The 141,876-nt window shown below is 52.2% G+C and overlaps 1 protein-coding gene across 1 annotated transcript; it reads left to right on the top strand.

The window, feature by feature from the left end:
- The first annotated feature begins 36,795 nt into the window (after positions 1 to 36,795).
- On the top strand, positions 36,796 to 100,440 carry LOC140116828 (cystatin-B-like). Its single transcript, XM_072133264.1, has 3 exons — positions 36,796 to 36,986; positions 42,969 to 43,070; positions 99,869 to 100,440. The coding sequence occupies exons 1-3, from the start codon at positions 36,840 to 36,842 to the stop codon at positions 99,998 to 100,000; spliced, it is 381 nt and encodes a 126-aa protein (XP_071989365.1). The 5' UTR covers positions 36,796 to 36,839; the 3' UTR covers positions 100,001 to 100,440.
- Positions 100,441 to 141,876: the final 41,436 nt, after the last annotated feature.

The raw sequence follows: 141,876 nt of genomic DNA, 5'->3' as shown, positions 1-141,876 counted from the left end.
CCCTGCTCCACGTCAGGCCCCGAAAACCCAACCAGTGAACACTCACCTGATCAGGATTCAAGCCCAATGACCTACCGCAAAGCCGAAGCCTAACCCTTCTCTCTGCCCAGTACACGAAAGAATGGCCAAAAACCCACACAACACATTTTCCTGCCCCTGAGAAATATAAACAGAATTACAACAGTAACTTAACACCCAACAACCGCCCCCTATTACTGCACTTCCCATCCTGCTACTCCAACAGCCCTGGCCTGACATAAGATTTGAACCTCTGCGACTCCCATCTGCCAATCCTCATGATCTCTTCCTCCCTCATGCCCCATCTCGCAGCCTCTGTGGCCGCCCCGATTCTAAAGGAATGCGAGCTATACTCCTCTGGGCACAAACCAATTCTCGCCAAACAACCTCTAAAAACTGCCACAAACTGAAATTTCGACAGGGTCGAACCATCCTCATGCACCAGTAGAGATCTACACTCCTGACCCCTAACTCCCAAAAATGCCTCATATACCCCAACCGGGCAAAAATCACAATCCGCCAATCTATGAAGTTTTATCAAGAACCCCTTCCCATTCTTATCAGTCTTTGACCCAAACAACCAAATATGTATCGCCTCACCCTCCTTCTTGACATGCCTGAACTGCACACCTCCTTCACTCTTCCTATTACCGCTAACCAACTCCCCAATCCGGAAAGCTCCAAAAAATGCCCACGAAAAGGCTAACCTGAACAGCAATGTTTCATATCCTGATTTGCAAACAGCCCCCAACTCACGCATTATCTTCCCCAACAAATCAAAAGACACCGGCCTTCTGCCATCTTGCCTGACCCCTTGTTTTACAAACCCCTTAGTCGCCTGTCGTATCAAAAAGGCTTGCGTCGAGTCTTCTCCTCCAATCAATTTAAACAAAAAGGACAGTGCTGCCAGATTTTTGCGTATAACTGACCCCGACACCCCTCTGTCAAACAGCAACGCCATAAAGCAAAACAACTGATCAAACCGCGTCCCTTGCTCCCCCATAACTACCCATCCATCAGTAAAGATAAACCAGCTCTTCCAAACCTTTCTGTACGCCTCCCAGGTGGTCGGGGACAACGACCGCCGAATCCAATGCAGCAACCTTACCAAACTAAATCCCACAGGCGCTCTGGACACTGCAATGGTTTTTTCGCTGCCTCTGGCGCCAGGCTCCGAAATCTGTCTAACTGTAGGTGAGACAATGCATCAGCAATGTTATTGTCTATGCCTGGGACATGCACAGCCCTAAACATTATGTTCCATTTTAAGCATAACAATACCAAATGCTGTAGCAGCTTTATCACCGGGGACGATGAAGCTGACTGTTTGTTAATCACGTCTACTACTGCCATATTGTCGCAATGGAATACTACACACCTGTTACCCAGCCGTGCCCCCCACAATTCAACTGACACTATGATAGGGAACAGCTCCAGCAGGCATAGGTTCTTTGTGAATCCTGCCTCTACCCATCTCCCTGGCCAACCGCCCACGCTCCATTCCCCTTGAAAAAATGCCCCGAACCCCACTGAACCCGCAGCATCAGTGAACAAGTCTAGGGCTACACTAGACACCTGCTCCTCCATCCACAACGTCTTGCCATTGTAACATGCAAGAAATTCATCCCACACACGCAGATCGTTCCTCTGCTCTTGTTTCAATCTAATTAAGAATTCTGGGCGTCTGACCCCTGCCGTTGCCTGCGCTAATCTCCTACAAAAAACCCTCCCCATTGGCATGATCCAACATGCGAAGTTCAATTTCCCCAACAAGGACTGTAACTGTTTCTCTTTAAATATTTTTTATTGAGTCAAAATTGCATAGTTACATACATTTAACATTTCCATAATAGACTCGATTTCAAATATATTATCCTTATAACAGTTGTTTCCATGTAAGGCATTTGGAATGTTTACAGTAGAGTAAATAACGAGATATTCTTATCAAGATTTTATAACATCAACATAATAACATAGTAACATAACTTTCAGAGAGATTTTTGGCGGTCTGTATTCTTTATGTACCATTTCTATCCTTAAGTACGGGCTGGTTTTAGTAAAGAGAAGCTAAAATTAATGTTTTATTGGGTTATCTCCAGTTATATATCGGTGATTTTGTACCAAGGGTCCCACATTATGTAATGTGATTTAATTGTTCTATTTCTAAGAGCCAGGGTTCTTTCTAGATGGCAATGTTGGGTGAGCATTTCCTGTAGTTCTGAAATGGATGGAGATTGGTTTTTTTTCCAAGCTCTAGCTAGAAGCAATTTGGCAGCTTGTAAGATATGTCCTACAAGTTTCCTATGTTTTGTAGGGATTTTTCCAATTCCGAGTCCCAGGAGAGCTAATGCTTTATCTGGGAGAATATTTGTTTCTGTTAATATGGACATAGTATTGAAAGTTTCGCTCCAGAATCGTTTGATGATTGGGCATGACCAGAATATGTGTGTTAAAGATCCTTTATGTCCGCATTGTCTCCAACAGGTATCCGGTGTACCTGGGAATATTCTGGCTAAATGAGTTGGAGTGTAATACCATCTAGAAAGAATTTTCAGGTGAACTTCCCGTAGGTTTGCACATTTGGAGGCCTTTGAAGCCCACATAAAAGCTTCATTCCATTCATTCCACGGGAAGTGCATCCCTAATTCCTGTTCCCATTTTAATAGATGTGAACCTTTAATGGGTTCAGCTGTATAGTCTTCTGATAAAGTTGCGTATAAGAATTTTGTAGAGTTATGTATGCCTTGGGTTTGTTTATAGATGAGGTTGTATATGCAATCTGGGATTTGTGGGTTTTGTAAGGAGGAGTTAATGGTTGTTCTTCTGATTTGGGCGATAAGGCCCATTAACTCTTCAGGGATGTGGAACTTGATCATTATGGGGCAAATTTACTTACCCGGCCCATTCGCGATCCAGCGGCGCGTTCTCTGCTCTGGATTCGGGTCCGGCCGGGATTCATGAAGGCAGTTCCTCCGCCGTCCACCAGGTGGCGCTGCTGCGCTGAAAATCATCTCCACGCGCCGGAATGCACCACCTCGGACCAGGTGAAGGTAAGCGGCCTAAAAGCGACACTTTTTCGGTTTTTAAATGCGGCGGTTTTTCCGAATCCGTCGGGTTTTCGTTCGGCCACGCCCCCCGATTTCCGTCGCGCGCATGCCGGCGCCGATGCGCCACAATCCGATCGCGTGCGACACAATCCCGGGGCAATTCAGGTACAATCGGCGCAAATCGGAAATATTCGGGTAACACGTCGGGAAAACGCGATTCGGGCCCTTAGTAAATGACCCCCTATATCTTTTACTGACATAGTATTTCCATCTGGAGATATTTGGTTGACAAATTTTAATTCTCTTTCCATGAGAGGTCTAGTGTGTAAGGTTTTGATTAAGTATTCCAGAACCTGGATAGGAATTTGAATGTTGTGTTTAGTAGATTTATGTTGATTTAATTCTAATAATGTCCTCCAGGCCTGGATAGATGCTGCTAGACTTGGAGGTTTTGGTGTAGGGATTTTTGGAAATAATGTATGGGCTAGTAGTAGATGAATTAAAGGACGATTTTTGTTTAAAGTTTCCTCTATGCACGGCCAGCTGTATGCTGGGGTATGGATACACCAAGATTTTATTTGTTGTAACAGGAATACTGTTCTGTATCTATGTAGGTTTGGCACTCCTAGTCCTCCTTTAAGTTTATTGGAGTATAGGATATTGGCTGCTACTCTTGGTTTTTTGTTTCCCCATATAAATGATATCATTTGTTTTTGAAGTTTGGTTATATATATTTTAGGGATAGGGGTTGATATAGTTCTAAAATGATATAGTATTTTTGGTAGAATCAACATTTTATATATTAATATTCGTCCCATCCATGATAGTGTAGTAGTCTTTAGGGCTTCTAGGTCTTTTTGTAGGGAGGGAATAAGATGTAACATATTAATTTTTGCTAGATGTTTAAGTGGGTTTGAAAGTTTAATTCCTAGGTATGGAACTGCTTCTTTTTCCCAACGAAAAGGGAATTCTTGGGTGATTTGTGCTTTTAATGTGTGTGAGATGTTAAATCCTAGCAATAGGGATTTACTGGCATTAACTCTGTAATGTGATATAGCGCCAAATGTGTTAATTATATTCATTACTTCTCTGAGTGAGGTTAGTGGGTTATTGAGAGTTAATATTGTGTCATCAGCAAATAATCCTATTTTATGTTGTCTTGCGCCTGCTGAGATACCTTTTATATTAGGATGGGTTCTTATAAGCTCTGCAAATGGTTCTATGCTTAAAATAAATATAAGTGGGGAAAGGGGGCATCCCTGACGGGTTCCATTGGTGATAGAAAATGAATTGGACGGCGAGCCATTTATTAATATTTTAGCTGATGGGGAGCCATATAAAGCTTTGATAGCAGTTAGTATTTTTCCTGTGAAACCAAATTTTTCTAAAGTGGAGAATGCAAAAGCCCAATTGATCCTATCGAATGCCTTCTCTGCATCCAGGGTGAGGAGCAGAGAAGGCATTCGAGACGATTCCATAATTGTTATTAGATCTATCATTCGCCTTGTTCCGTCTGGCGCCTGTCTACCTTTGGTGAATCCGACCTGATCGTTATGGATAAGTTTAGGTAGGATTTCTAAAAGTCTTTGGGCTATTAGTTTGGCATACAATTTGATGTCGCAATTTAAAAGGGATATAGGGCGGAAGTTAGCTGGTGTATTAGGTTCTTTGTTAGGTTTAGGAATGGCTACTACTGTGGCTTGTAGCATTTCCGTAGGGAGAAATCCTTCTATCATAGCCTGATTGAAGGTTTTCGTCATATGGGGAAGGATTTGGTCCCTGCAATATTGATAATATTCACTAGGGAGTCCGTCAGGGCCTGGGGCTTTTTGTTTTTTTGTAAGTAGTATGATGTTGTTTAATTCTGTTTCTGTGATGGGAGAGTTTAAGGAAGTGAGTTGGGAGTCTGTCAGTTTTGGGAGGTGAACTTTTTGTAGGAATTCGTTGATCTGTGTGGGTTCTGGTGTGTTTATGTTGGGGTCTTCTTTAAGATTATACAGTTTCTCGTAGTATTCTTTAAAGGCGTTGGAGATGTCTTTGGGGTGGGATAGCCGAGTCTTTGAGTCCTTAGGCGAGATTAGGTAAGGAATTCTTGTTTTTGGGATTGTTTTTTTAACTTTTTTTGCCATTAGTTTACTTGGCTTATTGTAGGATATATAGTGTGTTAATTTCCAGGACAATAGTTGTTTGTCATAATTTTCCATTAGTAAAGTATGGAGTTTGTGTCTATAGGAAAATAGTTGTTTGTGAAGCAGAGGTGTGGGTGAAGTTTGTAGTAAATTTTCGGTGACTTGTATGCATGAGAGGGTATTATTTATTTGTAAGTTTTTTTGTTTGTAGTATTTGGATGTTAGCCCTTTCATAATGCCTCTGATATACATTTTATGGCTGGTCCAAAGTGCTAGGGGATTGATATTTTCTACGTTATTTATATTGAAAAATTCCTTGATGTTTTCTTGACTGCCTCTTGATATGAGGGTAAACCTAATAGAAATGTGTTACATCTCCATTGTTTTTGGTTTTCTACATTGGGGAATAGATTAATCTCCATAAAAATTGGGGAATGGTCTGACCAGGAAGCTGTTTGAATGTTTGAGGATTTGATCAGTGTTAGTGAATTTCTTTCTACCAGGAACAGGTCAATTCTCGAAAATGTTCTGTGTCTGGGTGAGTAGTATGTATATTCTCTAGAGGTAACATTTAGACATCTGAAGGTGTCATATAGTCCCTGTTTTTGTAGCCAAATATTAAGGGTCGGAGAGTTTCTAGTTCTTTGGGCGGTAGTGTCTAGAGATGCGTCTGGAATAAGATTAAAGTCTCCGCACATAATTAAGCATCCTTTTTGAATTTTTTGAATTTTGCGATGAAGTTTATTTAGAAAGTGTATTTGAGATTTATTTGGGGCATAAAGGTTCACCAGTGTGATTGTATATGAATTTATTTCACATACTAGAATGATGAATCTTCCTCTACTGTCCAAATGTACTTCTAATTCCTTGAATGATAGTGTATCTTTTAAGGCTATGCACACTCCTGCGTGTTTTTTTGCTGCATTTGCATTGTATATATAAGGGTATTTTTTATGTATGAAAGTTGGTGCTTTATCCTTTGCAAAGTGCGTCTCTTGAAGACATAGAATCTCAGATTGCGAGGACAAAGCATCTTTCCATATTGATGACCTCTTATAAGGGGAATTGAGCCCTCTTGTATTTAAAGATAAAATTTTAAGTGACATGGTGACATAATAAGCCGAATATCTTTGTCATCTCTCTGTGTAACATAAATCTTAACTGAAACGAACAAAATTTAACATATATGTTAACTACTATCATAATACAATAGTTATAATTATACTTATTTCAGATGCAGGATGAGCAAACTGGCAGGCAGGTTGGTAAGGTGCCTGTTTCTTGGGGAAGAAAAGTTCTCCTGGAGTTTTCTCCTCTTGTTTCTCCAGAGTTCTTTGTTATACTTTCAGCGCTGAGTACTCCACTCTTTCTCCACTTGTTTTTTATTCTTCTGTTTCATTGATGATAGGTCCGGAGGTATTTCAATGCCAAAAGAACGAAGCATAGGGATCCCATCTTCAGGTTTTCTGAGTGCATGGGTAATTCCGTCTTTGTGAATTAGGAGCTTAGTGGGGAAACCCCATTTGTAAGAGATGCCGGAATTGCGTAAGATATTGGTTATTGGATTGAAAAGTTTTCTTGTCTGTAGCGTTGCTTGAGATAGATCTGCATACAGGTTGATCTTTTCATATGGTGATGGTAAGGATTTCATCCTTCTTGTTGTATTCATCAGTGATTCTTTTATGTGGTAGAAATGAATGCGTGCTATGGTGTCCCTTGGTAATTCTTCAGGTAACCCTTTAGGTCTTGGGAGACGATGTGCCCTGTCTATTATTAATTCTTGTACAGAGCTATTTGGTAGCACAGATTTCATTAGTTCTACTAGATAATTGTTAAGTTCTGTTTGGGCTATTGACTCAGGAATGCCTCTGAATTTAATATTATTCCTTCTGCTTCTATCTTCTATGTCTGCTATTTTGTCTTTTATAGCAGATACTTCATCTTCAAGCATGTAATGAGCATCAATAAGCTCGTTATGAGAATCTGTTATTTCTCCCATTTTAGATTCTAGTTTATCCACTCTTCCTCCTATTTCATCCATGTTTTGGCTGAATCTTTGGGCTAACAGAGCAATGTCTGATTGTAATGAGCCTCTGAAGGCTAATAGCATTTCTTTGATAAAGTCCTCAGATGCAGCTTGTTTAGTTGTGTTTATGGAGGATAAAGGGTCTTGCTCTTCTGTCATTGAGGAGTGTGGAGTAAAGGATAGATTTACCTCTGAAGATGAGAGTCTAGGTCTCTGTTTCTCCGGGCTGGATGATGGTGTGCTGGGTTGGCTCAGCGTCTGCCTCGTGTTCGGCGCCATCTTGGATCCTAGTCCCGTTGCGGCTGGTGTGCTTGGGGTGATGTTGGACAGTTGTCCCAAGACCACTTCTGAGAAGGAGCGATTTCTTTGGTTTGGGGATAGAAGAGTACCTGGATGGTTATTTGTCTCCGTTCTCGGTGAGTCGCTGCTTTTGGCGCCCGAAGGTGAGGAACTGCCGGAGCACGTGGCTGTAGGGCCATCACAGGTATTTCTTCTCGGTTTGAATTCCGAGAGCTTTTTGGGTCCCGTTCGGCCGGTTTTCCTCTTTGTGACCATCTCCGCTGAGGTTTGGTGGTTCGGAGGGTCACTTCAGCGCTGGTAGCCAGTTTGAAAGTCGCTTGCTGGAGATTTAGCAGACGGAGCTCAGGCTTGTGCGTCCGTCCTGGAGCTCTCTCAGGCCACGCCCCCCGACTGTAACTGTTTCAAAGACACCTTTGTCTTCACCATCGCTTCCTGCACTCTCATTCGCAAATCCTCCAATTTGGCCTCCGGCAAGCGGCATTCCATCTTAATGGAATCTATTTCAATCCCCAAGAAACACAAGCAAGTCACCGGGCCCTCCGTTTTGTCCCTTGCTAGAGGAACCCCAAACTTGCTAAACACATCTTCTAAAGTCTGCAACAACACCCGGCACCCCCATCCTGTACTTGGACCCACACACAGGAAATCGTCTAGATAGTGAATTACCCTTCGCGACCCAGACTCCTGCCTGATGACCCATTCCAGAAAAGTGCTAAAAGCCTCGAAGTAAGCGCATGAAATGGAACAGCCCATAGGCAAGCATCCATCTACATAGTATCCGCCCTCGAAATAGCAACCCAGCAGATGCATGGATTCGGGATGCACTGGCAGAAGCCGGAAGGCTGACTCAATGTCAGCCTTAGCCATCAGTGCCCCATGTCCGACATCCCGAACCAATGCCACCGCTGCGTCGAACGAAGTATAGGACACCGCCGTCAGCGAGCCGTCAATGTCATCATTGACAGACGCCCCTGACGGGTATGACAGGTGATGAATCAGTCTATACTTTCCTGTCTCTTTCTTTGGGACAACCCCCAGTGGGGAAATTCTCAAATTCCCCACCGGAGGGCTGTCGAATGGACCCAACATCCTGCCCAAGCTCACCTCCTTCTGCAGCTTCTCCCTCACCACCTCTGGATGATCTTTAACTGACCTTAAGTTCTTAACAAAACCAACCCCACCCCCTTCTTTAAACGGGATCTTAAAACCAAACTGAAAACCATCCAACAATAACTCAGCTTTATCCCTATTTGGATACCTCTCTAGCCACCGCATCATTTCTCCTACCTTCACCGGAGTCACCCCCTTTGTGAGCCCCATCCCCAGCACGCTGCTGGCCTGGCTTTGCCCTCTTGAAGCACTTAGTAAGCGGATGGTTGGCTCCCCCACATCCTGAACACTCATGTCTATAGGAGCAAGACGCTCCCCAGGAGCATGCCCCCTCATTGTATTTCCAGCACACTCCCTTCTTGAATCCGCCCGACGAGTTTCCACTCTTACCCCCGTCGGGCCCCCCTTGAAACGACCCTGAACCCGCATTAGCAAATGGGTTCCTCGGCGCCGTCTTAGGGGCCGTCATAATCCTCATCCACAGTGCAATGTCCCTGTGATCCCATTGAAGGGTCGGCTGTACTGCCATTCTCTGCCTGAACTGTTCGTCGTACTTGAGCCACGCAATGCCCCCATACGTCTTATAGGCTTCCCAGATCGTGTCCAAGTACCCGAACAGCCCAGAGCAGCACTCCGGATGTTTCTCCCCAATAACACTACCCAAAATGGCAAAGGCATGAAGCCAATTCCCAAAATTCCTCGGAATTAACCTATATCGTCTTCTTTCCTCATCCTCCTCCTTCCTGTGTTCCTTCCCTTTCTCCCATTTCTCCATACTAAAGCGCTCTAAAGGTAACAAAGTAAATATGTCTATGTTCTCCCTCCTCCAAATTTTCTCCTTCACTTCCTGTTTTAAATGACCCCCCAATGGCCCATCAAAACAAATGTATAGACTGCTCTTGGCCGCATCTGAGACTTGCAGCCCCTTGGAACCCTCCTTCTCAGTCTGAACCCCCGTTTCCGTAGACCCGCTAGGCCCTTCACTAACCGGGGTGGCCCCCCCAACCACCTGAGGTCCCCCACTACCTTGCCCAGACGGCCTGTCCTGTTCGCCCCTCCAGGCCCCTACCGGGCCCCCCAACTGTGACCCCAAAGATGATTCAACTGACACCAGTAACTGACGAAACCCATTAAACAACTGTCCTACCGCTCCCAGGTATAGATTGCCCCCTAGGGGCAGCCCCGACTGACCTGCCCCACCTGTAGTACTTGCCCCTTGACCCAATGGTGTGGTGATGTCTGGAGTGTGTGTAGCTGAAGACCCACCTGGTAGATGCAAGCCACCGCTAAGCGGCGCCGGCGCAGATCCCGCTTCCAATGCCGATGTCCTCTGTCCAGCGGAACCGTCCAGTCCTGGCAGCACACCTGGCGCACCACCGCTTCCTGGCGGAGCCACTCCACTGGCCCGCCGCATCATATCCAGAATGGCTCCGTCCGAACCACCCCTCTCCTGCAGAAAAAGGACAGACGAAACACCCTGGAAGTATTCAGTCTCCCCACCCAAACCCCTGCTGTACAGTTCCCCTGGGCCACGAGCGGCCCCCAGCGCAGCCCTATGTCTGCCCTCCACTACCCCCCCAGCTAACTGCCCACTCCTGGAGGGGAGCCCTGTGGCACGCTCCACCCCCGCAGGCGCTTCCAGCCCCGAGTCCGTGGCCATAGACCCGGGCCTGCCCCCTCTCAACTCCTCCAGCCGCTGGTCCTGCACCTCTGGCGGTGCGCCAAACATCTCCTCTCTCTCCCTTTCCAATTCTTGTAGCTCCCAGGGGGTGGCCGCCTCTCCTGGCCTACCCCCCCTAACCGCCTGCTCCCATGTTGCGGCCCTGGGAGGACGGGGGCTTCCCCCCCGCATCCCCCGCTCCTCGGAAGGCAGCCGCTCCCTGCTCCCTGGCTGCCCCCCTGTCACTCACCGCGATCCTGGTGGTGAACGATGTCTGCCTCAGCTCCCCCGGCTCCGGACTGCGCTGCCGTCCCTGACTTCCGGTCTCCTCCGCTAGGCCACACCTCCTCTTCCGGCCGCCTTCCCGCCGCGGATTCTTCCCTCCGGCCGCCATATTTTCTGCTCCGCGTGCCATCACCGCCCTGGAACCAGCTCCCGCTCCACTTCTGCCTTCACGGCGCCCGGATGGCGCCGACTTCGCCCGCGCCCTCTTTGCAGGTGGGTCCGCTCCTCTGTCGTCGCCGCCTCTGCCCTCCGGTACTGCCCGGTCTGCTCCTCGCTGCGGTGAGGTGGAGGGGCTCAACCTCACCGGCGGCCTCCTGGCCCGCGCTGGCCTCTCCGCTCCCCCTTCGATGGATCCTCCAGGGCCCCACACCGCCATCTGCTCCGCCATCCAGCCGGGCCCCCGCGTGGCCGCTTCCTCCCTCATCCTCGCCAGGAACTCCTCCAGGTCAGCCATCCCTACCTTGCCCTAACACCCTAGTCCCCTACCTAACTCAGGCCCAACCTACAGAACACCTTCAGATGACTGCTACAATTTGCCTAACCCACCAAACACCCTCAGCTACTTGCTACAATTTTTTCTGGCCAGAATGAGGCCAACTCTTCCTGCCACTGCCTAAATAACCTCTAACTCCACCCCCCATTTTAAATTCCCCCTATCCCTAACACTGTTATTCTCCTCCCCCAATAGAATTCCACCCATGTATTATATGTCCCTCCCTGCCAAGCCTGTCATGCCCGCTCTACGCCCAGCTGCGCAGGCTCCGCTCTCCCATCCTTGGTGGCCTCCTGGTTCTCCTGGTCCTGGCACTGTTGGCACAGTCTGCTCTCCTTGGGCACATACGTCTGTCTGTGCCGCCCGGACTCCATGGCAGGTTGTGGGTGCTCAGTCTGTAGCGGCTCAGGATCTGACGGTCTCTGGGGTCCGGTAGTTCCTCCAGGTCCTGGAGTTACTGATATTTTTACTTTGCTCAGCTGTGGTTGGTCCATATTTGTGTCTGGCTGGGTTTGGATTCCCAGGTTGCCAGGGACCCCCTGCTGCCAGGATTTATAGTGGAAGGAATCGGACTGATGTTCTGTAGGTGGCAGTAATAATAGCGCCCTCTTCTGGACTGTAATATGTAAAGGGAATCTTCTCTAGAGCCGCTGTTTGAGGTGCTCTAATGGACTTGGAGAAGGTATGTGCAGAACTTCAGGTGAAATATTTCGGTTGGACTAGAGTCCCACCCTGACCGGTCTGGGTATGTGTGTGGGCCTCAGACCACACTGCCATAGAAAACGATAGGGGATATGATGCTGTCAAAAATGTTTTGAGGTTTGGGTCTGTACAACGATCTCCTTATTACATGGTAGGGACAGCACACCTTGTCTCTGAGCATCTCCATGGCTTGCTTGAAGATTTCCAATTGGTTGATTTCTAAGCCCAGGTAATTTCTCCTCTGGAACACCATGATCCTGGTTTTCTTTAGGTTGATGGGTAGTGCCCAGGTGGTGCTAAATTTCTCCAGGTTGTCCTTAGTAGGTGACAATATTAGCAGATCATCTGCATATAGTAGAAATTTCACCTCTCTAATAATAAAGCCCCAGGCATAGACGGAATCCCAGTGGAAATTTTTAAAACTTTCAAAGACATCCTTCTTCCTCGCCTACTCATTTTATACAATGAGGCTTTAGATCTGGGTCAATTGTCGCCATCAATGCGAGAGGCGGTTATAGTAATTCTCTTGAAACCAGGGAAAGATCCGCTGGAAATGGACTCCTATCGTCCTATATCACTCCTTACAGTCGACATTAAACTGATGGCCAAAATGCTAGCAACTAGAATGTCCAACGTTATTACTTCAGTTATACATACTGACCAAGCAGGATTTATGCCAAACATGTCCACAGCAGTCAACCTACGCCGGCTATATCTTAACATTCAAGCCTCCCGTAGCCGATTACCGGATGCGGCGGTCGTATCTTTTGATGCGGCCAAAGCATTTGATAGTGTGGAATGGCCATACCTATTTGCAGTACTCCGAAAACTTGGCTTCGGACCAAAATTTTTAGCATGGGTGCGCTTGTTATACTCTTCCCCAATGGCTAGACTACAGATAAACTCACTACTTTCCTCCCCATTTCCATTGCATAGAGGAACCCGTCAGGGGTGTCCATTGTCGCCGCTGCTATTTGCGGTTGCAGTGGAACCTCTGGCGGCCGCCCTACGATCCGCAGTAATCATAAAGGGTTTCCAATATGGAGGACACCAAGAGAAGGTTGCATTATACGCTGATGATTTGTTGCTCTTTCTAGATGACTGGACCTCTTCTTTACATGCGGCAATAGATATAATAACAGCTTTTGGGTCCCTATCCGGTTTTACTATTAACTGGACGAAGTCAGTAGTAATGCCCCTATCCCCACAGGTGTGTCCTAGGCTACTGGCAGAACATGGCCTCTCAATGGTGTCAGTGTTTAAATATCTGGGAGTCCAAATATCGGCAAACCCCACTGAATTTATTGAGCTTAATGTTATACCTCTGATCTGTAGGTTCCAAACGAAAGTACAGGACTGGTGTAAGTTGCCCCTTACTGTGATTGGCCGTGCCAACCTTATTAAGATGGTTATGATGCCGCAACTATTATATTTCCTTCACAATTCCCCCATTTGGATCCCAGTGAAATTATTCCATAAGGTTAATAGTATCTTTCGGGATCTGCTCTGGAAAAAAGGCATCCCGAGAATAAAGATGGTCACTTTGCAGAGATCCAAGGAAGATGGCGGCCTATCACTGCCAAATCCATGGTTGTATTTTATGGCAGCCCAGTTGCAGCATCTCCGTGGATGGGGTGACACAGCTGCGGATTCGTCCTCCCAAAAAATGCTTCGCCATATCTTAAGTAAGGATAATTTATTGGAGGCATTGGAAGGTGGGTTATTCCAAAATGCAGATAGGGAATTTGTGACACTAAAGTGCATAAATAAGCTGTGGTGGAAGATGCGTAGTCTGCTAGGGATGGAGGGATATATCCAACATACTCCCATATGGCCGAATGTCCAATACCCTGAACTAGGTAAGCTTACTCCATTTCCTCAATGGATAAATAAGGGAATCATGACTATTGCCCAACTGTATGAGGATAATACTATGAAGTCCTTCGAACAGTTACGTTCTGAGTTTAACCTTCCACACTCATGTTTCTATCAGTTCCTCCAAGTGAGACATGCAATCACTCAGCAAGAACGCTCTAAACCAGTAAAGAAATCAGCCCATAATATAGTAGTGGATATGATAAATAAAGCAGGAGATACAAGGGGTATAATTTCTGTTAATTACTCATATCTGAGGGATGCACATATTAAAAAAAACCCTACTGATCTAAAAGCTAAATGGGAGAAGGATGTGGGAGCCATTACTGAGGAACAGTGGCAGGAGATCCTAGAGTCTGCACCCAAAGCGTCAGTTAGTGAGGCGCAGAGATTATCTAACCTGTATCTGCTACATAGAGTCTACTTTACTCCCGTTAGGTTGTTTAAAATGGGATATAGAAGTGATGATAGTTGTCCAAGATGTAACAGATCCGATGCTGACCTTATTCACTTGATGTGGAATTGCCCCAGGTTACGTCGCTATTGGCAAGATGTTCTTGACTTGATTGATCGGACGTATTCTGCTACCATTGCACGTGATCCTCTTACATGTATCTTGGGTTATGTGGCTGAGGTGCAGTTGTCTGAGAGTCATAGGCTGGCAGTGCTACGACTACTTTACACGGCCAAGAAACTTATTGCTTTCCACTGGAAAGATATTGAGCCACCACAAATGTCTGAATTTATTTCCAGGGTTAATCTTTTGCTACGGCTAGATAAATTTGTTTATCAAAAACGAAATGCACTGAAAAAATTTGACAACATGTGGGGTCCGTGGCTTGATACTTCAGGATTAGCCCCTCTAACTCTTATTAGAGATAGAATACTTAGAGGCACCGTGGGGTAGTGGTTATCACTATCATGTTAAAGGATAATGTGATGGATAATTATGCGAAAGTTTATGACTCACAGATTGCTAGCAACTAGTCTTTTACCAACAATGTTCGATTTATGTCAATATATATTATCATATGCTTTGGGACGCATGGAGTGAACTACGGGACTAACCGGAACCAGGGACATCTTGGAAGGACTCTCCCTCGAAATCTATACTCCTAAACGGGATAAAACAATTTTAAGTCATGGACTCTGTGGATAAATGTATTTTCTGGACATTTTGCTCACCAAGCGGGGTAAGGGTGGGGGGAGGGGGAGGTTGGGGGTTTTATGTTTTATGATTTAAGGTTTATGCTGTTTTTGTTTTGTTTTTTTTTAAAAAGAAAAATGGAAAACTATGTTGTTGGTTTTTCAATAAAAATTTATTTGATCAAAAAAAAGAAATTTCACCTCTGTGTCATGTAGGGTGGGTCTGGGTGTAAATGAGGCCTCCAGGGATGCAGCCAGCTCATTCATGTAGATCAGTGATGGCTAACCTATGGCACTGGTGCCAGAGGTGGCACTCAGAGCCCTTTCTGTGGGCACTCAGGCCATCACCAGAGATGACTCCAGGTATCTTCCTACAGTCCCAGACAGCCCAGGACTTGCTGTGCACAGATCTATTTTAAAGTGACAGTGCTACCTGGGACTATTTTCTGCTATATTGGTGCCTCAGAGTGCTGGTATCAATGAAAACTGTGACAGAGAAGGGAGTATAAATCACAAATTACATTTCTGTGCTGGCACTTTGCGATAAATAAGCGGGTCTTTGTTGTAGTTTGGGAACTCGGCCTCTAAAAGGTTCGCCATCACTGATGTAGATGTTGAAGAGTGTTGGGCTTCAGCCATGTTTTAGCCCCACGTCTCTCCTGGAAATAGGTCTTCTACTTCCATTTACCTTCACGCTGCCATTGTCCTCGGTGTAGGAGCTCTTGATGACATCATATATTTTCCCACCTATTCTACTCTCTGTGTTTCAGGAAAGACCTGGGTGCCACAATGGGGCAGATTTACTTACCCTTTCCATTCGCAATCAAGCGGCATCCTCTACACCTAGAGGAGAGGAGGTTCTACCATCACCATATACAGGGACATCCTCTACACCTAGAGGAGAGGAGGTTCTACCATCACCATAGACAGGGGGCATCCTCTACACCTAGAGGAGAGAAGGCTCTACCATCACCATAGACAGGGGACATCCTCTATTCCTAGAGGAGAGGAGGTTCTACCATCACCATAGACAGGGGGCATCCTCTACACCTAGAGGAGAGGAGGTTCTACCATCACCATAGACATGGGACATCCTCTACACCTACAGTAGAGGATGTTCTTCCATCACCATAGACAGGGGGCATCCTCTACACCTAGAGGAGAGGAGGTTCTACCATCACCATAGACAGGGGGCATCCTCTATACCTAGAGGAGAGGAGGTTCTACCATCTCCATAGACAGGGGGCATCATATACACCTAGATGAGAGGAGATTCTACCATCACCATAGACAGGGGCATCCTCTACACCAAGAGGAGAGGAGGTTCTACCATCACCATAGACAGGGGGCATCCTCTACACCTAGAGGAGAGGAGGTTCTACCATCACCATAGACAGGGGCATCCTCTACACCTAGAGGAGAGGAGATTCTACCATCACCATAGACAGGGGCATTCTCTACACCTAGAGGAGAGGAGGTTCTACCATCACCATAGACAGGGGGCATCACTACACCTAGAGGAGAGGAGGTTCTACCATCACCATAGACAGGGGACATCCTCTACACCTAGAGGAGAGGAGGTTCTACTATCAACATAGACAGGAGGCATCCCCTCCACCTAGAGAAGAGGAGGTTCTACCATCACCATAGACAGGGGCATCCACTACCCCTAGAGAAGAGGAGGTTCTACCATCACCATAGACAGGGGCATCCTCTACACCTAGAGGAGAGGAGGTTCTACCATCACCATAGACAGGGGGCATCTTCTACACCTAGAGGAGATGAGGTTCTATCATTACCATAGACAGGGGGCATCCTCTACACCTAAAGGAGAAGAGGTTCTACCATCACCATGAACAGGGGCATCCTCTACACCTAGAGGAGAGGAGGTTCTACCATCACCATGGACAGGGGCATCCTCTACACCTAGAGGAGATGAGGTTCTACCATCACCATGGACAGGGGGCATCCTCTACACCTAGAGGAGAGGAGGTTCTACCATCACCATGGACAGGGGCATCCTCTACACCTAGAGGAGAGGAGGTTCTACCATCACCATAGACAGGGGACATCCTCTAAACCTAGAGGAGAGGAGGTTCTACTATCACCATAGGCAGGGGGCATCCTCTACACCTAGAGGAGAGGAGGTTCTACCATCACCATATACAGGGGGCATCCTCTACACCTAGAGGAGAGGAGGTTCTACCATCACCATAGACAGGGGGCATCCTCTACACCTATAGAAGAGGAGGTTCTACCTTCACCATAGACAGGGGACATCCTCTACACCTAGAGGAGAGGAGGTTCTACTATCACCATAGGCAGGGGGCATCCTCTACACCTAGAGGAGAGGAGGTTCTACTATCACCATAGACAGGGGGCATCCTCTACACCTACAGTAGAGGATGTTCTACCATCACCATAGACAGGGGGCATCCTCTACACCTAGAGGAGAGGAGGTTCTACCATCACCATAGACAGGGGGCATCCTCTACACCTAGAAGAGAGGAGGTTCTACTATCACCATAGGCAGGGGGCATCCTCTACACCTAGAGGAGAGGAGGTTCTACTATCACCATAGACAGGGGGCATCCTCTACACCTACAGTAGAGGATGTTCTACCATCACCATAGACAGGGGGCATCCTCTACACCTAGAGGAGAGGAGGTTCTACCATCACCATAGGCATGGGGCATCCTCTACACCTAGAGGAGAGGAGGTTCTACTATCACCATAGACAGGGGGCATCCTCTACACCAAGAGGAGAGGAGGTTCTACCATCACCATAGACAGGGGACATCCTCTACACCTAGAGGAGAGGAGGTTCTACCATCAACATAGACAGGGGCATCCTCTACACCTAGAGGAGAGGAGATTCTACCATCACCATAGACAGGGGGCATCCTCTACACCTAGAGGAGACGAGGTTCTACCATCACCACAGACAGGGGCATCCTCTACACCTAGAGGAGAGGAGGCTCTACCATCACCATAGACAGGAGGCATCCCCTCCACCTAGAGGAGACAAGGTTCTACCATCACCATAGACAGGGGACATCCTCTACACCTAGAGGAGAGGAGGTTCTACTACCACCATAGACAGGAGGCATCCTCTACACCTAGAGGAGAGGAGGTTCTACTATCACCATAGACAGGGGGCATCCTCTACACCTACAGTAGAGGATGTTCTACCATCACCATAGACAGGGGGCATCCTCTACACCTAGAGGAGAGGAGGTTCTACCATCACCATAGACAGGAAGCATCCTCTACACCTAGAAGAGAGGAGGTTCTACCATCACCATAGGCATGGGGCATCCTCTACACCTAGAGGAGAGGAGGTTCTACTATCACCATAGACAGGGGGCATCCTCTACACCAAGAGGAGAGGAGGTTCTACCATCACCATAGACAGGGGACATCCTCTACACCTAGAGGAGAGGAGGTTCTACCATCAACATAGACAGGGGCATCCTCTACACCTAGAGGAGAGGAGATTCTACCATCACCATAGACAGGGGCATTCTCTACACCTAGAGGAGAGGAGGTTCTACCATCACCATAGACAGGGGGCATCACTACACCTAGAGGAGAGGAGGTTCTACCATCACCATAGACAGGGGACATCCTCTACACCTAGAGGAGAGGAGGTTCTACTATCAACATAGACAGGAGGCATCCCCTCCACCTAGAGAAGAGGAGGTTCTACCATCACCATAGACAGGGGCATCCACTACCCCTAGAGAAGAGGAGGTTCTACCATCACCATAGACAGGGGCATCCTCTACACCTAGAGGAGAGGAGATTCTACCATCACCATAGACAGGGGGCATCCTCTACACCTAGAGGAGACGAGGTTCTACCATCACCACAGACAGGGGCATCCTCTACACCTAGAGGAGAGGAGGCTCTACCATCACCATAGACAGGAGGCATCCCCTCCACCTAGAGGAGACAAGGTTCTACCATCACCATAGACAGGGGACATCCTCTACACCTAGAGGAGAGGAGGTTCTACCATCAACATAGACAGGGGCATCCTCTACACCTAGAGGAGAGGAGATTCTACCATCACCATAGACAGGGGGCATCCTCTACACCTAGAGGAGACGAGGTTCTACCATCACCACAGACAGGGGCATCCTCTACACCTAGAGGAGAGGAGGCTCTACCATCACCATAGACAGGAGGCATCCCCTCCACCTAGAGGAGACAAGGTTCTACCATCACCATAGACAGGGGACATCCTCTACACCTAGAGGAGAGGAGGTTCTACTATCACCATAGACAGGAGGCATCCTCTACACCTAGAGGAGAGGAGGTTCTACTATCACCATAGACAGGGGGCATCCTCTACACCTACAGTAGAGGATGTTCTACCATCACCATAGACAGGGGGCATCCTCTACACCTAGAGGAGAGGAGGTTCTACCATCACCATAGACAGGGGGCATCCTCTACACCTAGAAGAGAGGAGGTTCTACCATCACCATAGGCATGGGGCATCCTCTACACCTAGAGGAGAGGAGGTTCTACTATCACCATAGACAGGGGGCATCCTCTACACCAAGAGGAGAGGAGGTTCTACCATCACCATAGACAGGGGACATCCTCTACACCTAGAGGAGAGGAGGTTCTACCATCAACATAGACAGGGGCATCCTCTACACCTAGAGGAGAGGAGATTCTACCATCACCATAGACAGGGGGCATCCTCTACACCTAGAGGAGACGAGGTTCTACCATCACCACAGACAGGGGCATCCTCTACACCTAGAGGAGAGGAGGCTCTACCATCACCATAGACAGGGGGCATCCCCTCCACCTAGAGGAGACAAGGTTCTACCATCACCATAGACAGGGGACATCCTCTACACCTAGAGGAGAGGAGGTTCTACTATCACCATAGACAGGAGGCATCCCCTCCACCTAGAGAAGAGGAGGCTCTACCATCACCATAGACAGGGGCATTAACAACATCTAGAGGAGAGGAGGTTCTACCATCACCATAGACAGGGGGCATCCTCTACACCTAGAGGAGAGGAGGTTCTACCATCACCATAGAGAGGGGTCATCCTCTACACCTAGAGGAGAGGAGGTTCTATTATCACCATTGAAAGGGGCATCCTCTACACCTAGAGGAGAGGAGATTCTTCCATCACCATAGATAGGGGCATCCTCTACACCTAGAGGAGAGGAGGTTCTACCATCACTATAGACAGGGGCATCCTCTACACCTAGAGGAGAGGAGATTCTACCATCACCATAGACAGGGGCATCCTCTACACCTAGAGGAGAGGAGGCTCTACCATCACCATAGACAGGAGGCATCCTCTACACCTAGAGGAGACGAGGTTCTACCATCACCATAGACAGGGGACTTCCTTTACACCTAGAGAAGACGAGGTTTTACCATCACCATAGACAGGGGGATCCACTACCCCTAGAGGAGAGAAGAATCTACCATCACCATAGACAGGGGGCATCCTCTACACCTAGAGGAGAGGAGGTTCTACCATCACCATAGACAGGGGGCTTCCCCTCCACCTAGAGAAGACGAGGTTCTACCATCACCATAGACAGGGGGATCCACTACCCCTAGAGGAGAGAAGAATCTACCATCACCATAGACAGGGGGCATCCTCTACACCTAGAGAAGAGGAGGTTCTACCATCACCATAGACCGGGGGCATCCTCTACACCTAGAGGAGAGGAGGTTCTACCATCACCATAGACAGGGGGCATCCTCTACACCTAGAGGAGAGGAGGTTCTACCATCACCATAGACAGGGGGCATCCTCTACACTTAGAGGAGAGGTGGTTCTACCTTCACCATAGAAAGGGGACATCCTCTACACCTAGAGGAGAGGAGGTTCTACTATCACCATAGGCAGGGGGCATCCTCTACACCTAGAGGAGAGGAGGTTCTACTATCACCATAGACAGGGGGCATCCTCTACTCCTACAGTAGAGGATGTTCTACCATCACCATAGACAGGAGCATCCTCTACACCTAGAGGAGAGGAGGTTCTACCATCACCATAGACAGGGGCATCCTCTACACCTAGAGGAGAGGAGGCTCTACCATCACCATAGACAGGGGGCATCCTCTACACCTAGAGGAGAGGAGGTTCCACCTTCACCAAAAACAGCGGGCATCCTTTACACCTAGAGGAGAGGAGGTTCTACCATCACCATAGACAGGGGGCATCTTTTACACCTAGAGGAGAGGAAGTTCTACAATCACCATAGACAGCAGGCATCCTTTACACCTAGAGGAGAGGAAGTTCTACAATCACCATAGACAGCAGGCATCCTCTACACCTAGAGGAGAGGAGGTTCTACCATCACCATAGACAGGGGCATCTTTTACACCTAGAGGTGAGGAAGTTCTACCATCACCATAGACTGGGGCATCCTCTACACCTAGAGGAGAGGAGGTTCCACCATCACCATAGACAGGGGGCATCCTCTACACCTAGAGGAGAGGAGGTTCCACCATCACCATAGACAGGGGCATCCTCTACACCAAGAGGAGAGGAGGTTCCACCATCACCATAGACAGGGGATATCTTCTACACCTAGAGGAGAGGAGGTTTAACCATCACCATAGACAGGGGGCATCCTCTACACCTAGAGGAGAGGAGGTTCCACCATCACCATAGACAGGGGCATCCTCTACACCTAGAGCAGAGGAGGTTCCACCATCACCATAGACAGGGGGCATCCTCTACACCAAGAGGAGAGGAGGTTCTACCATCATCATAGACAAGAGCATCCTCTACACCTAGAGGAGCGGAGGTTCCACCATCACCATAGACAGGAGACATCCTCTACACCTAGAGGAGCAGAGGTTCCACCATCACCATAGACAGGGAGCATCCTCTACACCTAGAGGAGCGGAGGTTCCACCATCACCATAGACAGGAGACATCCTCTTCACCTAGAGGAGAGGAAGTTCTACCATCACCATAGACTGGGGCATCCTCTACACCTAGAGGAGAGGAGGTTCCACCATCACAATAGACAGGGGGCATCTTCTACACCTAGAGGAGGTTCCACCATCACCATAGACAGGGGCATCCTCTACACCTAGAGGAGAGGAGGTTCCACCATCACCATAGACAGAAGGCATCCTCTACACCTAGAGGAGAGGAGGTTCCACCATCACCATAGAAAGGGGCATCCTCTGCACCAAGAGGAGAGGAGGTTCAACCATCACCATAGACAGGGGAAATCCTCTACACCTAGAGGAGAGGAGGTTTCACCATCACCATAGACAGGGGGCATCCTCTACACCTAGAGGAGAGGAGGTTCCACCATCACCATAGACAGGGGCATCCTCTACACCTAGAGGAGAGGAGGTTCCACCATCACCATAGACAGGGGCATCCTCTACACCTAGAGGAGAGGAGGTTCCACCATCACCATAGACAGGGGGCATCCTCTACACCTAGAGGAAAGGAGGTTCTACCATCACCATGGACAGGGGCATCCTCTACACCTAGAGGAGAGGAGGTTCTACCATCACCATAGACATGGGACATCCTCTACACCTACAGTAGAGGATGTTCTTCCATCACCATAGACAGGGGGCATCCTCTACACCTAGAGGAGAGGAGGTTCTACCATCACCATAGACAGGGGGCATCCTCTATACCTAGAGGAGAGGAGGTTCTACCATCTCCATAGACAGGGGGCATCATATACACCTAGAGGAGAGGAGATTCTACCATCTACATAGACAGGGACATCCTCTACACCAAGAGGAGAGGAGGTTCTACCATCACCATAGACAGGGGGCATCCTCTACACCTAGAGGAGACGAGGTTCTACCATCACCACAGACAGGGACATCCTCTACACCTAGAGGAGAGGAGGCTCTACCATCACCATAGACAGGGGGCATCCCCTCCACCTAGAGGAGACAAGGTTCTACCATCACCATAGACAGGGGACATCCCCTCCACCTAGAGAAGAGGAGGCTCTACCATCACCATAGACAGGGGCATTCACAACATCTAGAGGAGAGGAGGTTCTACCATCACCATAGACAGGGGGCATCCTCTACACCTAGAGGAGAGGAGGTTCTACCATCACCATAGAGAGGGGTCATCCTCTACACCTAGAGGAGAGGAGGTTCTATTATCACCATTGAAAGGGGCATCCTCTACACCTAGAGGAGAGGAGATTCTACCATCACCATAGATAGGGGCATCCTCTACACCTAGAGGAGAGGAGGTTCTACCATCACTATAGACAGGGGCATCCTCTACACCTAGAGGAGAGGAGATTCTACCATCACCATAGACAGGGGCATCCTCTACACCTAGAGGAGAGGAGGCTCTACCATCACCATAGACAGGAGGCATCCTCTACACCTAGAGGAGACGAGGTTCTACCATCACCATAGACAGGGGACTTCCTTTACACCTAGAGAAGACGAGGTTTTACCATCACCATAGACAGGGGGATCCACTACCCCTAGAGGAGAGAAGAATCTACCATCACCATAGACAGGGGGCATCCTCTACACCTAGAGAAGAGGAGGTTCTACCATCACCATAGACAGGGGGATCCACTACCCCTAGAGGAGAGAAGAATCTACCATCACCATAGACAGGGGGCATCCTCTACACCTAGAGAAGAGGAGGTTCTACCATCACCATAGACCGGGGGCATCCTCTACACCTAGAGGAGAGGAGGTTCTACCATCACCATAGACAGGGGGCATCCTCTACACCTAGAGGAGAGGAGGTTCTACCATCACCATAGACAGGGGGCATCCTCTACACTTAGAGGAGAGGTGGTTCTACCTTCACCATAGAAAGGGGACATCCTCTACACCTAGAGGAGAGGAGGTTCTACTATCACCATAGGCAGGGGGCATCCTCTACACCTAGAGGAGAGGAGGTTCTACTATCACCATAGACAGGAGGCATCCTCTACTCCTACAGTAGAGGATGTTCTACCATCACCATAGACAGGAGCATCCTCTACACCTAGAGGAGAGGAGGTTCTACCATCACCATAGACAGGGGCATCCTCTACACCTAGAGGAGAGGAGGCTCTACCATCACCATAGACAGGGGGCATCCTCTACACCTAGAGGAGAGGAGGTTCCACCTTCACCAAAAACAGCGGGCATCCTTTACACCTAGAGGAGAGGAGGTTCTACCATCACCATAGACAGGGGGCATCTTTTACACCTAGAGGAGAGGAAGTTCTACAATCACCATAGACAGCAGGCATCCTTTACACCTAGAGGAGAGGAAGTTCTACAATCACCATAGACAGCAGGCATCCTCTACACCTAGAGGAGAGGAGGTTCTACCATCACCATAGACAGGGGCATCTTTTACACCTAGAGGTGAGGAAGTTCTACCATCACCATAGACTGGGGCATCCTCTACACCTAGAGGAGAGGAGGTTCCACCATCACCATAGACAGGGGGCATCCTCTACACCTAGAGGAGAGGAGGTTCCACCATCACCATAGACAGGGGCATCCTCTACACCAAGAGGAGAGGAGGTTCCACCATCACCATAGACAGGGGATATCTTCTACACCTAGAGGAGAGGAGGTTTAACCATCACCATAGACAGGGGGCATCCTCTACACCTAGAGGAGAGGAGGTTCCACCATCACCATAGACAGGGGCATCCTCTACACCTAGAGCAGAGGAGGTTCCACCATCACCATAGACAGGGGGCATCCTCTACACCAAGAGGAGAGGAGGTTCTACCATCATCATAGACAAGAGCATCCTCTACACCTAGAGGAGCGGAGGTTCCACCATCACCATAGACAGGAGACATCCTCTACACCTAGAGGAGCAGAGGTTCCACCATCACCATAGACAGGGAGCATCCTCTACACCTAGAGGAGCGGAGGTTCCACCATCACCATAGACAGGAGACATCCTCTTCACCTAGAGGAGAGGAAGTTCTACCATCACCATAGACTGGGGCATCCTCTACACCTAGAGGAGAGGAGGTTCCACCATCACAATAGACAGGGGGCATCTTCTACACCTAGAGGAGGTTCCACCATCACCATAGACAGGGGCATCCTCTACACCTAGAGGAGAGGAGGTTCCACCATCACCATAGACAGAAGGCATCCTCTACACCTAGAGGAGAGGAGGTTCCACCATCACCATAGACAGGGGCATCCTCTGCACCAAGAGGAGAGGAGGTTCCACCATCACCATAGACAGGGGAAATCCTCTACACCTAGAGGAGAGGAGGTTTCACCATCACCATAGACAGGGGGCATCCTCTACACCTAGAGGAGAGGAGGTTCCACCATCACCATAGACAGGGGCATCCTCTACACCTAGAGGAGAGGAGGTTCCACCATCACCATAGACAGGGGCATCCTCTACACCTAGAGGAGAGGAGGTTCCACCATCACCATAGACAGGGGGCATCCTCTACACCTAGAGGAAAGGAGGTTCTACCATCACCATGGACAGGGGCATCCTCTACACCTAGAGGAGAGGAGGTTCTACCATCACCATAGACATGGGACATCCTCTACACCTACAGTAGAGGATGTTCTTCCATCACCATAGACAGGGGGCATCCTCTACACCTAGAGGAGAGGAGGTTCTACCATCACCATAGACAGGGGGCATCCTCTATACCTAGAGGAGAGGAGGTTCTACCATCTCCATAGACAGGGGGCATCATATACACCTAGAGGAGAGGAGATTCTACCATCTACATAGACAGGGACATCCTCTACACCAAGAGGAGAGGAGGTTCTACCATCACCATAGACAGGGGCATCCTCTACACCTAGATGAGAGGAGATTCTACCATCACCATAGACAGGGGCATCCTCTACACCAAGAGGAGAGGAGGTTCTACCATCACCATAGACAGGGGGCATCCTCTACACCTAGAGGAGAGGAGGTTCTACCATCACCATAGACAGGGGCATCCTCTACACCTAGAGGAGAGGAGGTTCTACCATCACCATAGACAGGGGCATCCTCTACACCTAGATGAGAGGAGATTCTACCATCACCATAGACAGGGGCATCCTCTACACCAAGAGGAGAGGAGGTTCTACCATCACCATAGACAGGGGGCATCCTCTACACCTAGAGGAGAGGAGGTTCTACCATCACCATAGACAGGGGCATCCTCTACACCTAGAGGAGAGGAGATTCTACCCTCACCATAGACAGGGGCATCCTCTACACCTAGAGGAGAGGAGGTTCTACCATCACCATAGACAGGGGGCATCACTACACCTAGAGGAGAGGAGGTTCTACCATCACCATAGACAGGGGGCATCCTCTACACCTAGAGGAGATGAGGTTCTATCATTACCATAGACAGGGGGCATCCTCTACACCTAAAGGAGAAGAGGTTCTACCATCACCATGAACAGGGCATCCTCTACACCTAGAGGAGAGGAGGTTCTACCATCACCATGGACAGGGGCATCCTCTGCACCTAGAGGAGATGAGGTTATACCATCACCATGGACAGGGGGCATCCTCTACACCTAGAGGAGAGGAGGTTCTACGATCACCATGGACAGGGGCATCCTCTACACCTAGAGGAGAGGAGGTTCTACCATCACCATATACAGGGGGCATCCTCTACACCTAGAGGAGAGGAGGTTCTACCATCACCATAGACAGGGGGCATCCTCTACACCTATAGAAGAGGAGGTTCTACCTTCACCATAGACAGGGGACATCCTCTACAATTAGAGGAGAGGAGGTTCTACTATCACCATAGGCAGGGGGCATCCTCTACACCAAGAGGAGAACAGGTTCTACCATCACCATAGACAGGGGACATCCTCTACACCTAGAGGAGAGGAGGTTCTACCATCACCATAGACAGGGGCATCCTCTACACCTAGAGGAGAGGAGATTCTACCATCACCATAGACAGGGGACATCCTCTACACCTAGAGGAGAGGAGGTTCTACTATCACCATAGACAGGAGGCATCCCCTCCACCTAGAGAAGAGGAGGCTCTACCATCACCATAGACAGGGGCATTCACAACATCTAGAGGAGAGGAGGTTCTACCATCACCATAGACAGGGGGCATCCTCTACACCTAGAGGAGAGGAGGTTCTACCATCACCATAGAGAGGGTCATCCTCTACACCTAGAGGAGAGGAGGTTCTATTATCACCATTGAAAGGGGGCATCCTCTACACCTAGAGGAGAGGAGATTCTACCATCACCATAGACAGGGGACATCCTCTACACCAAGAGGAGAGGAGGTTCTACCATCACCATAGACAGGGGCATCCTCTACACCTAGAGGAGAGGAGGTTCTACCATCACCATAGACAGGGGCATCCTCTACACCTAGAGGAGAGGAGATTCTACCATCACCATAGACAGGGGCATCCTCTACACCTAGAGGAGAGGAGGCTCTACCATCACCATAGACAGGAGGCATCCTCTACACCTAGAGGAGACGAGGTTCTACCATCACCATAGACAGGGGACTTCCTTTACACCTAGAGAAGACGAGGTTCTACCATCACCATAGAAAGGGGGATCCACTACCCCTAGAGGAGAGAAGAATCTACCATCACCATAGACAGGGGGCATCCTCTACACCTAGAGGAGAGGAGGTTCTACCATCACCATAGACAGGGGGCATCCCCTCCACCTAGAGAAGACGAGGTTCTACCATCACCATAGACAGGGGGATCCACTACCCCTAGAGGAGAGAAGAATCTACCATCACCATAGACAGGGGGCATCCTCTACACCTAGAGGAGAGGAGGTTCTACCATCACCATAGACAGGGGGCATCCTCTACACCTAGAGGAGAGGAGGTTCTACCATCACCATAGACAGGGGGCATCCTCTACACCTAGAGGAGAGGAGGTTCTACCATCACCATAGACAGGGGGCATCCTGTACACCTAGAGGAGAGGAGGTTCTACCATCACCTTGGACAGGGGGCATCCTCTACACCTAGAGGAGAGGAGGTTCTACCATCACCATGGACAGGGGCATCCTCTACACCTAGAGGAGAGGAGGTTCTACCATCACCATAGACAGGGGACATCCTCTACACCTAGAGGAGAGGAGGTTCTACCATCACCATGGACAGGGGGCATCCTCTACACCTAGAGGAGAGGAGGTTCTACCATCACCATAGACAGCGGGCATCCTCTACACCTAGAGGAGAGGAGGTTCTACCATCACCATAGACAGAGGGCATCCTCTACACCTAGAGGAGAGGAGAGTCTACCATCACCATATACAGGGGGCATCCTCTACACCTAGAGGAAAGGAGGTTCTACCATCACCATGGACAGGCGGCATCCTCTACACCTAGAGGAGAGGAGGTTCTACCATCACCATAGACAGGGGGCATCCTCTACACCTAGAGGAGAGGAGGTTCTACTATCACCATAGGCAGGGGGCATCCTCTACACCTAGAGGAGAGGAGGTTCTACCATCACCATATACAGGGGGCATCCTCTACACCTAGAGGAGAGGAGGTTCTACCATCACCATAGACAGGGGGCATCCTCTACACCTAGAGGAGAGGTGGTTCTACCATCACCATAGAAAGGGGACATCCTCTACACCTAGAGGAGAGGAGGTTCTACTATCACCATAGGCAGGGGGCATCCTCTACACCTAGAGGAGAGGAGGTTCTTCTATCACCATAGACAGGGGGCATCCTCTACATCTACAGTAGAGGATGTTCTACCATCACCATAGACAGGGGGCATCCTCTACACCTAGAGGAGAGGAGGTTCTACTATCACCATTGACAGGGGGCATCATCTACACCTAGAGGAGAGGTGGTTCTACCATCACCATAGAAAGGGGACATCCTCTACACCTAGAGGAGAGGAGGTTCTACTATCACCATAGACAGGGGGCATCCTCTACACCTAGAGGAGAGGTGGTTCTACCATCACCATAGAAAGGGGACATCCTCTACACCTAGAGGAGAGGAGGTTCTACTATCACCATAGGCAGGGGGCATCCTCTACACCTAGAGGAGAGGAGGTTCTTCTATCACCATAGACAGGGGGCATCCTCTACATCTACAGTAGAGGATGTTCTACCATCACCATAGACAGGGGGCATCCTCTACACCTAGAGGAGAGGAGGTTCTACTATCACCATTGACAGGGGGCATCATCTACACCAAGAGGAGAGGAGGTTCTACCATCACCATAGACAGGAGCATCCTCTACACCTAGAGGAGAGGAGGTTCTACAATCACCATAGACAGGGGGCATCCTCTACACCTAGAGGAGAGGAGGTTCTACCATCACCATAGACAGGGGCATTCTCTACACCTAGAGGAGATTCTACCATCACCATAGACAGGGGCATCCTCTACACCTAGAGGAGAGGAGGCTCTGCCATCACCATAGACAGGGGGCATCCTCTACACCTAGAGGAGAGGAGGTTCCACCTTCACCATAGACAGCGGGCATCCTTTACACCTAGAGGAGAGGAGGTTCTACCATCACCATAGACAGGGGGCATCTTTTACACCTAGAGGAGAGGAAGTTCTACAATCACCATAGACAGCAGGCATCCTTTACACCTAGAGGAGAGGAAGTTCTACAATCACCATAGACAGCAGGCATCTTCTACACCTAGAGGAGAGGAGGTTCTACCATCACCATAGACAGGGGCATCTTTTACACCTAGAGGTGAGGAAGTTCTACCATCACCATAGACTGGGGCATCCTCTACACCTATAGGAGAGGAGGTTCCACCATCACCATAGACAGGGGGCATCCTCTACACCTAGAGGAGAGGAGGTTCCACCATCACCATAGACAGGGGCATCCTCTACACCAAGAGGAGAGGAGGTTCCACCATCACCATAGACAGGGGATATCCTCTACACCTAGAGGAGAGGAGGTTTCACCATCACCATAGACAGGGGGCATCCTCTACACCTAGAGGAGAGGAGGTTCCACCATCACCATAGACAGGGGCATCCTCTACACCTAGAGGAGAGGAGGTTCCACCATCACCATAGACAGGGGGCATCCTCTACTCCTAGAGGAGAGGAGGTTCCACCATCACCATAGACAGGGGCATCCTCTACACCTAGAGCAGAGGAGGTTCCACCATCACCATAGACAGGGGGCAACCTCTACACCAAGAGGAGAGGAGGTTCTACCATCATCATAGACAGGAGCATCCTCTACACCTAGAGGAGCGGAGATTCCACCATCACCATAGACAGGAGACATCCTCTACACCTAGAGGAGCAGAGGTTCCACCATCACCATAGACAGGGAGCATCCTCTACACCTAGAGGAGCGGAGTTTTCACCATCACCATAGACAGGGGACATCCTCTACACCTAAAGGAGAGGAGGTTCCACCATCACCATAGACAGGGGGCATCCTCTACACCTAGAGGAGAGGAGGTTCCACCATCACCATAGACAGGGGCATCCTCTACACCTAGAGGAGAGGAGGTTCCACCATCACCATAGACAGGGGGCATCCTCTACACCTAGAGGAGAGGAAGTTCTACCATCACCATAGACTGGGGCATCCTCTACACCTAGAGGAGAGGAGGTTCCACCATCACCATAGACAGGGGGCATCCTCTACACCTAGAGGAGAGGAGGTTCCACCATCACCATAGACAGGGGCATCCTCTACACCTAGAGGAGAGGAGGTTCCACCATCACCATAGACAGGGGGCATCCTCTACACCTAGAGGAGAGGAGGTTCTACCATCACCATAGACAGAAGGCATCCTCTACACCTAGAGGAGAGGAGGTTCTACCATCACCATGGACAGGGGCATCCTCTACACCTAGAGGAGAGGAGGTTCTACCATCACCATAGACAGGGGACATCCTCTACACCTAGAGGAGAGGAGGTTCTACCATCACCATGGACAGGGGGCATCCTCTACACCTAGAGGAAAGGAGGTTCTACCATCACCATGGACAGGGGGCAACCTCTACACCTAGAGGAGAGGAGGTTCTACCATCACCATAGACAGGGGGCATCCTCTACACCTAGAGGAGAGGTGGTTCTACCATCACCATAGAAAGGGGACATCCTCTACACCTAGAGGAGAGGAGGTTCTACTATCACCATAGGCAGGGGGCATCCTCTACACCTAGAGGAGAGGAGGTTCTTCTATCACCATAGACAGGGGGCATCCTCTACATCTACAGTAGAGGATGTTCTACCATCACCATAGACAGGGGGCATCCTCTACACCTAGAGGAGAGGAGGTTCTACTATCACCATTGACAGGGGGCATCATCTACACCAAGAGGAGAGGAGGTTCTACCATCACCATAGACAGGAGCATCCTCTACACCTAGAGGAGAGGAGGTTCTACAATCACCATAGACAGGGGGCATCCTCTACACCTAGAAGAGAGGAGGTTCTACCATCACCATAGACAGGGGCATTCTCTACACCTAGTGGAGATTCTACCATCACCATAGACAGGGGCATCCTCTACACCTAGAGGAGAGGAGGCTCTGCCATCACCATAGACAGGGGGCATCCTCTACACCTAGAGGAGAGGAGGTTCCACCTTCACCATAGACAGCGGGCATCCTTTACACCTAGTGGAGAGGAGGTTCTACCATCACCATAGACAGGGGGCATCTTTTACACCTAGAGGAGAGGAAGTTCTACAATCACCATAGACAGCAGGCATCCTTTACACCTAGAGGAGAGGAAGTTCTACAATCACCATAGACAGCAGGCATCCTCTACACCTAGAGGAGAGGAGGTTCTACCATCACCATAGACAGGGGCATCTTTTACACCTAGAGGTGAGGAAGTTCTACCATCACCATAGACTGGGGCATCCTCTACACCTATAGGAGAGGAGGTTCCACCATCACCATAGACAGGAGACATCCTCTACACCTAGAGGAGCAGAGGTTCCACCATCACCATAGACAGGGAGCATCCTCTACACCTAGAGGAGCTGAGGTTTCACCATCACCATAGACAGGAGACATCCTCTTCACCTAGAGGAGAGGAAGTTCTACCATCACCATAGACTGGGGCATCCTCTACACCTAGAGGAGAGGAGGTTCCACCATCACCATAGACAGGGGGCATCCTCTACACCTAGAGGAGAGGAGGTTCCACCATCACCATAGAAAGGGGCATCCTCTACACCTAGAGTAGAGGAGGTTCCACCATCACCATAGACAGGGGGCATCCTCTACACCTAGAGGAGAGGAGGTTCTACCATCACCATAGACAGGGGGCATCCTCTACACCTAGAGGAGAGGAGGTTCTACCATTACCATGGACAGGGGCATCCTCTACACCTAGAGGAGAGGAGGTTCTACCATCACCATAGACAGGGGACATCCTCTACACCTAGAGGAGAGGAGGTTCTACCATCACCATGGACAGGGGGCATCCTCTACACCTAGAGGAAAGGAGGTTCTACCATCACAATGAACAGGGGGCATCCTCTACACCTAGAGGAGAGGAGGTTCTACCATCACCATAGACAGGGGACATCCTCTACACCTAGAGGAGAGGAGGTTCTACTATCACCATAGGCAGGGGGCTTCCTCTACACCTAGAGGAGAGGAGGTTCTACCATCACCATATACAGGGGGCATCCTCTACACCTAGAGGAGAGGAGGTTCTACCATCACCATAGACAGGGGGCATCCTCTACACCTAGAGGAGAGGTGGTTCTACCATCACAATAGAAAGGGGACATCTTCTACACCTAGAGGAGAGGAGGTTCTACTATCACCATAGGCAGGGGGCATCCTCTACACCTAGAGGAGAGGAGGTTCTTCTATCACCATAGACAGGGGGCATCCTCTACATCTACCGTAGAGGATGTTCTACCATCACCATAGACAGGGGGCATCCTCTACACCTAGAGGAGAGGAGGTTCTACTATCACCATTGACAGGGGGCATCATCTACACCAAGAGGAGAGGAGGTTCTACCATCACCATAGACAGGAGCATCCTCTACACCTAGAGGAGAGGAGGTTCTACAATCACCATAGACAGGGGGCATCCTCTACACCTAGAAGAGAGGAGGTTCTACAATCACCATAGACAGGGGCATTCTCTACACCTAGAGGAGATTCTACCATCACCATAGACAGGGGCATCCTCTACACCTAGAGGAGAGGAGGCTCTGCCATCACCATAGACAGGGGGCATCCTCTACACCTAGAGGAGAGGAGGTTCCACCTTCACCATAGACAGCGGGCATCCTTTACACCTAGAGGAGAGGAGGTTCTACCATCACCATAGACAGGGGGCATCTTTTACACCTAGAGGAGAGGAAGTTCTACAATCACCATAGACAGCAGGCATCCTTTACACCTAGAGGAGAGGAAGTTCTACAATCACCATAGACAGCAGGCATCCTCTACACCTAGAGGAGAGGAGGTTCTACCATCACCATAGACAGAGGCATCTTTTACACCTAGAGGTGAGGAAGTTCTACCATCACCATAGACTGGGGCATCCTCTACACCTAGAGGAGAGGAGGTTCTACGATCACTATAGACAGGGGGCATCCTCTACACCTAGAGGAGAGGAGGTTCCACCATCACCATAGACAGGGGCATCCTCTACACCAAGAGGAGAGGAGGGTCCACCATCACCATAGACAGGGGATATCCTCTACACCTAGAGGAGAGGAGGTTTCACCATCACCATAGACAGGGGGCATCCTCTACACCTAGAGGATAGGAGGTTCCACGATCACCATAGACAGGAGGCATCCTCTACACCTAGAGGAGAGGAGGTTCCACCATCACCATAGACAGCGGCATCCTCTACACCTAGAGCAGAGGAGGTTCCACCATCACCATAGACAGGGGGCATCCTCTACACCAAGAGGAGAGGAGGTTCTACCATCATCATAGACAGGAGCATCCTCTACACCTAGAGGAGCGGAGATTCCACCATCACCATAGACAGGAGACATCCTCTACACCTAGAGGAGCAGAGGTTCCACCATCACCATAGACAGGGAGCATCCTCTACACCTAGAGGAGCGGAGGTTTCACCATCACCATAGACAGGGGGCATCCTCTACACCTAGAGGAGAGGAGGTTCTACCATCACCATAGACAGGGGGCATCCTCTACACCTAGAGGAGAGGAGGTTCCACCATCACCATAGACAGGGGCATCCTCTACACCTAGAGGAGAGGAGGTTCCACCATCACCATAGACAGGGGGCATCCTCTACACCTAGAGGAGAGGAGGTTCTACCATCACCATAGACAGAAGGCATCCTCTACACCTAGAGGAGTGGAGGTTCCACCATCACCATAGACAGGGGCATCCTCTGCACCAAGAGGAGAGGAGGTTCCACCATCACCATAGACAGGGGACATCCTCTACACCTAGAGGAGAGGAGGTTTCACCATCACCATAGACAGGGGGCATCCTCTACACCTAGAGGAGAGGAGGTTCCACCATCACCATAGACAGGGGCATCCTCTACACCTAGAGAAGAGGAGGTTCCACCATCACCATAGACAGGGGCATCCTCTACACCTACAGGAGAGGAGGTTCCACCATCACCATAGACAGGGGGCATCCTCTACACCTAGAGGAGAGGAGGTTCTACCATCACCATAGACAGAAGGCATCCTCTACACCTTGAGGAGAGGAGGTTCCACCATCACCATAGACAGGGGCATCCTCTGCACCAAGAGGAGAGGAGGTTCCACCATCACCATAGACAGGGGACATCCTCTACACCTAGAGGAGAGGAGGTTTCACCATCACCATAGACAGGGGGCATCCTCTACACCTAGAGGAGAGGAGGTTCCACCATCACCATAGACAGGGGCATCCTCTACACCTAGAGGAGAGGAGGTTCCACCATCACCATAGACAGGGGGCATCCTCTACACCTAGAGGAGAGGAGGTTCCACCATCACCATAGACAGCGGCATCCTCTACACCTAGAGGAGAGGAGGTTCCACCATCACCATAGACAGGGGGCATCCTCTACACCTAGAGGAGAGGAGGTTCTACCATCATCATAGACAGGAGGATCCTCTACACCTAGAGGAGCAGTGGTTCCACCATCACCATAGACAGGAGACATCCTCTACACCTAGAGGAGCAGAGGTTCCACCATCACCATAGACAGGGAGCATCCTCTACACCTAGAGGAGACGAGGTTCTACCATCACCATAGACAGGGGGCATCCTCTACACCTAGAGGAGCGGAGGTTCCACCATCACCATAGACAGGAGACATCCTCTTCACCTAGAGGAGAGGAAGTTCTACCATCACCATAGACAGGGGGCATCCTTTACACCTAGAGGAAAGGAGGGTTTACCATCACCATAGACAGGGGGCATCCTCTACACCTAGAGGAGAGGAGGTTCTACCATCACCATAGACATGGGGCATCTTTTACACCTAGTGGAGAGGAGGTTCTACCATCACCATAGACAGGGAGCATACTCTACACCTAGAGGAGAGGTGGTTCTACCATCACCATAGACATGGGGCATCCTCTACACCTAGAGGAGAGGAGGTTCCACCATCACCATAGACAGGAGGAATCCTCTACACCTAGAGGAGGGGAGGATCTACTATCACCATAGACAGGGGGCAGCCTCTACAACTAAAGGAGAGGAGATATTATTATTATTATTACCATTACCATAGACAGGGGCATCCTCTACACCTAGAGGAGAGGAGGCTCTACCATCACCATAGACAGGGGACATCCTCTACACCTAGATGAGAGGAGGTTCTACCATCACCATAGACAAGGGGCTTCCTCTACACCTAGAGGAGAGGAGGTTATACCATCATCATAGACAGGGGCATCCTCTCCACCTAGAGGAGAGGAGGTTCTACCATCACCATAGACAGGGGGCATCCTCTACACCTAGAGGAGAGGAGGTTCTACCATCACCATAGACAGGGGACATCCTCTACACCTAGAGGAGAGGAGGCTCTACCTTCACCATAGACAGGGGACATCCTCTACACCTAGAGGAGAGGAGGTTCTACCATCACCATAGACAAGGGGCATCCTCTACACCTAGAGGAGAGGAGGTTCTACCATCACCATAGACAGGGGGCATCCTCTACACCTAGAGGAGAGGAGGTTCTACCATCATCATAGACAGGGGCATCCTCTACACCTAGAGGAGAGGAGGTTCTACCATCACCATAGACAGGGGGCATCCTCTACACCTAGAGGGGAGGAGGTGCTACCATCACCATAGACAGGGGGCATCCTCTACACCTATAGGAGAGGAGGTTCTACCATCACCATAGACAGGGGGCATCCTCTACACCTAGAGGAGAGGAGGTTCTACCATCACCATAGACAGGGGGCATCCTCGACACCTAGAGGAGAGGAGGTCCTACCATCACCATAGACAGGGGGCATCCTCTACACCTAGAGGAGAAGAGGTTCTTCCATCACCATAGACAGGGGACATCCTCTACACCTAGAGGAGAGGAGGTGCTACCACCACCATAGACAGGGGGCATCCTCTACACCTACAGAAGAGGAGGTTCTACCATCACCATAGACAGGGGGCATCCTCTACACCTAGAGGAGAGGAGGTTCTACCATCACCATAGACAGGAGGCATCCTCTACACCTAGAGGACAGGAAGTTGAACCATCACAATAGCATATATAGTGACGCTTTTTTATAGAAAAAGTGATGGTACAGAATTCTTTAGCGGACACATACGCACATAAACACACATACATATATTTATACATACATACATACATACATAAATGCATACACATGTACTCACACTGATATACACACATACATACACTTATATACATACACTTATATACATATACTCATATATCTAAATCATTACAAATTTAATCATTTATATAAATAAACAATGTGATATCACTTCTCAACTGGATTTATCCTTTTCTTGGCAGCAAAGATCATGTCCTGATTTCTGTGTGTGTGTCGAGAGATCAGATCCCCCTGTCACTCAGCAGTGGTACAGTCCAGGGATATATAAGCAGGTGGATACAGCCCTGTGTATAGGCTGCAGAGCTAGCACTCACTATGGCCGCCTCTCACATTGCTCTATTATTCCTTGTGTCTATTATTGCAGAGCATCGCACCTATGGAAATGTGGAGAAAAGAAATGTTAACGGAGAACTGAGTCCAGTCCAGACGGCAGATCAGCACGTACAAGATCTCTGTGACCAGGTAAGTGACATTCTAGATAACATTGTGTAACCGATCCTGGCTCCACACATTTGTCCTCATACTCTCCACTGTATATTATTGTAGATAAGATGGAAAATGTTAATGTACAATTGTACTCCTCTGTCTCCAATCTGATGCTAAAAATTAAATAACCCCCCCCAGCACCCTTCACCCTACATCCCGACCCCCTGCTATATTTTGTCCACCTAATTTACAGACAAAAAAGCATCTGGCAACAGATTGGGACATGCTGACAATATCCCCACTCAGCGCCTGTAGCTCACTGACACCGTGTGACTGTTACACTGCACAGGCGGACGCTGCCTCAGACATCAGTGACATCTAGTACCTTACAGGTGACAATCTGCTGCTCCATCAGGAACAGGTTCTCATCGTTACTTCTCCTCACTTATCGCTGTTGTATTCACCACCAGATTTCTTCATATCTGTGCAGCACATTTCCCACACTGCGCCCATAAAAATAACACAGTCACTTATATTATAATGTCACCTGGACAACAATGTCCCACACTGAGCTCCTAAATAATATATTCTCCTCACAACAGAACTGACCACTTTGTGCTCCATGTATATAACATCTTTTGAACAATTTATAGTACATAGAGCCCCCTCCCCCCAGTTTTTTACATATATTGGACTTCCCTTAACAGATTACATGCAGCACCCCCTAATTAATTATTAGGTCCCCTATGGTTGGGGTCACATAATGCTTTTATATTTTGTTTTAAAAATAGTGCAAAATACATCAGTAATTGCATATTTATCATTATAGATTTCAAAATGTGTTTTGGCCTTCAACCTTAGTAATAATATATAAATATAATATATACAAATACATATTCATAGTAATAAATAGTAATATACAGTAATGTATAGTTATATATACTCAAGTATAAGCTGAGATTTTCAGCAGTTTGTGTGCTGACAAAGCCCCCCTCGTCTTACTCTGGTGTATATATATAAAAAAAATGTAGCACGTCCGATGCACGGCCAGAAGAGCTGCTCTGGGGAGAAGAGGACCCCAGGGGTCTGCATCGGAGGGTGGGCACTAACTTGTAATAAAAAGAAAGATACGGCACTCAGCAGCATCATCGTGACATGTACAGGGGGGAGGGTGCACACCGCGCTTGGATTGTCTGTTGACCACTGCAGTTTGTGTGGTTTGTGACTTTGTTCCCACTGAATGTGCCTCCACCCATAATTGCCCTGAAGGATATTGCCAGTTGTGGACTGCGCCGACTTTATTCTTATATTTCTTTTTGGACTCAACCTGGGTACTAACTGAAGGGAGCTCTCTACTGGACACTCTATTAATGGGAGCACTCTGCTGGACATTGTATTACTGGGGGCACTCTGCTGGACATTATACTAATGGGGGCACTCTGCTAGACATGATATTACTGGGGGCACTCTGCTGGACATTATATTACTGGGGGCAATCTGCTGGACATTATATTACTGCGGGCACTCTGCTGGACGTGATTTTACTGGGGGCACTCTGCTGGACATTATGTTACTGGGGGCACTCTGATGGACATTATATTACAGGGGCACTCTGCTGGACATGATATTACTGGGGGCACTCAGCTGGACATTATATTACTGGGGGCAATCCGCTGGACATTATATTACTGGGGGCACTCTGCTGGACATTATATTAATGGGGGAACTCTGCTGGACATGATATTACTGGGGGCACTGTGCTGGACATTATATTACTGGGGGCAATTCGCTGGACATTATATTACTGGGGGCACTCTGCTGGACATTATAATAATGGGGGAACTGTGCTGGACATGATATTACTGGGGGCACTGTGCTGGACATTATATTACTGGGGGCACTCTGCTGGACATTATATTAATGGGGGAACTGTGCTGGACATGATATTACTGGGGTCACTCTGCTGGGCACTCTATTAATGGGGGCCCTCTGCTGGATGCACTATTAATGGGGGCACTCTGCTGGACAGCCTATTAATGGGGGCACTCTGCTGGACACTCTATTAATGGTGGCACTATGCTGTACATTATATTAATGGGGTACTCTGATGGACATGTTATTAATAGGTCACCATGCTTGAACATTGCTCTGCTGGACATTATATTTATAGGGGCACTCTGCTGGACATTATACTAATCGGGGCAATCTGCTGAGCATTATATTTATTAATTGGGGCACTCTGCTGAGCATTATATTTATTAATTGGGGCACTCTGCTGAGCATTATATTTATTAATTGGGGCACTCTGCTGAACATTACATTAATGGGGGCACGTTGCTGACCATTATATTAATGGGGACACTCTGCTGGACATTATATCTATGGGGGCACTCTGCTGGACATTATATCTATGGGGGCACTCTGCTGGACATTATATCTATGGGGGCACTCTGCTGGACATTATACTAATGGGGGCACTCTGCTGGACATTATGCTAATGGAGGCACTCTGATGAACGTTACATTAATGGGGGCACTCTGCTGAGTATTATATCAATGGGGACACTCTACTGGACAATTTATCGATGAGGGGAGACTACTGGTCATTGTATTAGAGAGCAGTGGCTTTATTTCCCCGTTAGGCTTATACACGAGTCAATATGTTTTCCCAATGTTTTGTGGTGTAATTAGGCACCTCGGCTTATGCTAGGGTACATAGGGTAATTAGTAACAATGCGAAACATGTTATTTCTTACAGAACTCATCTGCTGAGATTTCTTTCTGATGCAATTGCAATGTCTTTCAGAACACGTGAAGTGTGCCGCCTCATTAACATATTGTGTTCTCTAATTATTTTACACCCCCCTCATTAATATGGTTGCTATTATGCTATTCTCCCATATAACATTATACTTTCCTCGTCTGTAATATTATACTATTCTCCCATATAACATTATACTATCCTCCTCTGTAATATCTTACTATTCTCCCATATAACATTATACTATCCTCCTCTGTAATATCTTACTATTCTCCCATATAACATTATACTATCCTCCTCTGTAATATCATACTATTCTCCCATATAACATTATACTATCCTCCTCTGTAATATCTTACTATTCTCCCATATAACATTATACTATCCTCCTCTGTAATATCTTACTATTCTTCCATATAACATTATACTATCCTCCTCTGTAATATTATACTATTCTCCCATATAACATTATACTATCCTCCTCTGTAATATCATACTATTCTCCCATATAACATTATACTATCCTCCTCTGTAATATCATACTATTCTCCTGTATAATATTATACTATCCTCCTCTGTAATATCTTACTATTCTCCCATATAACATTATACTATCCTCCTCTGTGATATCTTACTATTCTCCCATATAACATTATACTATCCTTCTCTGTAATATCCTTCTATTCTTCCATATAACATATTTACTATCATCCTCTGTAATATTATACTATTCTCCTATATAACATTATACTATCCTCCTCTGTAATATCATACTATTCTCCCATATAATATAATATAATACTATCCTAATCTGTAATATCTTACTATTCTCCCATATAACATTATACTATCCTCCTCTGTAATATCTTACTATTCTCCCATATAACATTATACTATCCTTCTCTGTAATATCATACTATTCTCCTATATAACATTATACTATCCTCCTCTGTAATATCTTACTATTCTCCCATATAACATTATACGATCCTCCTCTGTAATATCATACTATTCTCCCATATAACATTATACTATCCTCCTCTGTAATATCTTACTATTCTCCCATATAACATTATACTATCCTCCTCTGTAATATCATACCATTCTCCCATATAACATTATACTATCCTCCTCTGTAAAATTATACTATTCTCCCATATAACATTATACTATCCTCCTCTGTAATATCTTACTATTCTCCCATATAACATTATACTATCCTCCTCTGTAAAATTATACTATTCTCCCATATAACATTATACTATCCTCCTCTGTAATATCTTACTATTCTCCCATATAACATTATACTATCCTCCTCTGTAATATCTTACTATTCTTCCATATAACATTATTCTATCCTCCTCTGTAAAATTATACTATTCTCCCATATAACATTATACTATCCTCCTCTGTAATATCATACTATTCTCCCATATAACATTATACTATCCTCCTCTGTAATATCTTACTATTCTCCCATATAACATTATACTATCCTCCTCTGTAATATCTTACTATTCTTCCATATAACATTATACTATCCTCCTCTGTAAAATTATACTATTCTCCCATATAACATTATACTATCCTCCTCTGTAATATCATACTATTCTCCCATATAACATTATACTATCCTCCTCTGTAATATCTTACTATTCTCCCATATAACATTATACTATCCTCCTCTGTAAAATTATACTATTCTCCCATATAACATTATACTATCCTCCTCTGTAATATCTTACTATTCTCCCATATAACATTATACTATCCTCCTCTGTAATATCATACTATTCTCCCATATAACATTATACTATCCTCCTCTGTAATATCTTACTATTCTTCCATATAACATTATACTATCCTCCTCTGTAATATCATACTATTCTCCTATATAACATTAGACTATCCTCCTCTGTAAAATTATACTATTCTCTCATATAACATTATACTATCCTCCTCTGTAATATCTTACTATTCTTCCATATAACATTATACTATCCTCCTCTGTAATATCTTACTATTCTCCCATATAACATTATACTATCCTCCTCTGTAATATCTTACTATTCTCCCATATAACATTATACTATCCTCCTCTGTAATATCTTACTATTCTCCCATATAACATTATACTATCCTCCTCTGTAATATCATACTATTCTCCTATATAACATTATACTATCCTCCTCTGTAAAATTATACTATTCTTCCATATAACATTATACTATCCTCCTCTGTAAAATTATACTATTCTCCCATATAACATTATACTATCCTCCTCTGTAATATCATACTATTCTCCCATATAACATTATACTATCCTCCTCTGTAAAATTATACTATTCTCCCATATAACATTATACTATCCTCCTCTGTAATATCTTACTATTCTCCCATATAACATTATACTATCCTCCTCTGTAATATCATACTATTCTCCCATATAACATTATACTATCCTCCTCTGTAATATTATACTATTCTCCTATATAACATTATACTATCCTCCTCTGTAATATTATACTATTCTCCTATATAACATTATACTATCCTCCTCTGTAATATTATACTATTCTCCTATATAACATTATACTATCCTCCTCTGTAATATCTTACTATTCTCCTATATAACATTATACTATCCTCCTCTGTAATATTTTACTATTCTCCTATATAACATTATACTATCCTCCTCTGTAATATCATACTATTCTCTCATATAACATTATACTATCCTCCTCTGTAATATCTTACTATTCTCCTATATAACATTATACTATCCTCCTCTGTAATATCATACTATTCTCCTATATAACATTATACTATCCTCCTCTGTAATATCTTACTATTCTCCCATATAACATTATAATATCTTATTCTATAATATGTTACTATCTTCCTCTGTAATGCTATCCCATCCTCCATTGTAACATTATACATTCCATTCTGTAATCTGTCACTATCTTCCCCCGTTTTATTATACTATGCTCCTCTGTAATATGGGGCCCCACACCTGCATACTAGCTATAGTATGGAAAGTTTGCCGCCTTTTACCACAGTGTATCCATTAGGAGGCTGAATCCTCATGAAGTATCTGCCATGGTGGGCGGGGCCTTTGTCATACACCGTGTGGGTGGGGCACCGACTATGATGAATGACCCCCTATTTATAGTAATATTGAATAATATAATTTCAAAACCGACAAAAAGAAGTTATTTCAACTAAACCTGATCTTTTTATCCTTTGTTTTCTAAGGTAAAACATCTGTTTGTGGAGAAATCGAAACTAAATCCCACGATGTTCAAGGCCATCAGCTTTAGAGAACAAATTGCTGATGGCGCTTACCATTTTGTGAAGGTAAGTGACCTCCAGTGCTGGACTGTGGGTCTATGTACTTGTACAACTTCCTCTCCGATAAACATCTCTTCTGTATTTCTGGACACAAGTCCAACATCCCCCAATATGACCGATAGGGGGGTCCCCTCCGTCGACTCCATGTGCTGAGTCCTGTCCCTCTGTCGACTCCATGTGCTGAGTCCTGTCCCTCTGTCGACTCCATGTGCTGAGTCCTGTCCCTCTGTCTCCCCTCCATGTGCTGTGTCCTGTCCCTCTGTCTCCCCTCCATGTGCTGTGTCCTGTCCCTCTGTCTCCCCTCCATGTGCTGTGTCCTGTCCCTCTGTCTCCCCCTCCATGTGCTGAGTCCCGTCCCTCTGTCTCCCCTCCATGTGCTGAGTCCAGTCCCTCTGTCTCTACTCCATGTGCTGATTCCTGTCCCTCTGTCTCCCCTCCATGTGCTGAGTCCTGTCCCTCTGTCTCCTCTCCATGTGCTGAGTCCTTTCCCTCTGTCTCCCCTCCATGTGCTGAGTCCTGTCACTCTGTCTCCTCTCCATGTGCTGAGTCCTGTCCCTCTGTCTCCTCTCCATGTGCTGAGTCCTGTCCCTCTGTCTCATCTCCATGTGCTGAGTCCTGTCCCTCTGTCTCCCCTCCATGTGCTGAGTCCTGTCCCTCTGTCTCCCCCTCCATGTGCTGAGTCCTGTCCCTCTGTCTCCCCCTCCATGTGCTGAGTCCTGTCCCTCTGTCTCCCCCTCCATGTGCTGAGTCCTGTCCCTCTGTCTCCCCTCCATGCGCTCAGTCCTGTCCCTCTGTGTCCTCTCCATGCACTGAGTCCTGTCCCTCTGTCTCCTCTCCATGTGCTGAGTCCAGTCCCTCTGTCTCCCCCTCCATGTGCTGTGTCCTGTCCCTCTGTCTCCCCTCCATGTGCTGAGTCCTGTCCCTCTGTCTCCCCCTCCATGTGCTGAGTCCTGTCCCTCTGTCTCCCCTCCATGTGCTGAGTCCTGTCTCTCTGTGACCTCTCCATGTGCTGAGTCCTGTCCCTCTGTATCCCCTCCATGTGCTGAGTCCTGTCCCTCTGTCTCCTCTCCATGTGCTGAGTCCTGTCCCTCTGTCTCCTCTCCATGTGCTGAGTCCTGTCCCTCTGTCTCCCCTCCATGTGCTGAGTCCTGTCCCTCTGTCTCCTCTCCATGTGCTGTGTCCTGTCCCTCTGTCTCCCCTCCATGTGCTGTGTCCTGTCCCTCTGTCTCCCCTCCATGTGCTGTGCCCTGTCCCTCTGTCTCCCCTCCATGTGCTGAGTCCTGTCACTCTGTCTCCTCTCCATGTGCTGAGTCCTGTCCCTCTGTCTCCTCTCCATGTGCTGAGTCCTGTCCCTCTGTCTCCTCTCCATGTGCTGAGTCCTGTCCCTCTGTCTCATCTCCATGTGCTGAGTCCTGTCCCTCTGTCTCCCCTCCATGTGCTGAGTCCTGTCCCTCTGTCTCCCCCTCCATGTGCTGAGTCCTGTCCCTCTGTCTCCCCCTCCATGTGCTGAGTCCTGTCCCTCTGTCTCCCCCTCCATGTGCTGAGTCCTGTCCCTCTGTCTCCCCTCCATGCGCTCAGTCCTGTCCCTCTGTGTCCTCTCCATGCGCTGAGTCCTGTCCCTCTGTCTCCCCTCCATGTGCTGAGTCCTGTCCCTCTGTCTCCTCTCCATGTGCTGTGTCCTGTCCCTCTGTCTCCCCTCCATGTGCTGTGTCCTGTCCCTCTGTCTCCCCTCCATGTGCTGTGCCCTGTCCCTCTGTCTCCCCTCCATGTGCTGAGTCCTGTCACTCTGTCTCCTCTCCATGTGCTGAGTCCTGTCCCTCTGTCTCCTCTCCATGTGCTGAGTCCTGTCCCTCTGTCTCCTCTCCATGTGCTGAGTCCTGTCCCTCTGTCTCATCTCCATGTGCTGAGTCCTGTCCCTCTGTCTCCCCTCCATGTGCTGAGTCCTGTCCCTCTGTCTCCCCCTCCATGTGCTGAGTCCTGTCCCTCTGTCTCCCCCTCCATGTGCTGAGTCCTGTCCCTCTGTCTCCCCCTCCATGTGCTGAGTCCTGTCCCTCTGTCTCCCCTCCATGCGCTCAGTCCTGTCCCTCTGTGTCCTCTCCATGCGCTGAGTCCTGTCCCTCTGTCTCCTCTCCATGTGCTGAGTCCAGTCCCTCTGTCTCCCCCTCCATGTGCTGTGTCCTGTCCCTCTGTCTCCCCTCCATGTGCTGAGTCCTGTCCCTCTGTCTCCCCCTCCATGTGCTGAGTCCTGTCCCTCTGTCTCCTCTCCATGTGCTGAGTCCTGTCCCTCTGTCTCCTCTCCATGTGCTGAGTCCTGTCCCTCTGTCTCCTCTCCATGTGCTGAGTCCTGTTCCTCTGTCTCCTCCATGTGCTGTGTCCTGTCCCTTTGTCTCCCCTTCATGTGCTGTGTCCTGTCCCTCTGTCTCCCCCTCCATGTGCTGAGTCCCGTCCCTCTGTCTCCCCTCCATGTGCTGAGTCCAGTCCCTCTGTCTCTACTCCATGTGCTGATTCCTGTCCCTCTGTCTCCCCTCCATGTGCTGAGTCCTGTCCCTCTGTCTCCTCTCCATGTGCTGAGTCCTGTCCCTCTGTCTCCTCTCCATGTGCTGAGTCCTTTCCCTCTGTCTCCCCTCCATGTGCTGAGTCCTGTCACTCTGTCTCCTCTCCATGTGCTGAGTCCTGTCCCTCTGTCTCCTCTCCATGTGCTGAGTCCTGTCCCTCTGTCTCATCTCCATGTGCTGAGTCCTGTCCCTCTGTCTCCCCTCCATGTGCTGAGTCCTGTCCCTCTGTCTCCCCCTCCATGTGCTGAGTCCTGTCCCTCTGTCTCCCCCTCCATGTGCTGAGTCCTGTCCCTCTGTCTCCCCCTCCATGTGCTGAGTCCTGTCCCTCTGTCTCCCCTCCATGCGCTCAGTCCTGTCCCTCTGTGTCCTCTCCATGCGCTGAGTCCTGTCCCTCTGTCTCCTCTCCATGTGCTGAGTCCAGTCCCTCTGTCTCCCCCTCCATGTGCTGTGTCCTGTCCCTCTGTCTCCCCTCCATGTGCTGAGTCCTGTCCCTCTGTCTCCCCCTCCATGTGCTGAGTCCTGTCCCTCTGTCTCCCCTCCATGTGCTGAGTCCTGTCTCTCTGTGACCTCTCCATGTGCTGAGTCCTGTCCCTCTGTATCCCCTCCATGTGCTGAGTCCTGTCCCTCTGTCTCCTCTCCATGTGCTGTGTCCTGTCCCTCTGTCGACTCCATGTGCTGTGTCCTGTCCCTCTGTCTCCCCTCCATGTGCTGTGTCCTGTCCCTCTGTCTCCCCTCCATGTGCTGTGCCCTGTCCCTCTGTCTCCCCTCCATGTGCTGAGTCCTGTCCCTCTGTCTCCCCTCCATGTGCTGAGTCCTGTCACTCTGTCTCCTCTCCATGTGCTGAGTCCTGTCCCTCTGTCTCCTCTCCATGTGCTGAGTCCTGTCCCTCTGTCTCCTCTCCATGTGCTGAGTCCTGTCCCTCTGTCTCATCTCCATGTGCTGAGTCCTGTCCCTCTGTCTCCCCTCCATGTGCTGAGTCCTGTCCCTCTGTCTCCCCTTCCATGTGCTGAGTCCTGTCCCTCTGTCTCCCCCTCCATGTGCTGAGTCCTGTCCCTCTGTCTCCCCCTCCATGTGCTGAGTCCTGTCCCTCTGTCTCCCCTCCATGCGCTCAGTCCTGTCCCTCTGTGTCCTCTCCATGCGCTGAGTCCTGTCCCTCTGTCTCCTCTCCATGTGCTGAGTCCAGTCCCTCTGTCTCCCCCTCCATGTGCTGTGTCCTGTCCCTCTGTCTCCCCTCCATGTGCTGAGTCCTGTCCCTCTGTCTCCCCCTCCATGTGCTGAGTCCTGTCCCTCTGTCTCCTCTCCATGTGCTGAGTCCTGTCCCTCTGTCTCCTCTCCATGTGCTGAGTCCTGTCCCTCTGTCTCCTCTCCATGTGCTGAGTCCTGTCCCTCTGTCTCCCCTCCATGTGCTGAGTCCTGTCCCTCTGTCTCCCCTCCATGTGCTGAGTCCTGTCCCTCTGTCTCCTCTCCATGTGCTGAGTCCTGTCCCTCTGTCTCCCCCTCCATGTGCTGAGTCCTGTCCCTCTGTCTCCCCTCCATGCGCTGCGTCCTGTCCCTCTATGTCCTCTCCATGCGCTGCGTCCTGTCCCTCTGTCTCCTCTCCATGTGCTGAGTCCTGTCCCTCTGTCTCCTCTCCATGTGCTGAGTCCTGTCCCTCTGTCTCCTCTCCATGTGCTGAGTCCTGTCCCTGTGTCTCCTCTCCATGTGCTGAGTCCTGTTCCTCTGTCTCCTCTCCATGTGCTGAGTCCTGTTCCTCTGTCTCCTCCATGTGCTGAGTCCTGTTCCTCTGTCTCCTCCATGTGCTGAGTCCTGTCCCTCTGTCTCTCCTCAATGTGCTAAGTCCTGTCCCTCTGTCTCTCCTCAATGTGCTGAGTCCTGTCCCTCTGTCTCTACTCAATGCGCTGAGTCCTGTCCCTCTGTCTCCTCTCCATGCGCTGAGTCCTGTCCCTCTGTCTCCTCTCCATGCGCTGAGTCCTGTCCCTCTGTCTCTCCTCCATGCGCTGAGTCCTGTCCCTCTGTCTCCCTCTCCATGCGCTGAGTCCTGTCCCTCTGTCTCCTCTCCATGCGCTGAGTCCTGTCCCTCTGTCTCCTCTCCATGCGCTGAGTCCTGTCCCTCTGTCTCCTCTCCATGCGCTGAGTCCTGTCCCTCTGTCTCTCCTCCATGCGCTGAGTCCTGTCCCTCTGTCTCCCTCTCCATGTGCTGAGTCCTGTCCCTCTGTCTCCTCTCCATGTGCTAAGTACTGTCCCTCTGTCTCCTCTCCATGTGCTGAGTTCTGTTCCTCTGTCTCCTCCATGTGCTGAGTCCTGTTCCTCTGTCTCCTCCATGTGCTGAGTCCTGTTCCTCTGTCTCCTCCATGTGCTGAGTCCTGTCCCTCTGTCTGTCATCCATGTGCTGAGTCCTGTCCCTCTGTCTCTTCTCCATGTGCTGAGTCCTGTCCCTCTGTCTCCTCTCCATGTGCTGAGTCCTGTCCCTCTGTCTCCTCTCCGTGTGCTGAGTCCTGTCCCTCTGTCTCCTCTCCATGTGCTGAGTCCTGTCCCTCTGTCTCCTCTCCATGCGCTGAGTCCTGTCCCTCCGTCTCTCCTCCATGTGCTGAGTCCTGTGCCTCTGTCTCTCCTCCATGTGCTGAGTCCTGTCCCTCTGTCTCTCCTCCATGCGCTGAGTCCTGTCCCTCTGTCTCCCTCTCCATGTGCTGAGTCCTGTCCCTCTGTCTCCTCTGCATGTGCTGAGTACTGTCCCTCTGTCTCCCCTCCATGTGCTGAGTCCTGTCCCTCTGTGTCCTCTCCATGCGCTGAGTTCTGTCCCTCTGTCTCCTCTCCATGTGCTGAGTCCTGTCCCTCTGTCTCTCCTCAATGTGCTGAGTCCTGTCCCTCTGTCTCTCCTCAATGCGCTGAGTCCTGTCCCTCTGTCTCTCCTCAATGCGCTGAGTCCTGTCCCTCTGTCTCCTCGCCATGCGCTGAGTCCTGTCCCTCTGTCTCCTCTCCATGCGCTGAGTCCAGTCCCTCTGTCTCCTCTCCATGCGCTGAGTCCAGTCCCTCTGTCTCCTCTCCATGCGCTGAGTCCAGTCCCTCTGTCTCCTCTCCATGCGCTGAGTCCTGTCCCTCTGTCTCTCCTCCATGCGCTGAGTCCTGTCCCTCTGTCTCTCCTTAATGTGCTGAGTCCTGTCCCTCTGTCTCCTCTCCCTGCGCTAAGGCCTGTCCCTCTTTCTCCTCTCCATGCGCTGAGTCCTGTCCCTCTGTCTCTCCTCCATGCGCTGAGTCCTGTCCCTCTGTCTCCCTCTCCATGTGCTGAGTCCTGTCCCTCTGTCTCCTCTGCATGTGCTGAGTACTGTCCCTCTGTCTCCCCTCCATGTGCTGAGTCCTGTCCCTCTGTGTCCTCTCCATGCGCTGAGTTCTGTCCCTCTGTGTCCTCTCCATGCGCTGAGTCCTGTCCCTCTGTCTCCTCTCCATGTGCTGAGTCCTGTCCCTCTGTCTCCTCTCCATGTGCTGAGTCCTGTCCCTCTGTCTCCTCTCCATGTGCTGAGTCCTGTCCCTCTGTCTCCTCTCCATGTGCTGAGTTCTGTCCCTCTGTCTATCCTCAATGTGCTGAGTCCTGTCCCTCTGTCTCTCCTCAATGTGCTGAGTCCTGTCCCTCTGTCTCTCCTCAATGCGCTGAGTCCTGTCCCTCTGTCTCCCCTCCATGCGCTGAGTCCTGTCCTTCTGTCTCCTCTCCATGCGCTGAGTCCTGTCCCTCTTTCTCCTCTCCATGCGCTGAGTCCTGTCCCTCTTTCTCCTCTCCATGCGCTGAGTCCTGTCCCTCTTTCTCCTCTCCATGCGCTGAGTCCTGTCCCTCTGTCTCCTCTCCATGCGCTGAGTCCTGTCCCTCTGTCTCCTCTCCATGTGCTGAGTCCTGTCCCTCTGTCTCTCCTCCATGTGCTGAGTCCTGTCCCTCTGTCTCCTCTCCATGTGCTGAGTCCTGTCCCTCTGTCTCCTCTCCATGTGCTGAGTCCTGTCCCTCTGTCTCCTCTCCATGTGCTGAGTCCTGTCCCTCTGTCTCCCCTCCATGTGCTGAGTCCTGTCCCTCTGTCTCTCCTCCATGCGCTGAGTCCTGTCCCTCTGTCTCTCCTCCATGCGCTGAGTCCTGTCCCTCTGTCTCCTCTCCATGTGCTGAGTCCTGTCCCTCTGTCTCCTCTCCATGCGCTGAGTCCTGTCCCTCCGTCTCTTCTCCATGCGCTGAGTCCTGTCCCTCCGTCTCTCCTCCATGTGCTGAGTCCTGTGCCTCTGTCTCTCCTCCATGTGCTGAGTCCTGTGCCTCTGTCTCTCCTCCATGTGCTGAGTCCTGTCCCTCTGTCTCTCCTCCATGTGCTGAGTCCTGTCCCTCTGTCTCCTCTCCATGTGCTGAGTCCTGTCCCTCTGTCTCCTCTCCATGTGCTGAGTCCTGTCCCTCTGTCTCCTCTCCATGTGCTGAGTCCTGTCCCTCTGTCTCCTCTCCATGTGCTGAGTCCTGTTCCTCTGTCTCCTCCATGTGCTGAGTCCTGTCCCTCTGTCTCTCCTCCATGTGCTGAGTCCTGTCCCTCTGTCTCTCCTCCATGTGCTGAGTCCTGTCCCTCTGTCTCCTCTCCGTGTGCTGAGTCCTGTCCCTCTGTCTCCTCTCCATGTGCTGAGTCCTGTCCCTCTGTCTCCTCTCCATGTGCTGAGTCCTGTCCCTCTGTCTCCCCTCCATGTGCTGAGTCCTGTCCCTGTGTCTCCCTCCATGTGCTGAGTCCTGTCCCTCTGTCTCCCCTCCATGCGCTGAGTCCTGTCCCTCTGTCTCCTCTCCATGCGCTGCGTCCTGTCCCTCTGTCTCCTCTCCATGTGCTGAGTCCAGTCCCTCTGTCTCCCCCTCCATGTGCTGTGTCCTGTCCCTCTGTCTCCCCTCCATGTGCTGAGTCCTGTCCCTCTGTCTCCCCCTCCATGTGCTGAGTCCTGTTCCTCTGTCTCCTCTCCATGTGCTGAGTCCTGTCCCTCTGTCTCCCCTCCATGTGCTGAGTCCTGTCCCTCTGTCTCCCCTCCATGTGCTGAGTCCTGTCCCTCTGTCTCCTCTCCATGTGCTGAGTCCTGTCCCTCTGTCTCCTCTCCATGTGCTGAGTCCTGTCCCTCTGTGTCCCCTCCATGTGTTGAGTCCTGTCCCTCTGTCTCCTCTCCATGCGCTGAGTCCTGTCCCTCTGTCTCTCCTCCATGCGCTGAGTCCTGTCCCTCTGTCTCCTCTCCATGCGCTGAGTCCTGTCCCTCTTTCTCCCCTCCATGTGCTGAGTCCTGTCCCTCTTTCTCCCCTCCATGTGCTGAGTCCTGTCCCTCTGTCTCCTCTCCATGTGCTGAGTCCTGTCCCTCTGTGTCCCCTCCATGTGCTGAGTCCTGTCCCTCTGTCTCCCTCTCCATGTGCTGAGTCCTGTCCCTCTGTCTCCTCTCCATGTGCTGAGTCCTGTCCCTCTGTCTCCCCTCCATGTGCTGAGTCCTGTCCCTCTGTGTCCTCTCCATGCGCTGAGTCCTGTCCCTCTGTGTCCTCTCCATGCGCTGAGTCCTGTCCCTCTGTCTCCTCTCCATGTGCTGAGTCCTGTCCCTCTGTCTCCTCTCCATGTGCTGAGTCCTGTCCCTCTGTCTCCTCTCCATGTGCTGAGTTCTGTTCCTCTGTCTCCTCCATGTGCTGAGTCCTGTTCCTCTGTCTCCTCCATGTGCTGAGTCCTGTTCCTCTGTCTCCTCCATGTGCTGAGTCCTGTCCCTCTGTCTGTCATCCATGTGCTGAGTCCTGTCCCTCTGTCTCTCCTCCATGTGCTGAGTCCTGTCCCTCTGTCTCCTCTCCATGTGCTGAGTCCTGTCCCTCTGTCTCCTCTCCGTGTGCTGAGTCCTGTCCCTCAGTCTCCTCTCCATGTGCTGAGTCCTGTCCCTCTGTCTCTCCTCAATGTGCTGAGTCCTGTCCCTCTGTCTCTCCTCAATGTGCTGAGTCCTGTCCCTCTGTCTCTCCTCAATGCGCTGAGTCCTGTCCCTCTGTCTCCTCTCCATGCGCTGAGTCCAGTCCCTCTGTCTCCTCTCCATGCGCTGAGTCCAGTCCCTCTGTCTCCTCTCCATGCGCTGAGTCCAGTCCCTCTGTCTCCTCTCCATGCGCTGAGTCCTGTCCCTCTGTCTCTCCTCCATGCGCTGAGTCCTGTCCCTCTGTCTCTCCTTAATGTGCTGAGTCCTGTCCCTCTGTCTCCTCTCCCTGCGCTAAGGCCTGTCCCTCTTTCTCCTCTCCATGCGCTGAGTCCTGTCCCTCTGTCACTCCTCCATGCGCTGAGTCCTGTCCCTCTGTCTCCCTCTCCATGTGCTGAGTCCTGTCCCTCTGTCTCCTCTCCATGTGCTGAGTACTGTCCCTCTGTCTCCCCTCCATGTGCTGAGTCCTGTCCCTCTGTCTCTCCTCAATGCGCTGAGTCCTGTCCCTCTGTCTCCTCTCCATGCGCTGAGTCCAGTCCCTCTGTCTCCTCTCCATGCGCTGAGTCCAGTCCCTCTGTCTCCTCTCCATGCGCTGAGTCCAGTCCCTCTGTCTCCTCTCCATGCGCTGAGTCCTGTCCCTCTGTCTCTCCTCCATGCGCTGAGTCCTGTCCCTCTGTCTCTCCTTAATGTGCTGAGTCCTGTCCCTCTGTCTCCTCTCCCTGCGCTAAGGCCTGTCCCTCTTTCTCCTCTCCATGCGCTGAGTCCTGTCCCTCTGTCACTCCTCCATGCGCTGAGTCCTGTCCCTCTGTCTCCCTCTCCATGTGCTGAGTCCTGTCCCTCTGTCTCCTCTCCATGCGCTGAGTTCTGTCCCTCTGTGTCCTCTCCATGCGCTGAGTCCTGTCCCTCTGTCTCCTCTCCATGTGCTGAGTCCTGTCCCTCTGTCTCCTCTCCATGTTCTGAGTCCTGTTCCTCTGTCTCCTCTCCATGTGCTGAGTCCTGTTCCTCTGTCTCCTCTCCATGTGCTGAGTTCTGTCCCTCTGTCTATCCTCAATGTGCTGAGTCCTGTCCCTCTGTCTCTCCTCAATGTGCTGAGTCCTGTCCCTCTGTCTCTCCTCAATGCGCTGAGTCCTGTCCCTCTGTCTCCCCTCCATGCGCTGAGTCCTGTCCTTCTGTCTCCTCTCCATGCGCTGAGTCCTGTCCCTCTTTCTCCTCTCCATGCGCTGAGTCCTGTCCCTCTTTCTCCTCTCCATGCGCTGAGTCCTGTCCCTCTTTCTCCTCTCCATATGCTGAGTCCTGTCCCTCTTTCTCCTCTCCATGTGCTGAGTCCTGTCCCTCTGTCTCCCCTCCATGTGTTGAGTCCTGTCCCTCTGTCTCTCCTCCATGCGCTGAGTCCTGTCCCTCTGTCTCTCCTCCATGCGCTGAGTCCTGTCCCTCTGTCTCCTCTCCATGTGCTGAGTCCTGTCCCTCTGTCTCCTCTCCATGCGCTGAGTCCTGTCCCTCCGTCTCTTCTCCATGCGCTGAGTCCTGTCCCTCCGTCTCTCCTCCATGTGCTGAGTCCTGTGCCTCTGTCTCTCCTCCATGTGCTGAGTCCTGTGCCTCTGTCTCTCCTCCATGTGCTGAGTCCTGTCCCTCTGACTCCTATCCATGTGCTGAGTCCTGTCCCTCTGTCTCCTATCCATGTGCTGAGTCCTGTCCCTCTGTCTCCTCTCCATGTGCTGAGTCCTGTCCCTCTGTCTCCTCTCCATGTGCTGAGTTCTGTCCCTCTGTCTCCTCTCCATGTGCTGAGTCCTGTCCCTCTGTCTCCCCTCCATGTGCTGAGTCCTGTCCCTCTGTCTCTCCTCAATGTGCTGAGTCCTCTCCCTCTGTCTCCTCCCCATGTGCTGAGTCCTCTCCCTGCGTCTCTTCTCCATGTGCTGAGTCCTGTCCCTCTTTCTCCCCTCCATGTGCTGAGTCCTGTCCCTCTGTCTCTCCTCCATGTGCTGAGTCCTGTCCCTCTGTCTCTCCTCCATGTGCTGAGTCCTGTGCCTCTGTCTCTCCTCCATGTGCTGAGTCCTGTCCCTCTGTCTCCTCTCCATGTGCTGAGTCCTGTCCCTCTGTCTCCCTCTCCATGTGCTGAGTCCTGTCCCTCTGTCTCCTCTCCATGTGCTGAGTCCTGTCCCTCTGTCTCCCCTCCATGTGCTGAGTCCTGTCCCTCTGTCTCCTATCCATGTGCTGAGTCCTGTCCCTCTGTCTCCTCTCCATGTGCTGAGTCCTGTCCCTCTGTCTCCTCTCCATGTGCTGAGTTCTGTCCCTCTGTCTCCTCTCCATGTGCTGAGTCCTGTCCCTCTGTCTCCCCTCCATGTGCTGAGTCCTGTCCCTCTGTCTCTCCTCAATGTGCTGAGTCCTCTCCCTCTGTCTCCTCCCCATGTGCTGAGTCCTCTCCCTGCGTCTCTTCTCCATGTGCTGAGTCCTGTCCCTCTTTCTCCCCTCCATGTGCTGAGTCCTGTCCCTCTGTCTCTCCTCCATGTGCTGAGTCCTGTGCCTCTGTCTCTCCTCCATGTGCTGAGTCCTGTCCCTCTGTCTCCTCTCCATGTGCTGAGTCCTGTCCCTCTGTCTCCTCTCCATGTGCTGAGTCCTGTCCCTCTGCCTACTCTCCATGTGCTGAGTCCTGTCCCTCTTTCTCCACTCCATGTGCTGAGTTCTGTCCCTCTGTCTCCTCTCCATGTGCTGAGTCCTGTCCCTCTGTCTCCCCTCCATGTGCTGAGTCCTGTCCCTCTGTGTCCTCTCCATGCGCTGAGTCCTGTCCCTCTGTCTCCCCTCCATGCGCTGAGTCCTGTCCCTCTGTATCCCCTCCATGTGCTGAGTCCTGTCCCTCTGTCTCCTCTCCATGTGCTGAGTTCTGTTCCTCTGTCTCCTCTCCATGTGCTGAGTCCTGTCCCTCTTTCTCCACTCCATGTGCTGAGTTCTGTCCCTCTGTCTCTCCTCCATGTGCTGAGTCCTGTGCCTCTGTCTCTCCTCCATGTGCTGAGTCCTGTCCCTCTGTCTCCTCTCCATGTGCTGAGTCCTGTCCCTCTGCCTCCTTTCCATGTGCTGAGTCCTGTCCCTCTTTCTCCACTCCATGTGCTGAGTTCTGTCCCTCTGTCTCCCTCTCCATGTGCTGAGTCCTGTCCCTCTGTCTCCTCTCCATGTGCTGAGTCCTGTCCCTCTGTCTCCCCTCCATGTGCTGAGTCCTGTCCCTCTGTGTCCTCTCCATGCGCTGAGTCCTGTCCCTCTGTGTCCTCTCCATGCGCTGAGTCCTGTCCCTCTGTCTCCTCTCCATGTGTTGAGTCCTGTCCCTCTGTCTCCTCTCCATGTGCTGAGTCCTGTCCCTCTGTCTCCCCCTCCATGTGCTGAGTCCTGTCCCTCTGTCTCCCCCTCCATGTGCTGAGTCCTGTCCCTCTGTCTCCTCTCCATGTGCTGAGTCCTGTCCCTCTGTCTCCTCTCCATGTGCTGAGTCCTGTCCCTCTGTCTCCCCTCCATGTGCTGAGTCCTGTCCCTCTGTCTCCCCTCCATGTGCTGAGTCTTGTCCCTCTGTCTCCCCTCCATGTGCTGAGTCCTGTCCCTCTGTCTCCCCTCCATGTGCTGAGTCCTGTCCCTCTGTGTCCTCTCCATGCGCTGAGTCCTGTCCCTCTGTGTCCTCTCCATGCGCTGAGTCCTGTCCCTCTGTCTCCTCTACATGTGTTGAGTCCTGTCCCTCTGTCTCCTCTCCATGTGCTGAGTTCTGTTCCTCTGTCTCCTCCATGTGCTGAGTCCTGTTCCTCTGTCTCCTCCATGTGCTGAGTCCTGTTCCTCTGTCTCCTCCATGTGCTGAGTCCTGTCCCTCTGTCTGTCATCCATGTGCTGAGTCCTGTCCCTCTGTCTCTCCTCCATGTGCTGAGTCCTGTCCCTCTGTCTCCTCTGCATGTGCTGAGTACTGTCCCTCTGTCTCCCCTCCATGTGCTGAGTCCTGTCCCTCTGTGTCCTCTCCATGCGCTGAGTTCTGTCCCTCTGTGTCCTCTCCATGCGCTGAGTCCTGTCCCTCTGTCTCCTCTCCATGTGCTGAGTCCTGTCCCTCTGTCTCCTCTCCATGTGCTGAGTCCTGTCCCTCTGTCTCCTCTCCATGTGCTGAGTCCTGTCCCTCTGTCTCCTCTCCATGTGCTGAGTTCTGTCCCTCTGTCTATCCTCAATGTGCTGAGTCCTGTCCCTCTGTCTCTCCTCAATGTGCTGAGTCCTGTCCCTCTGTCTCTCCTCAATGCGCTGAGTCCTGTCCCTCTGTCTCCCCTCCATGCGCTGAGTCCTGTCCTTCTGTCTCCTCTCCATGCGCTGAGTCCTGTCCCTCTTTCTCCTCTCCATGCGCTGAGTCCTGTCCCTCTTTCTCCTCTCCATGCGCTGAGTCCTGTCCCTCTTTCTCCTCTCCATGCGCTGAGTCCTGTCCCTCTGTCTCCTCTCCATGCGCTGAGTCCTGTCCCTCTGTCTCCTCTCCATGTGCTGAGTCCTGTCCCTCTGTCTCTCCTCCATGTGCTGAGTCCTGTCCCTCTGTCTCCTCTCCATGTGCTGAGTCCTGTCCCTCTGTCTCCTCTCCATGTGCTGAGTCCTGTCCCTCTGTCTCCTCTCCATGTGCTGAGTCCTGTCCCTCTGTCTCCCCTCCATGTGCTGAGTCCTGTCCCTCTGTCTCTCCTCCATGCGCTGAGTCCTGTCCCTCTGTCTCTCCTCCATGCGCTGAGTCCTGTCCCTCTGTCTCCTCTCCATGTGCTGAGTCCTGTCCCTCTGTCTCCTCTCCATGCGCTGAGTCCTGTCCCTCCGTCTCTCCTCCATGTGCTGAGTCCTGTGCCTCTGTCTCTCCTCCATGTGCTGAGTCCTGTGCCTCTGTCTCTCCTCCATGTGCTGAGTCCTGTCCCTCTGTCTCTCCTCCATGTGCTGAGTCCTGTCCCTCTGTCTCCTCTCCATGTGCTGAGTCCTGTCCCTCTGTCTCCTCTCCATGTGCTGAGTCCTGTCCCTCTGTCTCCTCTCCATGTGCTGAGTCCTGTCCCTCTGTCTCCTCTCCATGTGCTGAGTCCTGTTCCTCTGTCTCCTCCATGTGCTGAGTCCTGTCCCTCTGTCTCTCCTCCATGTGCTGAGTCCTGTCCCTCTGTCTCTCCTCCATGTGCTGAGTCCTGTCCCTCTGTCTCCTCTCCGTGTGCTGAGTCCTGTCCCTCTGTCTCCTCTCCATGTGCTGAGTCCTGTCCCTCTGTCTCCTCTCCATGTGCTGAGTCCTGTCCCTCTGTCTCCCCTCCATGTGCTGAGTCCTGTCCCTGTGTCTCCCTCCATGTGCTGAGTCCTGTCCCTCTGTCTCCCCTCCATGCGCTGAGTCCTGTCCCTCTGTCTCCTCTCCATGCGCTGCGTCCTGTCCCTCTGTCTCCTCTCCATGTGCTGAGTCCAGTCCCTCTGTCTCCCCCTCCATGTGCTGTGTCCTGTCCCTCTGTCTCCCCTCCATGTGCTGAGTCCTGTCCCTCTGTCTCCCCCTCCATGTGCTGAGTCCTGTTCCTCTGTCTCCTCTCCATGTGCTGAGTCCTGTCCCTCTGTCTCCCCTCCATGTGCTGAGTCCTGTCCCTCTGTCTCCCCTCCATGTGCTGAGTCCTGTCCCTCTGTCTCCTCTCCATGTGCTGAGTCCTGTCCCTCTGTCTCCTCTCCATGCGCTGAGTCCTGTCCCTCTGTCTCTCCTCCATGCGCTGAGTCCTGTCCCTCTGTCTCCTCTCCATGCGCTGAGTCCTGTCCCTCTTTCTCCCCTCCATGTGCTGAGTCCTGTCCCTCTTTCTCCCCTCCATGTGCTGAGTCCTGTCCCTCTGTCTCCTCTCCATGTGCTGAGTCCTGTCCCTCTGTGTCCCCTCCATGTGCTGAGTCCTGTCCCTCTGTCTCCCTCTCCATGTGCTGAGTCCTGTCCCTCTGTCTCCTCTCCATGTGCTGAGTCCTGTCCCTCTGTCTCCCCTCCATGTGCTGAGTCCTGTCCCTCTGTGTCCTCTCCATGCGCTGAGTCCTGTCCCTCTGTGTCCTCTCCATGCGCTGAGTCCTGTCCCTCTGTCTCCTCTCCATGTGCTGAGTCCTGTCCCTCTGTCTCCTCTCCATGTGCTGAGTCCTGTCCCTCTGTCTCCTCTCCATGTGCTGAGTTCTGTTCCTCTGTCTCCTCCATGTGCTGAGTCCTGTTCCTCTGTCTCCTCCATGTGCTGAGTCCTGTTCCTCTGTCTCCTCCATGTGCTGAGTCCTGTCCCTCTGTCTGTCATCCATGTGCTGAGTCCTGTCCCTCTGTCTCTCCTCCATGTGCTGAGTCCTGTCCCTCTGTCTCCTCTCCATGTGCTGAGTCCTGTCCCTCTGTCTCCTCTCCGTGTGCTGAGTCCTGTCCCTCAGTCTCCTCTCCATGTGCTGAGTCCTGTCCCTCTGTCTCTCCTCAATGTGCTGAGTCCTGTCCCTCTGTCTCTCCTCAATGTGCTGAGTCCTGTCCCTCTGTCTCTCCTCAATGCGCTGAGTCCTGTCCCTCTGTCTCCTCTCCATGCGCTGAGTCCAGTCCCTCTGTCTCCTCTCCATGCGCTGAGTCCAGTCCCTCTGTCTCCTCTCCATGCGCTGAGTCCAGTCCCTCTGTCTCCTCTCCATGCGCTGAGTCCTGTCCCTCTGTCTCTCCTCCATGCGCTGAGTCCTGTCCCTCTGTCTCTCCTTAATGTGCTGAGTCCTGTCCCTCTGTCTCCTCTCCCTGCGCTAAGGCCTGTCCCTCTTTCTCCTCTCCATGCGCTGAGTCCTGTCCCTCTGTCACTCCTCCATGCGCTGAGTCCTGTCCCTCTGTCTCCCTCTCCATGTGCTGAGTCCTGTCCCTCTGTCTCCTCTCCATGTGCTGAGTACTGTCCCTCTGTCTCCCCTCCATGTGCTGAGTCCTGTCCCTCTGTCTCTCCTCAATGCGCTGAGTCCTGTCCCTCTGTCTCCTCTCCATGCGCTGAGTCCAGTCCCTCTGTCTCCTCTCCATGCGCTGAGTCCAGTCCCTCTGTCTCCTCTCCATGCGCTGAGTCCAGTCCCTCTGTCTCCTCTCCATGCGCTGAGTCCTGTCCCTCTGTCTCTCCTCCATGCGCTGAGTCCTGTCCCTCTGTCTCTCCTTAATGTGCTGAGTCCTGTCCCTCTGTCTCCTCTCCCTGCGCTAAGGCCTGTCCCTCTTTCTCCTCTCCATGCGCTGAGTCCTGTCCCTCTGTCACTCCTCCATGCGCTGAGTCCTGTCCCTCTGTCTCCCTCTCCATGTGCTGAGTCCTGTCCCTCTGTCTCCTCTCCATGCGCTGAGTTCTGTCCCTCTGTGTCCTCTCCATGCGCTGAGTCCTGTCCCTCTGTCTCCTCTCCATGTGCTGAGTCCTGTCCCTCTGTCTCCTCTCCATGTTCTGAGTCCTGTTCCTCTGTCTCCTCTCCATGTGCTGAGTCCTGTTCCTCTGTCTCCTCTCCATGTGCTGAGTTCTGTCCCTCTGTCTATCCTCAATGTGCTGAGTCCTGTCCCTCTGTCTCTCCTCAATGTGCTGAGTCCTGTCCCTCTGTCTCTCCTCAATGCGCTGAGTCCTGTCCCTCTGTCTCCCCTCCATGCGCTGAGTCCTGTCCTTCTGTCTCCTCTCCATGCGCTGAGTCCTGTCCCTCTTTCTCCTCTCCATGCGCTGAGTCCTGTCCCTCTTTCTCCTCTCCATGCGCTGAGTCCTGTCCCTCTTTCTCCTCTCCATGCGCTGAGTCCTGTCCCTCTGTCTCTCCTCCATGCGCTGAGTCCTGTCCCTCTGTCTCTCCTCCATGCGCTGAGTCCTGTCCCTCTGTCTCCTCTCCATGTGCTGAGTCCTGTCCCTCTGTCTCCTCTCCATGCGCTGAGTCCTGTCCCTCCGTCTCTTCTCCATGCGCTGAGTCCTGTCCCTCCGTCTCTCCTCCATGTGCTGAGTCCTGTGCCTCTGTCTCTCCTCCATGTGCTGAGTCCTGTGCCTCTGTCTCTCCTCCATGTGCTGAGTCCTGTCCCTCTGACTCCTATCCATGTGCTGAGTCCTGTCCCTCTGTCTCCTATCCATGTGCTGAGTCCTGTCCCTCTGTCTCCTCTCCATGTGCTGAGTCCTGTCCCTCTGTCTCCTCTCCATGTGCTGAGTTCTGTCCCTCTGTCTCCTCTCCATGTGCTGAGTCCTGTCCCTCTGTCTCCCCTCCATGTGCTGAGTCCTGTCCCTCTGTCTCTCCTCAATGTGCTGAGTCCTCTCCCTCTGTCTCCTCCCCATGTGCTGAGTCCTCTCCCTGCGTCTCTTCTCCATGTGCTGAGTCCTGTCCCTCTTTCTCCCCTCCATGTGCTGAGTCCTGTCCCTCTGTCTCTCCTCCATGTGCTGAGTCCTGTGCCTCTGTCTCTCCTCCATGTGCTGAGTCCTGTCCCTCTGTCTCCTCTCCATGTGCTGAGTCCTGTCCCTCTTTCTCCACTCCATGTGCTGAGTTCTGTCCCTCTGTCTCCCTCTCCATGTGCTGAGTCCTGTCCCTCTGTCTCCTCTCCATGTGCTGAGTCCTGTCCCTCTGTCTCCCCTCCATGTGCTGAGTCCTGTCCCTCTGTCTCCTATCCATGTGCTGAGTCCTGTCCCTCTGTCTCCTCTCCATGTGCTGAGTCCTGTCCCTCTGTCTCCTCTCCATGTGCTGAGTTCTGTCCCTCTGTCTCCTCTCCATGTGCTGAGTCCTGTCCCTCTGTCTCCCCTCCATGTGCTGAGTCCTGTCCCTCTGTCTCTCCTCAATGTGCTGAGTCCTCTCCCTCTGTCTCCTCCCCATGTGCTGAGTCCTCTCCCTGCGTCTCTTCTCCATGTGCTGAGTCCTGTCCCTCTTTCTCCCCTCCATGTGCTGAGTCCTGTCCCTCTGTCTCTCCTCCATGTGCTGAGTCCTGTGCCTCTGTCTCTCCTCCATGTGCTGAGTCCTGTCCCTCTGTCTCCTCTCCATGTGCTGAGTCCTGTCCCTCTGTCTCCTCTCCATGTGCTGAGTCCTGTCCCTCTGCCTACTCTCCATGTGCTGAGTCCTGTCCCTCTTTCTCCACTCCATGTGCTGAGTTCTGTCCCTCTGTCTCCTCTCCATGTGCTGAGTCCTGTCCCTCTGTCTCCCCTCCATGTGCTGAGTCCTGTCCCTCTGTGTCCTCTCCATGCGCTGAGTCCTGTCCCTCTGTCTCCCCTCCATGCGCTGAGTCCTGTCCCTCTGTATCCCCTCCATGCGCTGAGTCCTGTCCCTCTGTCTCCTCTCCATGTGCTGAGTTCTGTTCCTCTGTCTCCTCTCCATGTGCTGAGTCCTGTCCCTCTTTCTCCACTCCATGTGCTGAGTTCTGTCCCTCTGTCTCTCCTCCATGTGCTGAGTCCTGTGCCTCTGTCTCTCCTCCATGTGCTGAGTCCTGTCCCTCTGTCTCCTCTCCATGTGCTGAGTCCTGTCCCTCTGCCTCCTTTCCATGTGCTGAGTCCTGTCCCTCTTTCTCCACTCCATGTGCTGAGTTCTGTCCCTCTGTCTCCCTCTCCATGTGCTGAGTCCTGTCCCTCTGTCTCCTCTCCATGTGCTGAGTCCTGTCCCTCTGTCTCCCCTCCATGTGCTGAGTCCTGTCCCTCTGTGTCCTCTCCATGCGCTGAGTCCTGTCCCTCTGTGTCCTCTCCATGCGCTGAGTCCTGTCCCTCTGTCTCCTCTCCATGTGTTGAGTCCTGTCCCTCTGTCTCCTCTCCATGTGCTGAGTCCTGTCCCTCTGTCTCCCCCCCCATGTGCTGAGTCCTGTCCCTCTGTCTCCCCCTCCATGTGCTGAGTCCTGTCCCTCTGTCTCCTCTCCATGTGCTGAGTCCTGTCCCTCTGTCTCCTCTCCATGTGCTGAGTCCTGTCCCTCTGTCTCCCCTCCATGTGCTGAGTCCTGTCCCTCTGTCTCCCCTCCATGTGCTGAGTCTTGTCCCTCTGTCTCCCCTCCATGTGCTGAGTCCTGTCCCTCTGTCTCCCCTCCATGTGCTGAGTCCTGTCCCTCTGTGTCCTCTCCATGCGCTGAGTCCTGTCCCTCTGTGTCCTCTCCATGCGCTGAGTCCTGTCCCTCTGTCTCCTCTACATGTGTTGAGTCCTGTCCCTCTGTCTCCTCTCCATGTGCTGAGTTCTGTTCCTCTGTCTCCTCCATGTGCTGAGTCCTGTTCCTCTGTCTCCTCCATGTGCTGAGTCCTGTTCCTCTGTCTCCTCCATGTGCTGAGTCCTGTCCCTCTGTCTGTCATCCATGTGCTGAGTCCTGTCCCTCTGTCTCTCCTCCATGTGCTGAGTCCTGTCCCTCTGTCTCCTCTTCGTGTGCTGAGTCCTGTCCCTCTGTCTCCTCTCCGTGTGCTGAGTCCTGTCCCTCTGTCTCCTCTCCATGTGCTGAGTCCTGTCCCTCTGTCTCTCCTCAATGTGCTGAGTCCTGTCCCTCTGTCTCTCCTCAATGCGCTGAGTCCAGTCCCTCTGTCTCCTCTCCATGCGCTGAGTCCTGTCCCTCTGTCTCTCCTCCATGCGCTGAGTCCTGTCCCTCTGTCTCTCCTTAATGTGCTGAGTCCTGTCCCTCTGTCTCCTCTCCCTGCGCTGAGTCCTGTCCCTCTTTCTCCTCTCCATGCGCTGAGTCCTGTCCCTCTGTCTCTCCTCCATGTGCTGAGTCCTGTGCCTCTGTCTCTCCTCCATGTGCTGAGTCCTGTCCCTCTGTCTCCTCTCCATGTGCTGAGTCCTGTCCCTCTGTCTCCTCTCCATGTGCTGAGTCCTGTCCCTCTGTCTCCTCTCCATGTGCTGAGTTCTGTCCGTCTGTCTCCTCTCCATGTGCTGAGTCCTGTCCCTCTGTCTCTCCTCCATGTGCTGAGTCCTGTCCCTCTGTCTCCCCTCCATGTGCTGAGTCCTGTCCCTCTGTCTCTCCTCATGTGCTGAGTCCTCTCCCTGCGTCTCTTCTCCATGCGCTGAGTCCTGTCCCTCTGTCTCCTCTCCATGCGCTGAGTCCTGTCCCTCTGTCTCCTCTCCATGCGCTGAGTCCTGTCCCTCTTTCTCCTCTCCATGTGCTGAGTCCTGTCCCTCTGTCTCTCCTCCATGTGCTGAGTCCTGTCCCTCTGTCTCTCCTCCATGTGCTGAGTCCTGTCCCTCTGTCTCCTCTCCATGTGCTGAGTCCTGTCCCTCTGCCTCCTCTCCATGTGCTGAGTCCTGTCCCTCTTTCTCCCCTCCATGTGCTGAGTTCTGTCCCTCTGTCTCCCTCTCCATGTGCTGAGTCCTGTCCCTCTGTCTCCTCTCCATGTGCTGAGTACTGTCCCTCTGTCTCCCCTCCATGTGCTGAGTCCTGTCCCTCTGTCTCCCCTCCATGTGCTGAGTCCTGTCCCTCTGTCTCCTCTCCATGTGCTGAGTCCTGTCCCTCTGTCTCCTCTCCATGTGCTGAGTCCTGTCCCTCTGTCTCCTCTCCATGTGCTGAGTTCTGTTCCTCTGTCTCCTCCATGTGCTGAGTCCTGTTCCTCTGTCTCCTCTCCATGTGCTGAGTCCTGTCCCTCTGTCTCCTCTCCATGTGCTGAGTTCTGTTCCTCTGTCTCCTCCATGTGCTGAGTCCTGTTCCTCTGTCTCCTCCATGTGCTGAGTCCTGTTCCTCTGTCTCCTCCATGTGCTGAGTCCTGTCCCTCTGTCTCCTCTCCATGTGCTGAGTCCTGTCCCTCTGTCTCCCCTCCATGTGCTGAGTCCTGTCCCTCTGTCTCTCCTCCATGTGCTGAGTCCTGTCCCTCTGTCTCTCCTCCATGTGCTGAGTCCTGTCCCTCTGTCTCTTCTCCATGTGCTGAGTCCTGTCCCTCTGTGTCCTCTCCATGCGCTGAGTCCTGTCCCTCTGTGTCCTCTCCATGCGCTGAGTCCTGTCCCTCTGTCTCTCCTCAATGCGCTGAGTCCTGTCCCTCTGTCTCTCCTCCATGCGCTGAGTCCTGTCCCTCTGTCTCTCCTCCATGCGCTGAGTCCTGTCCCTCTGTCTCTCCTTAATGTGCTGAGTCCTGTCCCTCTGTCTCTCCTTAATGTGCTGAGTCCTGTCCCTCTTTCTCCTCTCCATGCGCTGAGTCCTGTCCCTCTGTCTCTCCTCCATGCGCTGAGTCCTGTCCCTCTGTCTCCTCTCCATGTGCTGAGTCCTGTCCCTCTGTCTCCCTCTCCATGTGCTGAGTCCTGTCCCTCTGTCTCCCTCTCCATGTGCTGAGTCCTGTCCCTCTGTCTCCTCTCCATGTGCTGAGTACTGTCCCTTTGTCTCCCCTCCATGTGCTGAGTCCAGTCCCTCTGTGTCCTCTCCATGCGCTGAGTTCTGTCCCTCTGTGTCCTCTCCATGCGCTGAGTCCTGTCCCTCTGTCTCCTCTCCATGTGCTGAGTCCTGTCCCTCTGTCTCCTCTCCATGTGCTGAGTCCTGTTCCTCTGTCTCCTCTCCATGTGCTGAGTCCTGTTCCTCTGTCTCCTCTCCATGTGCTGAGTTCTGTCCCTCTGTCTATCCTCAATGTGCTGAGTCCTGTCCCTCTGTCTCTCCTCAATGTGCTGAGTCCTGTCCCTCTGTCTCTCCTCAATGTGCTGAGTCCTGTCCCTCTGTCTCCCTCTCCATGTGCTGAGTCCTGTCCCTCTGTCTCCCTCTCCATGTGCTGAGTCCTGTCCCTCTGTCTCCTCTCCATGTGCTGAGTACTGTCCCTTTGTCTCCCCTCCATGTGCTGAGTCCAGTCCCTCTGTGTCCTCTCCATGCGCTGAGTTCTGTCCCTCTGTGTCCTCTCCATGCGCTGAGTCCTGTCCCTCTGTCTCCTCTCCATGTGCTGAGTCCTGTCCCTCTGTCTCCTCTCCATGTGCTGAGTCCTGTTCCTCTGTCTCCTCTCCATGTGCTGAGTCCTGTTCCTCTGTCTCCTCTCCATGTGCTGAGTTCTGTCCCTCTGTCTATCCTCAATGTGCTGAGTCCTGTCCCTCTGTCTCTCCTCAATGTGCTGAGTCCTGTCCCTCTGTCTCTCTTCAATGTGCTGAGTCCTGTCCCTCTGTCTCCTCTCCATGCGCTGAGTCCTGTCCCTCTGTCTCCTCTCCATGCGCTGAGTCCTGTCCCTCTGTCTCCCCTCCATGCGCTGAGTCCTGTCCCTCTGTCTCCTCTCCATGCGCTGAGTCCTGTCCCTCTTTCTCCTCTCCATGCGCTGAGTCCTGTCCCTCTTTCTCCTCTCCATGCGCTGAGTCCTGTCCCTCTTTCTCCTCTCCATGCGCTGAGTCCTGTCCCTCTGTCTCTCCTCCATGCGCTGAGTCCTGTCCCTCCGTCTCCTCTCCATGTGCTGAGTCCTGTCCCTCCGTCTCCTCTCCATGTGCTGAGTCCTGTCCCTCCGTCTCCTCTCCATGTGCTGAGTCCTGTCCCTCCGTCTCCCCTCCATGTGCTGAGTCCTGTCCCTCCGTCTCCCCTCCATGTGCTGAGTCCTGTCCCTCCGTCTCCCCTCCATGTGCTGAGTCCTGTCCCTCCGTCTCCCCTCCATGTGCTGAGTCCTGTCCCTCCGTCTCTTCTCCATGCGCTGAGTCCTGTCCCTCCGTCTCTCCTCCATGTGCTGAGTCCTGTGCCTCTGTCTCTCCTCCATGTGCTGAGTCCTGTCCCTCTGTCTCCTCTCCATGTGCTGAGTCCTGTCCCTCTGTCTCCTCTTTATGTGCTGAGTCCTGTCCCTCTGTCTCCCCTCCATGTGCTGAGTCCTGTCCCTCTGTCTCCTCCCCATCTGCTGAGTCCTGTCCCTCCGTCTCTTCTCCATGTGCTGAGTCCTGTCTCTCCGTCTCCTCTTTATGCGCTGAGTCCTGTCACTCCGTCTCCTCTCCATGCGCTGAGTCCTGTCCCTCTGTCTCTCCTCCATGTGCTGAGTCCTGTCCCTCTGTCTCCTCCCCATGTGCTGAGTCCTGTCCCTCCGTCTCTTCTCCATGCGCTGAGTCCTGTCCCTCCGTCTCTCCTCCATGTGCTGAATCCTGTGCCTCTGTCTCTCCTCCATGTGCTGAGTCCTGTCCCTCTGTCTCCTCTCCATGTGCTGAGTCCTGTCCCTCTGTCTCCTCTCCATGTGCTGAGTCCTGTCCCTCTGTCTCCCCTCCATGTGCTGAGTCCTGTCCCTCTGTCTCCTCCCCATCTGCTGAGTCCTGTCCCTCTGTCTCTTCTCCATGCGCTGAGTCCTGTCCCTCCGTCTCCTCTCCATGCGCTGAGTCCTGTCCCTCCGTCTCCTCTCCATGCGCTGAGTCCTGTCCCTCTGTCTCTCCTCCATGTGCTGAGTCCTGTGCCTCTGTCTCTCCTCCATGTGCTGAGTCCTGTCCCTCTGTCTCCCTCTCCATGTGCTGAGTCCTGTCCCTCTGTCTCCTCTCCATGTGCTGAGTCCTGTCCCTCTGTCTCCTATCCATGTGCTGAGTCCTGTCCCTCTGTCTCCTCTCCATGTGCTGAGTTCTGTCCCTCTGTCTCCTCTCCATGTGCTGAGTCCTGTCCCTCTGTCTCCCCTCCATGTGCTGAGTCCTGTCCCTCTGTCTCTCCTCAATGTGCTGAGTCCTCTCCCTCTGTCTCCTCCCCATGTGCTGAGTCCTCTCCCTGCGTCTCTTCTCCATGCGCTGAGTCCTGTCCCTCCGTCTCTTCTCCATGCGCTGAGTCCTGTCCCTCCGTCTCTCCTCCATGTGCTGAGTCCTGTGCCTCTGTCTCTCCTCCATGTGCTGAGTCCTGTGCCTCTGTCTCTCCTCCATGTGCTGAGTCCTGTCCCTCTGTCTCCCTCTCCATGTGCTGAGTCCTGTCCCTCTGTCTCCTCTCCATGTGCTGAGTCCTGTCCCTCTGTCTCTCCTCCATGTGCTGAGTCCTGTGCCTCTGTCTCTCCTCCATGTGCTGAGTCCTGTCCCTCTGTCTCCCTCTCCATGTGCTGAGTCCTGTCCCTCTGTCTCCTCTCCATGTGCTGAGTCCTGTCCCTCTGTCTCCTATCCATGTGCTGAGTCCTGTCCCTCTGTCTCCTATCCATGTGCTGAGTCCTGTCCCTCTGTCTCCTCTCCATGTGCTGAGTTCTGTCCCTCTGTCTCCTCTCCATGTGCTGAGTCCTGTCCCTCTGTCTCCCCTCCATGTGCTGAGTCCTGTCCCTCTTTCTCCCCTCCATGTGCTGAGTCCTGTCCCTCTGTCTCCTCTCCATGTGCTGAGTCCTGTCCCTCCGTCTCCTCTCCATGCGCTGAGTCCTGTCCCTCCGTCTCCTCTCCATGCGCTGAGTCCTGTCCCTCCGTCTCTCCTCCATGTGCTGAGTCCTGTCCCTCTGTCTCTCCTCCATGTGCTGAGTCCTGTGCCTCTGTCTCCCTCTCCATGTGCTGAGTCCTGTCCCTCTGTCTCCTCTCCATGTGCTGAGTCCTGTCCCTCTGTCTCCTATCCATGTGCTGAGTCCTGTCCCTCTGTCTCCTCTCCATGTGCTGAGTTCTGTCCCTCTGTCTCCTCTCCATGTGCTGAGTCCTGTCCCTCTGTCTCCCCTCCATGTGCTGAGTCCTGTCCCTCTGTCTCTCCTCAATGTGCTGAGTCCTCTCCCTCTGTCTCCTCCCCATGTGCTGAGTCCTCTCCCTGCGTCTCTTCTCCATGCGCTGAGTCCTGTCCCTCCGTCTCTTCTCCATGCGCTGAGTCCTGTCCCTCCGTCTCTCCTCCATGTGCTGAGTCCTGTGCCTCTGTCTCTCCTCCATGTGCTGAGTCCTGTCCCTCTGTCTCCTCTCCATGTGCTGAGTCCTGTCCCTCTGTCTCCTCTTTATGTGCTGAGTCCTGTCCCTCTGTCTCCCCTCCATGTGCTGAGTCCTGTCCCTCTGTCTCCTCCCCATCTGCTGAGTCCTGTCCCTCCGTCTCTTCTCCATGCGCTGAGTCCTGTCCCTCCATCTCCTCTCCATGCGCTGAGTCCTGTCCCTCCGTCTCCTCTCCATGCGCTGAGTCCTGTCCCTCTGTCTCTCCTCCATGTGCTGAGTCCTGTCCCTCTGTCTCCTCCCCATGTGCTGAGTCCTGTCCCTCCGTCTCTTCTCCATGCGCTGAGTCCTGTCCCTCCGTCTCTCCTCCATGTGCTGAATCCTGTGCCTCTGTCTCTCCTCCATGTGCTGAGTCCTGTCCCTCTGTCTCCTCTCCATGTGCTGAGTCCTGTCCCTCTGTCTCCTCTCCATGTGCTGAGTCCTGTCCCTCTGTCTCCCCTCCATGTGCTGAGTCCTGTCCCTCTGTCTCCTCCCCATCTGCTGAGTCCTGTCCCTCTGTCTCTTCTCCATGCGCTGAGTCCTGTCCCTCCGTCTCCTCTCCATGCGCTGAGTCCTGTCCCTCCGTCTCCTCTCCATGCGCTGAGTCCTGTCCCTCTGTCTCTCCTCCATGTGCTGAGTCCTGTGCCTCTGTCTCTCCTCCATGTGCTGAGTCCTGTCCCTCTGTCTCCCTCTCCATGTGCTGAGTCCTGTCCCTCTGTCTCCTCTCCATGTGCTGAGTCCTGTCCCTCTGTCTCCTATCCATGTGCTGAGTCCTGTCCCTCTGTCTCCTCTCCATGTGCTGAGTTCTGTCCCTCTGTCTCCTCTCCATGTGCTGAGTCCTGTCCCTCTGTCTCCCCTCCATGTGCTGAGTCCTGTCCCTCTGTCTCTCCTCAATGTGCTGAGTCCTCTCCCTCTGTCTCCTCCCCATGTGCTGAGTCCTCTCCCTGCGTCTCTTCTCCATGCGCTGAGTCCTGTCCCTCCGTCTCTTCTCCATGCGCTGAGTCCTGTCCCTCCGTCTCTCCTCCATGTGCTGAGTCCTGTGCCTCTGTCTCTCCTCCATGTGCTGAGTCCTGTGCCTCTGTCTCTCCTCCATGTGCTGAGTCCTGTCCCTCTGTCTCCCTCTCCATGTGCTGAGTCCTGTCCCTCTGTCTCCTCTCCATGTGCTGAGTCCTGTCCCTCTGTCTCTCCTCCATGTGCTGAGTCCTGTGCCTCTGTCTCTCCTCCATGTGCTGAGTCCTGTCCCTCTGTCTCCCTCTCCATGTGCTGAGTCCTGTCCCTCTGTCTCCTCTCCATGTGCTGAGTCCTGTCCCTCTGTCTCCTATCCATGTGCTGAGTCCTGTCCCTCTGTCTCCTATCCATGTGCTGAGTCCTGTCCCTCTGTCTCCTCTCCATGTGCTGAGTTCTGTCCCTCTGTCTCCTCTCCATGTGCTGAGTCCTGTCCCTCTGTCTCCCCTCCATGTGCTGAGTCCTGTCCCTCTGTCTCCCCTCCATGTGCTGAGTCCTGTCCCTCTGTCTCCTCTCCATGCGCTGAGTCCTGTCCCTCCGTCTCCTCTCCATGCGCTGAGTCCTGTCCCTCCGTCTCTCCTCCATGCGCTGAGTCCTGTCCCTCTGTCTCTCCTCCATGTGCTGAGTCCTGTCCCTCTGTCTCCTATCCATGTGCTGAGTCCTGTCCCTCTGTCTCCTATCCATGTGCTGAGTCCTGTCCCTCTGTCTCCTCTCCATGTGCTGAGTTCTGTCCCTCTGTCTCCTCTCCATGTGCTGAGTCCTGTCCCTCTGTCTCCCCTCCATGTGCTGAGTCCTGTCCCTCTGTCTCCCCTCCATGTGCTGAGTCCTGTCCCTCTGTCTCCTCTCCATGTGCTGAGTCCTGTCCCTCCGTCTCCTCTCCATGCGCTGAGTCCTGTCCCTCCGTCTCCTCTCCATGCGCTGAGTCCTGTCCCTCCGTCTCTCCTCCATGTGCTGAGTCCTGTCCCTCTGTCTCTCCTCCATGTGCTGAGTCCTGTGCCTCTGTCTCCCTCTCCATGTGCTGAGTCCTGTCCCTCTGTCTCCTCTCCATGTGCTGAGTCCTGTCCCTCTGTCTCCTATCCATGTGCTGAGTCCTGTCCCTCTGTCTCCTCTCCATGTGCTGAGTTCTGTCCCTCTGTCTCCTCTCCATGTGCTGAGTCCTGTCCCTCTGTCTCCCCTCCATGTGCTGAGTCCTGTCCCTCTGTCTCTCCTCAATGTGCTGAGTCCTCTCCCTCTGTCTCCTCCCCATGTGCTGAGTCCTCTCCCTGCGTCTCTTCTCCATGCGCTGAGTCCTGTCCCTCCGTCTCTTCTCCATGCGCTGAGTCCTGTCCCTCCGTCTCTCCTCCATGTGCTGAGTCCTTTGCCTCTGTCTCTCCTCCATGTGCTGAGTCCTGTCCCTCTGTCTCCTCTCCATGTGCTGAGTCCTGTCCCTCTGTCTCCTCTTTATGTGCTGAGTCCTGTCCCTCTGTCTCCCCTCCATGTGCTGAGTCCTGTCCCTCTGTCTCCTCCCCATCTGCTGAGTCCTGTCCCTCCGTCTCTTCTCCATGCGCTGAGTCCTGTCCCTCCGTCTCCTCTCCATGCGCTGAGTCCTGTCCCTCCGTCTCCTCTCCATGCGCTGAGTCCTGTCCCTCTGTCTCTCCTCCATGTGCTGAGTCCTGTGCCTCTGTCTCTCCTCCATGTGCTGAGTCCTGTCCCTCTGTCTCCCTCTCCATGTGCTGAGTCCTGTCCCTCTGTCTCCTCTCCATGTGCTGAGTCCTGTCCCTCTGTCTCCTATCCATGTGCTGAGTCCTGTCCCTCTGTCTCCTATCCATGTGCTGAGTCCTGTCCCTCTGTCTCCTCTCCATGTGCTGAGTTCTGTCCCTCTGTCTCCTCTCCATGTGCTGAGTCCTGTCCCTCTGTCTCCCCTCCATGTGCTGAGTCCTGTCCCTCTGTCTCTCCTCAATGTGCTGAGTCCTCTCCCTCTGTCTCCTCCCCATGTGCTGAGTCCTCTCCCTGAGTCTCTTCTCCATGCGCTGAGTCCTGTCCCTCTGTCTCTCCTCCATGTGCTGAGTCCTGTGCCTCTGTCTCTCCTCCATGTGCTGAGTCCTGTCCCTCTGTCTCCCTCTCCATGTGCTGAGTCCTGTCCCTCTGTCTCCTCTCCATGTGCTGAGTCCTGTCCCTCTGTCTCCTATCCATGTGCTGAGTCCTGTCCCTCTGTCTCCTATCCATGTGCTGAGTCCTGTCCCTCTGTCTCCTCTCCATGTGCTGAGTTCTGTCCCTCTGTCTCCTCTCCATGTGCTGAGTCCTGTCCCTCTGTCTCCCCTCCATGTGCTGAGTCCTGTCCCTCTGTCTCTTCTCAATGTGCTGAGTCCTCTCCCTCTGTCTCCTCCCCATGTGCTGAGTCCTCTCCCTGAGTCTCTTCTCCATGCGCTGAGTCCTGTCCCTCTTTCTCCTCTCCATGTGCTGAGTCCTGTCCCTCTGTCTCTCCTCCATGTGCTGAGTCCTGTCCCTCTGTGTCCTCTCCATGCGCTGAGTCCTGTCCCTCTGTCTCCTCTCCATGTGCTGAGTCCTGTCCCTCTGTCTCCTCTCCATGTGCTGAGTCCTGTCCCTCTGTCTCCCTCTCCATGTGCTGAGTCCTGTCCCTCTGCCTCCTCTCCATGTGCTGAGTCCTGTCCCTCTGTCTCCCCTCCATGTGCTGAGTCCTGTCCCTCTGTCTCCCCCTCCATGTGCTTGGTCTTGTCCCTCTGTATCCCCCTCCATGTGCTGAGTCCTGTCCCTCTGTCTCCCCTCCATGTGCTGAGTCCTGTCCCTCTGTCTCCCCTCCATGTGCTGAGTCCTGTCCCTCTGTCTCCTCTCCATGTGCTGAGTCCTGTCCCTCTGTCTCCTCTCCATGTGCTGAGTCCTGTCCCTCTGTCTCCCTCTCCATGTGCTGAGTCCTGTCCCTCTGTCTCCTCTCCATGTGCTGAGTCCTGTCCCTCTGTCTCCCCTCCATGTGCTGAGTCCTGTCCCTCTCTCTCCTCTCCATGTGCTGAGTCCTGTCCCTCTGTCTCCTCTCCATGTGCTGAGTTCTGTCTCTCTGTCTCCTCTCCATGTGCTGAGTCCTGTCCCTCTGTCTCCCCTCCATGTGCTGAGTCCTGTCCCTCTCTCTCCTCTCCATGTGCTGAGTCCTGCCCCTCTGTCTCCCCTCCATGTGCTGAGTCCTGTCCCTCTGTCTCCCCTCCATGTGCTGGGTCTTGTCCCTCTGTCTCCACCTCCATGTGCTGAGTCCTGTCCCTCTGTCTCCCCTCCATGTGCTGAGTCCTGTCCCTCTGTCTCCCCTCCATGTGCTTAGTCCTGTCCCTCTGTCTCCCCTCCATGTGCTGAGTCCTGTCCTTCTGTCTCCCCTCCATGTGCTGAGTCCTGTCCCTCTGTCTCCTCTCCATGTGCTGAGTCCTGTCCCTCTGTCTCCTCTCCATGTGCTGAGTCCTGTCCCTCTGTCTCCTCTCCATGTGCTGAGTCCTGTCCCTCTGTCTCCCCTCCATGTGCTGAGTCCTGTCCCTCTCTCTCCTCTCCATGTGCTGAGTCCTGTCCCTCTGTCTCCTCTCCATGTGCTGAGTTCTGTCTCTCTGTCTCCTCTCCATGTGCTGAGTCCTGTCCCTCTGTCTCCCCTCCATGTGCTGAGTCCTGTCCCTCTGTCTCCTCTCCATGTGCTGAGTCCTGTCCCTCTCTCTCCTCTCCATGTGCTGAGTCCTGTCCCTTTGTCTCCCCTCCATGTGCTGAGTCCTGTCCCTCTGTCTCCCCTCCATGTGCTGGGTCTTGTCCCTCTGTCTCCTCTCCATGTGCTGAGTCCTGTCCCTCTGTCTCCCCTCCATGTGCTGAGTCCTGTCCCTCTGTCTCCCCTCCATGTGCTGAGTCCTGTCCCTCTGTCTCCCCTCCATGTGCTGAGTCCTGTCCCTCTGTCTCCTCTCCATGTGCTGAGTTCTGTCCCTCTGTCTCCTCTTTATGTGCTGAGTCCTGTCCCTCTGTCTCCCCTCCATGTGCTGAGTCCTGTCCCTCTGTCTCCTCCCCATCTGCTGAGTCCTGTCCCTCCGTCTCTTCTCCATGCGCTGAGTCCTGTCCCTCCGTCTCCTCTCCATGCGCTGAGTCCTGTCCCTCCGTCTCCTCTCCATGCGCTGAGTCCTGTCCCTCTGTCTCTCCTCCATGTGCTGAGTCCTGTGCCTCTGTCTCTCCTCCATGTGCTGAGTCCTGTCCCTCTGTCTCCCTCTCCATGTGCTGAGTCCTGTCCCTCTGTCTCCTCTCCATGTGCTGAGTCCTGTCCCTCTATCTCCTATCCATGTGCTGAGTCCTGTCCCTCTGTCTCCTATCCATGTGCTGAGTCCTGTCCCTCTGTCTCCTCTCCATGTGCTGAGTTCTGTCCCTCTGTCTCCTCTCCATGTGCTGAGTCCTGTCCCTCTGTCTCCCCTCCATGTGCTGAGTCCTGTCCCTCTGTCTCTCCTCAATGTGCTGAGTCCTCTCCCTCTGTCTCCTCCCCATGTGCTGAGTCCTCTCCCTGAGTCTCTTCTCCATGCGCTGAGTCCTGTCCCTCTGTCTCCTCTCCATGCGCTGAGTCCTGTCCCTCTTTCTCCTCTCCATGTGCTGAGTCCTGTCCCTCTGTCTCCTCTCCATGTGCTGAGTCCTGTCCCTCTGTCTCCTCTCCATGTGCTGAGTCCTGTCCCTCTGTCTCCCTCTCCATGTGCTGAGTCCTGTCCCTCTGCCTCCTCTCCATGTGCTGAGTCCTGTCCCTCTGTCTCCCCTCCATGTGCTGAGTCCTGTCCCTCTGTCTCCCCCTCCATGTGCTTGGTCTTGTCCCTCTGTATCCCCCTCCATGTGCTGAGTCCTGTCCCTCTGTCTCCCCTCCATGTGCTGAGTCCTGTACCTCTGTCTCCCCTCCATGTGCTGAGTCCTGTCCCTCTGTCTCCTCTCCATGTGCTGAGTCCTGTCCCTCTGTCTCCTCTCCATGTGCTGAGTCCTGTCCCTCTGTCTCCCCTCCATGTGCTGAGTCCTGTCCCTCTCACTCCTCTCCATGTGCTGAGTCCTGTCCCTCTGTCTCCTCTCCATGTGCTGAGTTCTGTCTCTCTGTCTCCTCTCCATGTGCTGAGTCCTGTCCCTCTGTCTCCTCTCTATGTGCTGAGTCCTGTCCCTCTGTCTCCCTCTCCATGTGCTGAGTCCTGTCCCTCTGTCTCCTCTCCATGTGCTGAGTCCTGCCCCTCTGTCTCCCCTCCATGTGCTGAGTCCTGTCCCTCTGTCTCCCCTCCATGTGCTGGGTCTTGTCCCTCTGTCTCCCCCTCCATGTGCTGAGTCCTGTCCCTCTGTCTCCCCTCCATGTGCTGAGTCCTGTCCCTCTGTCTCCCCTCCATGTGCTTAGTCCTGTCCCTCTGTCTCCCCTCCATGTGCTGAGTCCTGTCCTTCTGTCTCCCCTCCATGTGCTGAGTCCTGTCCCTCTGTCTCCTCTCCATGTGCTGAGTCCTGTCCCTCTGTCTCCTCTCCATGTGCTGAGTCCTGTCCCTCTGTCTCCTCTCCATGTGCTGAGTCCTGTCCCTCTGTCTCCCCTCCATGTGCTGAGTCCTGTCCCTCTCTCTCCTCTCCATGTGCTGAGTCCTATCCCTCTGTCTCCTCTCCATGTGCTGAGTTCTGTCTCTCTGTCTCCTCTCCATGCGCTGAGTCCTGTCCCTCTGTCTCCCTCTCCATGTGCTGAGTCCTGTCCCTCTGTCTCCTCTCCATGTGCTGAGTCCTGCCCCTCTGTCTCCCCTCCATGTGCTGAGTCCTGTCCCTCTGTCTCCCCTCCATGTGCTGGGTCTTGTCCCTCTGTCTCCCCCTCCATGTGCTGAGTCCTGTCCCTCTGTCTCCCCTCCATGTGCTGAGTCCTGTCCCTCTGTCTCCCCTCCATGTGCTTAGTCCTGTCCCTCCGTCTCTCCTCCATGTGCTGAATCCTGTGCCTCTGTCTCTCCTCCATGTGCTGAGTCCTGTCCCTCTGTCTCCTCTCCATGTGCTGAGTCCTGTCCCTCTGTCTCCTCTCCATGTGCTGAATCCTGTCCCTCTGTCTCCCCTCCATGTGCTGAGTCCTGTCCCTCTGTCTCCTCCCCATCTGCTGAGTCCTGTCCCTCTGTCTCTTCTCCTTGCGCTGAGTCCTGTCCCTCCGTCTCCTCTCCATGCGCTGAGTCCTGTCCCTCCGTCTCCTCTCCATGCGCTGAGTCCTGTCCCTCTGTCTCTCCTCCATGTGCTGAGTCCTGTGCCTCTGTCTCTCCTCCATGTGCTGAGTCCTGTCCCTCTGTCTCCCTCTCCATGTGCTGAGTCCTGTCCCTCTGTCTCCTCTCCATGTGCTGAGTCCTGTCCCTCTGTCTACTATCCATGTGCTGAGTCCTGTCCCTCTGTCTCCTCTCCATGTGCTGAGTTCTGTCCCTCTGTCTCCTCTCCATGTGCTGAGTCCTGTCCCTCTGTCTCCCCTCCATGTGCTGAGTCCTGTCCCTCTGTCTCTCCTCAATGTGCTGAGTCCTCTCCCTCTGTCTCCTCCCCATGTGCTGAGTCCTCTCCCTGCGTCTCTTCTCCATGCGCTGAGTCCTGTCCCTCCGTCTCTTCTCCATGCGCTGAGTCCTGTGCCTCTGTCTCTCCTCCATGTGCTGAGTCCTGTGCCTCTGTCTCTCCTCCATGTGCTGAGTCCTGTCCCTCTGTCTCCCTCTCCATGTGCTGAGTCCTGTCCCTCTGTCTCCTCTCCATGTGCTGAGTCCTGTCCCTCTGTCTCTCCTCCATGTGCTGAGTCCTGTGCCTCTGTCTCTCCTCCATGTGCTGAGTCCTGTCCCTCTGTCTCCCTCTCCATGTGCTGAGTCCTGTCCCTCTGTCTCCTCTCCATGTGCTGAGTCCTGTCCCTCTGTCTCCTATCCATGTGCTGAGTCCTGTCCCTCTGTCTCCTATCCATGTGCTGAGTCCTGTCCCTCTGTCTCCTCTCCATGTGCTGAGTTCTGTCCCTCTGTCTCCTCTCCATGTGCTGAGTCCTGTCCCTCTGTCTCCCCTCCATGTGCTGAGTCCTGTCCCTCTGTCTCCCCTCCATGTGCTGAGTCCTGTCCCTCTGTCTCCTCTCCATGTGCTGAGTCCTGTCCCTCCGTCTCCTCTCCATGCGCTGAGTCCTGTCCCTCCGTCTCCTCTCCATGCGCTGAGTCCTGTCCCTCCGTCTCTCCTCCATGTGCTGAGTCCTGTCCCTCTGTCTCTCCTCCATGTGCTGAGTCCTGTGCCTCTGTCTCCCTCTCCATGTGCTGAGTCCTGTCCCTCTGTCTCCTCTCCATGTGCTGAGTCCTGTCCCTCTGTCTCCTATCCATGTGCTGAGTCCTGTCCCTCTGTCTCCTCTCCATGTGCTGAGTTCTGTCCCTCTGTCTCCTCTCCATGTGCTGAGTCCTGTCCCTCTGTCTCCCCTCCATGTGCTGAGTCCTGTCCCTCTGTCTCTCCTCAATGTGCTGAGTCCTCTCCCTCTGTCTCCTCCCCATGTGCTGAGTCCTCTCCCTGCGTCTCTTCTCCATGCGCTGAGTCCTGTCCCTCCGTCTCTTCTCCATGCGCTGAGTCCTGTCCCTCCGTCTCTCCTCCATGTGCTGAGTCCTGTGCCTCTGTCTCTCCTCCATGTGCTGAGTCCTGTCCCTCTGTCTCCTCTCCATGTGCTGAGTCCTGTCCCTCTGTCTCCTCTTTATGTGCTGAGTCCTGTCCCTCTGTCTCCCCTCCATGTGCTGAGTCCTGTCCCTCTGTCTCCTCCCCATCTGCTGAGTCCTGTCCCTCCGTCTCCTCTCCATGCGCTGAGTCCTGTCCCTCCGTCTCCTCTCCATGCGCTGAGTCCTGTCCCTCTGTCTCTCCTCCATGTGCTGAGTCCTGTGCCTCTGTCTCTCCTCCATGTGCTGAGTCCTGTCCCTCTGTCTCCCCCTCCATGTGCTGAGTCCTGTCCCTCTGTCTCCTCTCCATGTGCTGAGTCCTGTCCCTCTGTCTCCTATCCATGTGCTGAGTCCTGTCCCTCTGTCTCCTATCCATGTGCTGAGTCCTGTCCCTCTGTCTCCTCTCCATGCGCTGAGTCCTGTCCCTCTGTCTCCTCTCCATGTGCTGAGTCCTGTCCCTCTGTCTCCCCTCCATGTGCTGAGTCCTGTCCCTCTGTCTCTCCTCAATGTGCTGAGTCCTCTCCCTCTGTCTCCTCCCCATGTGCTGAGTCCTCTCCCTGAGTCTCTTCTCCATGCGCTGAGTCCTGTCCCTCTGTCTCCTCTCCATGCGCTGAGTCCTGTCCCTCTTTCTCCTCTCCATGTGCTGAGTCCTGTCCCTCTGTCTCTCCTCCATGTGCTGAGTCCTGTCCCTCTGTGTCCTCTCCATGCGCTGAGTCCTGTCCCTCTGTCTCCTCTCCATGTGCTGAGTCCTGTCCCTCTGTCTCCCCCTCCATGTGCTTGGTCTTGTCCCTCTGTATCCCCCTCCATGTGCTGAGTCCTGTCCCTCTGTCTCCCCTCCATGTGCTGAGTCCTGTCCCTCTGTCTCCCCTCCATGTGCTGAGTCCTGTCCCTCTGTCTCCTCTCCATGTGCTGAGTCCTGTCCCTCTGTCTCCTCTCCATGTGCTGAGTCCTGTCCCTCTGTCTCCCTCTCCATGTGCTGAGTCCTGTCCCTCTGTCTCCTCTCCATGTGCTGAGTCCTGTCCCTCTGTCTCCCCTCCATGTGCTGAGTCCTGTCCCTCTCTCTCCTCTCCATGTGCTGAGTCCTGTCCCTCTGTCTCCTCTCCATGTGCTGAGTTCTGTCTCTCTGTCTCCTCTCCATGTGCTGAGTCCTGTCCCTCTGTCTCCTCTCCATGTGCTGAGTCCTGTCCCTCTGTCTCCTCTCTATGTGCTGAGTCCTGTCCCTCTGTCTCCCTCTCCATGTGCTGAGTCCTCTCCCTCTGTCTCCTCCCCATGTGCTGAGTCCTCTCCCTGAGTCTCTTCTCCATGCGCTGAGTCCTGTCCCTCTGTCTCCTCTCCATGCGCTGAGTCCTGTCCCTCTTTCTCCTCTCCATGTGCTGAGTCCTGTCCCTCTGTCTCCTCTCCATGTGCTGAGTCCTGTCCCTCTGTCTCCTCTCCATGTGCTGAGTCCTGTCCCTCTGTCTCCCTCTCCATGTGCTGAGTCCTGTCCCTCTGCCTCCTCTCCATGTGCTGAGTCCTGTCCCTCTGTCTCCCCTCCATGTGCTGAGTCCTGTCCCTCTGTCTCCCCCTCCATGTGCTTGGTCTTGTCCCTCTGTATCCCCCTCCATGTGCTGAGTCCTGTCCCTCTGTCTCCCCTCCATGTGCTGAGTCCTGTCCCTCTGTCTCCCCTCCATGTGCTGAGTCCTGTCCCTCTGTCTCCTCTCCATGTGCTGAGTCCTGTCCCTCTGTCTCCTCTCCATGTGCTGAGTCCTGTCCCTCTGTCTCCCCTCCATGTGCTGAGTCCTGTCCCTCTGTCTCCTCTCCATGTGCTGAGTCCTGTCCCTCTGTCTCCTCTCCATGTGCTGAGTCCTGTCCCTCTGTCTCCCCTCCATGTGCTGAGTCCTGTCCCTCTCTCTCCTCTCCATGTGCTGAGTCCTGTCCCTCTGTCTCCTCTCCATGTGCTGAGTTCTGTCTCTCTGTCTCCTCTCCATGTGCTGAGTCCTGTCCCTCTGTCTCCTCTCTATGTGCTGAGTCCTGTCCCTCTGTCTCCCTCTCCATGTGCTGAGTCCTGTCCCTCTGTCTCCTCTCCATGTGCTGAGTCCTGCCCCTCTGTCTCCCCTCCATGTGCTGAGTCCTGTCCCTCTGTCTCCCCTCCATGTGCTGGGTCTTGTCCCTCTGTCTCCCCCTCCATGTGCTGAGTCCTGTCCCTCTGTCTCCCCTCCATGTGCTGAGTCCTGTCCCTCTGTCTCCCCTCCATGTGCTTAGTCCTGTCCCTCTGTCTCCCCTCCATGTGCTGAGTCCTGTCCTTCTGTCTCCCCTCCATGTGCTGAGTCCTGTCCCTCTGTCTCCTCTCCATGTGCTGAGTCCTGTCCCTCTGTCTCCTCTCCATGTGCTGAGTCCTGTCCCTCTGTCTCCTCTCCATGTGCTGAGTCCTGTCCCTCTGTCTCCCCTCCATGTGCTGAGTCCTGTCCCTCTCTCTCCTCTCCATGTGCTGAGTCCTATCCCTCTGTCTCCTCTCCATGTGCTGAGTTCTGTCTCTCTGTCTCCTCTCCATGCGCTGAGTCCTGTCCCTCTGTCTCCCTCTCCATGTGCTGAGTCCTGTCCCTCTGTCTCCTCTCCATGTGCTGAGTCCTGCCCCTCTGTCTCCCCTCCATGTGCTGAGTCCTGTCCCTCTGTCTCCCCTCCATGTGCTGGGTCTTGTCTCTCTGTCTCCCCCTCCATGTGCTGAGTCCTGTCCCTCTGTCTCCCCTCCATGTGCTGAGTCCTGTCCCTCTGTCTCCCCTCCATGTGCTTAGTCCTGTCCCTCCGTCTCTCCTCCATGTGCTGAATCCTGTGCCTCTGTCTCTCCTCCATGTGCTGAGTCCTGTCCCTCTGTCTCCTCTCCATGTGCTGAGTCCTGTCCCTCTGTCTCCTCTCCATGTGCTGAGTCCTGTCCCTCTGTCTCCCCTCCATGTGCTGAGTCCTGTCCCTCTGTCTCCTCCCCATCTGCTGAGTCCTGTCCCTCTGTCTCTTCTCCATGCGCTGAGTCCTGTCCCTCCGTCTCCTCTCCATGCGCTGAGTCCTGTCCCTCCGTCTCCTCTCCATGCGCTGAGTCCTGTCCCTCTGTCTCTCCTCCATGTGCTGAGTCCTGTGCCTCTGTCTCTCCTCCATGTGCTGAGTCCTGTCCCTCTGTCTCCCTCTCCATGTGCTGAGTCCTGTCCCTCTGTCTCCTCTCCATGTGCTGAGTCCTGTCCCTCTGTCTCCTATCCATGTGCTGAGTCCTGTCCCTCTGTCTCCTCTCCATGTGCTGAGTTCTGTCCCTCTGTCTCCTCTCCATGTGCTGAGTCCTGTCCCTCTGTCTCTCCTCAATGTGCTGAGTCCTCTCCCTCTGTCTCCTCCCCATGTGCTGAGTCCTCTCCCTGCGTCTCTTCTCCATGCGCTGAGTCCTGTCCCTCCGTCTCTCCTCCATGCGCTGAGTCCTGTCCCTCCGTCTCTCCTCCATGTGCTGAGTCCTGTGCCTCTGTCTCTCCTCCATGTGCTGAGTCCTGTCCCTCTGTCTACCTCTCCATGTGCTGAGTCCTGTCCCTCTGTCTCCTCTCCATGTGCTGAGTCCTGTCCCTCTGTCTCTCCTCCATGTGCTGAGTCCTGTGCCTCTGTCTCTCCTCCATGTGCTGAGTCCTGTCCCTCTGTCTCCCTCTCCATGTGCTGAGTCCTGTCCCTCTGTCTCCTCTCCATGTGCTGAGTCCTGTCCCTCTGTCTCCTATCCATGTGCTGAGTCCTGTCCCTCTGTCTCCTATCCATGTGCTGAGTCCTGTCCCTCTGTCTCCTCTCCATGTGCTGAGTTCTGTCCCTCTGTCTCCTCTCCATGTGCTGAGTCCTGTCCCTCTGTCTCCCCTCCATGTGCTGAGTCCTGTCCCTCTGTCTCCCCTCCATGTGCTGAGTCCTGTCCCTCTGTCTCCTCTCCATGTGCTGAGTCCTGTCCCTCCGTCTCCTCTCCATGCGCTGAGTCCTGTCCCTCCGTCTCCTCTCCATGCGCTGAGTCCTGTCCCTCCGTCTCTCCTCCATGTGCTGAGTCCTGTCCCTCTGTCTCTCCTCCATGTGCTGAGTCCTGTGCCTCTGTCTCCTCTCCATGTGCTGAGTCCTGTCCCTCTGTCTCCTCTCCATGTGCTGAGTTCTGTCCCTCTGTCTCCTCTCCATGTGCTGAGTCCTGTCCCTCTGTCTCCCCTCCATGTGCTGAGTCCTGTCCCTCTGTCTCTCCTCAATGTGCTGAGTCCTCTCCCTCTGTCTCCTCCCCATGTGCTGAGTCCTCTCCCTGCGTCTCTTCTCCATGCGCTGAGTCCTGTCCCTCCGTCTCTTCTCCATGCGCTGAGTCCTGTCCCTCCGTCTCTCCTCCATGTGCTGAATCCTGTGCCTCTGTCTCTCCTCCATGTGCTGAGTCCTGTCCCTCTGTCTCCTCTCCATGTGCTGAGTCCTGTCCCTCTGTCTCCTCTCCATGTGCTGAGTCCTGTCCCTCTGTCTCCCCTCCATGTGCTGAGTCCTGTCCCTCTGTCTCCTCCCCATCTGCTGAGTCCTGTCCCTCTGTCTCTTCTCCATGCGCTGAGTCCTGTCCCTCCGTCTCCTCTCCATGCGCTGAGTCCTGTCCCTCCGTCTCCTCTCCATGCGCTGAGTCCTGTCCCTCTGTCTCTCCTCCATGTGCTGAGTCCTGTGCCTCTGTCTCTCCTCCATGTGCTGAGTCCTGTCCCTCTGTCTCCCTCTCCATGTGCTGAGTCCTGTCCCTCTGTCTCCTCTCCATGTGCTGAGTCCTGTCCCTCTGTCTCCTATCCATGTGCTGAGTCCTGTCCCTCTGTCTCCTCTCCATGTGCTGAGTTCTGTCCCTCTGTCTCCTCTCCATGTGCTGAGTCCTGTCCCTCTGTCTCCCCTCCATGTGCTGAGTCCTGTCCCTCTGTCTCTCCTCAATGTGCTGAGTCCTCTCCCTCTGTCTCCTCCCCATGTGCTGAGTCCTCTCCCTGCGTCTCTTCTCCATGCGCTGAGTCCTGTCCCTCCGTCTCTTCTCCATGCGCTGAGTCCTGTCCCTCCGTCTCTCCTCCATGTGCTGAGTCCTGTGCCTCTGTCTCTCCTCCATGTGCTGAGTCCTGTGCCTCTGTCTCTCCTCCATGTGCTGAGTCCTGTCCCTCTGTCTACCTCTCCATGTGCTGAGTCCTGTCCCTCTGTCTCCTCTCCATGTGCTGAGTCCTGTCCCTCTGTCTCTCCTCCATGTGCTGAGTCCTGTGCCTCTGTCTCTCCTCCATGTGCTGAGTCCTGTCCCTCTGTCTCCCTCTCCATGTGCTGAGTCCTGTCCCTCTGTCTCCTCTCCATGTGCTGAGTCCTGTCCCTCTGTCTCCTATCCATGTGCTGAGTCCTGTCCCTCTGTCTCCTATCCATGTGCTGAGTCCTGTCCCTCTGTCTCCTCTCCATGTGCTGAGTTCTGTCCCTCTGTCTCCTCTCCATGTGCTGAGTCCTGTCCCTCTGTCTCCCCTCCATGTGCTGAGTCCTGTCCCTCTGTCTCCCCTCCATGTGCTGAGTCCTGTCCCTCTGTCTCCTCTCCATGTGCTGAGTCCTGTCCCTCCGTCTCCTCTCCATGCGCTGAGTCCTGTCCCTCCGTCTCCTCTCCATGCGCTGAGTCCTGTCCCTCCGTCTCTCCTCCATGTGCTGAGTCCTGTCCCTCTGTCTCTCCTCCATGTGCTGAGTCCTGTGCCTCTGTCTCCTCTCCATGTGCTGAGTCCTGTCCCTCTGTCTCCTCTCCATGTGCTGAGTTCTGTCCCTCTGTCTCTTCTCCATGTGCTGAGTCCTGTCCCTCTGTCTCCCCTCCATGTGCTGAGTCCTGTCCCTCTGTCTCTCCTCAATGTGCTGAGTCCTCTCCCTCTGTCTCCTCCCCATGTGCTGAGTCCTCTCCCTGCGTCTCTTCTCCATGCGCTGAGTCCTGTCCCTCCGTCTCTTCTCCATGCGCTGAGTCCTGTCCCTCCGTCTCTCCTCCATGTGCTGAGTCCTGTGCCTCTGTCTCTCCTCCATGTGCTGAGTCCTGTCCCTCTGTCTCCTCTCCATGTGCTGAGTCCTGTCCCTCTGTCTCCTCTTTATGTGCTGAGTCCTGTCCCTCTGTCTCCCCTCCATGTGCTGAGTCCTGTCCCTCTGTCTCCTCCCCATCTGCTGAGTCCTGTCCCTCCGTCTCTTCTCCATGCGCTGAGTCCTGTCCCTCCGTCTCCTCTCCATGCGCTGAGTCCTGTCCCTCCGTCTCCTCTCCATGCGCTGAGTCCTGTCCCTCTGTCTCTCCTCCATGTGCTGAGTCCTGTCCCTCTGTCTCCTCTCCATGTGCTGAGTCCTGTCCCTCTGTCTCCTCTTTATGTGCTGAGTCCTGTCCCTCTGTCTCCCCTCCATGTGCTGAGTCCTGTCCCTCTGTCTCCTCCCCATCTGCTGAGTCCTGTCCCTCCGTCTCTTCTCCATGCGCTGAGTCCTGTCCCTCCGTCTCCTCTCCATGTGCTGAGTCCTGTCCCTCTGTCTCCCTCTCCATGTGCTGAGTCCTGTCCCTCTGCCTCCTCTCCATGTGCTGAGTCCTGTCCCTCTGTCTCCCCTCCATGTGCTGAGTCCTGTCCCTCTGTCTCCCCCTCCATGTGCTTGGTCTTGTCCCTCTGTATCCCCCTCCATGTGCTGAGTCCTGTCCCTCTGTCTCCCCTCCATGTGCTGAGTCCTGTCCCTCTGTCTCCCCTCCATGTGCTGAGTCCTGTCCCTCTGTCTCCTCTCCATGTGCTGAGTCCTGTCCCTCTGTCTCCTCTCCATGTGCTGAGTCCTGTCCCTCTGTCTCCCTCTCCATGTGCTGAGTCCTGTCCCTCTGTCTCCTCTCCATGTGCTGAGTCCTGTCCCTCTGTCTCCCCTCCATGTGCTGAGTCCTGTCCCTCTGTCTCCCCCTCCATGTGCTTGGTCTTGTCCCTCTGTATCCCCCTCCATGTGCTGAGTCCTGTCCCTCTGTCTCCCCTCCATGTGCTGAGTCCTGTCCCTCTGTCTCCCCTCCATGTGCTGAGTCCTGTCCCTCTGTCTCCTCTCCATGTGCTGAGTCCTGTCCCTCTGTCTCCCCTCCATGTGCTGAGTCCTGTCCCTCTGTCTCCCCTCCATGTGCTTAGTCCTGTCCCTCTGTCTCCCCTCCATGTGCTGAGTCCTGTCCTTCTGTCTCCCCTCCATGTGCTGAGTCCTGTCCCTCTGTCTCCTCTCCATGTGCTGAGTCCTGTCCCTCTGTCTCCTCTCCATGTGCTGAGTCCTGTCCCTCTGTCTCCTCTCCATGTGCTGAGTCCTGTCCCTCTGTCTCCCCTCCATGTGCTGAGTCCTGTCCCTCTCTCTCCTCTCCATGTGCTGAGTCCTATCCCTCTGTCTCCTCTCCATGTGCTGAGTTCTGTCTCTCTGTCTCCTCTCCATGCGCTGAGTCCTGTCCCTCTGTCTCCCTCTCCATGTGCTGAGTCCTGTCCCTCTGTCTCCTCTCCATGTGCTGAGTCCTGCCCCTCTGTCTCCCCTCCATGTGCTGAGTCCTGTCCCTCTGTCTCCCCTCCATGTGCTGGGTCTTGTCTCTCTGTCTCCCCCTCCATGTGCTGAGTCCTGTCCCTCTGTCTCCCCTCCATGTGCTGAGTCCTGTCCCTCTGTCTCCCCTCCATGTGCTTAGTCCTGTCCCTCCGTCTCTCCTCCATGTGCTGAATCCTGTGCCTCTGTCTCTCCTCCATGTGCTGAGTCCTGTCCCTCTGTCTCCTCTCCATGTGCTGAGTCCTGTCCCTCTGTCTCCTCTCCATGTGCTGAGTCCTGTCCCTCTGTCTCCCCTCCATGTGCTGAGTCCTGTCCCTCTGTCTCCTCCCCATCTGCTGAGTCCTGTCCCTCTGTCTCTTCTCCATGCGCTGAGTCCTGTCCCTCCGTCTCCTCTCCATGCGCTGAGTCCTGTCCCTCCGTCTCCTCTCCATGCGCTGAGTCCTGTCCCTCTGTCTCTCCTCCATGTGCTGAGTCCTGTGCCTCTGTCTCTCCTCCATGTGCTGAGTCCTGTCCCTCTGTCTCCCTCTCCATGTGCTGAGTCCTGTCCCTCTGTCTCCTCTCCATGTGCTGAGTCCTGTCCCTCTGTCTCCTATCCATGTGCTGAGTCCTGTCCCTCTGTCTCCTCTCCATGTGCTGAGTTCTGTCCCTCTGTCTCCTCTCCATGTGCTGAGTCCTGTCCCTCTGTCTCCCCTCCATGTGCTGAGTCCTGTCCCTCTGTCTCTCCTCAATGTGCTGAGTCCTCTCCCTCTGTCTCCTCCCCATGTGCTGAGTCCTCTCCCTGCGTCTCTTCTCCATGCGCTGAGTCCTGTCCCTCCGTCTCTTCTCCATGCGCTGAGTCCTGTCCCTCCGTCTCTCCTCCATGTGCTGAGTCCTGTGCCTCTGTCTCTCCTCCATGTGCTGAGTCCTGTGCCTCTGTCTCTCCTCCATGTGCTGAGTCCTGTCCCTCTGTCTACCTCTCCATGTGCTGAGTCCTGTCCCTCTGTCTCCTCTCCATGTGCTGAGTCCTGTCCCTCTGTCTCTCCTCCATGTGCTGAGTCCTGTGCCTCTGTCTCTCCTCCATGTGCTGAGTCCTGTCCCTCTGTCTCCCTCTCCATGTGCTGAGTCCTGTCCCTCTGTCTCCTCTCCATGTGCTGAGTCCTGTCCCTCTGTCTCCTATCCATGTGCTGAGTCCTGTCCCTCTGTCTCCTATCCATGTGCTGAGTCCTGTCCCTCTGTCTCCTCTCCATGTGCTGAGTTCTGTCCCTCTGTCTCCTCTCCATGTGCTGAGTCCTGTCCCTCTGTCTCCCCTCCATGTGCTGAGTCCTGTCCCTCTGTCTCCCCTCCATGTGCTGAGTCCTGTCCCTCTGTCTCCTCTCCATGTGCTGAGTCCTGTCCCTCCGTCTCCTCTCCATGCGCTGAGTCCTGTCCCTCCGTCTCCTCTCCATGCGCTGAGTCCTGTCCCTCCGTCTCTCCTCCATGTGCTGAGTCCTGTCCCTCTGTCTCTCCTCCATGTGCTGAGTCCTGTGCCTCTGTCTCCTCTCCATGTGCTGAGTCCTGTCCCTCTGTCTCCTCTCCATGTGCTGAGTTCTGTCCCTCTGTCTCCTCTCCATGTGCTGAGTCCTGTCCCTCTGTCTCCCCTCCATGTGCTGAGTCCTGTTCCTCTGTCTCTCCTCAATGTGCTGAGTCCTCTCCCTCTGTCTCCTCCCCATGTGCTGAGTCCTCTCCCTGCGTCTCTTCTCCATGCGCTGAGTCCTGTCCCTCCGTCTCTTCTCCATGCGCTGAGTCCTGTCCCTCCGTCTCTCCTCCATGTGCTGAGTCCTGTGCCTCTGTCTCTCCTCCATGTGCTGAGTCCTGTCCCTCTGTCTCCTCTCCATGTGCTGAGTCCTGTCCCTCTGTCTCCTCTTTATGTGCTGAGTCCTGTCCCTCTGTCTCCCCTCCATGTGCTGAGTCCTGTCCCTCTGTCTCCTCCCCATCTGCTGAGTCCTGTCCCTCCGTCTCTTCTCCATGCGCTGAGTCCTGTCCCTCCGTCTCCTCTCCATGCGCTGAGTCCTGTCCCTCCGTCTCCTCTCCATGCGCTGAGTCCTGTCCCTCTGTCTCTCCTCCATGTGCTGAGTCCTGTCCCTCTGTCTCCTCTCCATGTGCTGAGTCCTGTCCCTCTGTCTCCTCTTTATGTGCTGAGTCCTGTCCCTCTGTCTCCCCTCCATGTGCTGAGTCCTGTCCCTCTGTCTCCTCCCCATCTGCTGAGTCCTGTCCCTCCGTCTCTTCTCCATGCGCTGAGTCCTGTCCCTCCGTCTCCTCTCCATGCGCTGAGTCCTGTCCCTCCGTCTCCTCTCCATGCGCTGAGTCCTGTCCCTCTGTCTCTCCTCCATGTGCTGAGTCCTGTGCCTCTGTCTCTCCTCCATGTGCTGAGTCCTGTCCCTCTGTCTCCCTCTCCATGTGCTGAGTCCTGTCCCTCTGTCTCCTCTCCATGTGCTTAGTCCTGTCCCTCTGTCTCCTATCCATGTGCTGAGTCCTGTCCCTCTGTCTCCTATCCATGTGCTGAGTCCTGTCCCTCTGTCTCCCCTCCATGTGCTGAGTCCTGTCCCTCTGTCTCCCCTCCATGTGCTGAGTCCTGTCCCTCTGTCTCCCCTCCATGTGCTGAGTCCTGTCCTTCTGTCTCCCCTCCATGTGCTGAGTCCTGTCCCTCTGTCTCCTCTCCATGTGCTGAGTCCTGTCCCTCTGTCTCCTCTCCATGTGCTGAGTCCTGTCCCTCTGTCTCCTCTCCATGTGCTGAGTCCTGTCCCTCTGTCTCCCCTCCATGTGCTGAGTCCTTTCCCTCTCTCTCCTCTCCATGTGCTGAGTCCTATCCCTCTGTCTCCTCTCCATGTGCTGAGTTCTGTCTCTCTGTCTCCTCTCCATGCGCTGAGTCCTGTCCCTCTGTCTCCTCTCCATGTGCTGAGTCCTGTCCCTCTGTCTCCTCTCCATGTGCTGAGTCCTGTCCCTCTGTCTCCTCTCCATGTGCTGAGTCCTGTCCCTCTGTCTCCTCTCCATGCGCTGAGTCCTGTCCCTCTGTCTCCTCTCCATGCGCTGAGTCCTGTCCCTCTGTCTCCTCTCCATGCGCTGAGTCCTGTCCCTCTGTCTCCTCTCCATGCGCTGAGTCCTGTCCCTCTGTCTCCTCTCCATGCGCTGAGTCCTGTCCCTCTGTCTCCTCTCCATGCGCTGAGTCCTGTCCCTCTGTCTCCTCTCCATGCGCTGAGTCCTGTCCCTCTGTCTCCTCTCCATGCGCTGAGTCCTGTCCCTCTGTCTCCTCTCCATGTGTTGAGTCCTGTCCCTCTGTCTCCCCTCCATGTGCTGAGTCCTGTCTCTCTGTCTCCTCTCCATGTGCTGAGTCCTGTCCCTCTGTCTCCCCTCCATGTGCTGAGTCCTGTCCCTCTGTCTCCCCTCCATGTGCTGAGTCCTGTCCCTCTGTCTCCCCTCCATGTGCTGAGTCCTGTCCCTCTGTCTCCTCTCCATGTGCTGAGTTCTGTCCCTCTGTCTCCTCTTTATGTGCTGAGTCCTGTCCCTCTGTCTCCCCTCCATGTGCTGAGTCCTGTCCCTCTGTCTCCTCCCCATCTGCTGAGTCCTGTCCCTCCGTCTCTTCTCCATGCGCTGAGTCCTGTCCCTCCGTCTCCTCTCCATGCGCTGAGTCCTGTCCCTCCGTCTCCTCTCCATGCGCTGAGTCCTGTCCCTCTGTCTCTCCTCCATGTGCTGAGTCCTGTGCCTCTGTCTCTCCTCCATGTGCTGAGTCCTGTCCCTCTGTCTCCCTCTCCATGTGCTGAGTCCTGTCCCTCTGTCTCCTCTCCATGTGCTGAGTCCTGTCCCTCTATCTCCTATCCATGTGCTGAGTCCTGTCCCTCTGTCTCCTATCCATGTGCTGAGTCCTGTCCCTCTGTCTCCTCTCCATGTGCTGAGTTCTGTCCCTCTGTCTCCTCTCCATGTGCTGAGTCCTGTCCCTCTGTCTCCCCTCCATGTGCTGAGTCCTGTCCCTCTGTCTCTCCTCAATGTGCTGAGTCCTCTCCCTCTGTCTCCTCCCCATGTGCTGAGTCCTCTCCCTGAGTCTCTTCTCCATGCGCTGAGTCCTGTCCCTCTGTCTCCTCTCCATGCGCTGAGTCCTGTCCCTCTTTCTCCTCTCCATGTGCTGAGTCCTGTCCCTCTGTCTCCTCTCCATGTGCTGAGTCCTGTCCCTCTGTCTCCTCTCCATGTGCTGAGTCCTGTCCCTCTGTCTCCTCTCCATGTGCTGAGTCCTGTCCCTCTGTCTCCTCTCCATGTGCTGAGTCCTGTCCCTCTGTCTCCCTCTCCATGTGCTGAGTCCTGTCCCTCTGCCTCCTCTCCATGTGCTGAGTCCTGTCCCTCTGTCTCCCCTCCATGTGCTGAGTCCTGTCCCTCTGTCTCCCCCTCCATGTGCTTGGTCTTGTCCCTCTGTATCCCCCTCCATGTGCTGAGTCCTGTCCCTCTGTCTCCCCTCCATGTGCTGAGTCCTGTCCCTCTGTCTCCCCTCCATGTGCTGAGTCCTGTCCCTCTGTCTCCTCTCCATGTGCTGAGTCCTGTCCCTCTGTCTCCTCTCCATGTGCTGAGTCCTGTCTCCCCTCCATGTGCTGAGTCCTGTCCCTCTCTCTCCTCTCCATGTGCTGAGTCCTGTCCCTCTGTCTCCCCTCCATGTGCTGAGTCCTGTCCCTCTGTCTCCCCCTCCATGTGCTTGGTCTTGTCCCTCTGTATCCCCCTCCATGTGCTGAGTCCTGTCCCTCTGTCTCCCCTCCATGTGCTGAGTCCTGTCCCTCTGTCTCCCCTCCATGTGCTGAGTCCTGTCCCTCTGTCTCCTCTCCATGTGCTGAGTCCTGTCCCTCTGTCTCCTCTCCATGTGCTGAGTCCTGTCTCCCCTCCATGTGCTGAGTCCTGTCCCTCTCTCTCCTCTCCATGTGCTGAGTTCTGTCTCTCTGTCTCCTCTCCATGTGCTGAGTCCTGTCCTTCTGTCTCCCCTCCATGTGCTGAGTCCTGTCCCTCTGTCTCCTCTCCATGTGCTGAGTCCTGTCCCTCTGTCTCCTCTCCATGTGCTGAGTCCTGTCCCTCTGTCTCCTCTCCATGTGCTGAGTCCTGTCCCTCTGTCTCCCCTCCATGTGCTGAGTCCTGTCCCTCTCTCTCCTCTCCATGTGCTGAGTCCTATCCCTCTGTCTCCTCTCCATGTGCTGAGTTCTGTCTCTCTGTCTCCTCTCCATGCGCTGAGTCCTGTCCCTCTGTCTCCTCTCCATGTGCTGAGTCCTGTCCCTCTGTCTCCTCTCCATGTGCTGAGTCCTGTCCCTCTGTCTCCTCTCCATGTGCTGAGTCCTGTCCCTCTGTCTCCTCTCCATGTGCTGAGTCCTGTCCCTCTGTCTCCTCTCCATGTGCTGAGTCCTGTCCCTCTGTCTCCTCTCCATGCGCTGAGTCCTGTCCCTCTGTCTCCTCTCCATGCGCTGAGTCCTGTCCCTCTGTCTCCTCTCCATGCGCTGAGTCCTGTCCCTCTGTCTCCTCTCCATGCGCTGAGTCCTGTCCCTCTGTCTCCTCTCCATGCGCTGAGTCCTGTCCCTCTGTCTCCTCTCCATGCGCTGAGTCCTGTCCCTCTGTCTCCTCTCCATGCGCTGAGTCCTGTCCCTCTGTCTCCTCTCCATGTGTTGAGTCCTGTCCCTCTGTCTCCCCTCCATGTGCTGAGTCCTGTCTCTCTGTCTTCTCTCCATGTGCTGAGTCCTGTCCCTCTGTCTCTCCTCCATGTGCTGAGTCCTGTCCCTCTCTCTCCTCTCCATGTGCTGAGTCCTGTCCCTCTGTCTCTCCTCCATGTGCTGAGTCCTGTCCCTCTCTCTCCTCTCCATGTGCTGAGTCCTGTCCCTCTGTCTCCCCTCCATGTGCTGAGTCTTGTCCCTCTGTCTCCCCTCCATGTGCTGGGTCTTGTCCCTCTGTCTCCTCTCCATGTGCTGAGTCCTGTCCCTCTGTCTCCCCTCCATGTGCTGAGTCCTGTCCCTCTGTCTTCCCTCCATGTGCTGAATCCTGTCCCTCTGTCTCCTCTCCATGTGCTGAGTTCTGTCTCTCTGTCTCCTCTCCATGCGCTGAGTCCTGTCCCTCTGTCTCCTCTCCATGTGCTGAGTCCTGTCCCTCTGTCTCCTCTCCATGTGCTGAGTCCTGTCCCTCTGTCTCCTCTCCATGTGCTGAGTCCTGTCCCTCTGTCTCCTCTCCATGTGCTGAGTCCTGTCCCTCTGTCTCCTCTCCATGTGCTGAGTCCTGTCCCTCTGTCTCCTCTCCATGTGCTGAGTCCTGTCCCTCTGTCTCCTCTCCATGTGCTGAGTCCTGTCCCTCTGTCTCCTCTCCATGTGCTGAATCCTGTCCCTCTGTCTCCTCTCCATGTGCTGAGTCCTGTCCCTCTGTCTCCTCTCCATGCGCTGAGTCCTGTCCCTCTGTCTCCTCTCCATGCGCTTAGTCCTGTCCCTCTGTCTCCTCTCCATGCGCTGAGTCCTGTCCCTCTGTCTCCTCTCCATGCGCTGAGTCCTGTCCCTCTGTCTTCTCTCCATGCGCTGAGTCCTGTCCCTCTGTCTCCTCTCCATGCGCTGAGTCCTGTGCCTCTGTCTCTCCTCCATGTGCTGAGTCCTGTGCCTCTGTCTCTCCTCCATGTGCTGAGTCCTGTCCCTCTGTCTCCCCTCCATGCGCGGAGTCCTGTCCCTCTGTCTCCTCTCCATGCGCTGAATCCTGTCCCTCTGTCTCCTCTCCATGCGCTGAGTCCTGTCCCTCTGTCTCCTCTCCATGCGCTGAGTCCTGTCCCTCTGTCTCCTCTCCATGTGCTGAGTCCTGTCCCTCTGTCTCCCCTCCATGTGCTGAGTCCTGTCCCTCTGTCTCCCCTCCATGCGCTGAGTCCTGTCCCTCTGTCTCCTCTCCATGCGCTGAGTCCTGTCTCTCTGTCTCCTCTCCATGCGCTGAGTCCTGTCCCTCTGTGTCCCCTCCTGTCACCTGTCCCTCTGTCTCCCCTCCATGTGCTGAGTCCTGTCCCTCTGTCTCTCCTCCATGTGCTGAGTCCTGTCCCTCTGTCTCCTCTCCATGTGCTGAGTCCTGTCCCTCTGTCTCCTCTCCATGTGCTGAATCCTGTCCCTCTGTCTCCTCTCCATGTGCTGAGTCCTGTCCCTCTGTCTCCTCTCCATGCGCTGAGTCCTGTCCCTCTGTCTCCTCTCCATGTGCTGAGTCCTGTCCCTCTGTCTCCCCTCCATGCGCGGAGTCCTGTCCCTCTGTCTCCTCTCCATGCGCTGAATCCTGTCCCTCTGTCTCCTCTCCATGCGCTGAGTCCTGTCCCTCTGTCTCCTCTCCATGCGCTGAGTCCTGTCCCTCTGTCTCCTCTCCATGTGCTGAGTCCTGTCCCTCTGTCTCCCCTCCATGTGCTGAGTCCTGTCCCTCTGTCTCCCCTCCATGCGCGGAGTCCTGTCCCTCTGTCTCCTCTCCATGCGCTGAGTCCTGTCCCTCTGTCTCCTCTCCATGCGCTGAGTCCTGTCCCTCTGTCTCCTCTCCATGCGCTGAGTCCTGTCCCTCTGTCTCCTCTCCATGCTCTGAGTCCTGTCCCTCTGTCTCCTCTCCATGCGCTGAGTCCTGTCCCTCTGTCTCCTCTCCATGCGCTGAGTCCTGTCCCTCTGTCTCCTCTCCATGCGCTGAGTCCTGTCTCTCTGTCTCCTCTCCATGCGCTGAGTCCTGTCCCTCTGTGTCCCCTCCTGTCACCTGTCCCTCTGTCTCCCCTCCATGTGCTGAGTCCTGTCCCTCTGTCTCTCCTCCATGTGCTGAGTCCTGTCCCTCTGTCTCCTCTCCATGTGCTGAGTCCTGTCCCTCTGTCTCCTCTCCATGTGCTGAATCCTGTCCCTCTGTCTCCTCTCCATGTGCTGAGTCCTGTCCCTCTGTCTCCTCTCCATGCGCTGAGTCCTGTCCCTCTGTCTCCTCTCCATGCGCTTAGTCCTGTCCCTCTGTCTCCTCTCCATGCGCTGAGTCCTTTCCCTCTGTCTCCTCTCCATGCGCTGAGTCCTGTCCCTCTGTCTCCTCTCCATGCGCTGAGTCCTGTCCCTCTGTCTTCTCTCCATGCGCTGAGTCCTGTCCCTCTGTCTCCTCTCCATGCGCTGAGTCCTGTCCCTCTGTCTCCTCTCCATGCGCTGAGTCCTGTCCCTCTGTCTCCAACTCCATGTGCTGAGTCCTGTCCCTCTGTCTCCTCTCCATGTGCTGAGTCCTGTCCCTCTGTCTCCTCTCCATGTGCTGAGTCCTGTCCCTCTGTCTCCTCTCCATGTGCTGAGTCCTGTCCCTCTGTCTCCTCTCCATGTGCTGAGTCCTGTCCCTCTGTCTCCCCTCCATGTGCTGAGTCCTGTGCCTCTGTCTCTCCTCCATGTGCTGAGTCCTGTCCCTCTGTCTCCCTCTCCATGTGCTGAGTCCTGTCCCTCTGTCTCCTCTCCATGTGCTGAGTCCTGTCCCTCTGTCTCCTATCCATGTGCTGAGTCCTGTCCCTCTGTCTCCTCTCCATGTGCTGAGTTCTGTCCCTCTGTCTCCTCTCCATGTGCTGAGTCCTGTCCCTCTGTCTCCCCTCCATGTGCTGAGTCCTGTTCCTCTGTCTCTCCTCAATGTGCTGAGTCCTCTCCCTCTGTCTCCTCCCCATGTGCTGAGTCCTCTCCCTGCGTCTCTTCTCCATGCGCTGAGTCCTGTCCCTCCGTCTCTTCTCCATGCGCTGAGTCCTGTCCCTCCGTCTCTCCTCCATGTGCTGAGTCCTGTGCCTCTGTCTCTCCTCCATGTGCTGAGTCCTGTGCCTCTGTCTCTCCTCCATGTGCTGAGTCCTGTCCCTCTGTCTCCCTCTCCATGTGCTGAGTCCTGTCCCTCTGTCTCTCCTCCATGTGCTGAGTCCTGTGCCTCTGTCTCTCCTCCATGTGCTGAGTCCTGTCCCTCTGTCTCCCTCTCCATGTGCTGAGTCCTGTCCCTCTGTCTCCTCTCCATGTGCTGAGTCCTGTCCCTCTGTCTCCTATCCATGTGCTGAGTCCTGTCCCTCTGTCTCCTATCCATGTGCTGAGTCCTGTCCCTCTGTCTCCTCTCCATGTGCTGAGTTCTGTCCCTCTGTCTCCTCTCCATGTGCTGAGTCCTGTCCCTCTGTCTCCCCTCCATGTGCTGAGTCCTGTCCCTCTGTCTCCCCTCCATGTGCTTAGTCCTGTCCCTCTGTCTCCCCTCCATGTGCTGAGTCCTGTCCCTCTGTCTCCCCTCCATGTGCTGAGTCCTGTCCCTCTGTCTCCTCTCCATGCGCTGAGTCCTCTCCCTGCGTCTCTTCTCCATGCGCTGAGTCCTGTCCCTCCGTCTCTTCTCCATGCGCTGAGTCCTGTCCCTCCGTCTCTCCTCCATGTGCTGAGTCCTGTGCCTCTGTCTCTCCTCCATGTGCTGAGTCCTGTCCCTCTGTCTCCTCTCCATGCGCTGAGTCCTGTCCCTCCGTCTCCTCTCCATGCGCTGAGTCCTGTCCCTCCGTCTCTCCTCCATGTGCTGAGTCCTGTCCCTCTGTCTCTCCTCCATGTGCTGAGTCCTGTGCCTCTGTCTCCCTCTCCATGTGCTGAGTCCTGTCCCTCTGTCTCCTCTCCATGTGCTGAGTCCTGTCCCTCTGTCTCCTATCCATGTGCTGAGTCCTGTCCCTCTGTCTCCTCTCCATGTGCTGAGTTCTGTCCCTCTGTCTCCTCTCCATGTGCTGAGTCCTGTCCCTCTGTCTCCCCTCCATGTGCTGAGTCCTGTCCCTCTGTCTCTCCTCAATGTGCTGAGTCCTCTCCCTCTGTCTCCTCCCCATGTGCTGAGTCCTCTCCCTGCGTCTCTTCTCCATGCGCTGAGTCCTGTCCCTCCGTCTCTTCTCCATGCGCTGAGTCCTGTCCCTCCGTCTCTCCTCCATGTGCTGAGTCCTGTGCCTCTGTCTCTCCTCCATGTGCTGAGTCCTGTCCCTCTGTCTCCTCTCCATGTGCTGAGTCCTGTCCCTCTGTCTCCTCTTTATGTGCTGAGTCCTGTCCCTCTGTCTCCCCTCCATGTGCTGAGTCCTGTCCCTCTGTCTCCTCCCCATCTGCTGAGTCCTGTCCCTCCGTCTCTTCTCCATGCGCTGAGTCCTGTCCCTCCGTCTCCTCTCCATGCGCTGAGTCCTGTCCCTCCGTCTCCTCTCCATGCGCTGAGTCCTGTCCCTCTGTCTCTCCTCCATGTGCTGAGTCCTGTGCCTCTGTCTCTCCTCCATGTGCTGAGTCCTGTCCCTCTGTCTCCCTCTCCATGTGCTGAGTCCTGTCCCTCTGTCTCCTCTCCATGTGCTGAGTCCTGTCCCTCTGTCTCCTATCCATGTGCTGAGTCCTGTCCCTCTGTCTCCTATCCATGTGCTGAGTCCTGTCCCTCTGTCTCCTCTCCATGTGCTGAGTTCTGTCCCTCTGTCTCCTCTCCATGTGCTGAGTCCTGTCCCTCTGTCTCCCCTCCATGTGCTGAGTCCTGTCCCTCTGTCTCTCCTCAATGTGCTGAGTCCTCTCCCTCTGTCTCCTCCCCATGTGCTGAGTCCTCTCCCTGAGTCTCTTCTCCATGCGCTGAGTCCTGTCCCTCTGTCTCCTCTCCATGCGCTGAGTCCTGTCCCTCTTTCTCCTCTCCATGTGCTGAGTCCTGTCCCTCTGTCTCTCCTCCATGTGCTGAGTCCTGTCCCTCTGTGTCCTCTCCATGCGCTGAGTCCTGTCCCTCTGTCTCCTCTCCATGTGCTGAGTCCTGTCCCTCTGTCTCCCTCTCCATGTGCTGAGTCCTGTCCCTCTGCCTCCTCTCCATGTGCTGAGTCCTGTCCCTCTGTCTCCCCTCCATGTGCTGAGTCCTGTCCCTCTGTCTCCCCCTCCATGTGCTTGGTCTTGTCCCTCTGTATCCCCCTCCATGTGCTGAGTCCTGTCCCTCTTTCTCCTCTCCATGTGCTGAGTCCTGTCCCTCGGTCTCTCCTCCATGTGCTGAGTCCTGTCCCTCTGTGTCCTCTCCATGTGCTGAGTCCTGTCCCTCTGTCTCCTCTCCATGTGCTGAGTCCTGTCCCTCTGTCTCCTCTCCATGTGCTGAGTCCTGTCCCTCTGTCTCCCCTCCATGTGCTGAGTCCTGTCCCTCTCTCTCCTCTCCATGTGCTGAGTCCTGTCCCTCTGTCTCCTCTCCATGTGCTGAGTTCTGTCTCTCTGTCTCCTCTCCATGTGCTGAGTCCTGTCCCTCTGTCTCCCCTCCATGTGCTGAGTCCTGTCCCTCTCTCTCCTCTCCATGTGCTGAGTCCTGTCCCTTTGTCTCCCCTCCATGTGCTGAGTCCTGTCCCTCTGTCTCCCCTCCATGTGCTGGGTCTTGTCCCTCTGTCTCCTCTCCATGTGCTGAGTCCTGTCCCTCTGTCTCCCCTCCATGTGCTGAGTCCTGTCCCTCTGTCTCCCCTCCATGTGCTGAGTCCTGTCCCTCTGTCTCCCCTCCATGTGCTGAGTCCTGTCCCTCTGTCTCCTCTCCATGTGCTGAGTTCTGTCTCTCTGTCTCCTCTCCATGTGCTGAGTCCTATCCCTCTGTCTCCCCTCCATGTGCTGAGTCCTGTCCCTCTTTCTCCTCTCTATGTGCTGAGTCCTGTCCCTCTGTCTCCTCTCCATGTGCTGAGTCCTGTCCCTCTCTCTCCTCTCCATGTGCTGAGTCCTGTCCCTTTGTCTCCCCTCCATGTGCTGAGTCCTGTCCCTCTGTCTCCCCTCCATGTGCTGGGTCTTGTCCCTCTGTCTCCTCTCCATGTGCTGAGTCCTGTCCCTCTGTCTCCCCTCCATGTGCTGAGTCCTGTCCCTCTGTCTCCTCTCCATGTGCTGAGTCCTGTCCCTCTGTCTCCTCTCCATGTGCTGAGTCCTGTCCCTCTGTCTCCCCTCCATGTGCTGAGTCCTGTCCCTCTGTCTCCCCTCCATGTGCTGAGTCCTGTCCCTCTGTCTCCCCTCCATGTGCTGAGTCCTGTCCCTCTGTCTCCTCTCCATGTGCTGAGTTCTGTCCCTCTGTCTCCCCTCCATGTGCTTAGTCCTGTCCCTCTGTCTCCCCTCCATGTGCTGAGTCCTGTCCTTCTGTCTCCCCTCCATGTGCTGAGTCCTGTCCCTCTGTCTCCTCTCCATGTGCTGAGTCCTGTCCCTCTGTCTCCTCCCCATCTGCTGAGTCCTGTCCCTCCGTCTCTTCTCCATGCGCTGAGTCCTGTCCCTCCGTCTCCTCTCCATGCGCTGAGTCCTGTCCCTCCGTCTCCTCTCCATGCGCTGAGTCCTGTCCCTCTGTCTCTCCTCCATGTGCTGAGTCCTGTGCCTCTGTCTCTCCTCTATGTGCTGAGTCCTGTCCCTCTGTCTCCCTCTCCATGTGCTGAGTCCTGTCCCTCTGTCTCCTCTCCATGTGCTGAGTCCTGTCCCTCTATCTCCTATCCATGTGCTGAGTCCTGTCCCTCTGTCTCCTATCCATGTGCTGAGTCCTGTCCCTCTGTCTCCTCTCCATGTGCTGAGTTCTGTCCCTCTGTCTCCTCTCCATGTGCTGAGTCCTGTCCCTCTGTCTCCCCTCCATGTGCTGAGTCCTGTCCCTCTGTCTCTCCTCAATGTGCTGAGTCCTCTCCCTCTGTCTCCTCCCCATGCGCTGAGTCCTGTCCCTCTGTCTCCTCTCCATGCGCTGAGTCCTGTCCCTCTGTCTCCTCTCCATGCGCTGAGTCCTGTCCCTCTGTCTCCTCTCCATGCGCTGAGTCCTGTCCCTCTGTCTCCCCTCCATGTGCTGAGTCCTGTCCCTCTGTCTCCTCTCCATGTGCTGAGTTCTGTCCCTCTGTCTCCTCTCCATGTGTTGAGTCCTGTCCCTCTGTCTCCCCTCCATGTGCTGAGTCCTGTCTCTCTGTCTTCTCTCCATGTGCTGAGTCCTGTCCCTCTGTCTCTCCTCCATGTGCTGAGTCCTGTCCCTCTCTCTCCTCTCCATGTGCTGAGTCCTGTCCCTCTGTCTCTCCTCCATGTGCTGAGTCCTGTCCCTCTCTCTCCTCTCCATGTGCTGAGTCCTGTCCCTCTGTCTCCCCTCCATGTGCTGAGTCTTGTCCCTCTGTCTCCCCTCCATGTGCTGGGTCTTGTCCCTCTGTCTCCTCTCCATGTGCTGAGTCCTGTCCCTCTGTCTCCCCTCCATGTGCTGAGTCCTGTCCCTCTGTCTTCCCTCCATGTGCTGAATCCTGTCCCTCTGTCTCCTCTCCATGTGCTGAGTTCTGTCTCTCTGTCTCCTCTCCATGCGCTGAGTCCTGTCCCTCTGTCTCCTCTCCATGTGCTGAGTCCTGTCCCTCTGTCTCCTCTCCATGTGCTGAGTCCTGTCCCTCTGTCTCCTCTCCATGTGCTGAGTCCTGTCCCTCTGTCTCCTCTCCATGTGCTGAGTCCTGTCCCTCTGTCTCCTCTCCATGTGCTGAGTCCTGTCCCTCTGTCTCCTCTCCATGTGCTGAGTCCTGTCCCTCTGTCTCCTCTCCATGTGCTGAATCCTGTCCCTCTGTCTCCTCTCCATGTGCTGAGTCCTGTCCCTCTGTCTCCTCTCCATGCGCTGAGTCCTGTCTCTCTGTCTCCTCTCCATGCGCTTAGTCCTGTCCCTCTGTCTCCTCTCCATGCGCTGAGTCCTGTCCCTCTGTCTCCTCTCCATGCGCTGAGTCCTGTCCCTCTGTCTTCTCTCCATGCGCTGAGTCCTGTCCCTCTGTCTCCTCTCCATGCGCTGAGTCCTGTCCCTCTGTCTCCTCTCCATGCGCTGAGTCCTGTCCCTCTGTCTCCTCTCCATGTGCTGAGTCCTGTCCCTCTGTCTCCTCTCCATGTGCTGAGTCCTGTCCCTCTGTCTCCTCTCCATGTGCTGAGTCCTGTCCCTCTGTCTCCTCTCCATGTGCTGAGTCCTGTCCCTCTGTCTCCCCTCCATGTGCTGAGTCCTGTCCCTCTGTCTCCCCTCCATGCGCGGAGTCCTGTCCCTCTGTCTCCTCTCCATGCGCTGAATCCTGTCCCTCTGTCTCCTCTCCATGCGCTGAGTCCTGTCCCTCTGTCTCCTCTCCATGCGCTGAGTCCTGTCCCTCTGTCTCCTCTCCATGCGCTGAGTCCTGTCCCTCTGTCTCCTCTCCATGCGCTGAGTCCTGTCTCTCTGTCTCCTCTCCATGCGCTGAGTCCTGTCCCTCTGTGTCCCCTCCTGTCACCTGTCCCTCTGTCTCCCCTCCATGTGCTGAGTCCTGTCCCTCTGTCTCTCCTCCATGTGCTGAGTCCTGTCCCTCTGTCTCCTCTCCATGTGCTGAGTCCTGTCCCTCTGTCTCCTCTCCATGTGCTGAATCCTGTCCCTCTGTCTCCTCTCCATGTGCTGAGTCCTGTCCCTCTGTCTCCTCTCCATGCGCTGAGTCCTGTCCCTCTGTCTCCTCTCCATGCGCTTAGTCCTGTCCCTCTGTCTCCTCTCCATGCGCTGAGTCCTGTCCCTCTGTCTCCCCTCCATGCGCGGAGTCCTGTCCCTCTGTCTCCTCTCCATGCGCTGAATCCTGTCCCTCTGTCTCCTCTCCATGCGCTGAGTCCTGTCCCTCTGTCTCCTCTCCATGCGCTGAGTCCTGTCCCTCTGTCTCCTCTCCATGCGCTGAGTCCTGTCCCTCTGTCTCCTCTCCATGCGCTGAGTCCTGTCCCTCTGTCTCCTCTCCATGCGCTGAGTCCTGTCCCTCTGTCTCCTCTCCATGCGCTGAGTCCTGTCCCTCTGTCTCCTCTCCATGCGCTGAGTCCTGTCCCTCTGTCTCCTCTCCATGCGCTGAGTCCTGTCTCTCTGTCTCCTCTCCATGCGCTGAGTCCTGTCCCTCTGTGTCCCCTCCTGTCACCTGTCCCTCTGTCTCCCCTCCATGTGCTGAGTCCTGTCCCTCTGTCTCTCCTCCATGTGCTGAGTCCTGTCCCTCTGTCTCCTCTCCATGTGCTGAGTCCTGTCCCTCTGTCTCCTCTCCATGTGCTGAATCCTGTCCCTCTGTCTCCTCTCCATGTGCTGAGTCCTGTCCCTCTGTGTCCTCTCCATGCGCTGAGTCCTGTCCCTCTGTCTCCTCTCCATGTGCTGAGTCCTGTCCCTCTGTCTCCTCTCCATGTGCTGAGTCCTGTCCCTCTGTCTCCCCTCCATGTGCTGAGTCCTGTCCCTCTGTCTCCCCTCCATGTGCTGAGTCCTGTCTCTCTGTCTCTCCTCCATGTGCTGAGTCCTGTCCCTCTGTCTCCCCTCCATGTGCTGAGTCCTGTCTCTCTGTCTCTCCTCCATGTGCTGAGTCCTGTCCCTCTGTCTCCTCTCCATGTGCTGAGTCCTGTCCCTCTGTCTCCTCTCCATGTGCTGAGTCCTGTCCCTCCGTCTCTCCTCCATGTGCTGAGTCCTGTCCCTCTGTCTCCCCTCCATGCGCTGAGTCCTGTCCCTCTGTCTCCCCTCCATGCGCTGAGTCCTGTCCCTCTGTCTCCCTCTCCATGTGCTGAATCCTGTCCCTCTGTCTCCTCTCCATGTGCTGAGTCCTGTCCCTCTGTCTCCCCTCCATGTGCTGAGTCCTGTCCCTCTGTCTCCCTCTCCATGTGCTGAATCCTGTCCCTCTGTCTCCTCTCCATGTGCTGAGTCCTGTCCCTCTGTCTCCTCTCCATGTGCTGAGTCCTGTCCCTCTGTCTCCCCTCCATGTGCTGAGTCCTGTCTCTCTGTCTCTCCTCCATGTGCTGAGTCCTGTCCCTCTGTCTCCTCTCCATGTGCTGAGTCCTGTCCCTCTGTCTCCCCTCCATGTGCTGAGTCCTGTCCCTCTGTCTCCTCTCCATGTGCTGAGTCCTGTCCCTCTGTCTCCCCTCCATGTGCTGAGTCCTGTCCCTCTGTCTCCCCTCCATGTGCTGAGTCCTGTCCCTCTGTCTCCTCTCCATGTGCTGAGTCCTGTCCCTCTTTCTCCTCTCCATGCGCTGAGTCCTGTCCCTCTGTCTCCTCTCCATGTGCTGAGTCCTGTCCCTCTGTCTCCCCTCCATGTGCTGAGTCCTGTCCCTCTGTCTCCCCTCCATGTGCTGAGTCCTGTCCCTCTGTCTCCTCTCCATGTGCTGAGTCCTGTCCCTCTGTCTCCCCTCCATGTGCTGAGTCCTGTCCCTCTGTCTCCTCTCCATGTGCTGAGTCCTGTCCCTCTGTCTCCCCTCCATGTGCTGAGTCCTGTCCCTCTGTCTCCCCTCCATGTGCTGAGTCCTGTCCCTCTGTCTCCTCTCCATGTGCTGAGTCCTGTCCCTCTGTCTCCTCTCCATGTGCTGAGTCCTGTCCCTCTGTCTCCCCTCCATGTGCTGAGTCCTGTCCCTCTGTATTCTCTCCATGTGCTGAGTCCTGTCCCTCTGTCTCCTCTCCATGTGCTGAGTCCTGTCCCTCTGTCTCCTCTCCATGCGCTGAGTCCTGTCCCTCTGTCTCCCCTCCATGCGCTGAGTCCTGTCCCTCTGTCTCCCCTCCATGTGCTGAGTCCTGTCCCTCTGTCTTCTCTCCATGTGCTGAGTCCTGTCCCTCTGTATTCTCTCCATGTGCTGAGTCTTGTCCCTCTGTCTCCTCTCCATGTGCTGAGTCCTGTCCCTCTGTCTCTCCTCAGGTGGACCTTGGAGGGGGTCAGTTCGCTCATCTGAGAATCTTCGAGCCTCTTCCAATTCCTGGGGAGACGTTGAATCTGGATGGATTTCGGCTGCTGAAGACGAGCAATGACCCCATTGAATATTTCTCGTAGACGCTTTATAGTAGAAGGAGATCGATGGCGTCTTGTGTCTGTATTTACTACATAAAGATGAATAAATAAATCTCTATCTGGGGATATTTTTGGACGGCGATTTACCATGAACAATCTTTGCCACTCACTGACCTTCCTTTTCCCTTCACTATTTGTCGGTTTGTTTCTTAGGTTTATGGAGGATCACTGGACAATTGTGAATATTTATTTTCAGAAAAACATAAAATATTAATGAAAGTGACTGCTAACAAGGCTGGAGGGTCTAGGAAGGCAGAGCAATAGTGGCTCCTCTGTAGAGGTAAGGGGATACGTACTTTAAGATACTTTAAGATGAACATATATCCAGATTGGAGGCCAATCTAGAATATCTACAAGCCAAGACCACTGACCAATCACAGCCATGGATAGTAGCTTGGGGTGTCAGTAGGTGGTCATGCTGCCAATCTGGCCAAATGTCGTGAGGGACACATTCCAACCCCTGACCCAAACTTGAAGTTCTGGTCCACTCATCTCTACTTCTAAGCAATAGAAAGAATATGCACTGCTCAAATAAATAAAGGGAACACTTACACGACGCCTCCTAGAACTGAATTAATGAAATATTCTCAGTGAATACTTTTTTTCAGTACAAAGATGAATGTTCCGACAATATAATCACAGAAAATGGAAATCCCATTTATTAACCAAAGGAGGCCTGGATTTGAACTTTTATGTCATGTCTGAAAAACAGGACAAAATGAGGCTCAGTAGTGTGTGTGGCCTCCATGTGCCTGTATGACCTCCCTACAACACCTCGGCATGCTCCTGATGAGGCTCAGTATTGTGTGTAGCCTCCACGTGCCTGTATGACCTCCCTACAACACCTCAGCATGCTCCTGATGAGGCTCAGTATTGTGCATGGCCTCCACATGCCTGTATGGCCTCCCTACTATGTCTCGGCATGCTCCTGATGAGGCTCAGTATTGTGCAAGGCCTCTACGTACCTGTATGACCTCCCTATAACCCCTCGGAATGCTCCTGATGAGGCTCAGTAGTGTGTGCGACCTCCACATGCCTGTATGATCTCCCTATAACCAATCGCATTCTCCTGATGAGGCTCAGTATTGTGTAAGGCCTCCACATGCCTGTATGGCCTCCCTTCAATGCCTCGGCATTCTCCTGATGAGGCTCAGTGGTCTGTTTAGCTTCCAGTGCCTGTATGGCCGCCCTACAATGGCTTGGCATGCACCCGATGAGGCTCAGTATTTTGTGTGGCCTCCAGGTGCCTGTATGGCCTCCCTACAATGGCTTGGCATGCTCCTGATGTGGCTCAGTAGTGTGTGTAGCCTCCAGTGCCTGTATGACCTCCCTACAACACCTTGGCATGCTCCCGATGAGGCTCAGTATTGTGTGTGGCCTCCATGTGCCTGTATGACCTCCCTACAACACCTCGGCATGCTCCAGATGAGGCTCAGTATTGTGTGTGGCCTCCACATGCCTGTATGACCTCCCTACAACACCTCAGCATGCTCCCGATGAGGCTCAGTATTGTGTGTGGCCTCCATGTGCCTGTATGACCTCCCTACAACACCTCGGCATGCTCCTGATGAGGCTCAGTATTGTGTGTGGCCTCCACATGCCTGTATGACCTCCCTACAACACATCAGCATGCTCCTGTTGAGGCTCAGTATTGTGTAAGGCCTCCACATGCCTGTATGACCTTCCAATAACCTCTGGGCATTCTCCTGATGAGGCTCAGTATTGTGTGTGGCCTCCATGTGCCTGTATAGCCTCCCTAAAATGCATTGGCATGCTCCTGATGAGGCTCAGTAGTCTGTTTAGCCTCCAGTGCCTGTATGGCCTCCCTACAATGGCTCGGCATGCTCCCGATGAGGCTCAGTATTGTGTGTGGCCTCCACGTGCCTGTATAGCCTCCCTAAAATGCCTTGGCATGCTCCTGATGAGGCTCAGTAGTGCGTGTAGCCTCCAGTGCCTGTATGGCCTCCCTACAATGCCTCGGCATGCTTCTGATCAGGCTCAGTATTGAGTAAGGCCTCCACCTGCCTGTATGACCTCCCTATAACCCCTTGGCATGCGCCTGATGAGGCCCAGTATTGTGTGTGGCCACCACGTGCCTGCATGACCTTCCTATAACACCTCAGCATGCCCCTGATGAGGCTCAGTAGTGTGTGTGGCCTCCATGTGCCTGTATGACCTTCCTATAACACCTCAGCATGCTCCTGATGAGGCTCAGTAGTGTGTATGGCCTCCATGTGCCTGTATGACCTTCCTATAACACCTCAGCATGCTCCTGATGAGGCTCAGTAGTGTGGGTAGCCTCCACGTAACTGTATGGCCGCCCTACAATGGCTTGGCATGCTCCCGATGAGGCTCAGTATTGTGTGTGGCCTCCATGTGCCTGTATGACCTCCCTACAACACCTCTGCATGCTCCTGATGAGGCTCAGTAGTGTGTGTGGCCTCCATGTGCCTGTATGTCCTCCCTACAACACCTCGGCATGCTCCTAATGAGGCTCAGTAGTGTGTGTAGCCTCCACGTGCCTGTATGGCCGCCCTACAATGGCTTGGTATGCTCCTGATGAGGCTCAGTATTGTGTGTGGCCTCCACATGCCTGTATGACCTCCCTACAATGCCTCTGCATGCTCCTGATGAGGCTCAGTATTGTGTGTGGCCTCCACGTGCCTGTATGACCTCCCTACAACACCTGGGCATGCTCCTGATGAGGCTCAGTATTGTGTGTGACCTCCATGTGCCTGTATGACCTCCCTACAACACATCAGCATGCTCCTGATGAGGCTCAGTATTGTGTGTGGCCTCCATGTGCCTGCATGGCCTCACTACAACGCATAAGGTGTCCATATGAGAAGACTAGTCCTATAATCTATACATTAGTCTGGGTGTGTGTGCGTGCGTGCGTGCGTGCGTGCGTGCGTGCGTGCGTGCGTGCGTGCGTGCGTCTCAAAATAGGTTTTTTGAGACTTTTCACTGCTAAAAAGTCTCACAGGACTACATACACCTCTTCATCAATCTGAAGTAAACATTGAACTGCTGTAAGTACAACACCGAGGAAAGTACAAATACGAGTCCTCCTACACAGAACCATGAAAAGGGAATTGGCCTAAAAAAATAAGACATTTAGTTTGTTTTAAATATAAACATTTTTAAAGTATTAAAACATAAAACAGACATAATTGTGGTATCTCTGGGATCGGACAGAACCAAAGAATAAGGACGACTCGGATCGCACAGAAAAAGATGGAAAAATAAAGCCCCCCGCCCCACTGCACCACTAGACCCCTGACTGCTGGGGCTATAACATCCCTCACCAGGAGGGGGCAGGTTTCCATCATTTCCCCGGCATGGACCCCGCCTGCAGCATCACTAGAGGGAGATGATGGGGGGGGGGGGCGTCTAATGGGGACCACCTGTACAGGTAGGAAGCTACAGCCAGCCAATCTAGGGTTAATGGGGACAACATGCAATGATCTGGGTCATGATGGTTCCTTACATCAGGGACAAAAAGATCCCAGTCACACAATGGACCATCAATCACCATTGTTCTGTGGTTCTATAGAAGCAACAAAAGATAAAGTAACAATAGTTCTGTCTCCTCCATCTGTGACCTCAGCTCAGTGACAGGTCATAGGAGAAACAACCTGGAGGAGGAGAGGAGGAGGAGGAGAGGAGGAGGAGGAGGAGGAGGAGGAGAGGAGGACAGTGTCCTGGGATAAGGGACAAGATGTACAGGATAGGGGGTGTCTGGCTGTGTAGTAGTAGCAGTACAGTATAGAGCATGATGTACAGGACAGGAGGTGTCTGGCTGTGTAGTAGTAGTCACAGCAGTACAGTATAGAGCATGATGGACAGGACAGGAGGTGCCTGGCTGTGTAGTAGTAGTCACAGCAGTACAGTATAGAGCATGATGTACAGGACAGGAGGAGTCTGGCTGTGTAGTAGTAGTCACAGCAGTACAGTATAGAGCATGATGGACAGGACAGGAGGTGTCTGGCTGTGTAGTAGTAGTCACAGCAGTACAGTATAGAGCATGATGGACAGGACAGGAGGTGTCTGGCTGTGTAGTAGTAGTCACAGCAGTACAGTATAGAGCATGATGGACAGTACAGGGGATGTCTGGCTGTGTAGTAGTAGTCACAGCAGTACAGTATAGAGCATGATGGACAGGACAGGAGGTGAGTGGCTGTGTAGTAGTAGTCACAGCGGTACAGTATAGAGCATGATGGACAGGACAGGAGGTGTCTGGCTGTGTAGTAGTAGTCACAGCAGTACAGTATAGAGCATGATGGACAGGACAGGGGATGTCTGGCTGTATAGTAGTAGCAGTACAGTATAGAGCATGATGTACAGGACAGGAGGTGTCTGGCTGTGTAGTAGTAGTCACAGCAGTACAGTATAGAGCATGATGGACAGGACAGGAGGGGTGTGGCTGTGTAGTAGTAGTCACAGCAGTACAGTATAGAGCATGATGTACAGGACAGGAGGTGTCTGGCTGTGTAGTAGTAGTCACAGCAGTACAGTATAGAGCATGATGGACAGGACAGGAGGTGTCTGGCTGTGTAGTAGTAGCAGTACAGTATAGAGCATGATGGACAGGAGATGTCTGGCTGTGTAGTAGTAGTTACAGCAGTACAGTATAGAGCATGATGGACAGTACAGGAGGTGTCTGGCTGTGAAGTAGTAGCAGTACATGATAGATCATGATGGACAGGACAGGAGGTGTCTGGCTGTGTAGTAGTAGCAGTACAGTATAGAGCATGATGGACAGGACAGGAGGTGTCTGGCTGTGTAGTAGTAGTCACAGCAGTACAGTATAGAGCATGATGGACAGGACAGGTGGTGTCTGGCTGTGTAGTAGTAGTCACAGCAGTACAGTATAGAGCATGATGTACAGGACAGGAGGTGTCTGGCTGTGTAGTAGTAGTCACAGCAGTACAGTATAGAGCATGATGGACAGGACAGGTGGTGTCTGGCTGTGTAGTAGTAGTCACAGCAGTACAGTATAGAGCATGATGGACAGGAGGTGTCTGACTTTGTAGTAGTAGTCACAGCAGTACAGTATAAAGCATGATGGACAGGACAGGAGGTGTCTGGCTGTGTAGTAGTAGTCACAGCAGTACAGTATAGAGCATGATGGACAGGAGGTGTCTGGCTGTGTAGTAGTAGTCACAGCAGTACAGTATAGAGCATGATGGACAGGACAGGAGGTGTCTGGCTGTGTAGTAGTAGTCACAGCAGTACAGTATAGAGCATGATGGGCAGGACAGGGGGTGTCTGGCTGTGTAGTAGTAGTCACAGCAGTACAGTATAGAGCATGATGGGCAGGACAGGAGGTGTCTGGCTGTGTAGTAGTAGTCACAGCAGTACAGTATAGAGCATGATGGACAGGACAGGTGGTGTCTGGCTGTGTAGTAGTAGTCACAGCAGTACAGTATAGAGCATGATGGACAGGACAGGAGGTGTCTGGCTGTGTAGTAGTAGTCACAGCAGTACAGTATAGAGCATGATGGACAGGACAGGAGGTGTCTGGCTGTGTAGTAGTAGTCACAGCAGTACAGTATAGAGCATGATGGACAGGACAGGAGGTGTCTGGCTGTGTAGTAGTAGTCACAGCAGTACAGTATAGAGCATGATGGACATTAGGTGTCTGACTTTGTAGTAGTAGTCACAGCAGTACAGTATAAAGCATGATGGACAGGACAGGGGGTGTCTGGCTGTGTAGTAGTAGTCACAGTAGTACAGTATAGAGCATGATGAACAGGACAGGAGGTGTCTGGCTGTGTAGTAGTAGTCACAGCAGTACAGTATAGAGCATGATGGACAGGACAGGAGGTGTCTGGCTGTGTAGTAGTAGTCACAGCAGTACAGTATAGAGCATGATGGACAGGACAGGTGGTGTCTGGCTGTGTAGTAGTAGTCACAGCAGTACAGTATAGAGCATGATGGACATTAGGTGTCTGACTTTGTAGTAGTAGTAACAGCAGTACAGTATAAAGCATGATGGACAGGACAGGGGGTGTCTGGCTGTGTAGTAGTAGTCACAGTAGTACAGTATAGAGCATGATGAACAGGACAGGAGGTGTCTGGCTGTGTAGTAGTAGTCACAGCAGTACAGTATAGAGCATGATGGACAGGACAGGAGGGGTCTGGCTGTGTAGTAGTAGTACAGTATAGAGCATGATGGACAGGACAGGTGGTGTCTGGCTGTGTAGTAGTAGTCACAGCAGTACAGTATAGAGCATGATGGGCAGGAGGGGTCTGGCTGTGTAGTAGTAGCAGTACAGTATAGAGCATGATATACAGGACAGGGGGTGTCTGGCTGTGTAGTAGTAGTCACAGCAGTACAGTATAGAGCATGATGTACAGTACAGGAGGTGTCTGGCTGTGTAGTAGTAGTCACAGTAGTACAGTATAGAGCATGATGTACAGGACAGGGGGTGTCTGGCTGTGTAGTAGTAGTCACAGCAGTACAGTATAGAGCATGATGGACAGTACATGAGGTGTCTGGCTGTGTAGTAGTCACAGTAGTACAGTATAGAGCATGATGGACAGGACAGGAGGTGTCTGGCTGTGTAGTAGTAGTAGCAGTACAGTATAGAGCATGATGGACAGGACAGGAGGTGTATGGCTGTGTAGTAGTAGCAGTACAGTATAGAGCATGATGGACAGGACAGGAGGTGTCTGGCTGTGTAGTAGTAGTCACAGCAGTACAGTATAGAGCATGATGGACAGGACAGGGGGTGTCTGGCTGTGTAGTAGTAGTCACAGCAGTACAGTATAAAGCATGATGGACAGGACAGGGGGTGTCTGGCTGTGTAGTAGAAGTCACAGCAGTACAGTATAAAGCATGATGGACAGGACAAGGGGTGTCTGGCTGTGTAGTAGTAGCAGTACAGTATAGAGCATGATGGACAGGACAGGAGGGGTCTGGCTGTGTAGTAGTAGTACAGTATAGAGCATGATGGACAGGACAGGAGATGTCTGGCTGTGTAGTAGTAGCAGTACAGTATAGCGCATGATGGACAGGACAGGAGGTGTCTGGCTGTGTAGTAGTAGTAGCAGTACAGTATAGAGCATGATGGACAGGACAGGAGGTGTCTGGCTGTGTAGTAGTAGTCGCAGCAGTACAGTATAGAGCATGATGGACAGGACAGGAGATGTCTGGCTGTGTAGTAGTAGTCACAGCAGTACAGTATAGAGCATGATGGACAGGACAGGAGGAGTCTGGCTGTGTAGCAGTAGTAACAGCAGTACAGTATAGAGCATGATGGACAGGACAGGGGGTGTCTGGCTGTGTAGTAGCAGTCACAGCAGTACAGTATAGAGCATGATGGACAGGACAGGAGGGGTCTGGCTGTGTAGTAGTAGTAGTAGCAGTACAGTATAGAGCATGATGGGCAGGAGGTGTCTGACTTTGTAGTAGCACAGCAGTACAGTATAGAGCATGATGTACAGGACAGGAGGTGTCTGGCTGTGTAGCAGTAGTAACAGCAGTACAGTATAGAGCATAATGGACAGTACAGGAGGTGTCTGGCTGTGTAGTAGTAGTCACAGCAGTACAGTATAGAGCATGATGTACAGTACAGGAGGTGTCTGGCTGTGTAGTAGTAGTCACAGTAGTACAGTATAGAGCATGATGTACAGGACAGGGGGTGTCTGGCTGTGTAATATTAGTCACAGTGGTACAGTATAGAGCATGATGGACAGTACATGAGGTGTCTGGCTGTGTAGTAGTCACAGTAGTACAGTATAGAGCATGATGGAAAGGACAGGAGGTGTCTGGCTGTGTAGTAGTAGTCACAGCAGTACAGTATAGAGCATGATGGAAAGGACAGGAGGTGTCTGGCTGTGTAGTAGTAGTCACAGCAGTACAGTATAGAGCATGATGGACAGGACAGGAGGTGTCTGGCTGTGTAGTAGTAGTCACAGCAGTACAGTATAGAGCATGATGGACAGGACAGGAGGTGTCTGGCTGTGTAGTAGTAGTCACAGAAGTACAGTATAAAGCATGATGGACAGGATAAGGGGTGTCTGGCTGTGTAGTAGTAGTCACAGCAGTACAGTATAGAGCATGATGAACAGGACAGGAGGTGTCTGGCTGTGTAGTAGTAGTCACAGCAGTACAGTATAGAGCATGATGGAAAGGACAGGAGGTGTCTGGCTGTGTAGTAGTAGTCACAGCAGTACGGTATAGAGCATGATGTACAGGACAGGGGGTGTCTGGCTGTGTAGTAGTAGTCACAGCAGTACAGTATAGAGCATGATGGACAGGACAGGAGGTGTCTGGCTGTGTAGTAGTCACAGCAGTACAGTATAGAGCATGATGGGCAGGACAGGGGGTGTCTGGCTGTGTAGTAGTAGTCACAGCAGTACAGTATAGAGCATGATGGGCAGGACAGGAGGTGTCTGGCTGTGTAGTAGTAGTCACAGCAGTACAGTATAGAGCATGATGGGCAGGACAGGAGGTGTCTGGCTGTGTAGTAGTAGTCACAGCAGTACAGTATAGAGCATGATGGGCAGGACAGGAGATGTCTGGCTGTGTAGTAGTAGTCACAGCAGTACAGTATAGAGCATGATGGACAGGACAGGAGGTGTCTGGTTGTGTAGTAGTAGTCACAGCAGTACAGTATAGAGCATGATGGACAGGACAGGAGGTTTCTGGCTGTGTAGTAGTAGAAGTACAGTATAGAGCATGATGGTCAGGACAGGAAGTTTCTGGCTGTGTAGTAGTAGCAGTACAGTATAGAGCATGATGGACAGGACAGGGGGTGTCTGGCTGTGTAGTAGTAGTCACAGCAGTACAGTATAGAGCATGATGGGCAGGAGGGGTCTGGCTGTGTAGTAGTAGCAGTACAGTATATAGCATGATGGACAGTACAGGGGATGTCTGACTGTGTAGTAGTAGTCACAGCAGTACAGTATAGAGCATGATGGACAGGACAGGAGGTGTCTGGCTGTGTAGCAGTAGTAATAGCAGTACAGTATAGAGCATAATGGACAGGACAGGAGGTGTCTGGCTGTGTAGTAGTAGTCACAGCAGTACAGTATATAGCATGATGTACAGTACAGGAGGTGTCTGGCTGTGTAGTAGTAGTCACAGTAGTACAGTATAGAGCATGATGTACAGGACAGGGGGTGTCTGGCTGTGTAATATTAGTCACAGTGGTACAGTATAGAGCATGATGGACAGTACATGAGGTGTCTGGCTGTGTAGTAGTCACAGTAGTACAGTATAGAGCATGATGGACAGGACAGGAGGTGTCTGGCTGTGTAGTAGTAGTCACAGCAGTACAGTATAGAGCATGATGGACAGGACAGGAGGTGTCTGGCTGTGTAGTAGTAGTCACAGCAGTACAGTATAGAGCATGATGGACAGGACAGGAGGTGTCTGGCTGTGTAGTAGTAGTCAAAGCAGTACAGTATAAAGCATGATGGACAGGACAAGGGGTGTCTGGCTGTGTAGTAGTAGTCACAGCAGTACAGTATAGAGCATGATGAACAGGACAGGAGGTGTCTGGCTGTGTAGTAGTAGTCACAGCAGTACAGTATAGAGCATGATGGACAGGACAGGAGGTGTCTGGCTGTGTAGTAGTAGTCACAGCAGTACAGTATAAAGCATGATGTACAGGACAGGAGGTGTCTGGCTGTGTAGTATTAGCACAGCAGTACAGTATAGAGCATGATGTACAGGACAGGAGGTGTCTGGCTGTGTAGTAGTAGTCACAGCAGTACAGTATAGAGCATGATGTACAGGACAGGGGGTGTCTGGCTGTGTAGTAGTAGTTACAGCAGTACAGTATAGAGCATGATGTACAGGATAGGGGGTGTCTGGCTGTGTAGTAGTAGCAGTACAGTATAGAGCATGATGGACAGGACAGGAGGTGTCTGGCTGTGTAGTAGTAGTCACAGCAGTACAGTATAGAGCATGATGGGCAGGAGGGGTCTGGCTGTGTAGTAGTAGCAGTACAGTATAGAGCATGATGGGCAGGACAGGAGGTGTCTGGCTATGTAGTAGTAGCAGTACAGTATAGAGCATGATGAACAGGACAGGAGGTGTCTGGCTGTGTAGTAGTAGTCACAGCAGTACAGTATAGAGCATGATGGGCAGGACAGGAGATGTCTGGCTGTGTAGTAGTAGTCACAGCAGTACAGTATAGAGCATGATGGACAGGACAGGAGGGGTCTGGCTGTGTAGTAGTAGTCACAGCAGTACAGTATAGAGCATGATGTAAAGGACAGGAGGTGTCTGGCTGTGTAGCAGTAGTAACAGCAGTACAGTATAGAGCATGATGGACAGGACAGGAGATGTCTGGCTGTGTAGTAGTAGCAGTACAGTATAGAGCATGATGGACAAGACTGGAGGTGTCTGGCTGTGTAGTAGTAGTAGCAGTACAGTATAGAGCATGATGGACAGGACAGGAGGTGTATGGCTGTGTAGTAGTAGCAGTACAGTATAGAGCATGATGGACAGGACAGGAGGGGTCTGGCTGTGTAGTAGTAGTCACAGCAGTACAGTATAGAGCATGATGGACAGGACAGGAGGTGTCTGGCTGTGTAGTAGTAGCAGTACAGTATAGAGCATGATGGACAAGACTGGAGGTGTCTGGCTGTGTAGTAGTAGTAGCAGTACAGTATAGAGCATGATGGACAGGACAGGAGGTGTATGGCTGTGTAGTAGTAGTCACAGCAGTACAGTATAGAGCATGATGTACAGGACAGGGGGTGTCTGACTGTGTAGTAGTAGTCACAGCAGTACAGTATAGAGCATGATGGACAGGACAGGAGGTGAGTGGCTGTGTAGTAGTAGTCACAGCAGTACGGTATAGAGCATGATGTACAGGACAGGAGGTGTCTGGCTGTGTAGTAGTAGTCACAGCAGTACAGTATAGAGCATGATGGACAGGACAGGAGGTTTCTGGCTGTGTAGTAGTAGAAGTACAGTATAGAGCATGATGGTCAGGACAGGAGGTTTCTGGCTGTGTAGTAGTAGCAGTACAGTATAGAGCATGATGGACAGGACAGGGGGTGTCTGGCTGTGTAGTAGTAGTCACAGCAGTACAGTATAGAGCATGATGGGCAGGAGGGGTCTGGCTGTGTAGTAGTAGCAGTACAGTATATAGCATGATGGACAGGACAGGAGGTGCCTGGCTGTGTAGTAGTAGTCACAGCAGTACAGTATAGAGCATGATGTACAGGACAGGAGGAGTCTGGCTGTGTAGTAGTAGTCACAGCAGTACAGTATAGAGCATGATGGGCAGGAGGGGTCTGGCTGTGTAGTAGTAGCAGTACAGTATATAGCATGATGGACAGGACAGGAGGTGTCTGGCTGTGTAGTAGTAGTCACAGCAGTACAGTATAGAGCATGATGTACAGGACAGGAGGAGTCTGGCTGTGTAGTAGTAGTCACAGCAGTACAGTATAGAGCATGATGGACAGGACAGGAGGTGTCTGGCTGTGTAGTAGTAGTCACAGCAGTACAGTATAGAGCATGATGGACAGGACAGGAGGTGTCTGGCTGTGTAGTAGTAGTCACAGCAGTACAGTATAGAGCATGATGGACAGTACAGGGGATGTCTGGCTGTGTAGTAGTAGTCACAGCAGTACAGTATAGAGCATGATGGACAGGACAGGAGGTGAGTGGCTGTGTAGTAGTAGTCACAGCAGTACAGTATAGAGCATGATGGACAGGACAGGAGGTGTCTGGCTGTGTAGTAGTAGTCACAGCAGTACAGTATAGAGCATGATGGACAGTACAGGAGGTGTCTGGCTGTGTAGTAGTAGCAGTACAGTATAGAGCATGATGGACAGGACAGGGGATGTCTGGCTGTGTAGTAGTAGCAGTACAGTATAGAGCATGATGTACAGGACAGGAGGTGTCTGGCTGTGTAGTAGTAGTCACAGCAGTACAGTATAGAGCATGATGGACAGGACAGGAGGGGTGTGGCTGTGTAGTAGTAGTCACAGCAGTACAGTATAGAGCATGATGTACAGGACAGGAGGTGTCTGGCTGTGTAGTAGTAGTCACAGCAGTACAGTATAGAGCATGATGGACAGGACAGGAGGTGTCTGGCTGTGTAGTAGTAGCAGTACAGTATAGAGCATGATGGACAGGAGATGTCTGGCTGTGTAGTAGTAGTCACAGCAGTACAGTATAGAGCATGATGGACAGGACAGGAGGTGTCTGGCTGTATAGTAGTAGTCACAGCAGTACAGTATAGAGCATAATGGACAGTACAGGAGGTGTCTGGCTGTGTGGTAGTAGTCACAGCAGTACAGTATAGAGCATGATGGACAGTACAGGAGGTGTCTGGCTGTGAAGTAGTAGCAGTACAGTATAGAGCATGATGGACAGGACAGGAGGTGTCTGGCTGTGTAGTAGTAGTCACAGCAGTACAGTATAGAGCATGATGGACAGGACAGGGGGTGTCTGGCTGTGTAGTAGTAGCAGTACAGTATAGAGCATGATGGACAGGACAGGAGGTGTCTGGCTGTGTAGTAGTAGCAGTACAGTATAGAGCATGATGGACAGGACAGGAGGTGTCTGGCTGTGTAGTAGTAGCAGTACAGTATAGAGCATGATGGACAGGACAGGAGGTGTCTGGCTGTGTAGTAGTAGCAGTACAGTATAGAGCATGATGGACAGGACAGGAGGTGTCTGGCTGTGTAGTAGTAGCAGTACAGTATAGAGCATGATGGACAGGACAGGGGGTGTCTGGCTGTGTAGTAGTAGCAGTACAGTATAGAGCATGATGGACAGGACAGGAGGTGTCTGGCTGTGTAGTAGTAGCAGTACAGTATAGAGCATGATGGACAGGACAGGGGGTGTCTGGCTGTGTAGTAGTAGCAGTACAGTATAGAGCATGATGGACAGGACAGGAGGTGTCTGGCTGTGTAGTAGTAGTCACAGCAGTACAGTATAGAGCATGATGGGCAGGACAGGAGATGTCTGGCTGTGTAGTAGTAGTCACAGCAGTACAGTATAGAGCATGATGGACAGGACAGGAGATGTCTGGCTGTGTAGTAGTAGCAGTACAGTATAGAGCATGATGGGCAGGACAGGAGGTGTCTGGCTGTGTAGTAGTAGCAGTACAGTATAGAGCATGATGTACAGGACAGGAGGTGTCTGGCTGTGTAGTAGTAGTCACAGCAGTACAGTATAGAGCATGATGGACAGGACAGGAGGTGTCTGGCTGTGTAGTAGTAGTCACAGCAGTACAGTATAGAGCATGATGGGCAGTGCGGGAGATGTCTGGCTGTGTAGTAGTAGTCACAGCAGTACAGTATAGAGCATGATGGGCAGGACAGGGGGTGTCTGGCTGTGTAGTAGTAGTCACAGTAGTACAGTATAGAGCATGATGGACAGGACAGTGGGTGTCTGGCTGTGTAGTAGTAGTCACAGCAGTACAGTATAGAGCATGATGGGCAGGACAGGGGGTGTCTGGCTGTTTAGTAGTAGTCACAGCAGTACAGTATAGAGCATGATGGACAGGACAGGAGGTGTCTGGCTGTGTAGTAGTAGCAGTACAGTATAGAGCATGATGGACAGGACAGGAGGTGTCTGGCTGTGTAGTAGTAGTCACAGCAGTACAGTATAGAGCATGATGGACAGGACAGGAGATGTCTGGCTGTGTAGTAGTAGCAGTACAGTATAGAGCATGATGGACAGGACAGGAGGTGTCTGGCTGTGTAGTAGTAGTCACAGCAGTACAGTATAGAGCATGATGGGCAGTGCGGGAGATGTCTGGCTGTGTAGTAGTAGTCACAGCAGTACAGTATAGAGCATGATGGGCAGGACAGGGGGTGTCTGGCTGTGTAGTAGTAGTCACAGTAGTACAGTATAGAGCATGATGGACAGGACAGTGGGTGTCTGGCTGTGTAGTAGTAGTCACAGCAGTACAGTATAGAGCATGATGGGCAGGACAGGGGGTGTCTGGCTGTTTAGTAGTAGTCACAGCAGTACAGTATAGAGCATGATGGACAGGACAGGAGGTGTCTGGCTGTGTAGTAGTAGCAGTACAGTATAGAGCATGATGGACAGGACAGGAGGTGTCTGGCTGTGTAGTAGTAGTCACAGCAGTACAGTATAGAGCATGATGGACAGGACAGGAGGGGTCTGGCTGTGTAGTAGTAGTCACAGCAGTACAGTATAGAGCATGATGGACAGGACAGGAGGTGTCTGGCTGTGTAGTAGTAGTCACAGCAGTACAGTATAGAGCATGATGGGCAGGACAGGGGGTGTCTGGCTGTGTAGTTGTAGTCACAGCAGTACAGTATAGAGCATGATGGACAGTACAGGAGGTGTCTGGCTGTGAAGTAGTAGGAGTACAGTATAGAGCATGATGGACAGGACAGGAGGTGTCTGGCTGTGTAGTAGTAGCAGTACAGTATAGAGCATGATGGACAGGACAGGGGGTGTCTGGCTGTGTAGTAGTAGCAGTACAGTATAGAGCATGATGGACAGGACAGGAGGTGTCTGGCTGTGTAGTAGTAGTCACAGCAGTACAGTATAGAGCATGATGGGCAGGACTGGAGATGTCTGGCTGTGTAGTAGTAGTCACAGCAGTACAGTATAGAGCATGATGGACAGGACAGGAGATGTCTGGCTGTGTAGTAGTAGCAGTACAGTATAGAGCATGATGGGCAGGACAGGAGGTGTCTGGCTGTGTAGTAGTAGCAGTACAGTATAGAGCATGATGTACAGGACAGGAGGTGTCTGGCTGTGTAGTAGTAGTCACAGCAGTACAGTATAGAGCATGATAATCAGGACAGGAGGTGTCTGGCTGTGTAGTAGTAGTCACAGCAGTACAGTATAGAGCATGATGGGCAGTGCGGGAGATGTCTGGCTGTGTAGTAGTAGTCACAGCAGTACAGTATAGAGCATGATGGGCAGGACAGGGGGTGTCTGGCTGTGTAGTAGTAGTCACAGTAGTACAGTATAGAGCATGATGGACAGGACAGTGGGTGTCTGGCTGTGTAGTAGTAGTCACAGCAGTACAGTATAGAGCATGATGGGCAGGACAGGGGGTGTCTGGCTGTTTAGTAGTAGTCACAGCAGTACAGTATAGAGCATGATGGACAGGACAGGAGGTGTCTGGCTGTGTAGTAGTAGCAGTACAGTATAGAGCATGATGGACAGGACAGGAGGTGTCTGGCTGTGTAGTAGTAGTCACAGCAGTACAGTATAGAGCATGATGGGCAGGACAGGGGGTGTCTGGCTGTGTAGTTGTAGTCACAGCAGTACAGTATAGAGCATGATGGACAGTACAGGAGGTGTCTGGCTGTGAAGTAGTAGGAGTACAGTATAGAGCATGATGGACAGGACAGGAGGTGTCTGGCTGTGTAGTAGTAGCAGTACAGTATAGAGCATGATGGACAGGACAGGAGGTGTCTGGCTGTGTAGTAGTAGTCACAGCAGTACAGTATAGAGCATGATGGACAGGACAGGAGGTGTCTGGCTGTGTAGTAGTAGTCACAGCAGTACAGTATAGAGCATGATGGGCAGGACAGGGGGTGTCTGGCTGTGTAGTAGTAGTCACAGTAGTACAGTATAGAGCATGATGGGCAGGACAGGAGGTGTCTGGCTGTGTAGTAGTAGTCACAGCAGTACAGTATAGAGCATGATGCGCAGGACAGGAGATGTCTGGCTGTGTAGTAGTAGTCACAGCAGTACAGTATAGAGCATGATGGACAGGACAGGAGGTGTCTGGTTGTGTAGTAGTAGTCACAGCAGTACAGTATAGAGCATGATGGACAGGACAGGAGGTTTCTGGCTGTGTAGTAGTAGAAGTACAGTATAGAGCATGATGGTCAGGACAGGAGGTTTCTGGCTGTGTAGTAGTAGCAGTACAGTATAGAGCATGATGGACAGGACAGGGGGTGTCTGGCTGTGTAGTAGTAGTCACAGCAGTACAGTATAGAGCATGATGGGCAGGAGGGGTCTGGCTGTGTAGTAGTAGCAGTACAGTATATAGCATGATGGACAGGACAGGAGGTGCCTGGCTGTGTAGTAGTAGTCACAGCAGTACAGTATAGAGCATGATGTACAGGACAGGAGGAGTCTGGCTGTGTAGTAGTAGTCACAGCAGTACAGTATAGAGCATGATGGGCAGGAGGGGTCTGGCTGTGTAGTAGTAGTCACAGCAGTACAGTATAGAGCATGATGGACAGGACAGGAGGTGTCTGGCTGTGTAGTAGTAGTCACAGCAGTACAGTATAGAGCATGATGGACAGGACAGGAGGTGTCTGGCTGTGTAGTAGTAGTCACAGCAGTACAGTATAGAGCATGATGTACAGGACAGGAGGAGTCTGGCTGTGTAGTAGTAGTCACAGCAGTACAGTATAGAGCATGATGGAAAGGACAGGAGGTGTCTGGCTGTGTAGTAGTAGTCACAGCAGTACAGTATAGAGCATGATGGACAGGACAGGAGGTGTCTGGCTGTGTAGTAGTAGTCACAGCAGTACAGTATAGAGCATGATGGACAGTACAGGGGATGTCTGGCTGTGTAGTAGTAGTCACAGCAGTACAGTATAGAGCATGATGGACAGGACAGGAGGTGAGTGGCTGTGTCGTAGTAGTCACAGCAGTACAGTATAGAGCATGATGGACAGGACAGGAGGTGTCTGGCTGTGTAGTAGTAGTCACAGCAGTACAGTATAGAGCATGATGGACAGGACAGGGGATGTCTGGCTGTGTAGTAGTAGCAGTACAGTATAGAGCATGATGTACAGGACAGGAGGTGTCTGGCTGTGTAGTAGTAGTCACAGCAGTACAGTATAGAGCATGATGGACAGGACAGGAGGGGTGTGGCTGTGTAGTAGTAGTCACAGCAGTACAGTATAGAGCATGATGTACAGGACAGGAGGTGTCTGGCTATGTAGTAGTAGTCACAGCAGTACAGTATAGAGCATGATGGACAGGACAGGAGGTGTCTGGCTGTGTAGTAGTAGCAGTACAGTATAGAGCATGATGGACAGGACAGGAGGTGTCTGGCTGTGTAGTAGTAGTCACAGCAGTACAGTATAGAGCATGATGCGCAGGACAGGAGATGTCTGGCTGTGTAGTAGTAGTCACAGCAGTACAGTATAGAGCATAATGGACAGTACAGGAGGTGTCTGGCTGTGTGGTAGTAGTCACAGCAGTACAGTATAGAGCATGATGGACAGTACAGGAGGTGTCTGGCTGTGAAGTAGTAGCAGTACAGTATAGAGCATGATGGACAGGACAGGAGGTGTCTGGCTGTGTAGTAGTAGCAGTACAGTATAGAGCATGATGGACAGGACAGGGGGTGTCTGGCTGTGTAGTAGTAGTCACAGCAGTACAGTATAGAGCATGATGGGCAGTGCGGGAGATGTCTGGCTGTGTAGTAGTAGTCACAGCAGTACAGTATAGAGCATGATGGGCAGGACAGGAGGTGTCTGGCTGTGTAGTAGTAGTCACAGCAGTACAGTATAGAGCATGATGGGCAGTGCGGGAGATGTCTGGCTGTGTAGTAGTAGTCACAGCAGTACAGTATAGAGCATGATGGGCAGGACAGGGGGTGTCTGGCTGTGTAGTAGTAGTCAAAGTCGTACAGTATAGAGCATGATGGACAGGACAGTGGGTGTCTGGCTGTGTAGTAGTAGTCACAGCAGTACAGTATAGAGCATGATGGGCAGGACAGGGGGTGTCTGGCTGTTTAGTAGTAGTCACAGCAGTACAGTATAGAGCATGATGGACAGGACAGGAGGTGTCTGGCTGTGTAGTAGTAGCAGTACAGTATAGAGCATGATGGACAGGACAGGAGGTGTCTGGCTGTGTAGTAGTAGTCACAGCAGTACAGTATAGAGCATGATGGACAGGACAGGGGTGTCTGGCTGTGTAGTAGTAGTCACAGCAGTACAGTATAGAGCATGATGGACAGGACAGGAGGTGTCTGGCTGTGTAGTAGTAGTCACAGCAGTACAGTATAGAGCATGATGGGCAGGACAGGGGGTGTCTGGCTGTGTAGTTGTAGTCACAGCAGTACAGTATAGAGCATGATGGACAGTACAGGAGGTGTCTGGCTGTGAAGTAGTAGCAGTACAGTATAGAGCATGATGGACAGGACAGGAGGTGTCTGGCTGTGTAGTAGTAGCAGTACAGTATAGAGCATGATGGACAGGACAGGAGGTGTCTGGCTGTGTAGTAGTAGTCACAGCAGTACAGTATAGAGCATGATGGACAGGACAGGAGGTGTCTGGCTGTGTAGTAGTAGTCACAGCAGTACAGTATAGAGCATGATGGGCAGGACAGGGGATGTCTGGCTGTGTAGTAGTAGCAGTACAGTATAGAGCATGATGTACAGGACAGGAGGTGTCTGGCTGTGTAGTAGTAGTCACAGCAGTACAGTATAGAGCATGATGGACAGGACAGGAGGGGTGTGGCTGTGTAGTAGTAGTCACAGCAGTACAGTATAGAGCATGATGTACAGGACAGGAGGTGTCTGGCTGTGTAGTAGTAGTCACAGCAGTACAGTATAGAGCATGATGGACAGGACAGGAGGTGTCTGGCTGTGTAGTAGTAGCAGTACAGTATAGAGCATGATGGACAGGAGATGTCTGGCTGTGTAGTAGTAGTCACAGCAGTACAGTATAGAGCATAATGGACAGTACAGGAGGTGTCTGGCTGTGTGGTAGTAGTCACAGCAGTACAGTATAGAGCATGATGGACAGTACAGGAGGTGTCTGGCTGTGAAGTAGTAGCAGTACAGTATAGAGCATGATGGACAGGACAGGAGGTGTCTGGCTGTGTAGTAGTAGCAGTACAGTATAGAGCATGATGGACAGGACAGGAGGTGTCTGGCTGTGTAGTAGTAGTCACAGCAGTACAGTATAGAGCATGATGGGCAGTGCGGGAGATGTCTGGCTGTGTAGTAGTAGTCACAGCAGTACAGTATAGAGCATGATGGGCAGGACAGGGGGTGTCTGGCTGTGTAGTAGTAGTCACAGTAGTACAGTATAGAGCATGATGGACAGGACAGTGGGTGTCTGGCTGTGTAGTAGTAGTCACAGCAGTACAGTATAGAGCATGATGGGCTGGACAGGGGGTGTCTGGCTGTTTAGTAGTAGTCACAGCAGTACAGTATAGAGCATGATGGACAGGACAGGAGGTGTCTGGCTGTGTAGTAGTAGCAGTACAGTATAGAGCATGATGGACAGGACAGGAGGTGTCTGGCTGTGTAGTAGTAGTCACAGCAGTACAGTATAGAGCATGATGGACAGGACAGGAGGGGTCTGGCTGTGTAGTAGTAGTCACAGCAGTACAGTATAGAGCATGATGGACAGGACAGGAGGTGTCTGGCTGTGTAGTAGTAGTCACAGCAGTACAGTATAGAGCATGATGGGCAGGACAGGGGGTGTCTGGCTGTGTAGTTGTAGTCACAGCAGTACAGTATAGAGCATGATGGACAGTACAGGAGGTGTCTGGCTGTGAAGTAGTAGGAGTACAGTATAGAGCATGATGGACAGGACAGGAGGTGTCTGGCTGTGTAGTAGTAGCAGTACAGTATAGAGCATGATGGACAGGACAGGAGGTGTCTGGCTGTGTAGTAGTAGTCACAGCAGTACAGTATAGAGCATGATGGACAGGACAGGAGGTGTCTGGCTGTGTAGTAGTAGTCACAGCAGTACAGTATAGAGCATGATGGTTAGGACAGGGGGTGTCTGGCTGTGTAGTAGTAGTCACAGTAGTACAGTATAGAGCATGATGGGCAGGACAGGAGGTGTCTGGCTGTGTAGTAGTAGTCACAGCAGTACAGTATAGAGCATGATGCGCAGGACAGGAGATGTCTGGCTGTGTAGTAGTAGTCACAGCAGTACAGTATAGAGCATGATGGACAGGACAGGAGGTGTCTGGTTGTGTAGTAGTAGTCACAGCAGTACAGTATAGAGCATGATGGACAGGACAGGAGGTTTCTGGCTGTGTAGTAGTAGAAGTACAGTATAGAGCATGATGGTCAGGACAGGAGGTTTCTGGCTGTGTAGTAGTAGCAGTACAGTATAGAGCATGATGGACAGGACAGGGGGTGTCTGGCTGTGTAGTAGTAGTCACAGCAGTACAGTATAGAGCATGATGGGCAGGAGGGGTCTGGCTGTGTAGTAGTAGCAGTACAGTATATAGCATGATGGACAGGACAGGAGGTGCCTGGCTGTGTAGTAGTAGTCACAGCAGTACAGTATAGAGCATGATGTACAGGACAGGAGGAGTCTGGCTGTGTAGTAGTAGTCACAGCAGTACAGTATAGAGCATGATGGGCAGGAGGGGTCTGGCTGTGTAGTAGTAGCAGTACAGTATATAGCATGATGGACAGGACAGGAGGTGTCTGGCTGTGTAGTAGTAGTCACAGCAGTACAGTATAGAGCATGATGTACAGGACAGGAGGAGTCTGGCTGTGTAGTAGTAGTCACAGCAGTACAGTATAGAGCATGATGGACAGGACAGGAGGTGTCTGGCTGTGTAGTAGTAGTCACAGCAGTACAGTATAGAGCATGATGTACAGGACAGGAGGAGTCTGGCTGTGTAGTAGTAGTCACAGCAGTACAGTATAGAGCATGATGGAAAGGACAGGAGGTGTCTGGCTGTGTAGTAGTAGTCACAGCAGTACAGTATAGAGCATGATGGACAGGACAGGAGGTGTCTGGCTGTGTAGTAGTAGTCACAGCAGTACAGTATAGAGCATGATGGACAGTACAGGGGATGTCTGGCTGTGTAGTAGTAGTCACAGCAGTACAGTATAGAGCATGATGGACAGGACAGGAGGTGAGTGGCTGTGTCGTAGTAGTCACAGCAGTACAGTATAGAGCATGATGGACAGGACAGGAGGTGTCTGGCTGTGTAGTAGTAGTCACAGCAGTACAGTATAGAGCATGATGGACAGGACAGGGGATGTCTGGCTGTGTAGTAGTAGCAGTACAGTATAGAGCATGATGTACAGGACAGGAGGTGTCTGGCTGTGTAGTAGTAGTCACAGCAGTACAGTATAGAGCATGATGGACAGGACAGGAGGGGTGTGGCTGTGTAGTAGTAGTCACAGCAGTACAGTATAGAGCATGATGTACAGGACAGGAGGTGTCTGGCTGTGTAGTAGTAGTCACAGCAGTACAGTATAGAGCATGATGGACAGGACAGGAGGTGTCTGGCTGTGTAGTAGTAGCAGTACAGTATAGAGCATGATGGATAGGAGATGTCTGGCTGTGTAGTAGTAGTCACAGCAGTACAGTATAGAGCATAATGGACAGTACAGGAGGTGTCTGGCTGTGTGGTAGTAGTCACAGCAGTACAGTATAGAGCATGATGGACAGTACAGGAGGTGTCTGGCTGTGAAGTAGTAGCAGTACAGTATAGAGCATGATGGACAGGACAGGAGGTGTCTGGCTGTGTAGTAGTAGCAGTACAGTATAGAGCATGATGGACAGGACAGGGGGTGTCTGGCTGTGTAGTAGTAGTCACAGCAGTACAGTATAGAGCATGATGGGCAGTGCGGGAGATGTCTGGCTGTGTAGTAGTAGTCACAGCAGTACAGTATAGAGCATGATGGGCAGGACAGGAGGTGTCTGGCTGTGTAGTAGTAGCAGTACAGTATAGAGCATGATGTACAGGACAGGAGGTGTCTGGCTGTGTAGTAGTAGTCACAGCAGTACAGTATAGAGCATGATGGACAGGACAGGAGGGGTGTGGCTGTGTAGTAGTAGTCACAGCAGTACAGTATAGAGCATGATGTACAGGACAGGAGGTGTCTGGCTATGTAGTAGTAGTCACAGCAGTACAGTATAGAGCATGATGGACAGGACAGGAGGTGTCTGGCTGTGTAGTAGTAGCAGTACAGTATAGAGCATGATGGACAGGAGATGTCTGGCTGTGTAGTAGTAGTCACAGCAGTACAGTATAGAGCATAATGGACAGTACAGGAGGTGTCTGGCTGTGTGGTAGTAGTCACAGCAGTACAGTATAGAGCATGATGGACAGTACAGGAGGTGTCTGGCTGTGAAGTAGTAGCAGTACAGTATAGAGCATGATGGACAGGACAGGAGGTGTCTGGCTGTGTAGTAGTAGCAGTACAGTATAGAGCATGATGGACAGGACAGGGGGTGTCTGGCTGTGTAGTAGTAGTCACAGCAGTACAGTATAGAGCATGATGGGCAGTGCGGGAGATGTCTGGCTGTGTAGTAGTAGTCACAGCAGTACAGTATAGAGCATGATGGGCAGGACAGGAGGTGTCTGGCTGTGTAGTAGTAGTCACAGCAGTACAGTATAGAGCATGATGGGCAGTGCGGGAGATGTATGGCTGTGTAGTAGTAGTCACAGCAGTACAGTATAGAGCATGATGGGCAGGACAGGGGGTGTCTGGCTGTGTAGTAGTAGCAGTACAGTATAGAGCATGATGGACAGGACAGGGGGTGTCTGGCTGTGTAGTAGTAGTCACAGCAGTACAGTATAGAGCATGATGGGCAGTGCGGGAGATGTCTGGCTGTGTAGTAGTAGTCACAGCAGTACAGTATAGAGCATGATGGGCAGGACAGGAGGTGTCTGGCTGTGTAGTAGTAGTCACAGCAGTACAGTATAGAGCATGATGGGCAGTGCGGGAGATGTATGGCTGTGTAGTAGTAGTCACAGCAGTACAGTATAGAGCATGATGGGCAGGACAGGGGGTGTCTGGCTGTGTAGTAGTAGTCAAAGTCGTACAGTATAGAGCATGATGGACAGGACAGTGGGTGTCTGGCTGTGTAGTAGTAGTCACAGCAGTACAGTATAGAGCATGATGGGCAGGACAGGGGGTGTCTGGCTGTTTAGTAGTAGTCACAGCAGTACAGTATAGAGCATGATGGACAGGACAGGAGGTGTCTGGCTGTGTAGTAGTAGTCACAGCAGTACAGTATAGAGCATGATGGACAGGACAGGAGGTGTCTGGCTGTGTAGTAGTAGTCACAGCAGTACAGTATAGAGCATGATGGACAGGACAGGAGGGGTCTGGCTGTGTAGTAGTAGTCACAGCAGTACAGTATAGAGCATGATGGACAGGACAGGAGGTGTCTGGCTGTGTAGTAGTAGTCACAGCAGTACAGTATAGAGCATGATGGACAGGACAGGGGTGTCTGGCTGTGTAGTAGTAGTCACAGCAGTACAGTATAGAGCATGATGGACAGGACAGGAGGTGTCTGGCTGTGTAGTAGTAGTCACAGCAGTACAGTATAGAGCATGATGGGGAGGACAGGGGGTGTCTGGCTGTGTAGTTGTAGTCACAGCAGTACAGTATAGAGCATGATGGACAGTACAGGAGGTGTCTGGCTGTGAAGTAGTAGCAGTACAGTATAGAGCATGATGGACAGGACAGGAGGTGTCTGGCTGTGTAGTAGTAGCAGTACAGTATAGAGCATGATGGACAGGACAGGAGGTGTCTGGCTGTGTAGTAGTAGTCACAGCAGTACAGTATAGAGCATGATGGGCAGGACAGGGGGTGTCTGGCTCTGTTGTAGTAGTCACAGTAGTACAGTATAGAGCATGATGGGCAGGACAGGAGGTGTCTGGCTGTGTAGTAGTAGTCACAGCAGTACAGTATAGAGCATGATGGGCAGGACAGGGGGTGTCTGGCTGTGTAGTAGTAGTCACAGCAGTACAGTATAGAGCATGATGTACAGGATAGGGGGTGTCTGGCTGTGTAGTAGTAGCAGTACAGTATAGAGCATGATGTACAGGACAGGAGGTGTCTGGCTATGTAGTAGTAGTCACAGCAGTACAGTATAGAGCATGATGGACAGGACAGGAGGTGTCTGGCTGTGTAGAAGTAGCAGTACAGTATAGAGCATGATGGACAGGAGATGTCTGGCTGTGTAGTAGTAGTCACAGCAGTACAGTATAGAGCATAATGGACAGTACAGGAGGTGTCTGGCTGTGTGGTAGTAGTCACAGCAGTACAGTATAGAGCATGATGGACAGTACAGGAGGTGTCTGGCTGTGAAGTAGTAGCAGTACAGTATAGAGCATGATGGACAGGATAGGAGGTGTCTGGCTGTGTAGTAGTAGCAGTACAGTATAGAGCATGATGGACAGGACAGGAGGTGTCTGGCTGTGTAGTAGTAGTCACAGCAGTACAGTATAGAGCATGATGGACAGGACAGGAGGTGTCTGGCTGTGTAGTAGTAGTCACAGCAGTACAGTATAGAGCATGATGGGCAGTGCGGGAGATGTCTGGCTGTGTAGTAGTAGTCACAGCAGTACAGTATAGAGCATGATGGACAGGACAGGAGGTGTATGGCTGTGTAGTAGTAGCAGTACAGTATAGAGCATGATGGACAGGACAGGAGGTGTCTGGCTATGTAGTAGTAGTCACAGCAGTACAGTATAGAGCATGATGGACAGGACAGGAGGTGTCTGGCTGTGTAGTAGTAGCAGTACAGTATAGAGCATGATGGACAGGAGATGTCTGGCTGTGTAGTAGTAGTCACAGCAGTACAGTATAGAGCATAATGGACAGTACAGGAGGTGTCTGGCTGTGTGGTAGTAGTCACAGCAGTACAGTATAGAGCATGATGGACAGTACAGGAGGTGTCTGGCTGTGAAGTAGTAGCAGTACAGTATAGAGCATGATGGACAGGACAGGAGGTGTCTGGCTGTGTAGTAGTAGCAGTACAGTATAGAGCATGATGGACAGGACAGGAGGTGTCTGGCTGTGTAGTAGTAGTCACAGCAGTACAGTATAGAGCATGATGGGCAGTGCGGGAGATGTCTGGCTGTGTAGTAGTAGTCACAGCAGTACAGTATAGAGCATGATGGGCAGGACAGGGGGTGTCTGGCTGTGTAGTAGTAGTCAAAGTCGTACAGTATAGAGCATGATGGACAGGACAGGGGGTGTCTGGCTGTGTAGTAGTAGTCACAGCAGTACAGTATAGAGCATGATGGGCAGGACAGGGGGTGTCTGGCTGTTTAGTAGTAGTCACAGCAGTACAGTATAGAGCATGATGGACAGGACAGGAGGTGTCTGGCTGTGTAGTAGTAGCAGTACAGTATAGAGCATGATGGACAGGACAGGAGGTGTCTGGCTGTGTAGTAGTAGTCACAGCAGTACAGTATAGAGCATGATGGACAGGACAGGGGTGTCTGGCTGTGTAGTAGTAGTCACAGCAGTACAGTATAGAGCATGATGGACAGGACAGGAGGTGTCTGGCTGTGTAGTAGTAGTCACAGCAGTACAGTATAGAGCATGATGGGCAGGACAGGGGGTGTCTGGCTGTGTAGTTGTAGTCACAGCAGTACAGTATAGAGCATGATGGACAGTACAGGAGGTGTCTGGCTGTGAAGTAGTAGCAGTACAGTATAGAGCATGATGGACAGGACAGGAGGTGTCTGGCTGTGTAGTAGTAGCAGTACAGTATAGAGCATGATGGACAGGACAGGAGGTGTCTGGCTGTGTAGTAGTAGTCACAGCAGTACAGTATAGAGCATGATGGACAGGACAGGAGGTGTCTGGCTGTGTAGTAGTAGTCACAGCAGTACAGTATAGAGCATGATGGGCAGGACAGGGGGTGTCTGGCTGTGTAGTAGTAGTCACAGTAGTACAGTATAGAGCATGATGGGCAGGACAGGAGGTGTCTGGCTGTGTAGTAGTAGTCACAGCAGTACAGTATAGAGCATGATGGGCAGGACAGGGGGTGTCTGGCTGTGTAGTAGTAGTCACAGCAGTACAGTATAGAGCATGATGGACAGGACAGGAGGTGTCTGGCTGTGTAGTAGTAGTCACAGCAGTACGGTATAGAGCATGATGTACAGGACAGGGGGTGTCTGGCTGTGTAGTAGTAGTCACAGCAGTACAGTATAGAGCATGATGTACAGGACAGGAGGTGTCTGGCTGTGTAGTAGTAGTCACAGCAGTACAGTATAGAGCATGATGTACAGGACAGGGGGTGTCTGACTGTGTAGTAGTAGTCACAGCAGTACAGTATAGAGCATGATGTACAGGACAGGAGGTGTCTGGCTGTGTAGTAGTAGTCACAGCAGTACAGTATAGAGCATGATGTACAGGACAGGAGGTGTCTGGCTGTGTAGTAGTAGTCACAGCAGTACAGTATAGAGCATGATGGACAGGAGGTGTCTGGCTGTGTAGTAGTAGTCACAGCAGTACAGTATAGAGCATGATGGACAGGACAGGAGGTGTCTGGCTGTGTAGTAGTAGTCACAGCAGTACAGTATAGAGCATGATGTACAGGACAGGAGGTGTCTGGCTGTGTAGTAGTAGTCACAGCAGTACAGTATAGAGCATGATGTACAGGACAGGAGGTGTCTGGCTGTGTAGTAGTAGTCACAGCAGTACAGTATAGAGCATGATGTACAGGACAGGGGGTGTCTGACTGTGTAGTAGTAGTCACAGCAGTACAGTATAGAGCATGATGGACAGGAGGTGTCTGGCTGTGTAGTAGTAGTCACAGCAGTACAGTATAGAGCATGATGGACAGTACAGGAGGTGTCTGGCCGTGTAGTAGTAGTCACAGTAGTACAGTATAGAGCATGATGTACAGGACAGGAGGTGTCTGGCTGTGTAGTAGTAGTCACAGCAGTACAGTATAGAGCATGATGGGCAGGACAGGGGGTGTCTGGCTGTGTAATAGTAGTCACAGCAGTACAGTATAGAGCATGATGGGCAGGACAGGAGGTGTCTGGCTGTGTAGTAGTAGTCACAGCAGTACAGTATAGAGCATGATGGACAGGACAGGAGGTGTCTGGCTGTGTAGTAGTAGTCACAGCAGTACAGTATAGAGCATGATGGACAGGACAGTGGGTGTCTGGCTGTGTAGTAGTAGTCACAGCAGTACAGTATAGAGCATGATGGACAGGACAGGAGGTGTCTGGCTGTGTAGTAGTAGTCACAGCAGTACAGTATAGAGCATGATGGGCAGGACAGGGGGTATGTGGCTATGTAGTAGTAGTTACAGCAGTACAGTATAGAGCATGGTGGGCAGGACAGGGGGTACGTGGCTATGTAGTAGTAGTCACAGTAGTACAGTATAGAGCATGATGGACAGTACAGGAGGTGTCTGGCTGTGTAGTAGTAGTCACAGCAGTACAGTATAGAGCATGATGGACAGGACAGGAGGTGTCTGACTTTGTAGTAGTAGTCACAGCAGTACAGTATAAAGCATGATGGACAGGACAGGGGGTGTCTGGCTGTGTAGTAGTAGTCACAGCAGTACAGTATAGAGCATGATGGACAGGACAGGAGGGGTGTGGCTGTGTAGTAGTAGTCACAGTAGTACAGTATAGAGCATGATGTACAGTACAGGAGGTGTCTGGCTGTGTAGTAGTAGTCACAGCAGTACAGTATAAAGCATGATGGACAGGACAAGGGGTGTCTGGCTGTGTAGTAGTAGTCACAGCAGTACAGTATAGAGCATGATGGACAGGACAGGAGGTTTCTGGCTGTGTAGTAGTAGTCACAGCAGTACAGTATAAAGCATGATGGACAGGACAGGAGGTGTCTGGCTGTGTAGTAGTAGTCACAGCAGTACAGTATAGAGCATGATGGGCAGGAGGGGTCTGGCTGTGTAGTAGTAGCAGTACAGTATAGAGCATGATGAACAGGACAGGAGGTGTCTGGCTGTGTAGTAGTAGTCACAGCAGTACAGTATAGAGCATGATGGACAGGACAGGAGGTGTCTGGCTGTGTAGTAGTAGTCACAGCAGTACAGTATAGAGCATGATGGGCAGGAGGGGTCTGGCTGTGTAGTAGTAGCAGTACAGTATAGAGCATGATATACAGGACAGGGGGTGTCTGGCTGTGTAGTAGTAGTCACAGCAGTACAGTATAGAGCATGATGGGCAGGACAGGAGATGTCTGGCTGTGTAGTAGTAGTCACAGCAGTACAGTATAGAGCATGATGGACAGGACAGGAGGGGTCTGGCTGTGTAGTAGTAGTACAGTATAGAGCATGATGGACAGGACAGGAGATGTCTGGCTGTGTAGTAGTAGCAGTACAGTATAGAGCATGATGGACAGGACAGGAGGTGTCTGGCTGTGTAGTAGTAGTACAGTATAGAGCATGATGGACAGGACAGGAGGTGTCTGGCTGTGTAGTAGTAGTCACTGTAGTACAGTATAGTGCATGATGGACAGGACAGGAGGTGTCTGGCTGTGTAGTAGTAGTAGCAGTACAGTATAGAGCATGATGGACAGGACAGGAGGTGTATGGCTGTGTAGTAGTAGCAGTACAGTATAGAGCATGATGGACAGTACAGGAGGTGTCTGGCTGTGTAGTAGTAGTAGTAGCAGTACAGTATAGAGCATGATGGGCAGGAGGTGTCTGACTTTGTAGTAGCACAGCAGTACAGTATAGAGCATGATGTACAGGACAGGAGGGGTCTGGCTGTGTAGTAGTAGTAGTAGCAGTACAGTATAGAGCATGATGGGCAGGAGGTGTCTGACTTTGTAGTAGCACAGCAGTACAGTATAGAGCATGATGGACAGGACAGGGGTGTCTGGCTGTGTAGTAGTAGTCACAGCAGTACAGTATAGAGCATGATGGACAGGACAGGGGTGTCTGGCTGTGTAGTAGTAGTCACAGCAGTACAGTATAGAGCATGATGTACAGGACAGGAGGTGTCTGGCTGTGTAGTAGTAGTCACAGCAGTACAGTATAGAGCATGATGAACAGGACAGGAGGTGTCTGGCTGTGTAGTAGTAGTCACAGCAGTACAGTATAGAGCATGATGGACAGGACAGGAGGTGTCTGGCTGTGTAGTAGTAGTCACAGCAGTACAGTATAGAGCATGATGTACAGGACAGGAGGTGTCTGGCTGTGTAGTAGTAGTCACAGCAGTACAGTATAGAGCATGATGGGCAGGACAGGGGGTGTCTGGCTGTGTAGTAGTAGTCACAGTAGTACAGTATAGAGCATAATGGACAGGACAGGAGGTGTCTGGCTGTGTAGTAGTAGTCACAGCAGTACAGTATATAGCATGATGTACAGTACAGGAGGTGTCTGGCTGTGTAGTAGTAGTCACAGCAGTACAGTATAGAGCATGATGGACAGGACAGGAGGTGTCTGGCTGTGTAGTAGTAGTACAGTATAGAGCATGATGTACAGGACAGGAGGTGTCTGGCTGTGTAGTAGTAGTCACAGTAGTACAGTTTAGAGCATGATGTACAGGACAGGGGGTGTCTGGCTGTGTAATATTAGTCACAGTGGTACAGTATAGAGCATGATGGACAGTACATGAGGTGTCTGGCTGTGTAGTAGTCACAGTAGTACAGTATAGAGCATGATGGACAGGACAGGAGGTGTCTGGCTGTGTAGTAGTAGTCACAGCAGTACAGTATAGAGCATGATGGACAGGACAGGAGGTGTCTGGCTGTGTAGTAGTAGTTACAGCAGTACAGTATAGAGCATGATGGACAGGACAGGAGGTGTCTGGCTGTGTAGTAGTAGTCACAGCAGTACAGTATAAAGCATGATGGACAGGACAAGGGGTGTCTGGCTGTGTAGTAGTAGTCACAGCAGTACAGTATAGAGCATGATGGGCAGGACAGGGGGTGTCTGGCTGTGTAGTAGTAGTCACAGCAGTACAGTATAGAGCATGATGGGCAGGACAGGAGGTGTCTGGCTGTGTAGTAGTAGTCACAGCAGTACAGTATAGAGCATGATGGACAGGACAGGTGGTGTCTGGCTGTGTAGTAGTAGTCACAGCAGTACAGTATAGAGCATGATGTACAGTACAGGAGGGGTCTGGCTGTGTAGTAGTAGTCACAGCAGTACAGTATAGAGCATGATGGGCAGGACAGGGGGTATGTGGCTATGTAGTAGTAGTCACAGTAGTACAGTATAGAGCATGATGGACAGTACAGGAGGTGTCTGGCTGTGTAGTAGTAGTCACAGCAGTACAGTATAGAGCATGATGGACAGGAGGTGTCTGGCTGTGTAGTAGTAGTCACAGCAGTACAGTATAGAGCATGATGGACAGGACAGGAGGTGTCTGGCTGTGTAGTAGTAGTCACAGCAGTACAGTATAGAGCATGATGGGCAGGACAGGGGGTATGTGGCTATGTAGTAGTAGTCACAGTAGTACAGTATAGAGCATGATGGACAGTACAGGAGGTGTCTGGCTGTGTAGTAGTAGTCACAGCAGTACAGTATAGAGCATGATGGACAGGAGGTGTCTGGCTGTGTAGTAGTAGTCACAGCAGTACAGTATAGAGCATGATGGACAGGACAGGAGGTGTCTGGCTGTGTAGTAGTAGTCACAGCAGTACAGTATAAAGCATGATGGACAGGACAGGGGGTGTCTGGCTGTGTAGTAGTAGTCACAGCAGTACAGTATAGAGCATGATGGACAGGACAGGAGGGGTGTGGCTGTGTAGTAGTAGTCACAGCAGTACAGTATAGAGCATGATGGGCAGGACAGGAGGTGTCTGGCTGTGTAGTAGTAGTCACAGCAGTACAGTATAAAGCATGATGGACAGGACAAGGGGTGTCTGGCTGTGTAGTAGTAGTCACAGCAGTACAGTATAGAGCATGATGGACAGGACAGGAGGTGTCAGGCTGTGTAGTAGTAGTCACAGCAGTACAGTATAAAGCATGATGTACAGGACAGGGGGTGTCTGGCTGTGTAGTAGTAGTCACAGCAGTACAGTATAAAGCATGATGTACAGGACAGGAGGTGTCTGGCTGTGTAGTAGTAGTCACAGCAGTACAGTATAAAGCATGATGGACAGGACAGGAGGTGTCTGGCTGTGTAGTAGTAGTCACAGCAGTACAGTATAGAGCATGATGGACAGGACAGGGGGTGTCTGGCTGTGTAGTAGTAGTCACAGCAGTACAGTATAAAGCATGATGTACAGGACAGGAGGTGTCTGGCTGTGTAGTAGTAGTCACAGCAGTACAGTATAAAGCATGATGTACAGGACAGGAGGTGTCTGGCTGTGTAGTAGTAGTCACAGCAGTACAGTATAGAGCATGATGGACAGTACAGGAGGTGTCTGGCGTGTAGTAGTAGTAGTAGCAGTACAGTATAGAGCATGATGGGCAGGAGGTGTCTGACTTTGTAGTAGTCACAGCAGTACAGTATAGAGCATGATGGACAGGACAGGAGGTGTCTGGCTGTGTAGTAGTAGTCACAGCAGTACAGTATAGAGCATGATGGACAGGACAGGAGGTGTCTGGCTGTGTAGTAGTAGTCACAGCAGTACAGTATAGAGCATGATGGGCAGGAGGGGTCTGGCTGTGTAGTAGTAGCAGTACAGTATAGAGCATGATGAACAGGACAGGAGGTGTCTGGCTGTGTAGTAGTAGTCACAGCAGTACAGTATAGAGCATGATGGACAGGACAGGAGATGTCTGGCTGTGTAGTAGTAGTCACAGCAGTACAGTATAGAGCATGATGGACAGGACAGGAGGTGTCTGGCTGTGTAGTAGTAGTCACAGCAGTACAGTATAGAGCATGATGGACAGGACAGGTGGTGTCTGGCTGTGTAGTAGTAGTCACAGCAGTACAGTATAGAGCATGATGGGCAGGAGGGGTCTGGCTGTGTAGTAGTAGCAGTACAGTATAGAGCATGATATACAGGACAGGGGGTGTCTGGCTGTGTAGTAGTAGTCACAGCAGTACAGTATAGAGCATGATGTACAGGACAGGAGGTGTCTGGCTGTGTAGTAGTAGTCACAGCAGTACAGTATAGAGCATGATGGGCAGGACAGGAGATGTCTGGCTGTGTAGTAGTAGTCACAGCAGTACAGTATAGAGCATGATGGACAGGACAGGAGGGGTCTGGCTGTGTAGTAGTAGTACAGTATAGAGCATGATGGACAGGACAGGAGATGTCTGGCTGTGTAGTAGTAGCAGTACAGTATAGAGCATGATGGACAGGACAGGAGGTGTCTGGCTGTGTAGTAGTAGTACAGTATAGAGCATGATGGACAGGACAGGAGGTGTCTGGCTGTGTAGTAGTAGTCACAGTAGTACAGTATAGCGCATGATGGACAGGACAGGAGGTGTCTGGCTGTGTAGTAGTAGTAGCAGTACAGTATAGAGCATGATGGACAGGACAGGAGGTGTATGGCTGTGTAGTAGTAGCAGTACAGTATAGAGCATGATGGACAGGACAGGAGGGTTCTGGCTGTGTAGTAGTAGTCACAGCAGTACAGTATAGCGCATGATGGGCAGGACAGGGGGTGTCTGGCTGTGTAGTAGTAGTCACAGCAGTACAGTATAGAGCATGATGGACAGGACAGGGGGTGTCTGGCTGTGTAGTAGTCACAGTAGTACAGTATAGAGCATGATGGGCAGGACAGGCGGTGTCTGGCTGTGTAGTAGTCACAGTAGTACAGTATAGAGCATGATGGGCAGGACAGGCGGTGTCTGGCTGTGTAGTAGTCACAGTAGTACAGTATAGAGCATGATGGAAAGGACAGGAGGTGTCTGGCTGTGTAGTAGTAGTCGCAGCAGTACAGTATAGAGCATGATGGACAGGACAGGAGATGTCTGGCTGTGTAGTAGTCACAGTAGTACAGTATAGAGCATGATGGAAAGGACAGGAGGTGTCTGGCTGTGTAGTAGTAGTCGCAGCAGTACAGTATAGAGCATGATGGACAGGACAGGGGGTGTCTGGCTGTGTAGTAGTCACAGCAGTACAGTATAGAGCATGATGGGCAGGACAGGCGGTGTCTGGCTGTGTAGTAGTCACAGTAGTACAGTATAGAGCATGATGGAAAGGACAGGAGGTGTCTGGCTGTGTAGTAGTAGTCGCAGCAGTACAGTATAGAGCATGATGGACAGGACAGGAGATGTCTGGCTGTGTAGTAGTAGTCACAGCAGTACAGTATAGAGCATGATGGACAGGACAGGAGGAGTCTGGCTGTGTAGCAGTAGTAACAGCAGTACAGTATAGAGCATGATGGACAGGACAGGGGGTGTCTGGCTGTGTAGTAGCAGTCACAGCAGTACAGTATAGAGCATGATGGACAGGACAGGAGGGGTCTGGCTGTGTAGTAGTAGTAGTAGCAGTACAGTATAGAGCATGATGGGCAGGAGGTGTCTGACTTTGTAGTAGCACAGCAGTACAGTATAGAGCATGATGTACAGGACAGGAGGTGTCTGGCTGTGTAGTAGTAGTCACAGCAGTACAGTATAGAGCATGATGGGCAGGACAGGGGGTGTCTGGCTGTGTAGTAGTAGTCACAGCAGTACAGTATAGAGCATGATGGACAGGACAGGAGGAGTCTGGCTGTGTAGCAGTAGTAACAGCAGTACAGTATAGAGCATAATGGACAGGACAGGAGGTGTCTGGCTGTGTAGTAGTAGGCACAGCAGTACAGTATATAGCATGATGTACAGTACAGGAGGTGTCTGGCTGTGTAGTAGTAGTCACAGCAGTACAGTATATAGCATGATGTACAGTACAGGAGGTGTCTGGCTGTGTAGTAGTAGTCACAGCAGTACAGTATAGAGCATGATGGGCAGGACAGGGGGTGTCTGGCTGTGTAGTAGTAGTCACAGCAGTACAGTATAGAGCATGATGGACAGGACAGGAGGAGTCTGGCTGTGTAGCAGTAGTAACAGCAGTACAGTATAGAGCATAATGGACAGGACAGGAGGTGTCTGGCTGTGTAGTAGTAGGCACAGCAGTACAGTATATAGCATGATGTACAGTACAGGAGGTGTCTGGCTGTGTAGTAGTAGTCACAGCAGTACAGTATATAGCATGATGTACAGTACAGGAGGTGTCTGGCTGTGTAGTAGTAGTCACAGTAGTACAGTTTAGAGCATGATGTACAGGACAGGGGGTGTCTGGCTGTGTAATATTAGTCACAGTGGTACAGTATAGAGCATGATGGACAGTACATGAGGTGTCTGGCTGTGTAGTAGTCACAGTAGTACAGTATAGAGCATGATGGACAGGACAGGAGGTGTCTGGCTGTGTAGTAGTAGTCACAGCAGTACAGTATAGAGCATGATGGACAGGACAGGAGGTGTCTGGCTGTGTAGTAGTAGTCACAGCAGTACAGTATAAAGCATGATGGACAGGACAAGGGGTGTCTGGCTGTGTAGTAGTAGTCACAGCAGTACAGTATAGAGCATGATGAACAGGACAGGAGGTGTCTGGCTGTGTAGTAGTAGTCACAGCAGTACAGTATAGAGCATAATGGACAGGACAGGAGGTGTCTGGCTGTGTAGCAGTAGTCACAGCAGTACAGTATAAAGCATGATGGGCAGGACAGGAGATGTCTGGCTGTGTAGTAGTAGTCACAGCAGTACGGTATAGAGCATGATGTACAGGACAGGGGGTGTCTGGCTGTGTAGTAGTAGTTACAGCAGTACAGTATAGAGCATGATGTACAGGATAGGGGGTGTCTGGCTGTGTAGTAGTAGCAGTACAGTATAGAGCATGATGGACAGGACAGGAGGTGTCTGGCTGTGTAGTAGTAGTCACAGCAGTACAGTATAGAGCATGATGGGCAGGAGGGGTCTGGCTGTGTAGTAGTAGCAGTACAGTATAGAGCATGATGTACAGGACAGGAGGTGTCTGGGTGTGTAGTAGTAGTACAGTATAGAGCATGATGGACAGGACAGGAGATGTCTGGCTGTGTAGTAGTAGTCACAGCAGTACAGTATAGAGCATGATGGGCAGGACAGGCGGTGTCTGGCTATGTAGTAGTAGCAGTACAGTATAGAGCATGATGAACAGGACAGGAGGTGTCTGGCTGTGTAGTAGTAGTCACAGCAGTACAGTATAGAGCATGATGGGCAGGACAGGAGATGTCTGGCTGTGTAGTAGTAGTCACAGCAGTACAGTATAGAGCATGATGGACAGGACAGGAGGGGTCTGGCTGTGTAGTAGTAGTCACAGCAGTACAGTATAGAGCATGATGTAAAGGACAGGAGGTGTCTGGCTGTGTAGCAGTAGTAACAGCAGTACAGTATAGAGCATGATGGACAGGACAGGAGATGTCTGGCTGTGTAGTAGTAGCAGTACAGTATAGAGCATGATGGACAGGACAGGAGGTGTCTGGCTGTGTAGTAGTAGTAGCAGTACAGTATAGAGCATGATGGACAGGACAGGAGGTGTATGGCTGTGTAGTAGTAGTCACAGCAGTACAGTATAGAGCATGATGGACAGGACAGGAGGGGTCTGGCTGTGTAGTAGTAGTCACAGCAGTACAGTATAGAGCATGATGGACAGGACAGGAGGTGTCTGGCTGTGTAGTAGTAGCAGTACAGTATAGAGCATGATGTACAGGACAGGGGGTGTCTGGCTGTGTAGTAGTAGTCACAGCAGTACAGTATAGAGCATGATGGACAGGACAGGAGGTGTCTGGCTGTGTATTAGTAGTCACAGCAGTACAGTATAGAGCATGATGTACAGGACAGGAGGTGTCTGGCTGTGTAGTAGTAGTCACAGCAGTACAGTATAGAGCATGATGGGCAGGACAGGAGGTGTCTGGCTGTGTAGTAGTAGTCACAGCAGTACAGTATAGAGCATGATGGGCAGGACAGGAGATGTCTGGCTGTGTAGTAGTAGTCACAGCAGTACAGTATAGAGCATGATGGACAGGACAGGAGGTGTCTGGTTGTGTAGTAGTAGTCACAGCAGTACAGTATAGAGCATGATGGACAGGACAGGAGGTTTCTGGCTGTGTAGTAGTAGAAGTACAGTATAGAGCATGATGGACAGGACAGGGGGTGTCTGGCTGTGTAGTAGTAGTCACAGCAGTACAGTATAGAGCATGATGGGCAGGAGGGGTCTGGCTGTGTAGTAGTAGCAGTACAGTATATAGCATGATGGACAGGACAGGAGGTGCCTGGCTGTGTAGTAGTAGTCACAGCAGTACAGTATAGAGCATGATGTACAGGACAGGAGGTGTCTGGCTGTGTAGTAGTAGTCACAGCAGTACAGTATAGAGCATGATGGACAGGACAGGAGGTGTCTGGCTGTGTAGTAGTAGTCACAGCAGTACAGTATAGAGCATGATGGACAGGACAGGAGGTGTCTGGCTGTGTAGTAGTAGTCACAGCAGTACAGTATAGAGCATGATGGACAGGACAGTGGGTGTCTGGCTGTGTAGTAGTAGTCACAGCAGTACAGTATAGAGCATGATGGACAGGACAGGAGGTGTCTGGCTGTGTATTAGTAGTCACAGCAGTACAGTATAGAGCATGATGTACAGGACAGGAGGTGTCTGGCTGTGTAGTAGTAGTCACAGCAGTACAGTATAGAGCATGATGGGCAGGACAGGAGGTGTCTGGCTGTGTAGTAGTAGTCACAGCAGTACAGTATAGAGCATGATGGGCAGGACAGGAGATGTCTGGCTGTGTAGTAGTAGTCACAGCAGTACAGTATAGAGCATGATGGACAGGACAGGAGCTGTCTGGTTGTGTAGTAGTAGTCACAGCAGTACAGTATAGAGCATGATGGACAGGACAGGAGGTTTCTGGCTGTGTAGTAGTAGAAGTACAGTATAGAGCATGATGGTCAGGACAGGAGGTGTCTGGCTGTGTAGTAGTAGTCACAGCAGTACAGTATAGAGCATGATGGACAGGACAGGAGGTTTCTGGCTGTGTAGTAGTAGAAGTACAGTATAGAGCATGATGGACAGGACAGGAGGTTTCTGGCTGTGTAGTAGTAGCAGTACAGTATAGAGCATGATGGACAGGACAGGGGGTGTCTGGCTGTGTAGTAGTAGTCACAGCAGTACAGTATAGAGCATGATGGGCAGGAGGGGTCTGGCTGTGTAGTAGTAGCAGTACAGTATATAGCATGATGGACAGGACAGGAGGTGCCTGGCTGTGTAGTAGTAGTCACAGCAGTACAGTATAGAGCATGATGTACAGGACAGGAGGTGTCTGGCTGTGTAGTAGTAGTCACAGCAGTACAGTATAGAGCATGATGGACAGGACAGGAGGTGCCTGGCTGTGTAGTAGTAGTCGCAGCAGTACAGTATAGAGCATGATGGGCAGGACAGGGGGTGTCTGGCTGTGTAGTAGTAGTCACAGCAGTACAGTATAGAGCATGATGGGCAGGAGGGGTCTGGCTGTGTAGTAGTAGCAGTACAGTATATAGCATGATGGACAGGACAGGAGGTGCCTGGCTGTGTAGTAGTAGTCACAGCAGTACAGTATAGAGCATGATGTACAGGACAGGAGGTGTCTGGCTGTGTAGTAGTAGTCACAGCAGTACAGTATAGAGCATGATGGACAGGACAGGAGGTGTCTGGCTGTGTAGTAGTAGTCACAGCAGTACAGTATAGAGCATGATGGACAGGACAGGAGGTGTCTGGCTGTGTGGTAGTAGTCACAGCAGTACAGTATAGAGCATGATGGACAGGACAGTGGGTGTCTGGCTGTGTAGTAGTAGTCACAGCAGTACAGTATAGAGCATGATGGACAGGACAGGAGGTGTCTGGCTGTGTATTAGTAGTCACAGCAGTACAGTATAGAGCATGATGTACAGGACAGGAGGTGTCTGGCTGTGTAGTAGTAGTCACAGCAGTACAGTATAGAGCATGATGGGCAGGACAGGAGGTGTCTGGCTGTGTAGTAGTAGTCACAGCAGTACAGTATAGAGCATGATGGGCAGGACAGGAGATGTCTGGCTGTGTAGTAGTAGTCACAGCAGTACAGTATAGAGCATGATGGACAGGACAGGAGCTGTCTGGTTGTGTAGTAGTAGTCACAGCAGTACAGTATAGAGCATGATGGACAGGACAGGAGGTTTCTGGCTGTGTAGTAGTAGAAGTACAGTATAGAGCATGATGGTCAGGACAGGAGGTTTCTGGCTGTGTAGTAGTAGCAGTACAGTATAGAGCATGATGGACAGGACAGGGGGTGTCTGGCTGTGTAGTAGTAGTCACAGCAGTACAGTATAGAGCATGATGGGCAGGACAGGGGGTGTCTGGCTGTGTAGTAGTAGTCACAGCAGTACAGTATAGAGCATGATGTACAGGACAGGAGATGTCTGGCTGTGTAGTAGTAGTCACAGCAGTACAGTATAGAGCATGATGGACAGGACAGGAGCTGTCTGGTTGTGTAGTAGTAGTCACAGCAGTACAGTATAGAGCATGATGGACAGGACAGGAGGTTTCTGGCTGTGTAGTAGTAGAAGTACAGTATAGAGCATGATGGTCAGGACAGGAGGTTTCTGGCTGTGTAGTAGTAGCAGTACAGTATAGAGCATGATGTACAGGACAGGAGGAGTCTGGCTGTGTAGTAGTAGTCACAGCAGTACAGTATAGAGCATGATGGGCAGGACAGGGGGTGTCTGGCTGTGTAGTAGTAGTCACAGCAGTACAGTATAGAGCATGATGGACAGGACAGGAGGTGCCTGGCTGTGTAGTAGTAGTCACAGCAGTACAGTATAGAGCATGATGTACAGGACAGGAGGTGTCTGGCTGTGTAGTAGTAGTCACAGTAGTACAGTATAGAGCATGATGTACAGGACAGGAGGAGTCTGGCTGTGTAGTAGTAGTCACAGCAGTACAGTATAGAGCATGATGGACAGGACAGGAGGTGTCTGGCTGTGTAGTAGTAGTCACAGCAGTACAGTATAGAGCATGATGGACAGGACAGGAGGTGTCTGGCTGTGTAGTAGTAGTCACAGCAGTACAGTATAGAGCATGATGGACAGGACAGGAGGTGTCTGGCTGTGTAGTAGTAGTCACAGCAGTACAGTATAGAGCATGATGGACAGGACAGGAGGTGTCTGGCTGTGTAGTAGTAGTCACAGCAGTACAGTATAGAGCATGATGTACAGGACAGGAGGTGTCTGGCTGTGTAGTAGTAGTCACAGCAGTACAGTATAGAGCATGATGGACAGGAGGTGAGTGGCTGTGTAGTAGTAGTCACAGCAGTACAGTATAGAGCATGATGGACAGGACAGGAGGTGTCTGGCTGTGTAGTAGTAGTCACAGCAGTACAGTATAGAGCATGATGGACAGGACAGGGGATGTCTGGCTGTGTAGTAGTAGCAGTACAGTATAGAGCATGATGTACAGGACAGGAGGTGTCTGGCTGTGTAGTAGTAGTCACAGCAGTACAGTATAGAGCATGATGGACAGGACAGGAGGTGTCTGGCTGTGTAGTAGTAGTCACAGCAGTACAGTATAGAGCATGATGGACAGGACAGGGGGTGTCTGGCTGTGTAGTTGTAGTCACAGCAGTACAGTATAGAGCATGATGTACAGGACAGGAGGTGCCTGGCTGTGTAGTAGTAGTCACAGCAGTACAGTATAGAGCATGATGGACAGGACAGGAGGTGCCTGGCTATGTAGTAGTAGTCACAGCAGTACAGTATAGAGCATGATGGACAGGACAGGAGGTGTCTGGCTGTGTAGTAGTAGCAGTACAGTATAGAGCATGATGGACAGGAGATGTCTGGCTGTGTAGTAGTAGTCACAGCAGTACAGTATAGAGCATAATGGACAGTACAGGAGGTGTCTGGCTGTGTGGTAGTAGTCACAGCAGTACAGTATAGAGCATGATGGACAGTACAGGAGGTGTCTGGCTGTGAAGTAGTAGCAGTACAGTATAGAGCATGATGGACAGGACAGGAGGTGTCTGGCTGTGTAGTAGTAGCAGTACAGTATAGAGCATGATGGGCAGGACAGGAGGTGTCTGGCTGTGTAGTAGTAGTCACAGCAGTACAGTATAGAGCATGATGGGCAGTGCGGGAGATGTCTGGCTGTGTAGTAGTAGTCACAGCAGTACAGTATAGAGCATGATGGGCAGGACAGGGGGTGTCTGGCTGTGTAGTAGTAGTCACAGTAGTACAGTATAGAGCATGATGGACAGGACAGTGGGTGTCTGGCTGTGTAGTAGTAGTCACAGCAGTACAGTATAGAGCATGATGGGCAGGACAGGGGGTGTCTGGCTGTTTAGTAGTAGTCACAGCAGTACAGTATAGAGCATGATGTACAGGACAGGAGGTGTCTGGCTGTGTAGTAGTAGTCACAGCAGTACAGTATAGAGCATGATGGGCAGGACAGGGGGTGTCTGGCTGTTTAGTAGTAGTCACAGCAGTACAGTATAGAGCATGATGGACAGGACAGGAGGTGTCTGGCTGTGTAGTAGTAGCAGTACAGTATAGAGCATGATGGACAGGACAGGAGGTGTATGGCTGTGTAGTAGTAGTCACAGCAGTACAGTATAGAGCATGAGGGACAGGACAGGGGTGTCTGGCTGTGTAGTAGTAGTCACAGCAGTACAGTATAGAGCATGATGGACAGGACAGGAGGTGTCTGGCTGTGTAGTAGTAGTCACAGCAGTACAGTATAGAGCATGATGGGCAGGACAGGGGGTGTCTGGCTGTGTAGTTGTAGTCACAGCAGTACAGTATAGAGCATGATGGACAGTACAGGAGGTGTCTGGCTGTGAAGTAGTAGCAGTACAGTATAGAGCATGATGGACAGGACAGGAGGTGTCTGGCTGTGTAGTAGTAGCAGTACAGTATAAAGCATGATGGACAGGACAGGAGGTGTCTGGCTGTGTAGTAGTAGTCACAGCAGTACAGTATAGAGCATGATGGACAGGACAGGAGGTGTCTGGCTGTGTAGTAGTAGTCACAGCAGTACAGTATAGAGCATGATGGGCAGGACAGGGGGTGTCTGGCTGTGTAGTAGTAGTCACAGTAGTACAGTATAGAGCATGATGGGCAGGACAGGAGGTGTCTGTCTGTGTAGTAGTAGTCACAGCAGTACAGTATAGAGCATGATGGACAGGACAGGAGGTGTCTGGCTGTGTAGTAGTAGTCACAGCAGTACAGTATAGAGCATGATGGGCAGGACAGGGGGTGTCTGGCTGTGTAGTAGTAGTCACAGCAGTACAGTATAGAGCATGATGTACAGGATAGGGGGTGTCTGGCTGTGTAGTAGTAGCAGTACAGTATAGAGCATGATGTACAGGACAGGAGGTGTCTGGCTGTGTAGTAGTAGTCACAGCAGTACAGTATAGAGCATGATGTACAGGACAGGAGGTGTCTGGCTGTGTAGTAGTAGTCACAGCAGTACAGTATAGAGCATGATGTACAGGACAGGGGGTGTCTGACTGTGTAGTAGTAGTCACAGCAGTACAGTATAGAGCATGATGGACAGGACAGGAGGTGTCTGGCTGTGTAGTAGTAGTCACAGCAGTACAGTATAGAGCATGATGGACAGGACAGGTGGTGTCTGGCTGTGTAGTAGTAGTCACAGCAGTACAGTATAGAGCATGATGGACAGGACAGGAGGTGTCTGGCTGTGTAGTAGTAGTCACAGCAGTACAGTATAGAGCATGATGGGCAGGACAGGGGGTATGTGGCTATGTAGTAGTAGTCACAGCAGTACAGTATAGAGCATGATGGACAGGACAGGGGGTACGTGGCTATGTAGTAGTAGTCACAGTAGTACAGTATAGAGCATGATGGACAGTACAGGAGGTGTCTGGCTGTGTAGTAGTAGTCACAGCAGTACAGTATAGAGCATGATGGACAGGAGGTGTCTGACTTTGTAGTAGTAGTCACAGCAGTACAGTATAGAGCATGATGGACAGGACAGGAGGTGTCTGGCTGTGTAGTAGTAGTCACAGCAGTACAGTATAGAGCATGATGGGCAGTGCAGGGGATGTCTGGCTGTGTAGTAGTAGTCACAGCAGTACAGTATAGAGCATGATGGACAGTACAGGAGGTGTCTGGCTGTGTGGTAGTAGTCACAGCAGTACAGTATAGAGCATGATGTACAGGACAGGAGGTGTCTGACTTTGTAGTAGTAGTCACAGCAGTACAGTATAGAGCATGATGGACAGGACAGGGGGTGTCTGGCTGTGTAGTAGTAGCAGTACAGTATAGAGCATGATGGACAGGACAGGAGGTGTCTGGCTGTGTAGTAGTAGTCACAGC

The sequence above is a fragment of the Engystomops pustulosus genome, chromosome 2 (assembly GCF_040894005.1).
Source record: "Engystomops pustulosus chromosome 2, aEngPut4.maternal, whole genome shotgun sequence".
Taxonomy (NCBI): domain Eukaryota; kingdom Metazoa; phylum Chordata; class Amphibia; order Anura; family Leptodactylidae; genus Engystomops; species Engystomops pustulosus.
Note: the sequence above shows the minus strand (reverse complement) of the source record. Positions and strands in the feature narration are given on the sequence as shown.

Excerpts from the sequence above, each read along its gene's own strand:
- LOC140116828 (XM_072133264.1), top strand. The coding sequence starts at position 36,840 with ATGGCCGCCTCTCACATTGCTCTATTATTCCTTGTGTCTATTATTGCA. Across the intron at positions 36,987-42,968 it reads TACAAGATCTCTGTGACCAG|GTAAAACATCTGTTTGTGGA; the intron begins GTAAGTGACATT and ends TTGTTTTCTAAG. Across the intron at positions 43,071-99,868 it reads GCGCTTACCATTTTGTGAAG|GTGGACCTTGGAGGGGGTCA; the intron begins GTAAGTGACCTC and ends GTCTCTCCTCAG.